We start from the raw sequence: 122,462 nt of genomic DNA, 5'->3' as shown, positions 1-122,462 counted from the left end.
GATGCCAGCTATGGATCTGGCTCCCTCAGAGCATATCGGCATAGCTGTAACAAGGGACCTGTCAGCTGGGCAGGTTTTGGCCTGTGCAGACTTGAGGAAGGACTAATAAGTAGTCCTCTCATTGTCTGGGTGCACCTTTATCTTGTTGAGTTGCCATCATCTGCCTCTGTGCTTACCACCACCACCTGGTTTTACAGCCTTCACATCAATATTTCCATCTGAAGTCCTGGACTAACCGTTACAGACTCCCATCTTTGTTTTCTTTTTTTTTTGGCTTTAGCTTAGGAAAGGGTTCACGGACCCCCAGCAGCACTTCGGCAGGAGCAGTGCTGAGCCAGGCCCACAACAGGGCCTCACAGAGCTGGCCACAGTATTATATCATCGCCCTTGGCATCAAAACTCTCATTCATTCAATGATTTACACCAGTACCTTCCAGTGTGAGTATGTCTCGTAAATGTGCACTCAGAGTCATTTTAAAAATTTCAACAGATGGATAGTTTTTATATTGAAATTGTTCCAGTGATTAAGGTAACAGAATTATGATTCTAAACAAAATAAATCATGCCTTAATTTCACTTCTAATTAATCCAGTTTCAGCTGCACACAAAAGCATATAATTTAAGAGTTAAACAAATAAAAAATCTCTTTTTGATAAACACATATACATGAAACAATGAAGGTGAAAAATTTGTTAGAAAAATAAGGTTTTTAGAACTTGGTATTATACATATGAATGTTTTGAAAAAAATTATATACATTTTTAAGGAAAATTATCTCTTTGCTGTTTAAATCATCAGGTAATTCAATAAATAGAGGAGCATGTCTCTGTACCTGTCATATTCTCAGCTTTAATCTCAGCTATAAAAAGCTAGTCCATTGTTAAGACTTAAAAACCTCTATTGTGAAAGGGAAATATAATAACCTTTGCTGTATATACACCAGGTGTTTTTTCCTAACAAGCATTGTTGATAGAGTAATGTTTAATCTTTGATGGCAATATCTAGGATGTATTGACTTGTAATAAAAACATTTTTCAGACACAGTATCTTTCAGGAATATAAAATCTATGGACAAACCATATAATTCTGTACAATTGCATTACATACTGATTAGCAGTGCCAGGGAAATTTGGGTAATGTGGTACGTTTCATCTCCTACATGGGAAAAATCCAGAGTGTTTAATAGCTTTATTAAGCAGCAAGATTTTGTTCCTGCATATCAGGTCGGCAATAAATTCTTATATTACAACTGTTATAAAACTCAGTTACAGAACCCTTCCCCTAGGAAAGGGTCAGTGATTCACTTCTCTTGGATTTACACAAAAAATAGGAAGAATTGTGGTCCAAACTCAGTACTATGCAATTGCAATTTAATGTACTATCATTTAAAAATGTCATTTGATTATCATGATCAAAGTGGATTCTCACTGAAAGAAGAATTTGACGGGGAAAAAAATGTTATTAAAATAGGCTGAGAATCCTGCATAAGCTGAAAATGAAAGTGAAGAGAGAGTCAAAGAAAAGGCTAGAGGCAGAAGTTAGAGTGATTTGTACCCATTCTCATATGACATTCTTGATCAGACGTGTAACTTGCACATAATTTTAAAAATCCTGTCACAACCTAGCATAATTTTCAATCCTTTTATCTGCAAGATACATCATGGTTTTAAATGTCTCTGGTTCAATCCTATGTGCTGAGAAAAGCAGGAAAATCACCACCCTACTCAACATCAAGCCCCTCAGTAAGAGAACCCAAACAAACCAACAAAAAAATCTCACATCTTTTAGGGCCTTTGCCTGGATTATCTCTGTCTTTCTGTACGACCTAGCTTATTGTGACCACTGAGAAATAAAATCCAGATTTCAAACCAGACATGGTCACAAAATGGAACCCAGGAGAAAGTTGAGATAAAGGGTTAATGTAGCTCCAGCAGCTTAGCACAAGGAAACAATCTGCCTCTGTGTTCCAGAGCTTGAAAGAGCCTCATCTCCACCTCTAGGCAATAGTAAAGAATGTTACAGAATTCATGGGCAGTCATTAAGCATGTTGTAGCCAGGGAGGTTTTAAAATGAACTGGGATTAATCTTGCCTACCAATTAAATGCTAATCATTAGCCTAAACCAGCACTTAGCTTCGTACCATAGCCAAGGGAGAAGGACAGACACCTCTGATGAGTGATTATTCCACCCTCTACTGAATACCCAGGGTGGGATGAATCACCTTTCATAAATGTTTCTAAGTCTCCACAGAACACAGTAGTGTAGATGATTAGCTAAACTCACGACTTTATTTTGAGTCGGCTTAAACTAGATGAGATTAATTTCACTGCAGGTCATTACAATAAGTAATTTTTCACTGCTTCCATCAATTGCCCAGACAATTGTCAAATGCATCTGCTTGTATCCAGTCTCGTAAATAGAGGAAAACATGGAAATCGAGTATGGTACTTTAGCTAGTTCATTCTTTTCTTCCAGGCAACATTATTTAAGTCTGATGTGGATAGTCTGAGTCAGCAGTTTTTCCTCTGGGTACTGATTCCTCCTAGAGAGAAATCTAATCTTGCAACGCTGCCAGCTATGCCAGAGCATCATCAGCCTTCTGTGAGCTTGACATCACATAACAGTCCATCACAATCCCCAATATTATCTTTATAGTTTGAAAAAATGAAATAAAAATGGGGCTAGAAGGACTATTACCTACCATGAGACACTGACTTTTGTTAAGAAGGAATAACTGACACCCCAGTAATGCCAGTTACTCCAGATGTGGTGACTTTGTAACTTGTGCTCTACAGTTCTGGAGCTGCAGAGAGCCAAACAACAAGAGCTGTAGGATGTGGTTGGTATTCATTATCCTAAGTAATATTATAGTACCATGAAGACTAGTTCAGCCCAATTATGAAGCATGATGGCGGATGTCATACGCTTTCTATTCTCTGCCTCTCAGCAACTATCCCAGGCTGGAGATAGGGAAATGGTTGTGGTGGCTTTTCTAACTTCCTCCTTCTTTTTGAAACTGTGGCTGTTTTCAGGGAGCTTGACAAGCTAGCTGTTTGAAGGAGGTGTTGATAATTTCCGTTAGCAGCAGACAGTACTTTTCCCACTGGCTTTCACCAGTCAGGGAGAGTACAAACCTGCTTTGTAAGAAGCAGCTCACATAATCCTAGGGGCTTCTAGAGTTTCATTGTGTTTGATGGACTTTCATTATGCTGGGGTAGTGAGGTGGCTAATACCTACCAGACCAATTGAAAGTTTTCTGCCCCTGTGAGTTTCTGTCACATTTAGTTTATTTCTTCTGCAAAGTAAGATGAGAGTTCTTTGCAACAGGCTGGTCTCAGGTTTAATTCAAAGATATTCAGTCTTAGAATGTCAGCTGTAACTGGCCTTTACCAATTACTGATCACATTATACTTAAGCAGAAATGAAGCTATAGAGATAGATAGACAGATGCATTCACACACACAAGGAGAACCTTTACATAGGTAAGTCATACGTAGAGCTTCCTACAGTCTACAGTTCTTCATCTTCTATGCAGTGTATCCCTGGTCACCACATTATTTGCCAAAAATCAGCTTTTCTGAACAGAAAAAGTATTTAGCTAGCCTCTTAACTAAGCAGACAGCACTGAATGTACATAACAAGGCACCAGTGTCCCCAGCAAAAGCTATAGTCACATCCAGGAAAGAAACCAATCCCAAGGAACTGAGATCTGCCCATTTGGTGGTGGATTATATAGCAAGGCAATACCAAAATTATTGACAAGACCTCTAGGGCCCGGTTTGATGTCTTGCAGCTAGTGTGTGAGGTTAAAGAGTTGGGGAGAGGATAAAGATTTGGGCTGAGTGTCTGCGTTGCCCAGGGCCCCACAAAGCCGACTTTGATGCAGGCACTGCTGGGAGGAAAGCCTTGCTAGCAGGCTAAACACTGTGCCTGTTCATGTGGGCAGCTTGGATTAACTCTGACACAGAGGAGGGCTGATCTTTGCTCAGCTTCCCAGAATGTCCCAGAGAAAGTGGCATAAAACATAACCAACCTCATCATAAATGATCAGAGTCTGGAAAATTGGTTTTTGTACTTGCACCTGAAAACAAACCAAAACCAAATCAGACCGGTACATTGTTAAGAAATCAGCACAGATGACAGAAGTGATAAAGGAAACACCAGGATTTTGCCATATACAAATGATTGTCTTTGTCTGATTTAAGAAGACAATTATCCTTCTAGATAATTTTAGCTATCATTTGTTACTGTATCAACTGTAATTACAGAGCAAATTGTTGAGGAATTAAAGCTACCTATTTAGCTCCGAAGATTTGTTAAGATCTCCCTGATCTTTTACACCTTTTTGCTAATTTGAAAGGACATTCTCAGCAAGTTCCAGACCTTGATTGAAAAGACTGTGAAAGGACCCTGCATTCTTCCAGTTAAACACGCCGCAGGGCACAAGGAAGTAAAAAAAAGTCCTCCTTGTGCTCGGGACCAAGAGACATTTCTCTCTATAGGGTATCAAATCTAAATCTATCTACTGTCAGCAATGGCTACTCTTCATTGTTACCCTGTGGCTCTTCACAGCTTTGGTTGGGATTTCTAATAACAACCTTGTAAATCTGTCACAATTTTCCCTTCTAATTCTGAGTTACTTTCCATCTGACAACATGCCTAAGAGTATATCATGGACCTTTTTTCAGTACCAGATGAGAGGCAGATGGCAATAACTCTTTTTGTTTGTTCCTACTCTACTGACATCTTTCTCCTCAAAATGTGTCCCCGCAGGCACGTTTGCTCTCCATAGACATTTTTTCTTCATCTTTCAGCTGTCTTTTTTTCCCATAATCTCATAGGATTGCCTTTTCCATGACATTTCGAAGTCTTCACTTTTTTTCTTCCTCAAATGGTCTTTTAGTACTCTTTTTTTTTTTTTTTTTTTTTAACACGATGCTCCTTAAGCCTTTTTTTTTTACCATGTTGTTCCGTAAGCTCCTTCCCACATACAACCACTGTCTTGGCAGCATACAGAGACTGTGGGCACAGGGAGGAGTGGACATCAGCTTCCAATTTGTTTCTGGATTGTTCCTCCTGCAACCAGAAGAGGCACCTCACAGAAGGCTTTCAAAATCACGGTCAAAAGGCTACTGATGCCAGGATCCAGATAAAATCGGTTAACAGGTTCCTAGCTTTAAAAGCAGGTTGGATACAATGGAAAGAAGGGGAGAAACAAGAAATAAAATAACACTTGCAACATAGCAGAAGAAAACAAAAGGAGATGAGTAGGGACAGTAACTGAAAACACTGTAAAGGAGCTGAAATTGCAAATAATATGTAAATGGAATACAGAGAGGAAAGAAAGCCCTGGTCTCTGCTTCCCTATCCTTGGTACTGCAGTAAGCGTTCAGGGCTCTGAGTACTTGTGTTTTTTGAAAGCTTTTATGTATGTAAGTGCTGGGAAACAGATGCTTTGATGGTCCCTGCATTTATTCTGGTAATTGACAAAGACTGTAACAACACACTTCCTGGTGAACTCAGTTGAAATATAAAAAGCCTCTTGCTGCAGACAAGCAATTCATTTCTGACCTCAAAATGGATACTTTCATAGCTGGTGGAAACATCCCTGTCAAGGGAGATTGGATTGCCTGGTATTCTTTAAAAATTGTGAGAGTTTTCTGGGATTTTTTTTTTACTCACTCCTGTATAGGGTATTAATTGGAAACTTTCACTGGCTGAACTTGCACCTTTTAAAATCAGTCTCAGTTTTATCCAAAAATGGTCTGCTGCATTAGCACATCAAAGAACTTATTTTGTCTGAAAACTATAGGTAATTTGTATCTGTTGCTGTCTGACCCTTCATTACATCTAACGTATGTTTGTATTTATCATTAGGTATAGGTACACCAAATAAAGCTTGACCTCCATTGTCTTAGACAGTGTACAAGTTCAGGATAAGAAATGTGTGTGTGTGTTTGCCTTAGTTGTGAGCATATCAGTCTTTCCCTTTAAGGTTTATGCATGGGTGCTTCCATATGTGCATAAAAAATAACGTGCATTAGCACACACAGGTATATTGTGTAAAATTAATGTGATGTGTCGTAGGGCTTTTTTACCAGCTTTTTTTGAATGACCACATTTCTAAAAAAATGTTGACTTAAGCATACCACAAAGTGCTGGAGTTTGAAAGGCCTCTGGAATTTGAAATTATCTCTGCAGGTCATTGCATCCAAGCATCTTGCTCGGAGCAGGATCATCTCAAGCGGGTTGCCCTGGATCATGTCTAGTCAGGTTTTGAATCTCTGCACAGACAGAGACTCCACAGCCTCTCTGGACAAACTGTGCTAGTGTCCAATCACCCTCAGATGAAGAAAGTTTTAAAGTTTTCTTTCTTATGTATGTTTAAACAGAATTTCTTATGTCTCAGTTTGTGCCCACTGACACTTGTCCTGTCACTGGGCATCATCAAGCAGAGTCTGTCTCCTTTGTCTTTACTTCCCTTACCAAGTATTTATATACGTGGACAAGATTCCTCACTCTTTCCAACCTCCAGGCTGAATAGTCTTGGTTCTGTCAGCCTCTCTTTGTATGGAAGATATTCCAGTCTTTTAATCAGATTTGTGACTCTTTACTGGACTCACTCCAGTATCACTGTGTCTCTCTTGTATTGAGGAACTCAGAACTGAGAATACAGCTCCACCACAGCTCAGTATAGCTGAAATATCCCTTCCCTTGACCTGACAGTGATGCTTTGTCTAAAGCAACCCAGGATGCTGTTGTCCTTCTCTGCCAAGCTGGTTCGTGGTCAGCTTGATGTCCACCAGACTACCCATGTCCTCTCTACCAATCTGCTTTGCAGCCACTTGGCCCTCAAATGCCAGGTGTTATTCCTCCCCAGGAGTAACCAGTGTGGCACTTCACATTTGTCTTTGCTGAACTTGATGTGGTACCTCTCTGCCCATTTCTCCAGCCTCTGAAGGTCACTCTGGATTGCAGCACACCCATTGAAGTTATCAGCCACCTATCACAGTTCACAGCAAACACCTGCAAACTTGTTAGGAGTGCGCTCTGACACAACATCCAGGCTGTTAATAAGGATACTAAGCTGTACTGGCAATTGTACTGATGTGACCTGTGACCAGCCTGTAGCTGGGCTTTGTGCTGCTGGACACAACCATCCAAGTCTGGCAGTTTTTAATCCACCTCATTGTTTATTTATCTAGTTCATATATTTTTTGCTTATCTGCATGCATATGCTTGAGCTGAACTTCCTTGGCCTCAAATTGCTGATTGAGAAGTCTCTTTTGCACCCTGCATCTTTTGCTTACCAACCCAGGTTTTTTCCCTCTCTTGACTGTGGGTCATCATTTCCCTTTCTCAGTGTTCCTACTTTAAAAGTCTTCTCCCTGTATCGGCTGGCCTGTTGGCAAAAATGCTTTTGCTCTCTTTGGTCATCTGAATCCTATCCCATGTATTCTAGACAGTCCCCATTAACACAAGACACACAACCAGGTGTTGAGCTGCAGGATGTGTCCACTTCTTCTAAAGCCTTTCCCTTTAACTGATAAAATTGAGGAGAAAATAATGTTCATGTGGACTCCCAAGCTTTTCATCCTTGCTCTGGAAGCCATTTATCAGATCTCCCCAGGCTTTATTGCTGGTGCCAAAGTGGAAGAATAGCATGAGACCAAGGGGCAGACACCTACAACTGTTCCCCCAAGCCCCTGGCAAGCAGTAGCCTCCCCCAAAAGCAGGTCAGGTTGGCATATGGGGACCTCCATCCCCACAGGAGTGAGTCACCCACTGCTGTCACTAGCCACTTCTTCCAGATACTGCCATAGGGTTCAGGTTCAGTGCCCACGGTGCTGGGCTGGGAATAGGTCCCATACCCATGACTGCTACCAGGGCATCGAATTCATTTGGTAGGTGCAGACCTGCAGGCAGAGGAGCATGATGCTCAAAGTCAAAAGCTTCCAGCCTTTGCCACTGTGTCTCCCTTTCCTTAACTGATAGGTGTGGACTCCGTCTGTCTCTCAGGCTCCCTTTGTAGCCACAGAGAAGCTCCAGTCACTCTCCTTTTCATCATCCTTGAGGCCATGCAGCTTGCTGATCTCCTCTCCCAGACCCTTTTGATGTCGACATAGTGCCTCCTCACACATACTCCTCATGCACATGGGTTGCAGGTGGCCTGGCCCACAGAGATAGACACCAGGCACCCCTCAGTGCCCTGAACCTGCATCCTCCCGGGGAGCTCATTCAGCATCAAGGCCATCATAGAATCATAGAGTCATAGAATGATAGGGGTTGGAAGGGACCTTTAGAGGTCATCTAGTCCACCTCCCCTGCAGAAGCAGATTCACCTAGAACAGGTCACAATGAGAGTTACTTCTGTGGGTGCTGGGAACTGTGCCTTGTGGCATGTTATCACCATTGCCAAGCACGTGTAGAGATTTCTGTCCCCCTCTTATACACTCTTCTGTACCAACTGCTGCACAAGTTCTGTGCCTGTTGACTGCTTTTGCTAGCTGCATGTGTTTTTCGTACTTTGCCCAGTCTCCATTCAGGTCATCTGACAAATCCCTCTCCATAAGTATTCCCAAGTTCTTACAGCATGCCATAACGTATTTCATGCATGCTTACAGAGAAATGGACTCAAGCTAACCTCTTGAAGCATTGCTCATAGTCTTGTCCTTGCTCTTCTGTCTATACATAATGTATAAAGAACAGGTAAATAATGTAGTTACACTGAAGATACTTTTGCATAGAAATAAATGATTAAATAAAGGAAAGCACACACGTGCGCCTGTGCACGTGAGAAAACATCCAGTAAGGCAGACATTCACCACAGGACCCATGGTGATAGGACAGGTGTTGCCACAATGTCTGAGAGCCCAGAAGCCAAATGTGCCAGGCTTATTAAGGGGTCTGAAAAGCACTAGGCTCTGTAGAGATCTAGAGCTCACATTAGGCTTTCCGACTAGGGTGTGCTGCTGTCAGCACTGTAATGCCTAAAGACAGGACAGAGTTTCATGTCTGGCCCTCATAGCATCAGTGTCTGTATTTGCTTAGGAAGCTACTCTAGTAAAATGGGATTTAGTGCCTGAAATAATTTCCTCCATTTGGACAACTCGAGTAGTGGTTATATGATTTCTATAGCAAACACGACGCTCTGGAATTACAGAGTAGAGCAACTGGCCAGCTTGGCATATCAGGAGAGCATTCTATCTGCTGGATTCTGGAAAGCAAGGCAGACCACACCAATTTTCCTATTGAAATTGAGCTTTACAGCCCCTTCCCCCTTACCAGAAATGGCTGCCATGTCAAAACATGACAGGCATACAACCAGAAAAGCCAAATTTTGGGACTTGCTTGTACATTTCAATTGAAAAAAGAAAATAAGCCAAGAAAATTTCCACACTCAAAAGAGTAGAAAATAATCCTTTTTCTTTCTCAATTAAATTATTTCATGATGATACAGAACTCCCAGTGCAACAAGTGCTACCGTTTACCCAGACAGAACAAAAGCTTAAAGAGAAAAAAAACAAAAGCAAGTAGAGATTATTTGCTGCACCAGTAAGGGCACTAGGCTTTTGCAAGTGGGAGTGGGCTAGAAGTTTGCCATGACCAATAGTTGCTTGTTTCTTGTTATGTGCTATAATGGTGTGCAAGTAGTGTGATAGTGAGACAGCAAGTGTTATCAACCCAATCACTTCTGAAATATTTCTGAAAACACTCTACTGTAAAACTCTGTGATTGATTGATTGATTGATTGATTGATATTTTGAGACTCTTTGTGGAAGAGCCCTTACTCTTTTACAAGTATAACAAAAGTATCTCATATGTGTTTTCTGAGTTGTCTTAGGGGAACCACCACCCCCTTAATTAGCAAGCAGACAAAGAAAACAGATGCAGTCACACCAATGTGCTACAAAACTCTTACCTGTGGAAAATATATACAGCAAGTCAAAAACAGAACTGTCAAATATCTGTCATGTTTTCCACAACAGGATGGGTGTAAATTACCGAATATTATATCCAAAGACTCATTGTGCTGATATTTTTTTTTCTGTTTTGGGATTCTGAGATTTCCAGAGATGTCTGTATCCTTTCACAGAGACTGAAATTATATTTCTGAAGCAAATTTCTTACAGCACTTCTGCATCCTTAAAAGTCATTGACAGGAAATAGTATCTCCAATCCAATTAGTCATTTCCTTGTCTGTGAATGACTGTTCCCTGTCCTTTTAAAATCGTACAGCTCAGACTAGCTTTCAAATAACCTCAGAACCTTTAAAAAACTCTTAGTGACAGAGCTGAACAGTGGTCACAGAATTATGTTTCAACAGAAGAAAAAATTTATTGACCTTTTGAATATTCAGGAAGGCAATGCAATAATGCATGACTTAAATTATGGAAATCTTTACATATAATGAAACATACTTTAAGTTCCTCTATTGGGAGTCTCCATCACAGTTCAAACCGGAACTAGTATTTTGATACATTTATTGTCTGTCAGTAACATAATGTATGCTTTGGTCAGGTAAGGGGACCAACAGCTAGAGAATTATTTGTTAGAAAGGGAAAAGATGATTTATACATGCTGTGATGGGCCCAATTTAAGAGTTTGAATTGTCAGGGAAGAAAACCATGTTTAAAATTCTCACTTTTATTATTTCGTTGAGTCATTCTGGATCCACACCAGGCTCCAGTTTTCTATGTCCTAAGCCTGATATGAAGCTCTCGTTACGACTGGATCCAAGCCTTTTAGCACCTCCTGTTGTTCATGAAAACCTGCACATATTTTTATGGCCTTTCCTTCCACAAGTTCTTTAGCACATGTTGTCACAAACTGACCATTTGCTTAGTATATGATCAGATGGATTTGTATTTTTAGGCTAGTAGTGTGGAATCGAGAATCTTGAGTGACATTCTGCGGATTTTCTTCAGACTTGCTCAACTGAGCAGCTGCCTTTGGCATCGCTTCAGCCATTGTCATCCAAGAAGCTCCATGTTTGGGATGAGAGTTGAGTCTTAACCTATAGCCACCCTTTGGATGCCATGTGCTGATCAAGCTAGCGTAGTCATAAACTCTGTGAGAGAGTGTCAGTGAACCTCGGGGCTCTGTCCTGAGCCTTTTAGATCTTTCATTAAATTTAGATCTCCTTGAAGCATTGATTGTGTCATATGGCTTTCATTATCATAAGCATGCTGATGATATTCAGATTCGTGGTTCATGTTAACCTTTCCTACTGAGGTCAGTAACAGTATCTTTGAGCGTCTAACAGCTGGCTCCCTGTGGATGTCTCATAATTTCTGACATTAAACACAAGCAGTAGAAGACTCTGTTAATCGATTTTGACAGTTTCTATTCTTTTGGTTTGCATTTCATGGAATCTGTTCAGTACCTTTAGGTGGGAACTTTGGTCTTATTCCTGGCAATAATTTGTCATTTACCACTCTTATTTTCTTCTTCAACCAAAAGCACATTGTTACTTAACAACTCATAAATTTGCCTGTACTTAATCATTCCATCAACAAAAACATCCTTCTGTGTGCTTGTGGTTTTGTGTTCAGAGTTAGCTTTTATTAAAAAACAGATTTCTCATGTGAACATAAGCATACTCTTCTGCTTGTACTATCACTCCTTATACTGGATCTGCCAAGGCCAGTAGGTAGCATGTGCTTGATGACAATGTGTATGAGCTTGGGCACAGGGCCCTCCTTAGTGCACAGGGCACTCATCGTCTGGGCTGGAGAATGTTTCATGTCTTCATGACTGCTGGAGCAGTCAAAGAAAAACGTTTTTGTAATTTAACTAAATTGTCTCTGTGGGCATGAAAGAAGAGCGTACAGTCTGCTCGCTGCTTCTCAGTAAGGGCTTTTCCTCTCAATCAGGGTATTAAATAAAACAGTACAATCATTCTCTGATGGCCCTTGAAGTTATTAGATAAATGCTGTGTGTCTGACTGGCAGCTCCTCTCCTGAGTGACAGTAGTGGGGTGAGTAAGAAGCTTTTTGTTCAAATGTATCAGAGGAGGGAATACACATGTGGTTTTCCTGTATCAAAGATTAAAAAAAAAAGGTGGGCTTTTTATTATTTGGTGGCTATTGAGAAGTGACAGAGATAGTTTTCATTTTCTGTTTGTGTTCAGTTTTAAATAGGCACTGGTTGGCTTGCCAGACTCATGTTGTTCTCACCCAGGCAAAGACCAGCTTGTACAGTTTTTTCATTTTAAAGCAAGGAGCAACAGAAATATAACCTTTATCCTGTAATGAAAAAAGTAAAGAAATAACAAAGGCTTCAAAGCCTTGAACATCTGGAGATGGAGTGTATCACTGTATATAATCAGGTGCCTAACAGTGAATATTGGGTAAATAGGATGTGAATTTGTTGGTATTGCAGGACTTGTGTATTCTTCAGAATGCTAAGGCCTGAGAGAGAGAGATGAAGGAAATTTGTCTCATTGTAACAGGCACCATCTTATAGTTAATATTGAGCTGATATGCGTCTACTCAGCTCTCTAAGAGAGACTTCAGCTCTCAACCCAGCCTTATCCCTCTGCAAGCAGCTTCCCAACAGGAATAAGGGAAAAACATAAAGTCTGGATATGTTCTAAGAGGAGCATTTTTACACACGCACAAATGCAGACAAAAATCAGTGCTTGAACCATTCTCCTTAAGATTAGTTTGCATTTGAGTGCATCAGGACTGCCACACCACATTGTCAAGTTCTCTGCTGCCTACTGGCATCAGTGACCTGCTGTCTCTGGTAGAGAGAGGAGTTGGTGAAGAGGGGATGATGCCCAGCAGTGCTGCCCTCCAGGAGACAGGCTACCAGTGAGAAATAAACTGGGATAAGATTCAAGTGTGCAGATTAGCTCCTTCCTACTGAGAGAATGGACACTTTTGTGTGCTCAGGTCTGCTGCCACAAAGCTTCACCTGAAGCTTAAGTCAGGTCATTGCTTTCTCAAAAATACTCAGGGGGAATTGCAGAGCTAAGGATTTCCATCTTCACATGCATCTACTGCCCTGACAATCTAGAAACAACGGTTCTCTGCTTGATTTGAAATTGTGATTTCAGCCTCAATTTGCCACTAGAGTTCCCCAGCTCATATGTTACTCAGAGGCAAATGTCTCCTATTACAGCTAGGTATTTGTTACAAGCAGTCATTATCCCATGAAGCAGTACGGTAAAAGTGTCTTGCCCATTAGGTAGTGATAAGTCTCTCTTTTTATGCTTCCCTCTGCTCAGCAAGCAGGAAATAATTCTGACATTTAGAATCAAGAACAAGGCATAAAAAACAAGTATTCTACTTTATTGCACTAAGAAATGTCTTGCCTTTTATACATTTATACTTATACAAACAGGAATCAAAAGAAGCTAAGACAGATTTCCCTGTTCAGCAAAATACTTTGTGGATGAAAATGGAAAAGAAAATTTGGGAAAAAAACCCCATGGTGCATATTTCTCTTCTATTATACTATGGTCTTATTTGTTTGGAAATAATTCTCGTTTCTCTACTGCAAGTGTGGCAAATGGCATCATGATTCTTCACCTGAAAAACACTGTTTCAACATGACCTGCAGATGTCATTACAAGCTGAAAGAGTGAAATCAGACATTATTTAAAACAGTATTAAGCTGCAGGGAAAAATAAGTTTTAACAAGCCAATTACTTTCTAGGGGAGCAGAAAAAAAATTTGGGAAAATTGTGGAGGAAGTTTGATTGACAGTTAGTTAAAAGAACAGGTAATAATAATGGGTTTATTTTCTAATTTGGTAGCGTTTTTTAAAATATTACTTGCTGTGATTTGGAGAAAAAGAAAAGAACAGACAAAAACTTAGAACACTGTCTGTGAAATTAGTAACTACCTAAAAAACTTTAGCTGAATTTAAATGCCTCTATCTCATGCAGCTAGATCATTTGCAGGCATTTTAAAAGGCTAGTGTAGTTACATTTTCCCCCCTACTTTTATGGCAAAATTCCTTTGCCTCTTGGAAATCTTGAAAGAGTTTATGTATGTATGGCAAGTAGAAAGATCAAACAGTCACAATGAGTGAATTAATGAATACAGGTTTTGAGGTTAAAAAGTACAAACAACTTTTTCTATTTATTTTCTGCATATTTCACTGATGAAGGTGTTACTAGCACCTCAGTCCATTGGCTTGAATCCTAGGAGAACATTCCTGCTTAGACTCTGTTTACAAATAATTTCTAGGGCAATTTCCTTTATCAGAGTATTGAAATCCTTTCACTGAAATCCTGTAAATAATTCTTACTTTTCTTTCTTTCCAAGCTTATTCTCTGTTGGGAATACCCAATAAAAGCACAACTAAACAGTTCCTGAGGACTATCTGGAAATAATTGCATCTCCAAACTCTCCCTGGAATACAGTGGTTTGAAGAAGTTTGTTGAGAAAGTTCTTAAAATACAGTTGTAAAATTTCCTAATCCCAGTCCCATTGCTCATTATGGCCAATAAAGCTTTTTAAAAGATAAGCAAAATACCAATGTATAAGTAAAAGCATTTAAAATACAGACCCAACCATGCTATATAATTTTCCTGTGAAAGAGCTGTATCTGTTAAAAATGAGCTTATGTATCCTTTACTTTCTGTATTACCTGTGTACAGCAACCCTATCTTCTCCAAGCAACTAATGGTTTTGAATAACAATCTGACACAGTAAAAGCACATATTCCTCTTGACACAACTGTATGGTGTGTTTCAATGCTCAGCCCTAATAAACATGGTTCTTACAGGGTTGTAAAGGATATAGCAGCACAAGATCCTTGTCACAAACTGCTGAAGACATTATAGTGTTATTCACTGCATTTATGCTATTTTCATTATACAGCAATGTATCATTGGCAGATGCGTAACCTCGAGCATCACAAGAAACTTAGAAAGCAAACTGAAATGAATTCTAGCCATGTGAATATTGATGTAATCTAAAACGTCATTGCCATAGTGTGTTTCCTGCATTACATATGGACAAGATACACTCAGAATGTCATGGATTTAGTTTGCTGTATACAGATGTTTATGATGCCCAGGTATCATAGAATAGAATATATATAGAACAGTTCAACCTTTTTTGAACTGTGCACGGACTTGTCTGCTTCATGTGTTTTAATATGTTTAGCATGTTTGTTTAACCCTTGAAGATACCAGCCTTTTGCCACATTCACATATACCTTGGAGATGTAGTGTCATCTTGACATTGTTCAGCCTCCCCTTAAGGACACTATAGCCCATCCAAAATATAACAACTATCAAACACTCTTGTAGGATTTCTTTTTTTACTTATACTAATTTCTGTTCTCAATATCTACTGTATCTCCGTTTTCCAGCTTCTTTGAAGCAATAGCTTGTGATTAGCAAACTCTAGAGTTTAAGGAGACCTCTTTGTTTATTTTTTTGTGATAATTTCCAGATGTTTCCCATGGTGATTTGCTCTGTGATGCAGGAATTCCATCTGTTCCTTCCTATACATTGGCTCTGCTTTATTTCACATCTGTATCACATTGTGATTTAAAGGGTTTGAATTAGTGCTTCTCATTTGCTGTACCACCTATTTATCATAATTTCTACATTTACAGATTGTCTCTTCCACTTGTCTGAGTTAATTATTGCAATAAATAGCAAATAATTCATCAAAACATGTTAGTCATTTTTCTGTATACTTCAGTGTACCTCTAAATTCATACTCAAAATTCTGCAAAAAGCTATTCCTGACCTTAACCGAATTTCAAAGACAATGGGTACTTGAAAGGTGACAACTCATGCACACTTAGGGTAACATTAATACGTGGATATGGCAAACATAAAGAGTCTTGGAAAGAATATAAACCTCCATTTTTTAGTTGCAAAATAATAGAGACAAGTTGGTACTCAACTTACTCTAGAAAGCCAGTAGTTCTTTGAAAATTTGGAAGTATTATGTCACTAACAGGACATTTTATTTAACTTTTTTTAAAAAAAATGAACTGTATTTAACGTAGTATCAGTGTTTATAGGCAAGACCTCTGCTTGGCTTTGACTCAGTATAGTTTAAACAAAATCTCAATGCAGAGAGAAGTTAGATTCTGATGGTCAGCCAGCATTGCAAAGTATAGAAAAACTAACGCCTTAATAAAGTTTATCAATCACAAGAGGCATGAACAAGGAAGTGTTCCTTAGTTGTGGATTGCTCTGTATGGAACCTCTGAATGGGACTGTTTGGCCTGCAGAAAAGACTGATAATAGAGTCATAGAACAGTAAGGGTTGGAAGGAACCTCTAGCGGTCACCTGATCCCACCCCCTGCTCAAGCAGGTCTACCTAGATCAGGTCACTCAGGGACATGTCCAGGCAGGTTTTGAAAACCTCCAGAGAAGGAGGCTCCACACCCTCCCTGGGCAGCCTGTGCCAGGGCTCCCTCACCCTCACAGTAAAGAAGTTTTTCCTTAAGTTTAATTGGAACTTTTTGTCTTCCAGCTTTTGTCCATTTCCCCTATTCCTGTCACTGGACACTATAGAAAAAAGCGTTGCCCACCAAAAGTGGGAATCTTATCAGTATTTATAAATACCTAAAGGGCAGGTGATGAAAGGATGGGGCAAGTCATTTTTCTGTAGTGTCCAGTGACCAGACAAGGAGTAAAGGACATAAGTTGGAACAGAGGAAGTTCCAATGGAACATGAGGAGAAACTTCTTTCCTGTGAATGTGAGGGAGCCCTGGCACAGGCTGTCCAGGGAGGGTGTGGAGTTTCCTTCTCTGGAGGTTTTCAAAACCCACCTGGATGTGTTCCTCTGTGACCTGATTGAGTGAATCTGCTTTAGCAGGGGGATTGAACTAGATGATCTCTGGAGGCCTCTTCCAATACTCATCATTCTGTCATTCTCTGATTCTGTGAACCGAATATATGAAAGAACATTTGTCTCTCTGCATTATCCTATTTACAAGAAAAGCATCCCCGCTGACAGCCAACAGCTTTTTAGTTGAAATAACAGTAGGAAGCCCTTACAGAGCTTACCAAAATCCAGAGTCAGGAGGCACGGTTTTTACCTGCCTCTGTACATCTGTCTGTAAACACAGTAATTACTTTTGATCCTTGAATTATTATTAAAATATTTATATTACAATTTTCTCATGCTAAATATAAGTTTAGGATGTTTGACTAAACCTAAGGAGCATTTATAAACAGGTTATTGGTCCATTCATGTTATGTCCAGAACTCCTCAAAAGAGGTCAGCAACAAGCTCTGAGATGCAGGTGATTAGTTTGTTTATGGAGGATAACAGCCTAGAGAAAGGCTTTCCAATGAATGAGATATGTTGGGTGTGCAAGGAGTATTTCTGTATCATGGAAATTTTCTTGAATTTGTAAAATTAACTTTTTAAGTTCTCACACGAATCCTTGAAGTTATAAAAAATGCAAAACTTACTTTTAAAAATTAACTCGGCTAACTAAACTCAGAACTATGATCAAAACAGGACAACAGGTATTGACTGAAATTTTAAGGATGAAAATTAAGGATGTGAGGAGGTTGGCTGAGCATAAGAGGAAAAGATGACATTCAAACCTTCAGAATGCTTCTGAGTAATTGTCTTTTACCAATTTGAATGCATTTATTTAATGCAATGCCTTTGTTCTCATCAGCAAAACACAAACTTTGCTATAGTAAGCTTTTACACATAGATTAAGAGATTTCATAATATAAAGTGTGAGCTGGTAGTAGTGATTGGAGGAAATCCTGCTTTGTGCTCCAGCACAAGTCTTTGTGCAGTTATTCCAAACTAAAAAAAAAAAAAATCCCAAACAAACCAGACCCTAAAAACCTGCCAAAAATTACATTAAACTGATTGTGTCCCCAGTAAAGCTCATAGTCTATCCATTCCAGAAACCATGCAAGTGAACCCAGAAGTAGATAGTAATGGAATAATCTTAGATCTTAGATTTTGTGTGCTACCAGTTATCCAGCTCATCAAATCAGATTCACTTCTTTGTTGATCTAGTATTTAGATGAATGCCAGTGCTCCAATATTAATATGATGTAAGGAATTTTATATTACTATTTTTTAAAACTTCAAGGTTTTACCATCTAGCCATTGAATATTAATCTCATGCCCAAAAGGTCATCTAGAAGAGTATCTCTCTTCTTTGCAGTCTGTTAAAATAACTTGCTATTGTTAGCACTCTACTGGTATGGTTCTCTAGAATCCAGTCTGCTTTCAATAATTTTTAATTTGCATTGAAAACGGCCTAATGAGCTTCTATCATCTTTGACTATAGTCTATAATCTCTGTTTTGGACATTGAAAGCTATGTACAGAAAAGAATACCATCAAAATTATCAAAAAAAGAGAGACTAGTGGATATGTTGTTTATCCAGAAACATAAAGCATAAATCTCCAAATACTCGCATAAGTTTTGAGAAGCTTGCTTACATATTCAGCTTCATCTTTATATGTTGCTTTCTCTCACTCTAATAAGGTATAAAGCCTCCTTTATTCCTTCTAACTCTTTGCTGTGGGGAGATTTCATCAGTGGAAATCCAATACAGCCATTCCTGTCAATTTACAACAGAAATTCTTTTCTTCCTTCCTTCTCTCTGTTTGTTGTTTTTTCATGTAAACTATTTAGAAAAGCTACTGAGATTAGACCGCTCCTTGTATCAGTAGGCACTGCCTTCCCAGAGTGGCGACTAATTTCCTCCTTTTCTCCTGGCAGCCTTGCACCCTGCTAGCACTGTTGTGGGAACTGGAGAGTTCACCATCAGCATCCTGAAAAGGTTTACCTAGGTCTTGATTTGTATGCATTGGCAAATGAAAAACAGAGGGGTACATACATGGGGTACAGAGGTGGTACTTTACTGTTTCAAGTGCTGGAAAACAAATCTTCAGGGATAAAAATGTAGCATTTGGGGCCTTAACTTAGTTATGGATATTTTGCAACATGTAAAGAATGACAATGTTTTGAAAAGTAGGAGTTTAAAATCAATTTAGAGAATTAGAGGAATGAAATCACCCTTTCTGGCAGAAAAGTTGAGGTAGGACACAGCACTCTGACAAACTGACACACTGGCTCTTCCTCCTAGCACTGCACAATTTAGTTTGGTTTCTGTTTCCACATCAGAATGTCAACCTGAGAGTTTTCAGAACTAAACCAATGCAGCAACATCTTAATAGCAGGGAGGGAATATGACTGAGTACAAGTGTTCACATTGGGCTGTTAGATGCCCATTAGATGTTACCAGGTCCTTGCACTAAGCCTCAGAAGCTAGATAATTCATCTCAGGCTTAGCTGTGAAAAAGTACTGTTTCTCTCCGCTGGACAGAGCAAAGTGGTTCTCCTCAGGATAAGATGCTCTGCTCCCATGAATCCTTCCCCAGAGTATAGTCACAGAGGGGGCTTGCCCTGTCATTCTGGCACACAGTACAGCCTATAAGGGCATTTTCTCTCACTACAGGGTGATCACTGTGGGAAAGTAAATAATAATGTTTTGATTTCGTCTGCTCTCTCACCCCAGTGAAGTCCTTTGTCATATCTGAATGGGTCAAAAGGATATTTGCAGTCTGAAGTTTTAGCTGAATCATGAATCTGTTCTGAATCAAAATTAGATATTCTCTTTTTCCAGAAAGCTAAAGCTAAGATGCCTTTTTTCACCCCTATCCTACCACTAACTCTTTATATTTTACTTCCTCAAGTTCAAATTTTATAAAATCACAGTCTTATTCTCATATTGATTATGCCCTTGGCATGAAACTCCATTTCAATTTCACAGTAAATTGTAATGCTGATCTTGTTAAACACCATTGAATGCCCTTACCCTATGCACTGAAGTCATACACATTTCTGATAAACAGCATTAAAAATATATGTATCTGATATCAAATATGTATGTTTCTTACCTGATATGACTATAGCATGCTTAGAAATCACTTGAAGAACTGCAATTTTGGAATACCTTTAGTCAAAGTGTGTGAAATACTCCTGACAGCAAAATACTTCACAACTGAGTCAGGATGAGTCTGGCCTAGTACTAAAATACAGATGACATTCAGGATTTTTAGAGTAAAATCTGTAGAAATCTAATCTGGAGTACAGAGGAAAATTAATTAGCACAGCAATTTAAATTTAGTTCAGTAGTACATGTCGATTTCTTTTGTTTGCTTTCTGGCACTAGAAACTGTGTATTTTAGGTAACTAAAGAGATAATAGTCAGTCTAAACTGTACAGCTGCTCAAATACCAGAGAGTTGGAATAATTTTTTTTTATCTATGTCTTAGAGAAAGAGGTGGAGACAGTATTTTCCGCAACAAACGGCTTTTTCCTTTTTTTTTTTTTTTTCTGTAAAAAAAGCCATGAAACAAAGATGACCCTTTCAGGTTTTTGATATGGTTCATACTTCTAAGGGAGTCATGTAATCAAAGTATAGTTCATAAGCAGTCACAAAATTAGCTTCACTGTCTGTATTTAAAGCCAAAAAACCAAATGGCAACACCCTCATCATGAATTTTCAGAAGGTGGAAAACCATTTCCTGTCTTGAAATTCCTTCAAAGGGTAGAACCATTCTTGCTTTAAAAATAGATTATTATAGCTTGGCAACAGCAATAACCAGAGTTAGGATTCTGCCTCTGGACTTCTGCATAGCTTCTGGAGTGAGATGTCATCATGCAGGAGAATTTATATCTCCCTGTAGAGATTTTCATTAAATGACAGTAAGAGATTGTAGAAGAACATGACTGGCTGATTTAATTTCTAGGTGGTGTGTGTAAGAATATAAAGGCAAAAGGATTTGATGCAGAACTGTGGTTCTCTTACACTTGCCCAGAAATAGAACACATTGCAAATACAAGCCCACCAAATATTTAACTTATAAAAAGTGGGCTATAAAAGCATAGAACAACCTGGTATATTATTACATAGAACTCCTCTTAAGTTCAGTGAGTTGAAGCCTCTTTGGACTCATTGTTCTCATTAAAACTTAGAGATTTTCCTTTGAACTCAGTAGATCTTATCCAAACCAAAGGGAAGAGTTTGATGTACTGAAATAATAATGCTACTCAGTGTAGATGGTATTTTTCTTATCTCTACTTTGTGGCTTTCCTGTAAGACTTTCATTTTTTGACTCCCTCTAAACAATGTCGAGTGGGTCAGAGTTTTCTGCAGAAAGGTTCAGTTCCTCATTGAAATAAATGTCTAAGGTAAGTGAGCATGGAAGCATCTCCCTCTGCTAACTATGGAGGGAGCTGAGATAACCAGCTTAAACTCAAGATTCAGCCAAGAAATTCAGTTCTGCCTTCAGACTCTTGTGTACTTGTTACAGTTAATGAAAATCGACAGCCCCATTTAGTTGCCCAAACTTAGCACCTCAGGCCATTTAAGACACCCTATTTTGTCTACCCGCTGGCTGCCTGCCCATCGTAGCACAGGTCGCCTGTAAGGCCTAACCCATATTTGCCATGCTTGAGCAGATTTTCCAGACATCTTAAGTCCTCTGGAATGGCCTGGTTTTAGGCTATCCTTATTTAAGAAACTGAATTGAGACTCTAGTAACCACAGTAAATAAAAGGCAAGATTCAGTTACCTAAACTTTGAAACTAGTGCCAAATGAAATGCCCCAGGGCACCTGAGGCCTTCACTGCTCAAGGCTGGCAGATCCGACCTATTTCTTTTTGCGGCAGCAGCTGCAGCCATACAAAATAATTGAAAATATCTAAACAGAGGAAACATTTACTGTGCCGAAAGGCCTGTTCAGGCAACTGAATTTTCCCTCTCCTTGGGTCTAAAGAGCTATTCAGCTGATGAAAAGTAATTCTAGATCTTGAGTTCAATTTAATAACTTCCTTTCATCCAGAGTTTGAATACATGCAAATACTTGCAAACAGGAGTTTGAATATTAGGCTTGATCTTTAAATTCATTAATTTTAAATAGGATGAAGCCCACTGCAGTTACTTTATGCAGATGAAGTTATATATAAACCTTTGCTTATCTGGCATTGATTGCCATGATTAGAATTTGCAAAGTATACATGTTTCTACTGTCAATTATAAAAAGAATATCTCACAAAATATGCACATTATTTAACACCATTTTACTCTCTAGCACTGTGATAGTTACGGTTTGTCAGCATTTTCCTTTATCTTTTATGAATCTGACTTTTCTCAGTGAGTTTTACAGCATTAGAGTAATTTCTTTTCAAATTAAATTACACCTTGCTTTGCTTGTCATCGGCCTAAATACATTGTAAATCAGGGAAAACATTTTAACTCTAGGCAGGTTAGTTCTCCTAGATATATTTTTGACATGCTATGCAGAACAGCTTGGTCCGGAAACAGACATTTGACATTGCAATTTTAGTTATTCCTAAAGACTGGATTAGGCAGAATCATCCTTTTAGAAGCTGTGATCAGCTGAGACAAAACTTTCTTTTTCCACTTAGGTTTAAACTATTTGGAGTGAGAGATTCTGTTTGTCAAAAGTCAAAGATATTAGTTTGCAAGTCTAAAAATTCAAACTATTAACACTTATTAGAATAGTTCTGGCAACTTAAGACCCTTTATTTCTTTTTATTGACTAATTTTTGCTACCACTTTTACTTGCTTGCTTGATGATATCTTAGATGTATATACAACTGCCTGTGTGGTACATATTAATTGTTGCAAGCTAGCAGTCCTATTAAAAAAATGCTATTATAGCTGTTGGAATGGGAAAACCTGAAAATTTAATTATGTGAACTGCTTATAGGTACCGAGAGAAAGTCTAGAATGTATCATGCACATATCTCAACCATAATAATGACTTTGCTTCTAGGGTTATAGAAGCATGTTAGATCTGCTCTTCTAATTGGTTTAGAATCCTAACTATTTTTCCTCATTAAAATGCATAGCAGATGTGATGTGTTAACTTAATTGTTTTACTGGAAGCACAGAAAGATGCCACAGGGTAATCTGTTGTCTTTTCTCATTCTCTTGTGTTAGAACAAAAGATAATGCTCTATCTGGACCAAAATAATTACCTCTGGAAATTGTACATTGAATGCCACCTTTCTGTCTTTCTTTTTGTAATTCTTATTATGTGGCTTAGGGCAAGAAACCAGCATGATACAACTTTACCCGTGATCAATAAAATAAAACCGATTCAAGAAAGAACTCAATATCCACAGCTATATAATACTGTATCTTTGCTTAGATAGCCAAAAAGCATTCTCAAGGGGTCCTGAGATATTTTCTGTTTCTGCACTTGATGGGAAGAAAAGTCTTGGTGCTTACAGATGTCCCAAAGGAGGTCCATAATGAGAATTGCTGATCTCCTTGGAAAGGTTGTGACTGAAAGTGCTGGGAAGTGTCTCCCTGTGTGTGGTTTCCAGTGGCTGGGGTCACAGTTCCCCACTGCCTCTTCAGAGCCTGTCTCCTCCCATCATTCCCCTCACTTGTCTTCCACATCCAGCTCACTGCCAGAAACTGTCAGCAGCTTGCATTTTTGAGGCACCAGGTGACTAGAGAACAGATAACTCTTTGTGAACTAAACTTTTTTTGTCCTGAAAGAATAATACTTGCAGCAGTAAAATTACACTTACAATCTACACTGATCATATTCCCTAAATGGGATAAATAGTAGTGGAACCATTTGCTTAATCATTGCTTTGATTCACCACTGTTTGGAAGGAAAAGAAACTTTGCAGAAGAACTATGCTGTTTGCTGAGTAGTGTAGTACTTTTCCATCTGAATCTAACCTTCTCTCCAGTATATGTATTTATTGTCTGTTATATGCAAGTGTATCACCTCTCTCTGAAGATCTTAAACAGTTTGTAAATAAGAATCTAGTATATCAATTTAATGTATGTGAGACTGAGACACATAATTTTTCAATTGCTATATGCCACATTCTTATATGTGACATTTTTGCCTTCCAGAAAGCTGTTTTCATAATGTGGGGAAAAACTTATCCATCCAAAATCACTGCAGTAGTGTACAAATTGCATTCTGCAGCTAGTGAACCTAATAAAAATAACACATTTTCTATGGAATTGGACATTCCCCTAAAAAGTCCATAGCAAGTACTAACTCTTATATTGTAGACTACTTTAAAATAGCTATAATTTTCCTTCTGACTCTTTGGCAATTGTCATAAGCACTAGAATCTCTTGGTTGAATCCTATTTTCCATATTTTGAGATTTATTCTGGGCCTTACTGAAATTACCAGGAATGTTTACATGAGTAAGACAGGAAACATTTTACGCTATCCCCACAAACTATGCGATAGGGAAATTTGTCAGCCAGGCTTTCCAGGAATGATTGCATTGATTTATCTTCAGTGTGGTATGTCTCAACAAGATTTCTTCAAACACTTCATTCTTAAAGCTATTTCCCTTTAAGATATTCCTGACATCTGCAGCTTTTATAGCTTGAAGCGCTAGAATGTTGCTCCTCAGATGGTCATTACTTTGCAAACAGTTGTGTTTTTGACAGTCATGGGCTATGCACTGCAAAATCCCAAATCTCTGCATCGGAGACAGATCCCACATGGCATTGACAGTCACTGCTTGTCCAGGAGAGCTGCAGCAGGACAGATAAGAATGGCATATGGGCTCAAGGGAGAATCTCCATGAGAGGTATGCATCCACACAAAAGTGGAGTTCTAAGCACTAGTAGGGAGGCACATGGAATATGTCCCATATAGACTGGCCATAAAACAAGGAGATATCCTAATTCCACAGCTCATAGAATCATAGAATGGTAGGTGTTGGAAGGATCCCTTAGAGATCATGTAGTTCAACCCCGCTGCAGAAGCAGGGTCACCTAGATCAGGTCGCATAGGAACATGACCAGGCAGTTCTTGAAGACCTCCAAGGAAGGAGACTCCACAACCCCTCTGGGCAGCCTGTGCCACTGCTCCATCACCCTCACAGTGAAATAGTTTTTTCTTATGTTTAAGTGGAACTTTTTGTGTTCCAGCTTCACCCAATTACCCCTTGTCCTGTTACTATCTACTGTAGAAAAAAAGGGATGTCCCAACCTCCTGACACCCACCTTTTAGATATTTATAAATGTTAATAAGATCTCCTCTCAATCTCCTCTTCTCCAGACTAAACAGCCCCAGTTCCCACAGCCTTTCCTCATATGAAAGATGTTCCAGTCCCCTGATCATCTTGGTGGCCCTGCACTGGGCTCTCTCCAGAAGTTCTCTTTCCCTCTTGAGCTGAGGAGCCCAGAACTGGACACAGGACTCCAGGTGAAGCCTCACCAGGGCAGAGTAGAGAGGGAGAAGAACCTCCCTTGACCTGCTGGCCACACTCTTCTTGATGCATCCCAGGATTTTCATGTAAGTAATTTTGTGCTATAAAGGAATGGCTGGCAAGCCATCCTTCATACTTAATATGAAGACACTTTGTAACCCAGAAATTTTGAAATGGGACAGAAGAGGAATTTTTTTCTATTATACATTAATATCTTTTCAATTTGGATGGACATAATTACTGTGGAAAGTGCTCTGGGCATGGTATCTTTCAAGCCTGCTTTAAACAGGGTCAGATAACTAGGTAGAAAAAAATATCTACATTCTGTAAAGCCTTGTCTGTAGGCACTTGTCATATTCTACCCCATGAAATAATGCGGCAGATTACCAGAATGGTAGACCAGATGGATAAAATAAAAGAGCAATTTCTTTTTAGTTGTTTGTGCCTTCTTTTACTGCATGCTGCTCATTGTGACCAACTCAAATTTCCTCCTCCCAGCTTGCAGAATCCATTCATTTTAACAGGACATAAGCCACCCTAGAGCCATGAAGTTGAAGAAGTTACAGAATTTAATCATGTTGTTTACATTTTTTATCCTTTTAATGTTTAGCAGCTTATATTTTCTCTGTCATTCTCCTAGGGTATTAAGGCAAAGCATTTCCAGAGAAATCTGCCCATGCTTTCAAAAGTTCTCCCTTCACAGCTTTTCATTTTTATGTGCGTGAACTTAGAAGAGGTACATGACATCTAGTGTCTCTGTCCTTTGCCAAAAGTTTTGTAGGAGTAGGGAGCATTATCTTCTCTGGAGTGTCCCAAAATGCTTACACAATGGTAATCCTGTAAAGTATGTGCATAGCTTGTCTGCAACTGGACACACAGATGCAGCTGGAGATCTGTCTTTGGCATTAACCATTAACATGCTGGATAAACCCTGAGGAGGACAATGTAACAAAAACACATGGTCACAGGTTTCCTTTGGGATCCTTAAGGTTCAGAGGTGCTCTCCACTGCAGGAGGACACGGGCCTGTAAGTGTGCAGATGGGCAGCTGGCCCTGCTCTCTCAGTGAAGAGGTACAGGTGATGAGATGTCATACTCTGAGCATATCAAAATGGAGTACATGTATCTATGGAAGTCGAACAAGACAGAGGAAACTTCCCTTTTCCTCAGGACAATGTAGGAAAAACATCACTGAAAGAAGTCTGTGCAAGTCTTGACCTAGTATAACGTCATTAGCAGAGGAAGTGCTCAGGCAGAGCCCTGGCATTTACCTAGTGAACACACTGCTAGAGACACACCCCAATGCTGGAGAAGTGCACACTTTGCTATGAAAAAGGATGATGAAGCTACCTCTCCAGAGATCTTGAGTCAGAGAGGAACATGATGTAATACACTCTAAATGTCCTATAAATTTATCAATCCTGATTCTTATCTCTCTTATCGTGAATAAAACTGATGTCTCACATGAGGAACTCTGGCCAGCCAGGAGAAAGGGGAGACATTAACAACACTCAAGTAAGTATCAAAGCAGTAGAGAGACTTCAATGCATTCAGTCCCCTGTCATTTCTGGCAGTCAAATCATATAACCTCATAGGTGTATAATTGATAAAGCTCTATGTTACAACTAATTAGATTTTTTTTTTTCTTTATGCCTTCAAGTAGAAAGCTATTCCAGATCTTCACTCTAATAATGTCTAGGAAGTCTTCTAATTATCAGCATAAGCTTCTTTATGGCCAGGTTATATTAGTTGCTTAACCTAAATAACACTTTCTCCACCACGGGATTTCCTTTGTTAATATATTTATAAAGACCAACCATAGCCCCTTTCAGACATTAATGGCAACCTAAATTAATCAAGTCAGTTGCTTTCTTATTATATACACGTGCTATCCTTAACAAGTAAGAGTGAAAGAGGGAGAAATGAGAATCTGGGGCTACAATCTGCATTAAACTTGATATGAGTCAGAGGGTTAAACTTCTGTTCATCACTTAGAAGAGAAGCGTCTCCGGGACCCTGCCTTTCTAAACCTGTGGAAGAGCTAAATAGTTCAGACAAAACTCTGATCTCTAATTGACTGAATTGCACTAGATGTCTAAATATTGCCTTTGGTAGAAATTAAAAGTAAGCCATCCAACATTACCATCATAAATTCATGGGAATGACCATTTTTACACGTACTGTAGTTATTCTCATTGATTTCTCATTCTGGCTTGTCTGATCTTCTTTTACTTGTATTAAAGGGAAGAGAAATCTGAACTCTTTTACCCATGCAGTGTTTGTAAAAATTCGAGCATGTAAGAGAGAATATCATATCATTTCTGTGTGCTTTTATAAATTCCTAAATAACCTAAGGGACAGTATTTAGACATTATTTACACAGAGACAACATTTGATGTAACAGAATACAGTGAATGGAAGCCAAAATGAAATAAAATTAAATTAGAAGTACAATACAAAGTTGCCATAGCCACAATAGGTGAACTATGGAACAAGTTATCTAGAACAGAGTTTCTACACCAGCAGCAATTTTAAAAACAAGAGGTTGGAGCAGCAGCAAAAAAAGCTTATACACAAATATAAAGTAGTTATTCTTCCTTTTAACGATTGTTTCTTGTTAAGAATGGCAATTTCTCTGAAATAAAGAATACAATAAGTAAGGTAACCACTGTTATGGATGACCAGAGAACCAATAAGACTTGCAAGACCAGCTCCCATTTCTGCTTAAAGGAGCAATTCCTGAAATTGAAAATCTTTGCGAAACACCTCCATAGGTGTCAAAGGTGCTGAGATAAACTACTGGATGCTTTCTACTACACAAATTTTGAACAAAATGCCAATAATATGACAGGTTGATATTGAGTACAAACATGCTCCAGTACACCAGGCCCACCCTTACATGTTCAGCATGAACACAGTATTGCCATATTATAAGCAAGATTCCTTTGAAGAAAATGCATGGTGATACTAAGCAGATGCTGCCCTTCAGTCACAAAAACATACAGTTGTAGAAACGCTGTATGGAGGAATCATCTGGAGTCACCTAGCTCAAAAAGCTGAGCTACTAATTGTCAGCCCTAGCATTGTCTTGCCACATCTTGAAATCCTCTGGAGAGGTAGATATCATGATGTCTCTGCTCATCTGTTCAACCACTGCACTGCTCATCTCCATTTTTCATGCGTCCTGCATTGCAGAGTTTCCTAACATCCAAATTGATCTCCTACTCTCTGGGCATTGTCCTCTGCTTTACCTTAAATTGGAAGGGCTTATCATCTTTCTAGCAATCTTTCCTTAGGAGAATTGCCTCTTTGCCAAATTTTGACTTGGTTTGTTCTTCATTTAGAGTCCTACAACTTTCTCTGCCTGTTTCATTGCTTCCCAGTCATTAATTACATATCTTGACACTCCTATATTTCATATGAGGAACATAACACAAAATTTTTACTAACTGCTACCCCATGTACAAGGTACATTCTTTTGAAGTATCAATGCACTTATAGAGCATCTGCTCTTCAAAGGAAAAAAATTACAACTGGTTTGAATAGGAAACCTTAAGCCCTAAGCATAATAGATAAAGAATGGGAATGTCTTTTGATGTAACCAGAAGTCTTTGATGTATTTATAAAATCTTACAACTCATCTTGTATTTTCATCCAGTTAATATATGAGTTAAAATAGTTATAACTAATACATTTTACAATGTTGTAAAGTTTTTCTCCTGGATCTCCTCTTGTCTTCCTTCACTGCTGACATGCTTGCTATATTTTGAAGCCATATCACTGGTTTCTGTAGTCAAAGGCAGACGTGTTAATACAGAATCACTTAATGACCCAAATAAAGCTTCCTTAATACAAATGAAAATTAGAAGCAGAGCACGTGTTGGATGAGGGAAACCAGACTGTAGCTATGTGGCCGGTTTCATTTATAAAATTGACAATTCCCTTGCTTAGCAGAGCAAAAGCCAAACTGTACTTTCATTTCATGACATGATAATATAATCCACACCAGGTCCACTGAGGTCAGTGAATTTGTTCTCCATCTATCTCATGGGGAGCAGTATTTGGCCTCCACTAGAACTGGATTTCATTTACCACCTTACAAGATAAATATGTTGGAGACATTTAAGAAATAAATTAAGTATTTTTCTGTAGATATACCAATGTTATTAAAATCATTTATTCCTTTTCAGTGTCTGCCTTCTATGAAAAATAACCCCAAATCTTCATCTGGGTTTTGGGAATTTTGTCTGACCAGCACTCTCCACTGCTCCTGTCCTGCAATCTGAGAATAATGCCTTTAATAGCTACAGATTTGTCTGATGCTTCCATTTCATAGAGAAGTTATTGTCCTCAGAAAATATCAAGAACTCTTTAGGCTTTTTGGCCACTCATGACTTTATTTTATGGTATAAAATCAGTTGTTTTCAAATCAACAGAATGTAATTGTATGTGCTAAGGGAGAGTTCATATCTCCTCTGCTATAATGAATGGGTCCCAGGGCTATGGTATCTATCTGCCCTTTCAAATCTTCTGCTTAATTTTCCCCACAGCAGCCCAGCACCTGCTGCTCGTTTCACCATGGAGACTCATCATGAATTTTTCTAATAATATTCACGCATCTGTCCTGCACACTTTCTTATGTAGAACATTGCTATTACTTTCCTTCAATCAACCTACCTTTGTTTCCATGACCTTTCTTTTATTAATAACTAGGGACTTTGTACTATGTGAAGTTTTCTCACACAAGTGCCACCTGGTCTTCAGAGCTGTCCTCATATCTGAATGGCAGATAAGATACATCAAACACACAACATAAAGCCTCCTGGTCTTTAGTTTTTTATACTTTCAGAGAAAGTGTTCTTTGTAAAATAATGTGGTTTAGGGGAAAATGTCAACAAAATACTCTTTCTGCTTCTTACCTCTTCTGTCTCACTGGCCTTTCATCACTTCTCTTGCAGGCTAGTGAAACTGCTCCAGCTGAAGTATTGTCAATCATTACTAAGTAATGCTTTTACACTTTGCTTGATTTATTGCTTTGTTAGAACTCCACAGGTGATGTCACCACGGCTCTTTGGATTCCAGCAATGTACTGGACAATTTGAGGGCAAGATTCAGCCTGGAATTAAGATATGTGAATTGAGGTGTGTATGTTTGAGCTACAGGAGAAAATTAGTTGCTAAACTTAGCACAAAGGTAGGTGTCCTATGTCAAATGAGACATACAAGGACATCTGGAATATCCCTAATGGACCAGTAGGCATGACACAGAAGTCATGGAAGATCTTCTGGAGAAGGAGGTCCAAGCAGAAAGCCATCTAGAGTTATGTTTAAGCAGCTACCACTAGGAAGCTTGCTAATGCTATCTTTTTTTTTTTAAAGTATCCTAATCTTGAACTGAAGTCAATCCAACATTCTTTTTTTAGGCAAGAACTACTCTGTTGGTGAATGGGCTTTTTCTTGAACAAAGCCAGTTGGTTTGGGTTTCTAAGTATGTGTATTGTTACTTTTAATGCACAAGCTACTTGAAATATTTGCTTTTGTTCAGAATATCCTTTTTAAAAAACACGTTTGTTATTTTTTTCCTAAAAAAAACCACCCCCAGAACAACAAGTGAAAGCTGCCAAATTTGAAGAGTTTATTTTCCATTCTCATAATGTAACTTTCCATTTTTATTTCCTAGGTCTAATACATAGGTTTCTCAGTATTTCCCTCTGAATTGCTCATAGAAATATAATGGGCCCTATTTGCACTGTTGTTTAATAGGTGTCGTAAGCAATGGATTTTGCTCAGCTCTTTGCTGCATCAGGCCTTATCTTCACACATTTTATGTGGAAATTCTGCAACATTATAGGCCAGACCTGTGCTGTGATAAGAGATTTAGTACAACTTATGCCTGATGTGAGAAGGGCAGTTTCCAAGTTTTGAGTAGTACATGATGATCCAGCTGATGCTTTTCAGACTTGATCTGGACTGTGTTTTTGTTGCACCTGACCTCTTGCTTTTAGTCCATACTAGAAAAGGGGTTGCTGTTCACTGATTCTGGAGAATGATCTAAAAATAGTCTTCTAACTTGGCATCTACCCCACTGTATTAAGAAGCTCTCTCCCAGTTTGCACCACTCCAGTAGGGAAGAACAATAAATGAGAAGCAGAATCTAGAACAGTCTCATTCAAACTGTTCAGATCCTCCATCCTCTATGTCTGCCCACTCAACAAGAACAGGAGTGTTGTGGAGTGATAGTTGTTCCTGCTCTGAAGCCTCTGCTTGACTTCATAGCACTCAGGGCTGAGCAGCTCTACCAATATATAAGGTCCTAATACTTCAGATTGTCTTTGTAAGACTTTTGTTTACTTTTGACCTTACAAAGATGAATTAATAATAGAATTTAACTTCTGATTTTTACCAGGAATCTTTCTCTCTCCTGGATTTATATTAAAAAAAAAAAAAAAAAAATCACAGAGGCTTGGTTTTAATAAAGTTGACTTAGATTCTCTTAGGTTTTCTTTATGAATGTGACTCTCCCGGTTTCATAGTCTTCTCCTCAAATCTCTTGCTAGTGCCCCATGTGCATATATCAGATCAATGAGTAGAAGACAGGAAGAAAAACTACAGTGCTTCACTGGAGCCACATTATATTTCATCTCCTCTAGATCCATAATGCCTTGAAAGAATGACTAATGCAGTGAATTAAAAGGAAAAGCTACCCAGTAGAAATGAGTGAATTAACAAGAAATAGACAAAATATCTACACAAAGGAAAGGACTCAAAAGAGAGTGAGGTGGGGAATCAAGAGTAGACAGTTCAGTGAAGCCTACTTTTAGGCTTTAATCATAATCTTTTCCCTCTTTAAATGAACAAGAAAAACAGAAAGGAAAATGTTGGAGGCCTCTTGTAAGAAGTTTAAAAAAAAAAAAAGTAATCAAACAGTAGTAAATATGAAAGTTCAGATGAGGAGTAAAGGCTGGAAAAAACTTGTCGGGTCACTGAGTCTGATCCTCTGCCATTTCAGACAATCTTTCTGGTAAACTGAGCAGTCACCCTCAGACTAGCTCAGCTTTTTGTCCCTTCTCTCCTAAAGAGAGGCCACTACAGCATTGCTGATTTCCTGCCTAAATTTGCCCAGATTCGTGCAAAGCAATGAATTATTTTATCAGTTATTAATCAGCTTTGATATCCTCTTGTATTCAACCCATGTGAGTTACTAATACAGATCAAGCTTTAAAAAAAATAAGTAATTTTGAAATTTCTTCTTTATGAATACATTATGATAACCATCAAATTTAAATAGTAGGCATTATCTTGCATGTAACGTGCACCAAAGATTAAGATTATTACAAAACTGTAATAAGATCTTAGAGAAATGTTTAATAAAACCCTTGATACAGAAATCATTCATTACCCACACGAGACACAGGTTAGCAATGAATATTTCTGGAAACTGAAGAGCATGGTTGATGCAGGCTGAGATACAGATGATAAAGTTTCCAGTGCCTGTATTAGCTTAAATTTCCCCTGTGGTCTTGGGCTCTTACTTTGCCAGCCTGTGCTCTCTGTCACTATATTCATTAAAATGGTGGTAGCAGCATGTCACAGAGTCATCATGAGGGTGAAGGGTTTCAGATCCTGTGGAAACGATCACCATATTTTAGATAGACTGGCAACAGGTGTTTATCGTGAAAGCGTCGCGCTCTTAATTCTTGTGTGAGACAGACATATGTTTCATATACAGTACATGAAGTGTGTGTCATATTTCATATAGCAACACTGAAGACTGTAGTGTATTAAAGCTTCTTTCATATAATGAGTTACTCTATGATCTCATATAAATTCAATCTGTGAAACATTTGCAATGGCTGGAGTGTTTGTAAGAGTCCTTGTACCACATGACCTGCAGCGTATTCTCCCCAGCAACGAGCATGTAGCATACTGTTCACATCATGGCACATCATAGATATATTACTAAAGAGAAAAATTCTAGTAATAGTAGTAGTAGTAGTAATAGTAGTAGGAACCTAGAATTCTTTTCATACTGGTTGTGAGAGCCTGAGCAGCTAAATAACCCTGAATATTTATAGAATTCACAAATTAATATGAGCTACTTGCTCACTCTTGAAAAACTGCATTTAGCCGAATAAAAATGTGAGTGGAAAAGGGGAAAACCTTTAATTTACCTTCATTATGGGAATGTAAAAGGAATTTAATTCCCATAATTAATCACAGAAAATTTTAAATAAAAATTAGGTCATGTAGAGCCAAATTTTTCTGAAAAAGTTTTCAAATTTTTCATTCAAAGTAATGGCTTGGCCAGAAGTTTACAGATTACATCAGTTTATGTGGACTTTGAGGTGTAGCCCATCTATCTCACTTAGCTTTCGGTGTTTACACCTTTCACAGTCAACAGAGCAAAATTGATCTTCTAGGCCTGACCTACATCATTTTAGATGTCAGACTTAGAGTAGAAAGTGTCCTGCCTAGTTCTGACCACTGACTCTAACATGAGGTTGGACACCCAACTCAGAGGTAATTATAAGCTGTGGTATGTTGCCAATATTTACATCAGGATTCAGCTGCCTAAATGTAGGCATGCAGCATTGTTTTAGGCATTGTTGGATGTCTCCTACTGCTCCAGTAAGATGTGGGTTTCCCAGCTGGCCCATGTCAGGTCTTCCTTTTCCATGCACATTTCTTGGATAAACTATGTCATCCAACACAGAACTGTGTGACTATATTTAGGCAACTAAATGGCCTTCAGAAGTCCATGGCATTATCATCCAAACAACATATATGATAATGATAATGATAATGATAATGATAATGATAATGATAATGATAATGATAATGATAACAACAACAATAACAACAAATCCAAACCCAAAGGAGAAAGTTTGAAGGGGAGGGGGAGGAAGAAACTGAACTTGAACAACTTCAAAAGTATCATTCAGTAAGCATTTGCAAAAGGATTTCCTGTATACTTAAAAGCCACAGTGATTTAACATGTCCTACATCTGGAAGTCCAAATCTATACGTTGATTAATTTGGACTACAGTTTAAGTTCTTTAAATAAAAAGAAAGGTGTTTATCAAAGAGAACACTCTTAAAACCTAGTTGTAAACTTCAATCACTCACAGAAAGAATAAAGAATTCTTAATGTTTTACAGAAAAAGAAAGGTAAAGCATGAATATTTTGAACTGAAACACGTGTCAATATCACTTTTTGCCTAAAGCAGTAATTCTTACAGAAAATAGAGTGTTAAGACTGCATTTTCCTACACTGGACGTGAAAGTTCATCTCTTAGCAAAGGAGTGTGATGCAATTACATTTGAAATTGTCTTTTTATGGGAAACAAATTTCTACATGCATGTAGATCTGTGTACTGTTAACTCAATTTTTGGAGAGCTTGATTTTTGCAGAGGGAGGGGTGCTGCTTATTGAGCTGCATAATGAAAACACCAGTACATGTACGTCATGAAACAAGATAAAGGTTATCTTCATATCTCTTTCTTATTAAAGAATAAGTACATGGTGGATGAAGCAAAGAATTTAAAGGACTTTTATATCAAAACCTTTTGATGGTTGCTTCTCCATTTAGGCACAAAAGCACAGAGCATTAGGAATACTGATCATCTGTAGTAATGAAACCTATCCCAGTGGCTTTACATAGTTTACCTTCAGGCACTTGAACAACCTTCAGAAGTCACCTAACTCTCTCTAGTGATTAAAGAGGAATGTGTGTTTCAACATAAAATACTCATAATCATGTGTAAGATAGGTCCTGAACCATTATATATATACTTTTCATTTTGACCTACCCTGGGTTCATGATCTTTTTCTTCATCAATTTATTCAGTCTCCTTTTGTTCATATTTCATTCTGGTATCTATAACACCCTGTGACAGTAAGGTTCACTTTTCTATACTAAGTACTGTGTGAAGTAAATAACTGTTTTGCTCTTAAGACTTTGACCTTGTCAAGATGAAGGCCTTTTAAAACTAGACTACAACCCTCTTTGTGTAACAACACAGTGCATTTTTTACCTTCATAGATAGATATCCCATTTGAGAAGGTATCTACATAACTTGTCTTCAAATCTTAAAAATTAAAGTACACTGTTCTTCTGTTGTTTCTTCAGAACTCTTAAAAGGAACAGTTAAATGGACAAGGGTTTTTTTTCCTAAAATCTCCAAGAATTGTACAATGTTGGAAACTCACAAGGCTGAAGTAACCTATTTTTCACTGTCTACAGCCAAACTGCATGAAATGTAAGCCCGCTGGGTTGCAGACAGTCTTCTTATTACAAGGGTATACAGTGCCTACCACAAGGGAGACATAACTCCTGGCTCTTCCTCTGTGGCTTTTTTATTCTCTCTGAGCAAATATGTTCTTGTCAGCACTGCATCTATGGTTTGGCTGACTGTAATAGGATGGCTTCTGTATTCTTTCATTGGTTGGCCATTTGCGTTGAAATTAGTGTTTGCCTAGTCATCTGAGACACAGAGTCAACATCTGGAAAACTTTAGTATGTTGGGGACAATGAGTTTGTATTTATTCCTATGCTCTTAACGTTGTCTGTATCCCTTAATGTGAACTACTTTTGCTGCATTTTTAACACAAGCTTATTGAGTGTGTTGGTAGATTGATAATGATTCTATTTTACCATTTTAGTCATCCATATATACAACATTATTTCAAAGAACATGCTTTCAAGAGTTTATTTCATCCACTGTTTCAATTATGTCTATGAAATAATTCTCAAAATAGATAGTTGTACTATCTATTGTGGATACAATTATACATTGTGGATGTTTGTCAGGAAGTTTTTTTGTGGCTGATTTTTAGAATCAGGAAATATGAAATACTTTGCTCAACAAATACGTTCAGAGGGAGTTTTCTAGATGGGAATCTGATGCATGTCATGAGCATTTTCCATGAAAGTCCTAGGAGAAAGTTCAAATCATTCAATATTTTATCCCATATGAATCTTTCCCTCTTTGATCCTTACTGTTCTGTTATCCATATCATTGTTATTTAGGTTTCTACAGGTTAATTTAATAACTTATGTGAAAACATTATTTAATTTTTTAATGGGCAGTAAGCCCAGCTTCTTAACTCTTTTTTAGGTGAATTTAAAGTATTTAGATACTTTTAGTGTAGTTGATCCTTCATGCTTAGAGCAATAGAATATCTACTGGCAAAATTTATTTTTGTATAGTACATCATACTGAATGACTATCATCTCTATTTTATGCTTGTATCACCTATCAAACACAACAAAATATGTTGTACAGCTCTCTACATATATAAAATAAGAGGTGTGATTTTCAGTTATTACTATTCGAGGACCATTGTTTCAAGGTAGATTGCTTTTCAGGTCACATTTTTAAAATGTGAGTTTATTGACACCTTGACACCCACCTTTTAGATATTTGTAAATGTTAATAAGATCTCCCCTCAGTCTCCTCTTCTCGAGACTAAACAGCCCCAGTTCCCGCAGCCTTTCCTCATATGAAAGATGTTCCAGTCCCCTGATCATCTTGGTGGCCCTGCGCTGGGCTCTCTCCAGAAGTTCTTTGTCCCTCTTGAGCCGAGGAACCCAGAACTGGACACAGGACTCCAGATGAGGCCTCACCAGGGCAGAGTAGAGAGGGAGAAGAACCTCCCTTGACCTGCTGGCCACACTCTTCTTGATGCATCCCAGGATGCCATTGGCCTTCTTAGCCATGAGGACACATTGCTGGTTCATGGTTTAGTTTAGTATTGATCAGGACTCCCAGGTCTCTCTCTGCAGAGCTGCTCTCCAGCAGTTCAATCCCCAGCCTGTACTGGTGCATGGAGTTGTTCCTTCCCAGATGCAGGACTCTGCACTTGTCCTTGTTGAACCTCATGAAGTTCCTCTCTGCCCAAGTCTCAAGCCGGTCGAGATCCCGCTGAATGGCAGCACAGCCTTCTGGGGAATCAGCCAGTCCTCCCAGTTTGGTGTCATCAGCCAACTTGCTGAGGGTACACTCTGTCCCCTCATCCAGGTCGTTGATGAAGATGTTGAACAAGACTGGCCCCAGAACCGATCCCTGTGGAACTCCACTGGCCACAGGCCTCCAACTCGATTCTGTGCCATTGATCACCACCCTCTGGGCAAAATATTTTTCTTTGTCTCTGATCTTAATTGTATACATCACTGAATTTTAATTAAAGAGAGCTAAGTTGTCTTAAACTCAGAGAAATTTTGGTTTTGAAGCTGAACAAGTTAATTTTACTAATGACCTGACACAGAAAAATAAAGGAGACTGCAAAAACATGGGTGCATTGCTCCTCTTTGAATCGCTTTAAAACCTAATGTTTTCTTCAGTCTTCAGAGAAATGCATCTGAATCTTTCACAAAAGACTCTGTATGCTCTAAAACATTTTTTCTCTCAGAAAAAAAAACAAATCTTTTTTTTAAATCAAGCAGTTGAATAATGAAAGAAAGAATGCAAGAGCCCATAAATTTTGTCCACTCTTTATTTCCAGTTCCTTCTAGCTCCAGGCCTCAAATAACAGTTTTAGTCATTTGCAACTGTCTATGACTCATAACACTTGTTTTTAATCAAAGAAATTGTGCTTTGATTACGAGTTTTGAATATAATGTGAGTGTAGGCCTGAAGTACTCCCACGGTTCCTCAGGAATCTGTCCAACCGCACTGACTGGCTGGAGAGATCACATACAGCAATGTCTGGCTATCACAGGGAATGAACTTGGCTCATGACCTGCTCTTAGACTCTACATTTCCCTCCATCCAAAGAAACCAAACTAGAACAAACTTTTGGATATTACAAAAAAATGTCTTCCACAAAGCTGTAAACAGATAATAACATCAGTGAGTCCTTATAATGCACTTCTTCCTATTCTAGTGCTATCACCTGACAGTAAAGAGCCACCCTCAAGATCACTGCCTTCTAAACCTGTGCATCTTTGGGTTTGTGTAACGTGTCAGTCTTGAATCCTATACAAGAGGTGTCAGGCCATTGCTTATGGTGGGTTTCAGGGTGTGTTGAGAAAGGAAGAGAACAGAATACCTCTCCCTACTGTGTCATGAAAAAAAACCCATTTCCTCTGCTGAAAGATATCAGATGACAAAATAAGAGGAAGATCAAATACCTTAAAGAATCTAAAGTGTAAATAAGCAAAAAGAAAGGACTGGTTCAATTATGTGAGAAAGAAGACTTTGTCATTTGATTTTATATCAGGACTTTAGTAAAAGAGGAGATCTCAGGCCAAAGGAACAGATAGCAATGTTAGGTGAAGAAGTAAAGCTGCAGCTCACAGTGAGCATCTAATTATCCTTTAAGTCACCATTTAGGAGGATGGAAAGAAATGTGATGGTTTTGGCTATATTAGAGTTGATTTTCCTCATAATAGCTAATATCAGGCTATGTTTTGGATTTGTGCTAGAAACAGTGTTAATCATTCAATGATGTTTTTGTTATTGCTAAGCTGTACTTGCACAGTCAAGGCCTTTTCTTCTCCTTATCTCATTGCAATGTCTGGGGGTGCACAAGGAGTTGGGAAGGAATATAGCCAGGACAGCTGTCTTCAACTCACCAAAAGAATATCCCATACCTTATGACATCATGCTCAGTCTATAAAGCTAGAGGAAAAAGAAGGAAGGGAAGGATGTTCAGAGTGATGATATTTGTCTTCCCAAGTCTTTCTTTGTGTATGCTGTAGCCCTTTTTTCCTAGAGATGGCTGAACACCTGCCTGCCAATGGGAAGCAGTGAATGCCTTGTTTTGCTTTGCTTGTGTGGGTAGCTTTTGCTTTGCTTATCAAACTGTCTTTATCTCAACTCATGAGTTTTCTCATTTTTCCAATTCTCTTCCCCATCTCACCAGCAGGGAAGCAGCAAGTGGATGTGGGGTGCTTAGTTTCCAGCTGGGGTTAAATAACAGAAGGTAATACTTTCTCGTCTGCTTGTCTCATGTTTTCTGAAGGCATCTGTGCAGGTAACAAATGAGCAAATGCAGACACAGAATAGTTGGAAATTCCTTGTGTGATATGTAAGAACACATCTGTCTGAGTAGGCATGGTCGGTTTGCATTTGGCAGGATGCCCATAGCTCATTGGGATAGGCTTTCTTTGTGTTATTCGTTAAACAGTGAAGAATATTTTAAGTAAAACTGCTTTGGAGAGTTCTTTTTCTAACCCTTTATGTCTTGTTGGAAGTTGCTTGAGATGTGAAGTCTGAAGGTAAATAGCATCCCTTTGTCAGAAAGTGGAGAAGAAAAATAAATTCACATATAGAGTCTACCCTCAGCAAGTTGGCTGATGGCACCAAACTGGGAGGACTGACTGATTCCCCAGAAGACTGTGCTGCCATTCAGTGGGATCTCGGGCGGCTGGAGAGTTGGGCAGAGAGGAACCTCATGAGGTTCAACAAGGACAAGTGCAAGGTCCTGCATCTGGGAAGGAACAACCCCACACACCAGTACAGGCTGGGGGTTGACAGGCTGGAGAGAAACTCTGCAGAAAGGTCTGGGAGTCCTGATTGATAATAAACTAAACATGAGCCAGCAATGTGCCCTCATGGCAAAGAAGGCCAATGGCATCCTGGGATGCATGAAGAAGAGCGTAGCCAGCAGGTCAAGGGAGGTTCTGCTCCCCCTCTACTCTGCCCTGGTGAGGCCTCATCTGGAGTCCTGTGTCCAGTTCTGGGTTCCTCAGCTCAAGAGGGACAGGGAACTTCTGGAGAGAGTCCAGCACAGAGCCACCAAGATGATCAGGGGACTGGAACATCTTTCATATGAGGAAAGGCTGCGGGAACTGGGGCTGTTTAGTCTAGAAAAGAGAAGACTGAGGTAGGATCTTATTAATATTTACAAATATCTAAAAGGTGGGTGTCAGGAGTTTGGGACATCCCATTCTTTCTATAGCAGCTAGCAACAGGACAAGGGATAATAGGATGAAGCTGGAACATAAAAAGTTCCATTTAAACATAAGAAAAAACTATTTCACTGTGAGGGTGATGGAGCTCTGGAACAGGCTGCTCAGGGAGGTTGTGGAGTCTCTTTCATTGGAGGTCTTCAAGATCCTATGAGATCTGATCTAGGTGGACCTGCTTCTGCAGGGGGGTTAGACTAGATGATCTCGAAAGGTCCCTTCCAACCCTGCTATTCTGTGGTTCTATGAATCCATGATAGACACATAAATGCATATGCTTGTAAGAAACTTATCAAGTAGTTATATTCACACAGTAATCATGTAAAGACATGTATAGGAAGAAATGAGGGAAGTGAAGAAGAACTCATCTGGAGAGAAACAAGAGTGAGAGAGAAAAAGGCAATGAGAATCATGTATACATTAACTAATACTGTTTAAAGTCAGGCTAATAGCTTTTTTGGTCAAATGTACAGATCACAGAATCCCAGATAAGTTACTTTGCTTTTGCTGTTACGTTTATCTCCAAAATGCTCATTTTTTACATGTTATCTGAAGTTGAACAGAGCTAAAGAGTGTAACAGGCTAAATAGAGAGATAGGCTTTTGGTACTTAAATAAAATCCCTGCCTTTCCTTGTAAACAGGTTAGTATTTTTCTGATTTTTTTTTCCTAAATAAAGAAAATGAAAATATTTCAGTTTTTGAGTTTAAGCATCTATGGCAGGATGCTTTACTTCATCAGGCATTCAACTTGTTAATAGTTAACCTTTTTAGGAAATCATTACTAAAAACTCCCTGTCTTAGCTGGCTGAGCAGCTCCCTTTGGTGTCTTAAAACCTGCTTAGAAAGCCTACAGGGTATTACGCATGCAAGAGGAATAGAAAGAGGTAGGGAGAAGTACTCAGAGAAATTATTCTGAATAAATATCCGACATCCATAGTGAGGCCAAAATGCTGACACAAAAATAAACATTGCAAATATTTCCTCATATAAAATGTTTTATTTGGGTTCTGATCTAAAATGTTAAATGTTAAATGATAAAATGTGAAATGTTAAAATTCTGTTTCTGGATGAGACTGTGATCCAGATAACTGCATTGCATAAAGCAGAAGAAAAATTCAGTGACATGGTACAATTTAACTTACTGCATTTAAAAATGAAAGAAAAAAATAGGAAAACAAAAAAAATCTCAAACCTTGCAGAAACTGAAGCAAACTACTTTCTATATTTGGCAGATTATTTCCTAACTCACAGAAAGGCAGTAAGACTGCATGGCATTACAAATCAACACAGAATGTTTTCTTGTGCTCCTCTCACTCCCAATGTTACTCTAAAAGATCAGAGTGAATTATCCCAGGCTTCAGAAACATTAAATCCCCAGGACATTGATGATTCCAAGAAGAGAGTAAGAGTTGATGATGAAAATCAATGTAAATAGTTTGTATTTCCTCTATTAACAACTACTGGAAGCAGTGTTGATTAGCATTCTCTCCTTCCCTCATTTCTGCATCCACCCACATATTAGTTCAGAATCAAGTAGCCAAAGTGATATTAAGATTTTAACCTGCTTAGTGTTTGCTTTCTCCTTTTCCTGTATCCTAAGGGATCCTAGTCTCACATTGGATCTTGATAGAGATGAAACTCATTTTATTTAAGACAAATTCCTATTAACTTTAATTATTATTACCACTGCAATCTCCCATAGTGTCAGTGCAACTGATGCTGACAGCATCTCCGCTGTCTTGCTCTGTCCCTAAAAGGCACTAATAGGATGACTGTGGGACTCGGCTGCTTTTTCTTTGTCAAAGCAAGCAGTTAGGAGCTGCAGTGCTGAAATTTTGGTTTTGTCAGAAAGGAGTTTGTAACAAGCACCTCACAGCTCCCACAGCAATTTGAGCATACCCTCTCAAATCCACATTATTTTCTCCCAATGTCAGGCATGTCGTGAGTCCTGTTGCTTAAAAGACATGTAGTTGCAGGGTTTTTCTGAAGAAACGTGGTAACTACATATGAGTTGTCTCAATGTTTTTTCTTTTCTGGCTCACAATTAGTTTTAAATAGACAAGTGTATTTTTGTAAGATGTTTGCTCTCACTCTCCTGTTTTTCTTTTTGACACTTTGTGGCAGTGCTTCTTATTTACATCCGAGTGATATCTTTTCTAAATGAAGGAGAAAAGGGGATATAGGAAGGATGTGCTGCTGCTATGTGACTTGGTAGCGACTCACAGTCTCTTGTCCCACCCACAGTGCAACAATACTCTCCACATCCATGCTCATCTTAAAAAGAGAAGTCATCAGTGCTGCCTGCAGACTGTCCTTCCCAAAGCAGCTTGGCTCAGTCTGCAACAGCAGAGAACTCATGTTTCTAGCCCATGTCAATACCTCAGTCTTAAGATGGATGGAAAAAGGTCCTGTGCAAAGCCAAGACTCATTATGGAGATGAGGACCTCACTCCTCTTTTCCATCCCCAGTGATCAGGGTATGTGTTCTTGGGTGGTTTGTTTGTTTGTTTGTTTCCTTGCGTAATTTTGGGAGGGTAAATCTGTGGGTGATGGGGAGATTGTCTCACATTGTCTGAAGGATGCAAAGTTCAGTACCTCAGATTTGGAAGAAAGAGAAGGAAGAAGATTTTATTAAAACATAAACTGCCTTTAGTCACCCATTGACTTCCAATCCTTCCATGCTTCATCCCCCTAGAACACAATTCTCTTTTCTCCAGGTGCAGGGAACAAACTATTATTAGATACTGCAGAGCACTGCCTGGGTCCTCTGTGTTTAGTTTTCCTGTTATCTTTTCTGATTGCAGAAACATGAATCTGTTTCTTTCCTGGCTGCTTGTAGAGTATTTCCCAGGCTTTTATGCTCAGGAGTAACTTCTACCATCCCATCTTTCTTTCTATAATCAAGGTTGAGTTTGGTTGCTCCAGTTCACTTCATGGATCATTAATAAATGAAGTTGCAGAATTTCTAATGTGTCACTTTCTTGAGCATAAGTATTCAGTCTGAAATACTGAAGGATATTATTTCTCTGATGGTGGAGTCGCCTATCTTATAGTTTATTAGTCACTGCATCCATCAGAGTTCTTGGGTATTTTTCTTTACATTTTGAAAAACAAAATAAAGACTGATTTAATAGCTAAGAAATTTTCTTTTTGAGACATTTGCAAAAAGTATTTTGGTCTAAATACATTCCACCTTACTTAAAATTTGAAAATAATCCCATACTGGCTGCTTTTTTACCTTCTCCCATCTCCCTTTTTTAGGCTTCCTGTGTATAAAACATAAAGGTAACACAATCCACTGAGTATTTAAACATTAATGTCAGACTCTGAAAATAAGATACTGAGTCTCAAAAACCTGAGGCAAATACTTTGGTTCACTGAACTAAATTTAAAAAAAACAACAAACCAAAACTCTGCAATTATAGGTCATGTGCAATTACCTGGAAGGTCAGACAAAAAGCTATTGAAAGAAACTTGTAGGCAGTGTGGGTTGTTGGTGAATGAATTGTACTTAATGGAGCCCCGCAGCACAAATGGGGCAGTTTGCGATAACATTGGAGTGTTTGATAAGAAACGCAAGATGCTTTTGCTCTGAGCTACTTCTCCAGCTCTCTACCAGTTTACCATGGAGTCAGGCCTCCTGCATGAAAGCTTTGATAATTTTGCTATGAATTGCACCCTTTCAGAGGTCCCCTGCAGCCTGTTTGTTTCCTGAGGATCTGAATGCTGCATAGCACAGAGGTCTCTGTCCCTTTTCCATGTATTCTTCCATAATACTCCCTGAAATAGCTTTCCCAATCAGCTAAAGAATTAAAGCTGAAGAAAACCAGAGACTACCAGCTTTGTTCCTGATGCTAACCAGAGGAATTCTCCCATCAGTGGCACTTATCATCAGCCAGGAAACATGAACTTCCAGTGTCCAATATGTGCTAGGGTCTTATATATTAAAGGCTCAGAATTAGACTTCAGCAACACATGAGGCATTTTCATCTGGTTTCGGTGGAGTTAATCCAACCTTGTTCTAACAGTTAATGGACTCAACGTCTTTAGCATACTCCTTTGAAAATTACCTGTTTTGTTTGGTATGGTACCTCATGAGATGGGATACTGAGCCATGGATACTGTAGGCCATTCTGTAATGTTTTCAAATGGTTGTCAAACAGAGCTGTGTGAGGACAGACCTTCTGTTTCGGTGGAATATTAAAAGGCCTTTCAATTAAATTTTATTTTTAAAAAAGCTTTAATTCAGAAGAGCACCGATGAGAATCAGAACAATTTTCACTCTAATTTTTCTTTGTTAACATACTTAATTTTCCTTCTTCCATTTTCATCGTTCTTCTCTGTAGAAAAGTAAAGTATGTTGTGATGTGCTTTGAAGAAAAACACTGTATACCAATCATGGAGTAGAAGAACATGAAGTGCTCAAATGCAGTTTTCTGGAGACACTGCTACTACCTCAGATTTTTTACAAACATTTCCTAGTACAAGATATACTAGTTTTAATACGAACTTCCAATAGATATAAACAATAAACATTTTGCTTTTTTAAATATACAGATTTAAAAAGTTCATCTTTATTTCTTGTGGAATAACCACTTTTTAAGGAAACCTCCACTTCCTAGTGTAACATTTTCTTTTTGTCTCACTCTCCTACAAATTGTTTCTTCAAATTTTCAGAACTACATGGCCAGAGCATAGCTGCATAATTCCTATATGATCCTTTGAGAGTAATAGGACTGGATTGCACTGAGCAGTCTTTCACCTTGAGGAAGTGAGTGATAGGTGGATGAAGCAGAAGTGTCTATTTCTGGTGGCTCACATGGGAAAATAAAGTGAGTGCAAAGTTGACAAGACACTTGAGTATGTCTGATTTGTCAAGAGTCTCTGCGGCCATCAGGTAGCTTCCACGTCAGTCAGTCTTGTCTGCTCTTACAGGGTTGCCATCTCATTAATTTTAATAGGGTTGCTTCCTTGGCTGTGGGGGTCAACATTGATTAAAATTGTTTCAGATTGTTGCTGATAGACTAGAGCCCAGATGCAATCCTAATGAGAGGTCAAGAAAGGTCATGAATCAGCTCCTACTAGTTTTGGGCAATTGGTCCAACAGCGTAAGGAGTGCAACTAATAAGCTCTTACAAGTGACCCAATAAACAAGTTACAAGAAGCCAGCAGAAATATTGAATCCAATATATAAGGATCATAGTCAGAAGGGTTAGTTATGATGCCTGAATATCAATACTGGCCTTTACATTACGAGGCATTATTCCAAGACACCTCTTTCCTCCTTTCTCCCTCTTTATACAAGCTGTAGCACCTCGGGTAAACATTTCAGGCTCACTTTGCAGTCAACAGAGAGAAAGATGTTCTTCTAAGTGCAATTCATCAATCTGTAACATCTCAAATAAGCCAAATGAATCACACCCTAGAGGTTTTCTTTTGCTGACTGCAAATGAAGCTTAAGGCCATTCAATAACCTCAGGTGCAGATATCTTTATTGCTACTACCCAGAGTCAGGAGAGACGCATCTCACTGAAAGGTATTGTATTTGTGAAGATGCTCTGCTTTTATTAATGGAAAGGCACAGTTCAAGAAATGTGTTCTTGTAATAAAGACATTAATTTTTAGTCAAATCTGATGGTCTATATAAACACTGAGTGAGGAAACATGTAAATGCAGGTCCTAATGTGGTTCCACAGTCACAGGCCTCTGATGGAAACAGACCAAGCTGTTGGAGAAAAAAACAGTATGTCTGAACACTGACTTTTTGGACAAGCTCCACAGAAAAGATCTGATTGAATCCAGAGAGACCTTCAGTGACAAGCCTGTGAGTTTTGTTTCAGCCAACGTGCTTTCCTGCCCAAAAGTAAAGAAGACATAGGAAAAATAAAGGACATAAATATCTTTCACTGATATTACTACCCAGCTGGCTCTTTTTACAGAAGTCTACATGTTCTGGCTGAATCTTAGCAAGCTGAGATTGACATGGGTTAACTAATAAAATAAGAATTCCTTTTAATGAGAAACTGTTAATTATGAGAAGGAGTACAAAAATAGTACAAAAAGTAAACTATGTATCACCTTTTTTTTGAGGCTAGGAGATGCAGAAGTGATAGATAAACTTGCAAAGCCATACAGTTTTCCTTGGATGTTTTTCATTATACTAATTTAATCTTCTTTGGCTGGAGAGTCTTGTTATGTATCTTCATGTGATAAACATTCCTGTAAATTTCCTAACATTAGTTACCTCTGAATTTCGTGTGAGAATTTTTTTTCTTGTGGAGTTTTGGTGTTACTACCTCTGATCTCAGTTCAGTCCTAACTGTTGAAATCCATAGAGCTGAGTGAGATAATTTTGAGCTTTAAAAAGTTAAATTTTGAGGGTTCTTTGTGAATGTGAATATTTCATTCCTGAAACAGAGTCTCAGTTTCTTCTGGTGGCCAAACAGGTTGCCGAACCTCTATCATCCCTGTTGAGATTTTTGCTTAGTGACTGTGCTCAGCATGCACTTGCTGAGGCTGGTGCAGGTAATGTGCAAATGAATGCAAAAATGACTAGTGACAGCTCAAAAGAGTTTAAATAGCATGTTCATGCTACTTAAACTGAAGTGAAGCAGTACACAAAGAGATATAAGACAAGGGTGACACCAAACATCTGACTACTGTCCTACCTTTGCAGAGAATGGAGATGTGATCAAATATTGAAATGAGACAAAAAACTATTAAGTAGAAGAGCTTCATCATAACTGGTGATATATCTTATACTGTTAGTGTTTGCCAGAAACCGAACCGCTATTTCATGGAAAATTTTGTTTTTTTCCTAAACATTCTACAAAATAAACAATCCCAGCCTAATTAGTCATAATAGTACAATATGTGTAGAGAGGGTACCTAGTCTGAACAATGCAAGTTAAAAGTCCAGATCAAACTACCTCAGAAACCATAGTTAATATTTGTTTTCAAATACTCATGAAATCCAATTAAAAACATTGACATCACTTTATTACATTTTCAAATGATTTTTTTTTGTTATTGGAATATTTTCAAATTGTTTAACATACAGGATTTTTCTCAGATCCGGAGAGCGGCTGGAAGCAACTGTTGCAAAATCTCCATGAGGGATGTAGCTGGGCATTTAAGGATGACAAAGTTCCCTCTAAGTCAATTGAGTAAAAAGATCAGTGTTTGACTTTCTTTACTATGCCTACTCTATATTCCATTGATGAGCTATCCAAAACTGTTTTCCTGTCCCCAAGTTACCTGTATTAAATATCTCTTCTTGTGGCAAATTGCCCCTTGAAGTCTCTCTCTCTTTCTCTTTCTCTCTCTCTCACAGGTCAGGTAAGATTAATTAAAATCTAAAAGGACAGAGAGTAGTAGTTTGCAAATTCAGAATGTTACAGTCAATCTCATTAAATCTAGAAGTGTGCAATAATTTTTTTAGCCTTGAATTCACACTCCTTATTACAGTCACATTATGCGCTGTCTTCCAGTAGACACCAAGTGCACAGACAACTTTGGGCCAAGAGGCAATTTTGGAACCATAAATTAATAAAATAGCCAAGCAAAGTTATTTTGACTCTGATATCAAGAACAAGAGCAAGGCATCAAAGACAGGAGAGTAGGATAATGAGAAAGTTACCTTGCAAAAAAATACAGTGAAAGAGAAGTGGCTATGCTTTCACTCCTTCAGGTTGTCAGCATCTGATGTTCAGCTGGGGAAACTGACATTTAATGTGATGACTGGCAAGGCAGCTGCAAAAAAAAGGGTTTCTGTAGCACTGCTCTAAGCTGTGGCCATGCTGGGGGTACCAGTGAGCAGGATGAGATACAGCTGAATGGGAATAAACTCTTACATATGCATGTTCTCTCACTTTGCTGTGATAGACCATGTAATTTCCATATATCTGGATTATTTGTCAACACTTTTGTCCACTGCCAAAGAATAAATACTTCAGAAAGAAATCCTCATTCTCTAACATTACATTTCAGTAGCCCAAAGTGACCTTGGCAGCTTAGTAGAAATCCCAGTACCAGACATTCTCAGTTCATCTTCCACGTCCTTTCTTTTGACGTAAGTCCTAGTGATCACATGCACACTTGGCCACAGTCAGCACAACTGATAAGGTCTTATCCACACTCTTCTAGACCCCTTTTCTTCATGCCCAGGTTCTTGCTTTGGACTTCTCCCTCCTCTCTGCCAAAGAGAACACCAGGTCACAGTAAACACACACAAGGTCTTGCTTCAAAGCTTGATCTGCTGTGAGTTCATGTGAGACTGCTTGTGGCTCTGATACTGTCTCCTGATGCAGTTTTTGGCTACTGTTCAGCAGATGATAGCATTTATTCCAACATTTTCTTTTTTTTTCTTTCATGTCAGAATTTGTCTTTGAAATAACTCTCTTTTAGTACATTATAGGATAGATGAAATCCTGATCAGAGATTTAACAGCTTCTAGTCTGGATTGGTTTGGTTTGGAGTCTTTTTTCCCTCTTTTAATATGACATTAAAAAAACCATCCTACGCTTGCCTGCGTGGTTTTGTGAAACGTTTACCGACACTGAAAACATTTTAGAGATTCCAACCTTTATTGCAATATCTTTGATCTGGAGCTGGGACTACTCCAATAAACACATTCTCTGCTCATGATGCACTGTATTTCTTTTTCACCTGGTCTGTTTCATTTAAATGTTTTCCACTCTGTAACTTGCTTTTAACTCCTTAATATTACTATTTGAAATGTTATGCTCCAGCCAGTCCATATTGATTTTTCTCTGCTCTGAATACAGTCATATAGAGCAAGAAAGAGCATACAAAATCTATTTGAGAAGATGGGAACAAAACTGATATGAGATGAGAAGGAAAGGTAACCTAAATTTCTTGGAATTTGCTTTAGAAACTCATTAACTTACATGTCCTTTTAGTAATGAGGGTTATATTCTAAAGTACTGAATGTTGTAGTAAGAAGTCTCAGTGTAGACAGAAGTAGCAAGCATGAAAAAATGGAATAGACATCAAGATTCGCTTCCAATAGTTTCAGTACAGGTAGAACAGCAAAACTGCCTTCTAAATGTCAGAATAAATATTATACTCTCGGAGATCATATTCAATGTACGCAACACTGACCTATCAGTTACACTAGACATTTGTCTACTGCATTCAGATTATGGGCTTTAAAATGAGATGGTGATCATAAAATAAGATTATCAAGCAGTGAGCCAGGACAAAACAAACCTGTAGGAGAACAGGTAGATCTTTGAAAAGAAAAATTGCATAAACAATTCAGAAGCATGGCAGCCACCGATTTACTTCTTCTTGCCATGCTCCATTTTCACTGCAAGAACAGAAGATTTCTTTCTAAGGGCTTCCAACAAAGGGCATCATGTTTACATATGCAATCAAATATCAAAGATAAAGACATTTGGAACAACGCTGAAGTGCCTTATACCAGGAAGAAAGATTTATTTCCAGAAACTTGATTTTGTACTCCTAAATGAGGTTGGCATATTTTTTTTTCAGATTTTTTTTTTTTAGATGCTACACTACCAATTCAGTCAACAGAACACTTACAGGTGATTTATCTGACCAGATGCAGAAGTTTACATCTGAATTGGTCATCTGGCTCTGTTACCTAGCAAGGACTTAACAGGTGAAATTCATCTGGAAACAGGTACCTCCCTTTAGTTTATAAGTTATGTTTCTCCACATGCTGTAGACCTAAAGTTTGGGGTTGTGTCTTTCTTGTCTCTGACTGTGGAGATAGGTATGAGTTTTGTGGAAGGCATCTCAAGTCAGGTAAGATGAATTCCAATTTGAGAATCAGTTCCAGAGAACACATTTGTGTTACCCGTATCATATCATAGAGCCACCACTAATCTTCATTTGTTGCTAAAAGACAGAAGTCTTTCACCTCTATCTTTTATCATCGTGAAGCAATAGTGGTGATGCCACGACAGAGAGCATATCCCAGCCAACAAATCTCATTCAAACGAAACACACAAGATTTTTTTTCAAGATGGAAGGGAAAAAGCAGTGTTATTTTGCAACAGAAAATAATTGATTCTCCCAAGAGTTTTCCTAACAACTGCATCACAGGGCCAAGGTAAGAAAAATAGTTACCTACTATCAAACTTCCTGTTTTTGAAGATACAGTCACCTATTTTCTTGCTTTCTGACAACAACTGCACTTTTGGCCAAAAAATTCAAGCATATCAGGCCACCATTTTATTCAGATTTTGTTTGTCTTTTATGCTAAAGTTAGGTTAGTATCAAATAAATCCTGATAGAAAATGGATTGTTTTGCTTTCCAGGACATTGCTACTCTTTCCAGTTCCCTGTTCAGCTGCACTTGTTGACATGTCTGTATCCTTTCTATTAGTATTCCCAAATGTGCTGTGTTTTTTAAGCTTTTACCACATTTGACAGCACTGGCTCCATTTCAGGCCCTGTGCATTAGTGAGGTTGTCTTGTGCAACAGGGTGAATTTCTGCCTAGTTTTCAGATATTTCCTGGGTAAAACATACGATGATTTGTCATTCAGGCTGTGCTGCAATTTGGAAGCCTTATTATACCTGACAGCTACTGAAGATGGGGGCTGCAGAAAGGGAAGAGCTGTTTGGTGTCCCAGGCTGCCTCGTGCTGGAGGGAGTGATCCAGGGATCAGCTGGTTGTGCCAATGCAGCCACATGCCACTCCAGGCTGCTCCAGCCTTTTGGCAGTCTCACCACACAGGGCTCTTGTGCCCTTTAACTTCATGCAGTGTAATGCATTAAACTAGGATTTCCTTTCAAACAAGGCAGGGAGAAATGGGAGATACTCTGGGATGTTTTCTTTTCAAAAAGGCAGCCTTCTTTCAAACTCAGTCCCAGATTTTTAAAAGTATGGTTGTCTTGCTAGGGCCTTGTTAGAGAGTAAGCATTTTGTTCTTTTTCCAAAGTAGGAATGAACAACCCAAGTACAAATTCTTAATTCCCCAACATATTACAACGGCTAGAGTTATAAACCATTTAAAACAACAACTCTAATTCTTTTCACCCAAAACTTTAATTTTTTCCCCCTCTGCACTAACTCATAAGAATGAAGCTCATATCTCTGAAAAATATGTTTACTGATCCATGTATTTGTGGGAAAATATAAGTCTTCAAAGTAGCATCTTTAGAACAGACGGTGAAGCAATTGGGAAACTGTTATTACTCTTGCATATCTCCTCCTCTTGTCTACTTCTTCATGCACAATTGGTTTTATATGCACTGCTTGTGATCTTGATTTGTTTTTAATTAATTTATTCCCTGTTCAGAAAATATGTAGACACTACCACCTGGCTGAGTCTTAATTTAAATATGTAGAATAGAATAAAGACAAGCAGAATAAAATAGAAGCAAAGAGTGACTGTCAATGTCCCTAATATAGTATATTCTATCATCTTTTACTTTTAAGAAGACATTTGAGTCATACATGTATTTTAGTTTTCTTCTGCAGTCTTAACAGCTAAAACACTTTTTTCTCTTTTTAAGAAAAAGTCTTTCATATTGGATGATTTCAAGACATTTATAAATAGTGCAAATTATCTTGAGATATGTCAGAATTTATGAAAGTTGGCAATGCTATTTAGAGCACCAAGATTTGACTAATTTTTTTGCAAATGATAAGAAATAAGGCTTCCTCAGCCTTCTTTCTTTATTTGGAACAACAAGAAGAAAAAAATCGCCAAGATTTTATATCTAATTATTTATACTGAACTTATCTAAAAATGTTTAAATAAAGATATTTGGGAACATCAGTCCTTATTCCCAAATCCTTTGTCTGGATGGTTGTGTATGGCAGTGTTGGGTAACAGAGTTCTTGCAAATACTAAAGAAATAAAGTTTTGGCCACCTTTTCAATGGTGTCTATAAACTGGAGTCTTTGGTTGGCTGATTTTGTCTGATCAGACTTTATCAGTCTAGTCTCACTCTGCATTCAGTGGAGAGAAATAATCACCTCCAGGCACATCCTATTATGTTAGCCGAAATACCCTCTCTGGGTGCCTATGTGTCTCTACAGAGGGTGCCTTGATGAATACTGAGAATAGATAGACACTTTTACAGAGGAAAAAAAATTAGATTAGATGGAGCTTTCTTGATGGATCATGAGGGGAAAGAGCCCTGCCCCCATCCTGAGCCAGTGAAACTTGCTACAATAACTCATCCAGGCTTTAAACAGTCAAAGCACTAGTGATCCTGCATTCCTCAGTACATGATGTGGAGATCTTCAAAGGGAGCTTATTCTTCACTCAGACTTCAGCAAAAATACCAGGTCAAAGGTTGAGGGTTTGTAAACTAATAATCCCCAGATGACAGCAGAGGAGTCCTTACTAAACGTCTTTTTTTTTTTTTTCCCCCACTCATTTCTTTACTTCATGAGGACTAGGTTAAAAAATGGTGAAAGAAAGAGAATTTTTAACGTAAGCAGGAGCACTGTGAATATCTTGGGTAAGGGGGGAAACAATACATGCACATTTCCACACATACATTTAAAAAAGGGAATATACATGAACTTAAAAGGGGCCAATGGTTCAACTCACCAAAGACTGTATTAGTATTTGCAGCAATGTTAATTTTTGCTGTTTTCTGTCCATCCCTTTTTAGTTGTCTTGAAGCCACCTGAATTGTGCAATAAAGAAGAAAAACAGGAATTCAGCTGTTATCCTCACCTTTTATGGTAAATGTAAAAAGAATACACAAGACAAAGCAGATCCTGGATGCAAATTACAGAACCCAATCTCTACATAGGTCTACTTTACTAACACAGGCTTAGAAGTTTCGTATTGGAGACTTTGTGTGCGTAGAGTGGAAGGTTTTCAATGACCTGAGGTGCTGAAATAGTCTTTAGGGGAGCAATTTCCAGGCAGAGGCATCTGTTGTCTCTCAGCCAACACTCCCAACCTGTGCAAGATCAGAAGATTATCTCCAGGAAGCTTTTTCCAGCTCAAGATCCAACAGCTCAAGTTTCCCCATCTCTGTAAAGATGTGAAACAAAGCAGCTCACTCTTCACACATGTTCCCTCATTACTTGATCTGAGAAGGAATTTCTTTACTAGGCTTTCTATATGTATACATAGATAATGAAGACATTTACAGCTACACTAACAGGAAGAAAGTGGCCAGGGAGCAAGCTGTGGGAACAGCAATGCTTTCCCAAGTGTACAGCCACACTTCTCAACACACGTAAGGTGCCATAGGGAAGAGAAGGAGAGGAGGACAACCACTCCAGCAGCTATTGATGTCAGGAAGGTATGGAATTTCTTAACTGCCTAGCAGTGGGACAGAGGCTACAAAGATTGAAGTATACTAAGGCCTCACAGCAAATATTGAAAAGGCACTGAATTTTCTACACAGTTGGACTCCTGTCACAGTTTTCTTGGACCATTACGGGCTTTGTCTGAGAGAGATACAGTCAGATCTGATATGACAGTCACTCTGCATATGGCACTCAGTCAGCTCATAGATTTTCTTCTAGCTAGAAATATGGATGAAAAATGGACATACCAGTATCAATTTTAAGGTTAGATGCCCAATCTGTGCTAATTAATCATGCTTTACTTATAAGTAGAGAGGCGAAGGAAGGGAAGAAAAAGAATTTTGTTAGCAGTTCCTCTAATGTCATCTGGGAATTATTAATTTGCAAGCTTCATACTTTGACTGAATTTGTGCTAAAGTCTAAGTGGAAAATAGCTGCTTTGAAGCTCTTCTCAACCTCATGTGCTATGACAACCAGACCTCTATAACTCAGCTTGTTTGAAGCCCAGATGAATTACTGTAGCAGGATATTTATGCCCATACTGCTTACTCTAAGTGGCAACCGTCTTCACTTGCCTAAAAGATGGTCTGGTTTAACCTTTCAGGCTCTGCTTTAAAAAATGCCAGAAGCTTTTGGAGGGCAATTCAGCCACCTCTCTTGAACACATGTTTTAGGACCTTCTGAACTGCCCTCTTGAGTTGCAGCTCTCTCTCTCCTGCATTGACCACAGGCAGCCTGGCAGAGTTGGGCCAGAAGAGGCACCCTCTGCCAGGCTCCAATGAACTGTTCAGAGTAAATGGCAAAAAGAGGTGTGGAACAGGAAGACAAGAACAGTGCCCATAAAGCTAAAAAGGGTTATGGCATATAGTGCTTCACAGGTGGAAAAATAAACTCTGCACCCATTCATTTAGTCACATACAACTGCATCCTACACAGCACTGCTCTTTTTGTCTTCTTGGGGCTTTGTTCTAGTTTCCATTCAGAGAAAAACACTTGAGATTTTTAGAGAAATAGCTTTGTTTGCAAAATTTTTTGTCTTTGTGAACAATTACCAGAAAAAGGTGAAGGTAAAGCCACAGAATGATGGCCCCTGTCCACATAATCTACCTCCAACATAGCCAGTGTGGTTTTTCCTTAAGAGTAGCAAATTTGTCATATAGCAAATACACAACATACTCCATGTGGCTTATCACAGCCAAAAATATATGACAGAGAAGAGAAAGAAAATGCTTAGCGTTACAAAATCAACAGACCTCATGCTCAGAAAAAAATGTAAGCAATTTGTTACTAGTCTAAGTGGTATCATTTTGCATGATTGTAAGAAAGCAGGAGAGTTTAATTGTTGGAGGGAAAAAATCAATCTTTTACTGGAATCTGAAGGATCGGGGCTAAACATGGCATTGAGCCCAGATTTAATAACCTTCAAGGACATATGAACCTTAATTTTCTTCAGTAGAAAGGTATTTTTTTCTTCAAGTACTTTTTTTTCTCTTTTAAACAGATATTTGACTACTGTAGAGCACATAATACACACAAGCTGTCTTGAATTCTTTTTTTCATAAACTACATAGTGTCCACTTATGGATTAAGAAGAAAATTAACAACTGGAAATCCCTGAATATACCCTTCTAAATACTTCTAAGGATTTTCTAACACTTTTATGGTAAAACAGATGAATTTAAAAGTAATTTAAGCTGCTATAACTGGCTTCTACAGAAATAATGAAAATCCCAGTTCTAAAGTTGTAAAACTGCCTTGCCCTTTAATCTAAGCATACCAAATATTTGATATATCAGTGATCTTTAATTATTTTTTCCAGTGTATCTGTCCCAAATTTCCCATGCATATTTTTTTCCCATTGGCTTATCTGCAAGGAAAAACTCAGCTGTTGTTACATCCAGGTACAACTGAAAAAAACAGACCTTTGAATGTTTCCCACAACACTTCTGCTTTTGCATTTCCTAGATGATGGATGAGGGTTGGGCTGAGTCCAGGAGTATTCCTGTGCACTATGCCATGAAAAGGTGGGAGTGAAACAAGACAGGAGAAATCTCAGCTAGGTTTTGTTGGCTTTTGCCTACCCTTATTGTACTCCCATTGTATATACAAAAGTTTCACCATTAAATTCCATTCTTGCATGCAGCCAGTGAACCATATGAAGTCAGCTGAAACTGAAATATTGCTATGAATATATGCAAAGATAAAATATGTCTTTTAAAAATCTGTAGACAGAACCAAGTCTGCTGGGAGAATCTAATATAGCCTTTATGATGCTGGAAAAGATTAAAAAGAGCCTAGGGAAGACATGTGGCCTTGCTATTAGTTCTCCTTTCCATCGTTCCTAGACTCATCCTTTATAGATGCACTCTCATGCAGTTAACTACTAACAAGATGTTTTGTTAGCAGACCTGAGTGGAGCTCTGGAGCCCTCAGCACGAGACAGACATAGACTTGTTAGAGGGGGTCCAGAGAAGGGCCATGAAAATAGTCTGAGTGCTGGAACAACTGCCAGAGTTTGGGTTATTCAGCCTGGAGAAGGCTCTGAGAATACCATTCAATATTTAGATGGGGATTATAGGAAAGTTGGAGAGACTTTTTAGTAGAACCTGTTGCAATACAACAAGGGATAACAATTTGAAACTAAAAGAGGGTAAATTCAAATTAGATATCAGGAAGATTCTTTTTTTTTTTTTTATGTATCAGGAGACACTGGCACAGGTTCCACAAAGAAGATGTGGATGCCCCATCATTGTAAGTGTTCAAGGTCAGGTTGGAAGGAGCTTTGAGCAACCTGTGAAAGATGCCCCTTTCTGTGGCAAGGGAGTTGAACTACGTGATCTTTAAAGGCCCCTTTAAAACCAAACCATTCTGTGTTTCTTTGAAAATATCCTTAGCCTTTTGACGTTTGTGCAAGTATCCTAGTTCTGTTTTATTTTCATTTTATTAATCTTCCTTTCTCTCCTTTTCTTCTTCCTGCCCAAAGAAAAGTACTTGGAGCTACTGGAAAATGGAAATTTTAGAAAATGTGATTCTCCAATTCCTTTTTGGATGGAAAATAAACCAAAACCTCACAAAGAGTCAGAAGATTGGGACTTTCCTTCTCAATTCTGTTGCTAAGTTACATTTGACATATCGGTGAGACATTGATCAAATTATATCCATACAAAATTTTTTACTGATTTTAGTGGAGCTGCTCTTACATTGTATCTTACATCCACCGAGCATCTGAAAATATGATTGCCTACTGACAAAAAATAAGAGAGACTATCCTTTAGTATTGACCTAGATATCACTATTTTAATTTTTATCTGGATGTCCTACAACAGGAAAAAAATCCCTGTTAGGTATGTAACAGTCAGTGTACTACAGGCAGGGATATTTCTTCTGAACTATAGAAGAAACCCAGTGTCCTTGATGTTGCGGAACTGCAGAACTATGTGGGTTTGTATGCAGCTGAATTCACGTTATTATACATTTACCACACCTTGTTAGGTCTCTAAAGCCAAAGAAAATACAAATATTAATGTCAATGCTTTAAGATATCATTGCTGGTACTCTACCTAACAGTGCCAAGCATACTATTAGCTATATAGGTGCCTCAAGTGACTGGCAGTTACATTAAGTGATCAGAGTAAAAACCTGATGAATTTCAACTGGTTGGAAATGGCTGATTGCTGCCCTGCTGTTTTGACTGGATTCTAGGAAAAGGTATGTGGGTGAGTAAAGATTCTCAGTGGTTAAAAATTGTAATATACCAAAAGGAGTGTGAATGACACACAGTTACCCACAGTTATTTTAGAAAGATCCTACTGCAACTAACTTAAAACCTTTATGATGGATTTATAACTGCATTTCTTCTCAGTACTACCTCCTGCTATAAAAAGGTGCAGAAATTATTTCATGTCTCTCTTGATGGATCAAAAGGCCACACAAACAGGAAAAAAAAAAGCAGCATGAGAAAGGGGTTTTTTTTTCCTAATATTTTTTTTATGAGTGCCTTAATACAACTGATTTCAATTGATAAAAATCTTGTAAAGTCCAAAGACATTACCTGATTGTATTGATCTCTATTCTAGTAGTAAGCCACTACCAGTTTCACATAATATGACCACAGTTTGACAGCCTCTGTGATGATATGTTTTGAAAACAAATCTTTGGAGGCAAAGTTTTACCACTGCTCATTACTGCCTTTAAATTCAAATGGACAAATGACATCATGCTCTCACACAGGCAATTATCAGTGTTTGCTCTGAGAACCTTTGACTTTGAAGAGAACTAAATGATACAGTTGTTTGTATGCATAATATCCTAATATTTGCACAGGCTATATATATTTGCACAGGGCTTTGTTTATGCAGGATCCTGTCTGAAGTGGATAGCTAAATATATATGACCATGTCAGCATGGAAGGATGCCGGGTGGACTATGTCAGGCAAAGCACTTCATAGGCTTTTTGGATCCAAACTGGTTTCAGGGGCTCAGCTGCCTCAAAACAGGGGCATCTTGGGTTTCACTGTACTTTGTGCAGATGTGTCCCAGGGTTGCACAGAGAGCTGCGTGGAGGCATCTCAGCTGTGTATTGGGCCCTTGGGTCTGCAGGCAGATGGCCAGGCCAGAGAAGGAAAGAGCACAGGACGGTGTGCATTCCTGTGCCCCATAGAATGATAGAATCATTTTGGTTGGAACAGATCTTTCAGGTCATTAAGTCCAACCACTAACCTAACCACAGCTAAACCATGTCCCTAAGCACTAGACAGCCTTCACATTTTCCTTGGAGGCTGAAATTACCTGTAATGGCTTCCATGTTTAGCCCGGATTCTGTAAATACTTAAACATTTGGGAATGCTGGGTGCTATGGCAGTGGTGTTGCTGCACAGGGCTGCACAGGCAGGAGGGACACCGGAGGCCTACATTTCATTCTCCCAGGCGGCTGCTGAGCTAGTGCTGAGTGAGGAAATGGGCACAGAGGAATGATCAGGAGGTGAGCCCAGGGAGGTGGGGAGGCCGTGTGAAGGTGGGAGCTCTCCTCCTCTCCCTCCAGCCATGTGCAGGCTGCCTGACTGGGCTCCTCAGGAACAGATACCCATCATCTTGAACTCATTAAAAAGTCCTCATCTCTTTCAGATTTTTTCTCATTTTTTTTTTCTTCGCACAAATAAACAGCATTTATCCTCTCTCATCCACAAAACAAAGGTGATATCCAGCAATCTGCTAACCCCTCAAGATATTTATTTTAAAATACTGGCCTTTCACTTCTGGAGATTAGAGAGTTCTCTGGGGGCCAAGAAAACCTTAACAGTGAAATTCAAAGGAACATGGAAATGTTTTGGTTTTGATTCATTAAATATCTTACATGTGTGAATGATCTCTTTACTAGTAAGGCCAATACAGCATGTTGCATTCTGGAACAGGGTTTGATCCAAGACATTTCTCCTGTTAAAAGCATCCAGCTGAGTCATAGAAAGATGGATGATCTCTCTGCTCCAAGACCCAATACCTGGCTCTGGACTTCGTGAGAGAGGAAAAATGCTGAGAGACAGTAGCGATCATCAATGTAAGTTTAATGTGCCTCATGGGCAATTTTGTGAACACCTTTCCCAGCTCCTCAAATGCAGGGAGAGACGCTAGGTCCAGTGCAACCATGAGTCCCACAGGAGGTATTTCTGCAGCCAGGGGTGACACAGTAGGGGCTCCCCAGAAATGCTGCATCTGTTCCAATGTTGGAAACCACAACCTTCAGAAAGTAAAGCTGTAACTATTCCTTCTCAGCTATAAAGGTTTCAGCTAATGGCTTTGGCAGGGGCAGGTGACCAATTAGTCAAATGAAACAGCAGCTTCTGGCCCCTACATACAGCAGAGAGACCCAAACCAGAGATGAAGAAACTTGAAGGACTCTCACAGGTTTAAGATGTGGCTCATGAAGAGATGTAAATACACTTCAGGTTCTCTTCTTCAGTAAAGAAATTAAGATGTCTCTTTTTCCCTGTTAAAGTTTTATACTGTGTCTTTCACTTAGAGGAGCTGTTGAAATGTCTCTTTCTAAGATGTGATATTAAGAAATCAAAGGCACGCTGGTGGCTTTTCTGTCTGGTTGCTAAATGGCTGTCTTAGAAAGCATGGAGCTGGATTTTTGGGGAGGAAATGGTGTTAGAGATTACAATTCAAAGGATAAGGTAAAAAGTAGCACATAACTCTTTACTGCAAAAGATAATTTTTCCCTTCAGTGCAGATTAGTGCATTCACAATAGGTTGATGAAAGAAGCCCTCACTGCTTCTCTTCCCCAGTATAGGCGACACAGGGTCTCAGGTGAAGTAATAAATTATGGTAGAGCAGTATGAGTGTATACAGGGGGGAGGGGGAGCTAAAGCCAGCAAAATTAGCTTCTGACAGTCGACTGTCCCAGCTGGAATTAGATTATATCACTTGTGAATATTTCATAGTTACCAGCTGAAAGACATCTAGTCAAGCAATTAAAGCCAATCAGTGGAAGATCTGATTGTTTTGCTTCTCAGCCAGCTAAAATAAGCCATGGGCTGTGTTAACATTTTAAGGGGAAAAACCAAGAAAAACAACATACTTTTTTTCAACTGCAAGAGGAAGGAAATGCAGGTATGATTTTTGTCAGTGAATGTGTATTACTGAGCGGTTGTTTCCCTCAGCCTGGATGGGGGAACTGCTCAGGGATTCCTGAGAGAGGCAACATGTTCAGGGAGGGTAGGCATGCATTTGTGGTGTGCTGCTCTGTGCAGGGGGCACCAGGAAGGCCCCCCTCTTCCTACCTGACTAAAACACACTGGAAGGTGTTTGGTTAGCTTAGAAGGTCTTCCCCGAAACCCCATCTCTAAGCTAAACTCACACTGATATTAAAGGCAATAGCCCAAAGGAAGCAGGGGAGGCAGAGTTTCATGATGCAGCCCATCCCTTTCTTATCTTACCTCTTTTATCTCTGATGTGATGTTAGAGCCACAGAGTAGATTGCTTGTGGTAGAGCAGAAACAAAGTTCTTGTTTCTTGAGCACCAACACATCAGGAGAAATTAAACATACTGCTCATTTTCTAGAATAGTATTAACTTATATGAAGAAATGAATTGTCCAGCTGGCCTCTTAATCTAGATGACAGTTTTATTACAATTAAAATATCACCTCTAGCAGGCCTTTTGTTTGCATTTGACAGATTTTATTGTGTTTATGTAGGCTAATGAAGCAGAATGAAATTATGCGGCTTATATTAAATTTAAATGACTGATTTATTGTATTTAAAACCCCAAATTCATCATGCATGTTCCTTAATGCCACACAAACGACATTAGTTCACTGATGGTTTATATTTTACTTTGGTGATTTGTCCAACTGAATAAGGTTTTGTGAGTGCACTAAAATAGGTAAATTAATGTCCAAATAGCTAAAACGGGAAAGACTGTCTTTAAGCATTTTAGAATGATTAAAATGTTGTGGTGCTAGGTCTAGCCTGTGCTTCAGGTCAGCAGCTCTAATTTCATGGGTTACTATTTGTGATCTCACTGAAGAGCTTTAATTTGGCCTTTGCCAACTGAGCTCAACTTTCCACCCACTCATTTTTGCTGTTGAGCTTTCTTGTTAGCTATTTTTATTGATCTAGCAAACTCTGTTATTTCTCATTGAACATACCTCTCAAATAGTCCCTACTGAACACAGTAGATAAAAAGGAGCAGTGAGTACTCAGGTTTCCATGTAAGTATTGAGCTGAACACCATAAATCTGAATGCAACCTGATTCATGTTAATATTTTCTGATTATGGAATCTCTCTCATTTTAAATTTGTCCTATAGATGTTTACAGTTCATCTCATTACTCCATGTTTTTTTTCCTGTGGAAATACAACACAGCCGAGAGAGAACAAACCAGGAGGTTCCTGGAATGTATGGAGGTTAACTAGTAAGTGAGACCAGGGAGGGTGTCCTGCTGGACCTCCTGTTTGTGAAGAGAGAAGGTCTTGTAGAGGATGTGGTAGTTGGGGGGCCATCTGGGGAACAGTAACCATGCAATTATTAAGTTCTCTATTCATAGAGATGTTAGGGGGCAGGGCAGTAAAACTGACACTTTGGGAAGGGAAGACTGCAACCTGTTTAGGAGATTACTTGGTAGAATCCTTTGGGAGTCAGTTTTCAAGGGCACAGGAGTCTAGGAAGGCTGGACGCTTTTTAAGAAGGAAATATTAAAGGCCCCGGAACAGGCCATCTCCACAAGCCAGAGTCAAGGAAGATCAGCCTGGCTGAATAGGAAAATTTGGCTTAAAATCAGGCAGAAAAAGTGAGTCTATGGCCTCTGGAAGAAGGGGCAGGCCACTCACAGTGAGTACAGGAATGTTGTTAAGTTATTTAGGGAGATAATTAGAAGTTCAAAAGCCCAGCTAGAAGTCAAACTGGCTTTAGTGGTAAAGGGTAATAAGAAAAGTTTCTTTAAATACATTAAAATAAAAGAAAGACCAGGGAGAGCCTCCATCCCCTATTAGATCCAGAAGGAAATTTGATATTAAAAGATGAGGATAAGGCTGAGGTGCTTAATGCCTTCTTTGCCTCAGTCTTTAGTAAGAGCAGCATTTCCACTGGGGAGTCAGCTTCCAAAGCCAAGAGACAGGGATGAGGAGCAAAATGTCCCCCATTCAGGAGGACATGGTTAATGACCTACTGCTCCGCATTGATGTACACAAATCTATGGGGACAGATGGAGTACATCCTAGAGTGCTGAGGGAACTGGCAGGGGTGCTCACCAAGTCATTGTCCATCGTTTATAAGCAGTCCTGGCTGACTGGGGAGGTCTCACTCAGTTGGAAGTCAGCAAACATAACACACATATGTAAGGAGGGGCAGAAGGATGATCTGGGAAATTACAGGCCTGTCAGTTTGACTTCAGTGCCAGGGAAGCTGAGGGAGCAGATCATCCTAAGTTCTATCATGAAGCACATACAGGACAAGGTGATCAGGCCCAGTCAGCATGGGTTTATGAAGGGCAGGTCCTGTTTAACAAATCTAATCTCTTTCTATGGCAGAGTGACCTGCTTGTTGGCTGTGGATGTTGTCTACCTCGACTTTAGTAAGGCATTTGACACCGTTTCCTACAGCATTCTCTTAGGGAAATTGGCTATACTTGGCTTGGATGGGCATACACTTTCCTGGGTGAAAAACTGGTTAGATGGCTGGGTCCAACAAGTTGAGGTCAATGGAGTTAAATCCAGTTGGCAGCCAATCACAAATGGTGTTCCCCAGGGCTCAGTACTGGGACCACTCTTGTTTAACATCTTTATTAATGATCTGGATGAGGGGATACAGAAGCAGGCTACCAAGCTAGTAAAGGATTTGGGGCACAGCTCATATGAGGAATGGCTGAGGGATCTGGGGCTGTTTATTCTGGAAAAAAGAAGGCTCAGGGGAGACCTCATCGCTCTGTACAACTACCTAAAAGGAAGTTGTAGCGAGACAGGCAGTCGGTCTGTTCTCCCTAGTAACATGCAATAGAACAAGAGGAAACAGCCTCAAGTTGCACCAGGGGGGGTTCAGGCTGGATATGAGGAGGAATTTCTTTACTGAAAGGGTTGTCAGGCATTGGAATGGGCTGCCCAGGGAGCTGGTGGAGTCACCGTCCCTGGAGGTGTTTAAGAGATAGTTGGATGTTGCACTTAGGGAAATGTTCTAGTGGTTGATAGGGCTGGGATGAAGGCTGGACTTGATGATCTTAAAGGTCTCTTCCATCTGAAATGATTCTATAACTAAGAGAATGGGATATGTAGTGCGATTCACTGGGTATGTATTTTAGATGCTGACTTTAGGATCAGATGGATCTTGTTGTAATGCCTCTGTTCCTTTCCGTATAGAGGAAGACAAAGCTGATTAGTTCATATGCAGAAGTTTCTACAGTGCAGAAATCTGTTTAATTAGATTAATCCTGTGGGTAATATCCAAAATATTGCTGATATGTTCTAATCATAGTGAATAGTGGTACTTTTTATCATCAATACAGGCATGAATGAAGGGCCTAGGTTAAAAATTTGTAAATAAATCTCTGAAACAAATAACTAGAATCTCTGCCTTTAGGGTGTACCAGACAGGGAAGCTTAAGTAGACCAAGTAGAGCCATTTAAGAATTGCAATTTTGCTGAAAACTTGACTTTTAAGGGAATAAAGTAGTCTCACATATCCAGTTGGAATCTGATAACCAATTTTGGCCAGAGGAACTACAGAAGAAGAATTTCAGATCATTTTTCTTTTGTAACAGGACTGCTCATGGAACTCATGACATCATTGATTTATTTTCCTTTGTAGTATATCTTCAGTTTGGCTTTCCACTTCGGCTATTAGCTCATTGACATATATTGTTTCATACGTAATACTATGGGGAAATAAATATATTGGGGGCTGATTTTCTGCTTAGTTACTAAAATGGTATAACCAAATGAACAATTGAAATTATTTCTGTGGTTAAATATATTGTGCAACAATACAGGTATTTGTGGGTAGGAGTAAGTTGGACCTAGGAGTTGGGTTTAGTTTCTAAGACTTTATGTAGGATGATGAGTCTCACTGCCCTCATCCTGTAGCTCCCAGCTGCTTGTACATAGGTTCTGTAGTATATGGATTTGTCTTGGCTGTGGGTGGCATCCACCAGTTTCATCAGCAGGAAGCTTCCTATAATCTCCAGAATTCAGCTGTACCAACATTAGTTTCTACTCAGTGTAAGTGAAAATTCGTTAACTTGCATTCCCCTGTGGTGAATTTTGAACTGTAGTAAGGTAGGTATAAGCAAGAAAAAAGGTGGAAATGGGCTCCTGGCAGGTCACTCCTACTTCTTGCTACCTTGTTCTGCCATGGAAAACAAGTCGGCTCACAGACTTACTAAGTACCAATAGCTTTCAGGGATTTGGCATCTGCCATGCACCAAAGGTAGGAAATCACAACAAACAGGATCCTCTTTAAATTATAAAGACTGACTCTGAAATACTGAGATTTTAGATCTGATATGAGGAGCAGCTGTGTCTGATCATGTAAGTTCAGCATGAATTTTCCTCTGCCATGACTCATTTAAGGAAATAACACTTCCTCCCCACTGGATTTCCAGTGAGAAAAGTTAACATACCATGTTAAAACACATAGAACCCAATACTGAAAAATACAGATGCTTTAATATACCACTGTTGTCTGCCTTAAAATCAAGGTGTCAAGTTATGGCCCATCCTGCAGCAAAGGGCCTAGACCAAACTGTCATATTTCATCCCTTTCAAAGTTTCTATCTTGAGGATGGATTTGTATCTCTAAGAGAGGTGAAGGGTGTCCTGCCCACAGTATGCATGAAGAGCTCAGAAGCCTTGACAGTCCTGGAAAGCTCATTAGTGAAAAGTATGAGTTGCCATGGAAGCATTTCTTATATTTGAACAAAAAAAAAAAGAGAGAAAGAAAACAATAAAGACTAATACAGTTTTGAGTAGGGGAACAATATACTTCCTCCCTGAAGCAGTATCACCCATTTCTTGCTGCCTGACTTGTCTGGCTTCTGTCCTTTTTGAACAGTGATGCATTGAGCCTTATAAGCAAAGTTGTTCCTGTGAGCTAATGATGCGTTTGCTCATTTAACATTGTTAAATAATGCCTCAGTAAACTTTTGTGTTTTGCAGCAGATAATTTGTTATAAAACAGATATTGGCTTGCAGTGTAGAAAAAGACAAAGAATTAGTGACGAAAAACCCCGAAAAGGTTGTTTCTGTGAGCTTATGTAGAGAATATCTACCAAGGAAGGGTCTTGTCTCATGTCTATAGACATCAATTATAAGTCGGACAAGATATCCTTGAAAATGATGAAGGTGTTCAGAGTTACAGATGCAATGAAGTCTGTAGAGACATTTGATGCTCTACACATTGAATTGCCACTTATCTAAGAGACGATTTTGGTGCCTTCTTCATGATAACTGAATAACTTCCTAGTTTCTTAGGACAGCAAAACAAGAAATGGAAATATGTGATTTTCTGCTGCTTTCCCCCTCACGTTTGCAATGTTATGAGTAACTCATTGCTTTCTCCTCTGGAAGTTTTGGGTGCAAGCTGGACAAGACAGCCTTACAGAGGGCCTTAGGACCACAGAGGACTGTCTTTACTCCAAATTAACTGGACAAAACTCTAAAGGTTTTAATGTTCTATTGACAGCTCATGCTGTTAGAGATTCCGTACTTTTAATACTGTTATTTTCATTTTTCATTAGGTTATTTGATTTAGGAAAGGAAGATATTCCATTCTGCCACTTCTGGGAAGAAATCTGTATGTTAGTGTATTTAATCAGGCCTGTTACACCCATTGAGTTTGTGCAGACAAAGCTGTATACAGTAAGGCTATATGCCAAAAAAGCAGTCAGTCCCTACAGTTGCCAGAAAAGGTGTTAATATTTTTCTCTGTTCTAGTAGCAGCTCACTGGGATATGTAAAACTCGTTCGTTAAGCACTGCTGCATAGTGACGGATGCTGACATATATAATTTGACAGCTGCAAATACCAGGTACTAGAAAGTGTCATTTCCCATAAGTATAAAATAATGGGTCATTATTCCCTGACAGATTAAAAACCAAGTGCTATGAATAAATGAATTGGTAATCTTGAGTACTTTAAAAGAAAAATAGAACACTCTTTTTCTTCCAGATATAAAGGTGATTTCCTTTGTTCTACTCACCTGCATGCATTCCCACCAATTGCCAACCACTGACGAGGTGGAGCAGAGGAGGGAGTCACTCATGTTATCTACTTAAGGCATTTAAGATCTTTATGTTTCCAGACAAGTGATGCTGGTTCCCTAGATAGTCAGAGCAGAAATGGCATGTGCATCCAGGTGACAGTTTAGAGGAAAGGCATATTGTCTTTTTGATTGCAAGAGGGTCTCAGGAGTACAGGTTAGGGACCTGCCATGAAGAGTCCAAGCACTTGCCTCTCAAGGGTTACCTATCCTGCTTTGTGGTGATGCTTGATAAGATAACACTGCTACATTGCCCCATAGGAGGGCCTCAGCTATGATTGATTCTTACCTTTAATTCTGAGCCCATGTTTCTACTGCTGGGACACAGGTTACAGTGACCTTCCTAAAGCTGACAGCGAACAGGGGGCAACCCCAGAGATTTTGGAATGCGCATTGTTTGTGCTATATTTCACTAGGTGTTGCTGAGACCGAAGGCTCTTCTCCAGTTGAGGTGGTGGGTATGGTCCAATCACAATAACTCCATCAACATGGAAAGGAGCTATAGCAGTGCCTTTGAGTCATTGGAGAAGTCACCTGAAGAAAGGATATCTCTTGACATTTAGTTAAGTAGGCTATGACAATCCTTCCCAGTAGCTCTACAAGAGCCAAAGTAGCTCTTTGCTGCTTGAGAAAAGTGCTCTTTAGTGTCTTTTGGGACATTTTCCTTTGTGCATTAGGTACTTTCAAAAAGAAGCATTATTTATTCATTTATTTCAGCTTCTTTACATCTACGTGCCTCAGATGTAACACAATATAGGGCCATTACAACTGACAAGTTTGAGCTCTTGTATAATGAAGGCCCCACAGAATCTCAGTCTAATTCCCACATTAGGGATTTGCTCTCTTTTTCTATACAAGCACAGTTGCTCACATAAAAGACAAACAAAATAGTGCTTTCACTCATTACTTACTGAGCCGGTGTTGGTAAGGTTTCTAACAAAACACTTCATGCTTTTTGATGAATTTTAAAATACAACTTTCACACTTCCAGAGCAGTATATTTAGATGTTTTAGTAAATTGTGCTTGGTACTGTCTTTTTGTGTGGTAGATTAGAAGCATGATAAAACCAACTGAAAGAAACAATATTTCATTTAATGGACAGATTTCCTATAATCTTTGTAGTTCAAGACATTTTTTCACAGATCTTCCACGTTTAGCACAGTAGCCTTCTGGTCTGTGACTAGGCTCCTAGGAACTATAATCACATAAATAATAATTAGATGGAAGTTAAAAACGGCATGACTGTACTGAACAAATATGCATGATTACAAATGTGTCTGTATCAGTGGGAGCCATAGAAAATGAATATACTTCAAATGTTCAGATTTTAATACCTCATTACTCAGAGATCATAAATATTCATATAAGGGATGGATTAAAGGGAACTCTTCCCCTTCCCCCAGTCCACTTGTTTCTCCTCCCACATTTAACAACTGGCGACAGTTTCAGACATTGCAGAATTTGTTGAAGTTTCCTTCCCATGTTTCATCTCTGGAGGATTTTCTCTTCAGGCTGAACTGATTAAAGGGGACCTTTCTGGATGCCTCACACTGGTATTTTTGAACTCAGCCTCATGTTATCCACAGCATAAGATGCTGTTCTTCCAATACTCGTTCAGTTTAAAGACTGACACTTGGACTGTTGGTTGGCAGTGGGGTATATTCTCAGCTTCAAGGACATACTTTTGAGTTTTTGAAGACAAGAAGCATTGGAACAAATTTGCAGATAGGAGATAACAGACAAAGCTGCGTAGCCAGAATTGCAGAGATGAAATGAGTGCTCTCCTCAGTTTCTTAAACTCCACATTAGTCAAGTCAAATATTAAAGAACTGTTAAACATTGTTATCAATGATTGCTTAGGCAAAGCCCAAATTTCCACACAATTAAAGCATATGTGAGATATGTATATATATATTTATTTACAGTAGCATTGGATAACTTTCAGAGAATATAGGTAACGTTTTTCTTAAGAAATGCAAATTAAGAGTTAATGCATTTTTACCCCTTCAAGGGCCAAGATTTAAAAGAGGAAGAAAGAAAAGTTAAACCAAAAAGTAAGGTTAAAGCTTTTATTGAGGGCTCTGGGATGCATGCCTACATATCATAATTTTATTATTTTAGTTCTAGGTGTTGGTAATTGAAACTTCCCTTTGGTACAGCAGATGGCTATAGCAACAATATGTCTGTCTCCTTAGTGTTTGTTGGCAGTCTAGTTTGCTTTTGTGTATGTAAAGTAGAAAGGAGCTTTAAAGGCAGTAGCTTGGGACGTGCAATGCATGGAGCACTAGTAAAGTGGTTCAGACACTGCTGGCAGCAGGAGTCTGCAAAGAAACAATCATATCAGAATGAAAACAGCTGTCTGCCAGCACCATAAACTTTAGGAAATGTTGTGGGTGATTAGTTGCTGCTCCTAATGTGTGAAAGTTGGCCTGTCTGCATACAGGCAAAATAAACTCCCTTTCACTTCTTGCCACTCACATGTAGAAATCACAGGACATTATGGTATTGATTATGAGCCATAAGAGCCAGGAAATTCAGTTTTAGAGTTAAAATCATGGCAGTGTCTGTCCCTTTCTATTTAGATGTCATTGCATGAAAAGCTAAGGTGAAATGAAAAGTCACAGGAAAAAAACCTCAAATGGGAATGGGACAAAAAAACCTAATGGGAAAAGTAATTTGGTCAGGAAGGAACACTCAAGCATATAATATAAGGCACCTGGCCTCTCTGAAACTTCTGTTTTTTTAAGTAAACTTTAGTGGTCCTGGAACAATAGCACGAGAACAGTGCAGCAAACACACATTCTGCTGAGTGCCATATAGTCTTTTTCCCCAAAGGAAGACATTTTTCCCATTTCCATTATCCCACTAGCCAGAATATTCTGAATAAACACCACTTCAATGAGAGCAAAAAAGAATCGAGATTGATTGCAAAGAAGAGACTATAAAGATTTTGTTGTTGTTGTTGTTATGAAACCCTTCAGTTACATTTGTTTGGGAAAAACTGTTTCAAAGGTCATTTGAAAATTGAATGAACTGTAAATCTGTGAATTTAATGTGGATTAAAATTATCCTAGTTTTGTGATGTAGAGCAATTTGAACATTTTCTTTCTGTGAGAGATTTCTCTCACTGAATTGATTATGAAATAGCTGTGAAAACCAAGGGCAGAAGGTGGAGCTACTTAATTTTTTTTTTTTATATATACCTCTGAGCCTTCTGCTTTAAGTAATCGTAATAAAGATAAATATTTATATAGCACCTGCCAGTCTATGGCTCAAAAGCACTTAACACACTTTAATGTATACTATTGCACAGAAACAGAAAAAAAAAAAATATATAGTTCTAGGGAGAAAGGTAATTTTCAGCTGATAGCAATGCTGGAAAACAGAAAGTAAACAGAATTTAGTGCAAAGTAAACCAAAACTATTCAAACTAGGAACTAACTAGAAGAGCAAAGCTAATACTTTCACTGTTACAAAATTTGTCAGTGGGAATTTCAAAGCTTGATGTTTCTTCTCTTTTGTAAACAGGCTGTAAATCTTAGGGCCCATAAACTAAATGGATGGTTTTGTGCTTACTTTAACAAAGGACAAGATTTTGTTGCCTTGATTTAGTAATATACAAGTAAGCCTTGGAAAAAATGGTAAGATCTGAGTCAAAGTGCCCACAAGGGGTTAAGAGGGGCTGTAGAAATGACTAATGCTTTTTCCTTAGCAATAAAACTAGATTCTTGAGCAAGGGGAGAGCACAATATTTTTTGAGTGCTTTTTCCTCACAAAAATGTCACAAAAAGATTTTCTTGCATTCAGCATGATCCACTTCATTGTATTTATGAGAAAAGTAAAGGAAATGAAGACTTTTACTCCCAGAAATGCCATTTTTGCTTTTTAATGCTAGTCAGCAGCCCAGTGATTTAGGAGTCATCCTCGGGAAAATACCAACACTAGAAGATGATATCAGAGAGAACTTTATGGGTTTTTTCTGCTCTTACTGGTAAGCATTGACTAAATAATTAATGATTTGGTAGAGAAAGCTAGGGAGCGGCAGAACCACAGGCCCGAGGTAGAAGTCCTAGCACTCTCACCCTGTGAAATGCATGTTTAGTATTTGTGAAAACTAGGACACCTCTGAGAGGAAAGTATAAAAGAGCTCTGCCTCCAAATGTCCTGTCCCACTGGGCAGGTTTATTCCACAAACATATGCAAACTGCTAACTTTTGCATGTATAACATTAATTATAGCAGAATTTCACTGTTTTGTTGTTTTTGTCTTACGCCATTTAGGAGATTTTTCTGCTTACTAGGGAGACTATTTTAAGAATCAATTTAAATATCCTAGATGATTGCATGTATATAGGAGATAAATATGCTAAATTTAACCTTTGAAGTAGTCCTTGGCGATTTCACTTCCAAAATGAAATCAAATGAATAAAAATTGCTCTGAATTAGAGGCATACTCTGTATTTCACTCTAGAGAGAGACCTCAGTCATGGGCTGTAAAGCTACCTGTCTTTTTAATATGCAACTTTGGTCCCTAAGAACTTCAAACAAGGTTTACAAAATCTCCACCATGTGCCTAGGATCCCTCAGAGTCAGTAGGAATCACTTTACTCACCCCCAACCATGTTGTTCTGAACAAGCTAGTACAAGATAATACTCACTATGCCAAGACACTAACCCTGGTCTCAGGGTGTTCTAACTGTGGAGTTAATCTTTTCTCCATCCTTCCTAGAAGGGAGGGTTGGTGCTAGCCCAAGCAACAAGTTGTGTTGCACCCTGTTCAGTATCTATATATTTCAGAGCCAGCCACAGATCTCTGTATAAGCACATTTCACTTTGCCATGGCTCCCAAAGCTTTGGTACACAGACAGCACATGGGAGAAGTTGGTCTGTCTTAGCCAAGCCAGCCTTCTAGCCTTCACCTCCTGCCTTTCAGAGCTCACAAATCTGGCCTCTCCACAGCCTGCGTGTGTGCTCTGACACTGCTGAATGTCACAACCTACTTAGTTTCTGGTCACCCAAGGTAGAAACAATGCACCAGAAGAACATCACCTGGCTGTAAGCCCCTCCTCAGCCTGAGGCTATCAGCAGCCCCAACCCCTTTCTCTCTCTCTCAAAAAAAAAAAAAAAAAAGGCAAAGCAATTTTTGCCTTTCCTAATGATGCTGGCCCACAGCATGCAAAGGGGAACTCTTTAGCCTAGTTGCAAAGGCATTAGCTTCTGAGGTAAGAGACTTCAATTCCACCCTTGTTCCCAAGCCTGGTAGTATATTGTACATTTAAGAAAAGTAAGTAAAGTACTTTAGCACAGTCAGAAGAAGGGGTGGGAATGCAGATGTTCCTTCTCCTACTAATGTCAGCAGTATTTCTTCTCTCCTTCCTGCCTTTCCCATGTTAAGTTTGCTACACTGGGAGTTTGGGAGGGTGTGTCAGCCTCCTGAAAAGAAGTGTTGTGGTGGAAAGTCCTGAGTCCTTATTCCCTGCTTCCTGCTCAGTGCTCTAAGCCCGTGTAAGATACTGGCCACAGCACCAGAAGCATTTCCAGAAGTTCTCAGACATTTTTCGTAGTAAAAAAAAGTGAGCAAGGGCTCTGAGACTTTGCTCAGGCACATGATCCAGAGAGACAGGAGACTCCTATGATCTCTAAAACAGGGAAAAGGTGAAACTTTCAGGTCTTCCTGATTTTTTTCAGTAGCTAATATTAGCTTGTGTCTGCTCTGTGTGATGTCTACAGTGAAACCCATTCCTTAGCACTTAATTCTCCTTATACTTTTAAAAGGCTTTTAAGCACTTAACTTGGGGTTCTAAGTTGCCCAGAACCCTAAAGGTTACATAAGGTAATGCTGCCCGCCAAGGAGCCTATGCCGTTGTCTAGATCTGACAAAATTCTTTACAGGGAAGGCCTTTTAATCAATTTTCTAATGGTGTTCATGTATGTTTAAAACTGCCACTCCAAAATAAGAGATTTCCATACTCTAAGGGCTGCTGTGCATTCCCTACACAGATTTTGCCATGCCAGGGCAAATGTTTATGCAAATAGGAATGATGGTAAAGAAACTGGAGGAAAAAAAAAATCAGGACAGAGGAACAAAGCTGCATTTCTTCTAGTTCCATCATCTTGGCTATATTTTCTTCCTGACAGCAACTTTGAAATGGCAAAGGAGTTCTTTCTTCCAACTCTTCCTGTGACCTAAATGCATAATTGATGAAAATGTATTGGTTACATGAAAGCCTCACAGAAACCACCAGGAAAGCGTTGCAGATTTTTTTTCCCTCCTTTTGCCACTATGTTTTTACAGATGTGACATGTGGTTTAAGCAGCCAAAGCAGACAGTTGTGCTTTAGCCTTGCCAAAGAGTCCAAAGAAAGAACAAGGTTTCCATCTTTCCCTTTCCTTTCAGTCTATCAGTATCTCAAGCTAAAAAAAATAACCAACAAAACCAACCAACTCCACCGACAAAATAAGCAAGAACACGCTTTTAATTGACATATTAAGCAGCTGTCATTCCTGCAAGAATCAGAAGGACAGCAGGGCCGCCCCAATGGCCTTTGTCAGCCTTGTGCTGCAGTCTCCGCCGTGCCGAGGATTTGAATGCCATCTAGTGGCCTCTGCCACCTCAGCCCGCCGGAGTCATCGAATTCGATGTTACCCTGGCACTGATGAAGAAATATTGTGGCTGAATCTAGAGCCTGGAGCACGGCACAAACTAGGCCGAGCAAACAGTGAGGGGAGCGTTTGCCCCAGCATGTTGCCAGCGTGCCTGAGCTTCGGAGGAAGCCCTTAGCTCACCTCATGCACACCGGGCTATTGGCTCTCTCAGGTGTCCTCTGGGATCTGAATACCCTTATAACTGGTAACATCTCTCTGAAACACATAGAAAAATATAAGTTTGAAGGCAACTGTGAGGTCCTTTTGGTGCTCGGGGAAGATATGGTGGCTGGCTACTGTGATAAACTGCCAGCCCAGAGAGCTCCATGCAGATGGACCCATGGTAGGTGCAATGATGGATTTAGTTTTCCACTGAAAAAAAGTAGATTGTGTGCATCCATAAGAAAATAAGCTAACTGCAGCTCCTGGTGTGGCTGTGTTACTCTCTGAATGCTTCTCCCCTGGCAAGCTGTGAGCTTAGCAGAAAGGAGCAGTGGGAGGGAAATAGCTAGCCAGACCTTCAGAGGACCAGCTAAAAGACCAGTTCAAACAGGGAGTATCCTCATCCAAGTATTGTAGTTCTCCACCTTTTTCATTTGTGCAATTTCTGCTCCCAGAGCACTACAGCACTGGGACAACGGACATGGGAGGAGGTTGTGGCAGCAGTGGTCTCTGGTTGTGCTGGAGAGAAGGTGTCCACGCTGCTGCTCTAACTGCTGTTTCCACGTTACTCTAGGTAAAGCCATGCACCTAGTGTTTCTGGAGGGCAGGGCTTGATAAGGTGGTTTGAGGGAAAGGAGTAGTGCAGCCCAGGCTTTGCTGGAGGGTCTTTGTGCCAGGTAGCACGTGAATAAATACATAAATGTTTTGCTGAGAGAACATACAGGATGAAGACACTACACTGGTAGGGGCAGGAGTGGAAAGGGTTAACCACTTTTTTCTTGTCTCTTACCTTGTGTCAATAGTGAGATGCAATTCTCCATTTAAGAGAGAGTAAACTTTCATAAGAGGATGGGAAGACTCACCTTTTTGTGGAGCCACATTGTGTGATCCCCAGAAGAGCAGGTCCCATACTTATCTGTGAGGGGCTGGCTGCCAGGCAGCTGTGTGTGCTCCAGCATGCCCCTTTTGCTGCAGGAAAAGATTTTGGTCCTGCCCCTCACTCCCTCTATGTCTATCAATTGATTACAGCTGTTGCGGGTTTTTATACTAGAAAGGGTGGTCAGTATCAACAGGTTGATGTGAAGAGCTCGTGCCTCCTATACAATGTCTGGTGTAACTCTGGGCACCTACAATAGAACATGCAGGAGCTGGTTGTCTGCTGAGGTGTTTCCTGTTAGAAACATGGAAGATGAATGTTCTCACAACATTGCAGTTTTCCACTTACAGCAGCCACTACTCACAGTTCCCTTGTTTCTCTGCACACACAGACTTATCTCTGTAACACAAACGTCTTGGTAGTTTCAGCAGGGAGGGGCACCCTTGGGTTCAGCTCTTGCCTCTCCATCCAGTGAGCAAATGTAACTGCTGCTAAGAAAGCTGTTTTCTTTCCTGGCCTAATGGGTTCATGGAGAATGAAACACTTCAGTAAAAAAGAGAAAATGCTTCATAGGTTCATGAATGGGGCATCCTGAGAAAAAAAGATCATGGCAAGAGAATAATTGCTCCTCTCCTCCCATAGTATTGAATCTTGAACACAAAGAAGTCAGAATCATAACCTGGATCCAAAAGAAGAGCAAGTGAAAAAGTATATGTTACTGTGGTCTATATGTACCAGGTGGGCAAGCTGACTTCTGGTCCTGGTCCCTCAGCAGATTCTCTTTTACATTTCACCAGCACTGAATGTTTATTCAGTGAAAATAATGCTGGTAACTAGATTATTGTTTAGTTAATGACTTTGTTCTTGGAAAATCTGAATTCTTCACAGTAGTTCCACTTCAATGGAAAGAGCCAATGTGTTGATTTGTTTGTGGGTTGGTATTTTTGACGTTATTACAGAAAAGCTGCAGCAGAGTGGCAGAGTGGGCTGGGATTGGAGACAGAACAAAGAGAAGAGTGGAAGTATTTGGAGCAGAGTAGGTAAACGAGGGAGGCGAGAGTGTTAGTTACCTTCTGGTTATCCTTGCACAGAGGGAAGCAGGTACAGTTGGAACTGTGCCTGCATATCTGGAAGGAGGCAGTCTGGCATGGCAAAATTTAATAAACAGGAGTTGTTGTAGCTGTCAAAAGTGTGGGAATTTCTATTGCCTAGACTCAGCTTGACAGAGAGAAAGGGAATTGTTTCATATATGGTTCCTTGGGCTTTGAAAGAAAAAGTGCAGCAGAGATTACGACTTATTCCGTGTGCTTTGTGGTAGTGTTCCTTAAAAGTTGACTTGTGGCCAAAACATAATTCAGATTCAGTGCTGATTATCTGTGATGTGGAAAACCTTCAGGCACAATGTGTTTATACCTTTCTTCTGCCTTCAGTTATAGGATCACTTGAATTAATTGAATACATAAACAAAAAATAAGATGAAACAGGTGCTTAGATGTAGGACAGAGGATAACAATCCCGAATGACTACAATAATCCAAATGATGATTGATCTCAAGCAGTGACTGCATAGAAAAAGATCAAACATTCTGGTCAATGATTAATGTATGTGAGGTGTTCAGTTCTTTGGCTTTGTTTGTTGAGTCTTTTTCAATCATTTGACCATTTGAATAGTTTGTACCAGTGAAATACCTTAAGGAATGAGAAACTGTGAAACAAACGTGTAGCAACCTGGAAACCAGAATTTTCAAAAATGAGGAATTTTATAGAAGCAAACTCTGGACTTTGTCCATTTTGTTAACTGTACTTACAGAAAGTCAAGTACTACATTCAGGCTACAACAAGGCCTAAAAATGCAATTGACTGCCCACTATGGCAATTATGAAAGTATAAATAGGAGCATGAGTTCCTTATAAAAATCAAGACACAAAGTCTGCATCTCAACGTCATTCAAAATAGCCAGCTGAGACGTCTCTAAGGAGAAGTCTAGAAATTATTGCAGGGCAATGCTCTTTCTGGCTTGCCAGAAAGCCAACTACAGCAGCAGTTAGGAAAGAAGGAGTTTCACTGGGTAAGTAAGAGAGCTGCATTTATATCAAGAGTTCAGGTGCCACTCAACACCTAGTATGAGGACTAGGACATTAACCTGATGTTAATGCACCCCAGCCCTACCAGATCCCAAGAGTCTCTAACCATGAGGCTACTGTGAAAAAGGAAAGGGCTGGTGAGATACCTCTTGTATTTTGTTTTTTTTTCTGGAAATCAGTGTTGACTGAGACATTTTTGTGTCCTCTTCCCCATCCCTGAATTGCAGCAGAGCTTAGGTGTCTCTTTTCCCAGCATTGGGGACTTCAAGAGTCTGGTTGCCTCCTCTATTTCATTAAGAAATTTTGGTGCCTAATTGTCATCTAATCTGAGAGTTAGGTAAAACTTGTCTCTAGGCAAAATGCAACTTTGGTAATGATCTAAATGTAACTATACTTTCTAAACCATAAGACTTCATAATAGGAAAACTTTCCTTTCCATATTACCTGGTAGAAAACTTTAGAAGTCAAGATGTATAGTTCATCTCACTTTTTAATGTCTGGAATCATCCTTTCTTATGGCACAATTATTGCAGCCACTCATTTCTGTTGCCTTTATCAAAGTAGAAATACTCAGCTAGCATTTAATGCATCAGCCCTGCTGCACCTCGTATCAAATTGTGTGCAACACAGTCACAATCCACTTCTCACTGGCAACTGTTGAAAGAAAGAGCTTACTTCAAAGAGAGGGGGTGAATTGTCTTTTAGAATACATTAAGGAAGAAAAACAATAACATTCATTGTACCCTATAGACACAGATATCATTTTAGCTTTATTTTAGGTATTACTCCTTCCTAGTGATAAAACTAGGCAGTGAACACTTCACAGAGGATGGTTCTCCTGATTTAGATGCCTCTGTGGACATAACTCTGAGACCAAAAAAATTACTTTCCCTAACTAACTAACATTTGACTGTCTAGTTTCCTAAGCAATCTGCACATTTTATTCAGTGTGCTTTGTGGAATCTTTGTGGATTAAGAAAGGCTGATTAATCTGTAGGATATGTGCTCTGTAATAAGGACTGGCCCACACAGACATTGCTCCGAATGCTGTGCAAGCCAGGAACGGACCACAGGGGCTTTTCAAATCCCCACAAAGAGCTGTGCACTGATTGTTCAGGCTGCAGAATCATTTCTCAAATGGAACACAGATGAAGTGTCAAATACCAACTCTTCTCAGTCTGGCTGGTAGTGTCTTCCTAGCCTGTTGTCTGCTGTGGTTAGGGAAAGCACTGCATCTGTAGAAACATTCAGTGTTTCAACCCTGACTATATGAGATAATTCTGAGTATAGTAAGGGTTGAAATCATTAAGTGTGCTCCAACTGGGTTTATAATGTGCATGTTAATTATGTAGAGAATGCAAGGAAGGTGAAAGGAGGGATGCAGAACTGACCAAATGCTACAGCTACAGATCAGCAATTCCTGTCTCATTCTACCTCGTAATTGCTTCAAGGTAGAGCTCTCACAGTCATGGCCCAGCTCCTTCACTGTGAAGCCACTAGTTACTGGTTGAGATGCTAAACATGTATAGATTATCTGTGCAAATGCAACAGCTATTTTTTTGAAAGGTGCACCTTTTTGATATTGCATTAAGAGCAAGCTGAAAACCAGCCACAAACCTCAGTGCAGTGGGCCAGTGCCAGTTTGCTGTGACCTCCAGCAGGCACCAGTACAAAATCCCTTATGCCACGAGAGGTGTCCATCTACCACTGGTGCAGCTCTTGTGTGTAGGACACAGCATCTGTAAGACTATGCTTGGTGGGCATCTGTGCCACCACAGTGCAGAGGAGCTGGAAACAAGATTGAACTTGGAGTAGATGAGAAGGACAGCACAGGGGAATAACATTGCTTGTAGGAAACATATGGGGAGGAGCAAAAAGGCACATACATGGCAAAAGGTTGTTTGGTTTAGACAAAATAGGGATCTAGGCCAGGATAAGTGGTGTACAGCTGTAACAAGGCAGAGCTGAATTCCTCTCAACATTTTCCTTTCTATTTCCCAGCTATGCCATCACGAGTGATGACAAGTAGGTCTAAGGCTCAGTCCCTCGTGACCAAATACAAACTACAGGAACCATTACTGCTTATTTAAGTTGCTGTATGTGTGATGCCTCCTGGCCTTTTGGTGGGTGTGTTGGGCCATGGTAAAGCCACAGCAATCCATGAAAGAAGCTGCAGGGACTGAGACTGCAGCACCAGGTTCTGAAATGAGTAATTCAACTAGGATATTGCTGATATATTAATTTTATCAACCTCGTTTTCTGAAGCATATCTTGAAATCTGTTATGCTTCTTTTGGATAAACCATTGATTACTGTGTCATTTGCACAAAGCCATAGTGCCTTTCTACTTGCTTGGTTAGATCAGGATGAAGCTTGTATTCTTTGCCACTACCTAAAAGCCTATGACAAAGATTTAAGAGATATTTCATCCAATTAAGTAAGCATGGTTGAACCTGTTTTTTTGCTTTTTGAGCTTAGCTCTGAATTAAAACGCATCTCAAAAATACATATGAAAACTAAAATCATAACGAGTTTTCAATATCTAGCTTTAAAGAAATTTCATGGTTATTGTAAACAGAAGAACCTGATAGGAGAAACCTTTCTTCTTCTTAGATTTTGTTTTATTAAAGGATTTATGATCCTGAAGTAAAAAGTGTTTCCCTCTGAAAACAAAACAGTTGACTCTCAATGCAAATTCTTTGCAGTTCACTGAAGTTTGCTAACATCCTACTTACTTAGTATTAGCTAACAAACAACTGAATTAGTTATCCCGAATGATTTACCAGTTTTCAGTTATCCCTATAGGTGGGAAAAGGAAACATCAAAATCAGAGACATCAACTGAAATACTTCTCCAATTAATAAGATGTTCAAATGTTTCCAGTACTGTAAGTCAGTTTTATTTAAAAAATAGAGTCCAAACATTGGGTTTTTTTTATAAGGTGCAACATATATATTGTTTTCTACAATTAAAAACAAAGCAAAACTATTCATAAGTCTAGTGTCATTCCAACACTGAATCAATAGGTCTCCTGTAATTCTTAAACATTCTTTTTCTGCTTCATCAAAGCATAAGAATTAACAGTATCACTGTGACAGCCAAAAGCTGTGGCTAATGTAATTGATGTTCTGTACTTTAATAATAAACTTTCTCGTACAGATTGCTTCAAGTACACATCAGAAGCTGAATGTAACTGAACACAGTTCATGCAAAACAAAGGTACAATACCGAACTTGCATCATTCAAAGATTTTTATTCGTCTAGTTAGTTTGATGTCTTTGATGTCCAACTGCTTGAACACGAGGATTGAACTGAGGTTGCATAAAGTGAGCACTATATACTAAAGTACATATGTAACTCTCAGATTGATCAGGCTACGTGACTATCTTGAGCTCTACAAACTCATATGAATACTTAAGGCTTAGATTTGCGCCTCTTGGTGTCTATTTAGTAACTTCTGAGATGTATTTGGGAATACAGATGGAAAACAGTGACTGGTAATGGGCTTGTTCTGGGGAAATAAATCATTACATCACAACTGCATTTTTTGAGAAATGCATGTTATTGATTTATATTAGGAATGTTCCCCATTCAGGTACTCTTGCTAAGAACAATGAAGACTGTAGCACGGAGGAAGTTTTCTAATTTGCAAAGTTTGTCCAGTTTGAAAGCCCTCCTTGTCATTCTTGCATTACCTCAGCCTTGATAATGCCAAGCAGCTGAAGTTAGCCTGGTGACTATGCCATTTTTAGGAGAGCTAGGTATCTGTCCCTGTTCTAAGGGAGTTTGACATAGTTTGAACTGACACTCTGGAACAAGAAGCAGCAATACACAGCTACATATCCAGCCAAAGCTTTTTTCCTTGACCATTTGGATATTTAAACAATTCCCTCTAAAGAGGAGCATGTTTGATAGAAAAGAGCTGTACACCCATTTATCTGTCTTCTGCTTGGGTGGCAGTCCCAGGGTCAAACTGCACCAACAGTAAGTGCATAAATCTCGATTCCTTCTGTTGCTGTTTCTTACAGACCATATGCTAGTTTTAAGCATCCTGTTCTTCAGTCCTTTAGGCTTCTAATATGCAGTCTAATAGAACAAGGTGATGAGCTAGCACAGACCTGACTGTTGGTTTTAGTGGATCAGGCCTCCGAGTATCAATGAGAATTAGCCACACAAGTTTATGCCTATACATAGCCACAGACTAAGTTTAAGCTAATAAGCCATCAACCAAGTGAGTTCGTACTCATGGCTAGTTTAACCTGTTACGTGACTCAGTGTCTCTTTGTCAGGAAATCACAATGCTTTTCAGTGTTGATACACCATCCTGGTTCCTGTCAGCAAACATTGCCCACATTACTATGAATGCTCTTCAGATCTGCGCCATGGACTACGTTATGGACTGAAGCTTCCTTCATTAACAGGGAAGGCTTTAGACCTCTCCTTTTCCCTGACATGCCTGAATCCTTGAATTTAATTTAAAATAGCAAATTAATTCACTTCCTGACTTACTTCTCTTGGCTTATGAGCAAAAAGGGTACTTAGAAGTGTTCAAGTTAGGAGAGTATGTGCTCTTGTTTCCTATGGAAATATAAATGAAGATGGAGAAAGCATTCATCAAACATGTATGTATTAACACAAAGGGCTATAAAAGCAAAAAGTAGAACACGGTCCTTCAGTTTTAATTTCAAAACAAGACTGCTTTCAGAAGTCAGCCTATTTATCTTAGTTAAAATCTCTTAGATTCTAGTAGTTTTGGGTAGAAACTGACATTTATACTAAGCCCTGCTTTGGCTTAGTTGTAGAAATAATGGATGGATTTTATGTTATGATGGCATCTCTGTACAAATTAGAGAATCCAGTGTTTACAAGCTTGGTTGTTGACTTGTTTGGGTTTTTATGAGTTTTTCTGATGACAGCTTCACAGAAAAACATAAGAAACAGCAATATTATATTGTATTTCCTATTTCCAGAAGGAAAGGGTTGCTCAGTTCTATAGTTTGCATAGTTTTAACAATATCCCTTTAATAAAACATTGTACTGCAGGTGTTCAGTTAACAAAAAGTGTACAATGAAATATTTCTGGGCTTTGGCCAGAGCTACATATATTTATGTAAGTCTGTTGCAAACACAATTGTTAAATGGAGTACTTAGGGGATTAAAATCATCCCTTTACTTCCGTTTCTTTTACTTAAACAATTTGAGACATACTATGTGTGAATGCAGTGGGACACATGCCAGAAGGAAGCAGGGTCAATGGACATAAGAGGTGGAATTTGTGACATGTACCTTCGGGCATCTAACTTGGGGTGCACCTGGCTAGTTGTCTCAGTTCAGGGACAGAATAGTCATGTCCATTGACTACAAATTGGAGCAATAATCTGGCTTTTGTCTGGACTAAGCAAGAGGCTCTTCTAGCATGAAAGGACTCCACTCATCTCTGTCCATGAAGACCATGTGGATGCAGTGGACCTGAGCTACCATTATCTGTATGAATTTGAACAGAAATACTAGAGCTCTTAGATGCCTAAATGAAGAGACCAGACTCTTACAGGGTTCTGAATGGGATTCAGGGAATTCAACCTAGGATGCAGTCTCTCCAATCTTTAAGATTCTAGTTATAAAGCAAATGCTGGGCAGTGTGGATTATGTGTTAACTGAAAGCAGAATTTCATCTTCTGTTACTGATAGCAGTATTGACTAAAGTGCTGGACTATTAACAAACACAGACAGTGTTGACTCTGTGTTGACTCACACAGGACCAGATTTAGGAAAGGTTTACAAAAATTTAGCATTTTTACCTGAGTGACTTGGAGGTCCCTACTAAGGGGGACCTTGTTAAATCTTACGGTCTTACTGCAAACAGATCAATAATTAAAGCTTTGTTGTTGGCATTTTCATTCTCAGCCCCTTTGATCCTGCCTAGCCAGGGCTGCAGGAAAATGCCAAGACAGCAATAACAAAAAGACACTAAATGCAGAATTGGGAACCAATGCAGAACTTCATTAGTTTGTGAAAAATGATGATGTACAGAAGGGGAGACAGTGAAGGATTCAGTCTCCTGTCACCAGCACCAATGAGAGATGGATACCAGTCTCTCATTAGTGCCTCTAAAAATTCTTCCATCAGTTTCATGTGTTTTTTTCCTGTTGCCATAGCAAACCTCATAATACTAAATATTACAGTACTTGTATGCAAAATTGCATAGAGAAGTAATAAAACCTTACAAATAAGTCACACATCAACATTAGTAAAGGGAAGGTTGCTGAGAGAAATGCCGAACTGTATAAAATTCAAATGACTAAAACAGGGAGCAGGGGGCACTATGTTTTAAAGTGAGTTGAAGTGTGTTCTTGCTCCTGTAGCTCCAGTCTTGATTCACTTAGCTTTTACAAAAATAAATGAACATGACTACATTTTTCATTTTAAAATATGACATTTTTTTCCCCTCATGAAAATGGTATAATTTAGTAGCAAATTAGTAGCCACGATTTCAGTGACAAAAACAACTGACATTACTCATACACACTCTCTAATTTGGAACACAAATCTTTATGTCTCCTAACAGCTTATATGTAAACAGTGTCTGCTAGTCTTCACACCCGCCTCATGAGTTACTGTGAACACTGATGCATCCCACTGGTCTTCCTGGTTCTTCATCCCTAAGCACCACATCACTTACATCCACCAATGCTCCAATTGAGCTGTTGGGAATCTCATTAAGGAAATGGAGCTTGATGTCTGCAGCTGCTGAGAGCTTCTAAACTGCCTTCCTCATTAGATAGGCGCCAACCTGCATCCACTCCCTCTGTCAGGCGCATATTGGGCCATTCTTCATACACATTACATTTTCTCTTTAAACAAAATGAAACACCAAACATAGCCTTTGTGTTAATCTAGAAGGGATTCCTTTGGGGTTACCTTCTTCCTTTACCAGTCTAGTTAAACATGATAGATTCAGGGTCCTGGTTTGCCATTTGAGCCATATGTCTTAATACATCCTTTTTTGTTATGATACCCAGCAACCTCCTAGAGGAGAAAAGGAAAGGAAAGGTCAACAAGCATCTCATATATCATACTTCTTTTTTTTCCCCAGTTCAGCTGCAGGGACATTTTCTGAGTACTTCCATCTAACACTGTATACCCTGTCCATTCCTGAATCATTATCTTTCATAGAAAGCAGTCTCACCTTGAGAATGCTACTCCTGATGTGATCACTGAGTTAAATACTTTGTGTTGTTATCTCTTTTTGCTGGGAGCACGAGTGATTAAGGAGCTCTGACACTTTGTATGACGAAGTAATGATTCTCCTTAGGCTCAGGCTGCAGAGGGCCAACAGCACAAAATCAAGGCACCAGTGCCCTGAGCTAGGGCATAGGGTTTAGTAACACACAAACTAAGCTAGAGCACAGACTTTCCAAACGTCTCACTGTCTGACAGTGTAATTCCTTCAACCTTTAATGATAATTTCTCATTTATCTGAACCTTAATGAATTAGATTTGTCAAGAAAGATAAGGTTTACGAGATGTCTGGCCCCAAGAGTAAAAAATTTTGTAACCTTCAGTATCCAAGGACTTTTATTTCCAGTCCTTGAAGGGCACGAGACACTGAATTTTGAACCTATGTAATTATTACAGTTTTTACACTTTTCATATAAGTGCTAGAAGATCAAAATTTCGAAATCGAGGCACCTAAACTCAGGACCTAAATAGTTCTCATTTACTTGATGCTGAGGACACTGCATTGATAGCAACAGCTGGTTCACAATATTTTTGGATAACAAAAAGACTTTTTGCAGAAGACTAAATTTTAGTTGTCTACATATGAAAATGATTGCTCTGGTTTTGCTGTCCTACTGTAAAATTTCTTCTTACCTGGCATGAGCAATGATCCCAAAATAGCTCAAATCTCATTGGAATTATGGGATGTTATTTCTAGTGCATCTGGTGTAGCTTTTTACTCTCCTAATTTTGTTTTTGCCTACACTTCTTCAGCTGTTTCTTGTGGACTTTCAGTTCATATGCCTTTCCATTTTTCAATAAAGAAAACCAAACAGATTATTTTTACTCCACTGACATCTTTATCACAGTCTTCGTGAGCATCTAATCTAGCTGCATGTCTAGAAACAGGCACATTCTTTGCAAACAATACTACTTGCCAAGTCTGCCTCTGGTGAAAACTGTCGATAGTGGGAGACAGAACAGTTTATTTTGTATTTGTCTTTACCTTATCTAAGTGACAACACACTAAGGACTTAAGCACAACACCCAGAGAGCACCATTTTGGTTCTGAGTCTGACCTCTTTCACTGCCCTGGTGAGACACTGGGCAAGCTTCCCTTACTCTTCCATTCACAAAACAGACAAAATCAAAACATTCACTTGAGTGTCTCAGAGGTGCTGATTAATCCTCTGCTCTCCATATTTGGCTTCAAACAGGAAAAGCAGTGTTTTTGTTAATGTGGAAGAAGGTCTCCTCAGACCCTCTAAGCATGCTTTACCCAGCATCTACTCACCCACTGCGAGTGACAAGACACTGTCGAAGGCCAAGCTTCCGGAAAATATCTACCACGGTCTCCATTGGCGTGTGGTCAGTGACAGTGAAAGGGCTCAGGTTGAGAATACGCCGCAGCTTCAGTGGATGGGGACTGTTGGGTGGCAGTTCTGGGGGGTCTTCAGTGAAATATATGATGGAGTTGCTCACCACCCCATCCTGACGCTGTCTTGCATTCTCTGCACAACAGAAAGTTCGAGGTAGACAGTGAGTTAAGGCTCAATAACAACAACAAAAAATAATCCTCCTTTGGAAAGCAGAGGTGGTAGTAGCTTTTTGTCCTTAATGTGCTGAGATCACGGAAGTTGGGGTTGCAGAGCAAACTTGAATTTCCTTGAGCCATTGTTCCCTTGAAGCAAATGTAAGGGTTATTTTTACAAACACATACTTTTGCTTGGTGGGGATAGTGCTTTTCTGAATAAAGGTACAGCTCATTGCATTCACAAACATCACTAATCCAATTTCTGTTAAATTCAAATAATTGTATGTCATTTCCTCCATTGTGAGAATCACAACAGAAACTTCTATTATACGCCTAAAGGAGTGGAGTCAACAGCTTGTGTAAGGTCCCAGATGGCTGAGAGAAGCATGTTTGTTCCTAGACTTTTCAGTGAAGTGAGGGAAATCCGGGCAGAGTGAATGGGTTTATGAGCACAAAGGCAGTGAAAGACAAATTCACAAAGATCTGGGGGACTGTGTGGGTGCTGCTCTAGACAGGGACACCGGGTGAAGTTTATGGGTTTGCATTTAATTCTTTAAATAGAGTTGGCATATCTAGATTTTAAAAGAGTAGGAAAAAAAAATAGCATCTTACTGATAGAAAAATAGTAAAGGGAGAAACAATATATAGCAGTAAATGAGTTTGATACATTTTTCTCAACGTTACATATTTGACCACTTTCAAAAGTTTAAAAGCTATCATTCATACTTTGATCACTTATGAAATGGACTTTACATCTGGAGTTTACATTATCACTATAAGCCCTGTACTTTAAAGCACGATTCAAAAAGAATTCTTAGCATTGAAGTAGTTTATTTTCTTTCTAGTGTTTACTTCACTTCTACTCAACACTGCAGGGTGTGAAAAATATGTAAGATGCATTTCCAAATGATAGACAGTTTCTGTCTCCCCAGAGATAAACATATCGTGTGTTTGGCTCTGAGGGTTTAACTCTTTCTTCTTTTTTTTTTTTCCTTCCCTTTTTTATATAAATTCTCAGAAATGGTTAAATTATTATCGTGGACTAATAGAAGTTGTTTCTGCTCTTGAGAGGTACAGCAAATCAGACATACTCAAAGAGTATGTATATATTCTTGGAGCTCATTGCCATCAATCAAAGTGCAGAAACCTGCTCCTGTGACTTGTAATGTGTAGACAGTAATGGTTTCCAACATGTTCCAGCTGCATTTTTTTCCCTTTAATGATCATTGTCTTGTAATATTTCTGGAACTGGAGCAGCGCTGGCTCGAACCTAGCATCAATACAGTATAAGATTTTCAACCTTCTCACCCCACATATTCCAAGCCTTTTTGCAATTTATAAGAATAATGCTAACTTTGTCTCATCTTGTTTTGATTCATACGTCTAATTTCAAGTGTGAACGTGTCTGCATAGCTCCTTGATATACGATCTGTGGCAAAAGGTAACATTAATCAAACTGAAGGCAACCCCCACCCTTTGATAAAAACCCTTGATGGCTAGGTATTTCCTTCCCGAGGCTGCACCCAGAGCGACAGGCCCAAGAACTTCAGTTACCACATTGCTCTTCCCAAGTCAGCGATGACCCTGGACAACAGTGATTAGCCAAAGACATGACTTCTCTCTTCAAAGTCAAACCATCTCTCTGGAGAAACGTGAATGATGTAGTACTATTGAGCAAATTCAGTGGCATCAGAAAAATGGTGGAGTTTGCCTGCAGTCCCACTGGGCGGGGGAGTAACGGTAAAGGTAAAACAGAAGAACAGATCATTTTTCTGAGTCAATGGGTAAGAAAAACAGATATAGCTTAACAGAAAGAGCAAAGCAAATGGATGACGATGTCTGGTTTTACAGAGTAATCTGTGCAGAAAGCTTTTGTCAGAGATAGAGAGTGAATTTATTCTCCCAAATGTGAAACAGCCTCATATTCAGGAGTACATAGTTCACAGCCTGAATTAACTATGTTACTCTCTCAACTCCACACTACATTATACAGGCCACTTGGCTTGTGTCCAAGAGTCTGCCTTTCGTATGATGCTTCTGAAGCTGGCTAAATATAAGAGTTTTACAGAGTAAAATGCTGTAAGACTGTAAAATCGGTGCCATCTACAATGTAGACACCTCTTCCCAGAGGCTGACTCTGCCCACTTGACCTGCCTATCTGCTCAACTGCGACCGGTGGAAGGATGCAATCCTGAAGGTGCTTCTGGGCACCTTCTGGCATTGCCATTCACTTTACAGGGACTGCATGCATTTGTTGGGCATGCTTAGTGCTCCACTTAGTACAAAATTATGTAGGGGTAACTCATGAGGCAGAGTGCAGTGTGTGAACAAGTATTTCACACATCTTCTAGCAAGCCCATTCAACCGCGTTGCCATTTATGACCTGAATGAAGACTCAGTTCCTCAGACTTCTCTGACTTGCTTCAGAGAGCATCTGATCTTTCTGCTATTAAAGTGAGGCCTCTGCATCTTCACTCGATGCAATTTTCCCACTGATATACCTCACTGCAAGGGAGAGGCAAAAGGCTGTGAAGTCAGATTGGCAGCAAATGTTGCAGCTATGACACGGCACAGACAGTGTCAAAGCCAGAGACAGAGTAGGCTAAATATATCTAATTAAGGTTTTAATAGAGGAATAAAACACAAACTATTTTATAAATGGTATCAGCTCTTGGAAGTTACACATTTGGCAAAACTTCAGTCACATTCCTAGCTTGGCCATACAAGGCATCTTTTGTTGCTACCAAAGGAAGATTATCCCTCTGAGAAGATCAGTTGTCTGCAACAACTGGCAGCCTTTGACTTTATCTTGGTCTCTTTAAAATCCTCTTATACTGAAATTGATACACAGAGAATTATAACTTCATGGAGACTTTTTTTTGCTTGTTTTTGAAGGAGGAAAGAAGGAGCAGCTGATGATAGTGGGCTTTTAATGAAAAAGTTAGTTAGATTCCCATACTCCTTGGAAGTTAAGTTACAATTGTACAATTAAAGGACCTGTAGAACTTGCAGTAAGGCCAGGGGTTTTTTTTCATATGTTTTTTGAAATTAGTGATATAATTAATTGCAAAATTAATTTCATAATTACAAAATTTAATTTCATAAACCTTTTTATCTAACTGAAAGAACAACTTATGCCATGGAAAGGGAAAAAAACGAGGAAATAACTTCTTACTGAATTCTGCACTACATTTTAAGGGGAGAAAACTGAGCTCTGTAATTTCTTCTCTCCTTCCTTCTGCATGTAGTACCGATGCAGCATTGGTGGCTTTCTACTATGGGATGAGAAGAGGGGAATCAAGTAACAGCTGAGTGTCCTTAAATAAATGAGTATAAATTTTAGGTCTAATCACTTATGCTGTCTTTTTACATTCAGGAAACAAAAAATAAATGTGCATTGAAAAACTCACATGTTTTGAAGAGCATTTTAGTTTTGTGGGAAGTGAGCAGGAAAGTGTCCCCCTAAAATAGCCCCAATTTTCCATTTATGGCTTTTCTGAAGAATATGGGAATCTACATTTGAGAAAACAGTCCCTCAGGCGGAGGGATGAAACAGACGCATGCAGAGAGGAATAATTCCATGTCAAAGAGATTTGGATATGCCAGACATTCCACTCCCTTGCAAAGAATAAGGCAGTCATGTCCAGCCAGCAGCTTGCCTGCTTGCCTGCCCAGCTGGCCCTCAACACCAAAGGACTGACAGAATTGGGAGCAGACCATGGAGTTGATTTGGCACACTCACAGCTCTGCAGCTCTGGACACCCTGAGAACACTTGCTTTCATCCAACATACCTGTCTTTTCAATCTCCACTTAACCATCAGGTCAACCAGGAAAGAACTGGATGGGTCAAAAACCATAATGACCTGGATCGGGCTCTCAGGTCACCAGCCATCTATCCACTGGATACTTGACTAAACTCAGCCATCCTTACCAAACATCCTCCGCCAAAGAGCTCTGCAACTCTACTGCAAAATGCCAGCATGTAAGAAAAATTGAGACTGTGCTACAGAAGGAAGCACTGGGACTTGTACTTTTTCACAGGGTCACAAATGTTCACCACTGCCCCAGATGCTGCCAGCAGCCCATGGAGACTGCAGGAAGCTCAGAACTGCTGTGGCTTTTGATCTGGTTCTGATAAAAATTCTGGCTGTGTGAGTTAGGTTTATCTATGTTGTCACCAGCAGAATCGTATTGTACTGTTTTCAGTGATGGCAAAATTAAGTCCATGAGCGTCAAGCCTACAGAAGTATACCAGGGGGTACGTTGCAATAGAACAGCTTCTAGCTATGAATCCTAGCAACTAGTAAAAGCTAGATCCAGGGAAAAAGTTCAGTTCTTATTTATCCATTCTTCAGGGTGATTAACACTGGTAACATCCTACCTAAGTCAAAATAACCTTGTGTGTGCACTGATACTCACTTATTGCAAGAATTAGCTCTCGTCTCTGAGCAAATCCAATAAGTCTCTCTGAATCTTTCGAAACTACTACTGGAAAGCCATTGTAATCAGTCTCCTTGATCAGTGTCTCCACATCCTCCACTGTCATGCTGTCCTGCGTCAGAACAGAGAGAGGAGCTTCACCACGCCTTGGTCGCATGACGTCTGTTGCCAGGGTTCGATGGGTGAATTCATCCTTCACATCCAGAAAGGGGTAACCATTCAGATGAATGTGAGCTTCATAGATCCCTTCTTTCCCAAAGGCATCTGCCACCCACTTGCTTGTGACAGCAGCAGCCATAAGAGGTACTATGTACTCCAGGCCTCCAGTGAGCTCAAACATAATCACCACCAGAGAGACCGTCATTCGGGTAACACCACCTGCCAACAAGGAACGTAGTCAGGTTTCAAGCAACTCATAATTTTGAGTCCTCCACTCAAAAAGACATGGGATTATTCATGTTGAGTACTTTACCTTTCTACTTCATGAAGTATTTTTGGGCCTACTTCACTGAAGAAAGATTTTTTTCATCTGCTGCAATTTTTCATTGAAAAGATTGAGTGAACTTGCTCAAGCCAAAGATGCTAACATTGAAAAGCAAATAATGAATGCTAAAAGACTGAGCTATCATACCAGAGAGCATGCCAAAAAATCAGCTGTACTGGATATCCGAGAAACTAAAACTGAATCCTGACATTCAGCTTCTAAATGACTCCAAGAATCAGCCAAGTACTGTAGCTGCAGCAGGTAGGAGCATTGAGTGCCGGCCTTCCTATTCATACTGAAGAGAATGCTAAGCGTTATCTTTGGGCACAAGGTGGTTACCAAATCCTATGCAAGGATAGTTTAGGGGCACTGCAAGAGCTGTGTTACAGCTTTAACCTTAGCTTTTGGTATCAGTATAACATACAGTCTGAACTGTATACGACTTGGTTTGAGGCCATCTAGGCATGCAGCCATAGACAGGGTTGGAGCCATATTTTTTAATCTAGTCTTTCTGCATTAATTTCATAAGCAAGCGCCTTACTCCTTCAGTTTACGTTAAAGGATAAAAATAATCACATAACAGCAGACAAGTGTGTATGTATCACTGAATTATTAGGTAACATTTCTTTGTCTCTGTTCAAAAGGTAAATGTAATAAATCTGCTATTTTTAGACCTCAAAACATAGCAACATTTTAGATGGGAGAAATCAAAAACAGGTCATTAAAAAATGGTTTTAATCTAACGGCATACAGGAAAATTTAATTGTTGGTTATTTAACATGATATTCCGGATATGACTTTCATCTGAGGAATGCCTTAAACATCTGACTCTGAAAATCTGAGGCCAGATACCAGAGCAGGATCATTTAATACTTATTCTGTATCTCTTACTTTAAGCGAGGTCTTGGGCTTAAGAACATGCAGTGACCATTTTGTTGTATGTCTCACCACACTGTTAAAATGACTGCACCTTGATTTGGACCTTTTAAAAGTGAAAGCGGTTGCTGACTAGCAGATCTACTGGAAGTTTTCCAGCTCTTCCTTGAGTATGTCTTTCATTTCAAACCTACCCAATTACATTAATCATATGTTATGCCTCCTCACTATTACTTCATCATCTAATGACAGTATCAGAAACAACCACAAAAGGAGGCAGAACACACTAGTACACAAGGGGAAGATATGATAAGGCCAAAAATGTGTTCAGATGGTATGCTTCTAACATTCCTGTTGCATCTATGACTAGAAATTTGATATATGAGGTATTCAATGATCGCACTTTAATAGTAACAGTTCATTCCTGTTATATCCAATGAATCCTACTGATTGAATGTAATCAGATATTAGCCTACGGTCAAAATGAAAACCAAACAATAGCCCAGTTGATCATAGGACATAGTCAAAATAAGACCCAGAATTTTTACCTGTGGGTAGCTTAAGATTTGGCCAGAACTGGGAAGTTTGTTCCCTACACTGAGAGTGAGAACAGTAGCTTTAGTCTTGCTACAGTGAATTTCCTTTCATCAAAAGAGGGAAAAAAAAAAAAGCAGCAAAACCACTGCTTCTTGGAAACCTGTAGTCTAACTTTATGTTTTTTTCTTTCCTTCTATGTGCTTTTTGTTAGATTATAAGGTGAAGGCTTTGGTGACTGCAAGCCTCTCAGTTGTTGACTACCTGGCAGATCACTGGGGAGACCATTAGAGGAAGCTGCCCATGCTTTAGACCACCACATCTTGATTTCAACCTCTATTATGTTCAGAAATGGCAGCATAGCACCTAACACAAACACCAAGCCCTCCTAAACAATTTGTATCAGTGCTACTTATACAGGAACAAATGATCAGCAGGTACTGTACCCAAGCAAGCTGCTGCTCCCACCATAGCATAAAGTCCCGGTGTGACGCAGTCTGCCCCAGGTCTGCACCAGTTCCTGAAGACGATCCAGTCGTGATGGTGATATGCCAGCTGCTCTACTCCAATCCCAACCATCCTGCCAGCCATGGCTCCAACAGCCATGCTGGGAATGAAAAGGCCTGAAGGGATCTTAAATAAAAATATAGACACATGAGCACCTTGTCAAAAATTACTTATTGATCAAACAGCTTACTATTAGTGGTACGAGAACCCAGTATCCTTATTAAACGCTAGCTCAGAAGGCCATAGCCTTATGGCAGTCTACAGTAATGTTCCCCGTGGTCTGAGATAATGGGTTTTTGCAGTGACTGAGTTTGTGTGGCTACAAGTACATTAATAGCTTTATAAGATGTTAATGCATTTTTAAAGTAATTTTGAATTTGATAGATAAATGGTGTTTCTGAAAAATAATAATAATGTGCTTTTAAAGTCAAGATGCTCCTGGTTTTGCCTTTATTGCTTTCTCAGCAGTAAGCCAGGAGCTGCTGATGGTTCTGTCATGGGCTTGAGAATAAGCTTAACTGAAAATAACATATTGATTTCACCCTCTATGCCATGGAGTACTTTATATTTTTATAACTACCCTTTCAGGCTAATTCAGACCAGATTTTAAATTAAATGCCAAATGCAGAATAAAAATTCAGAGAAAGGAAGCTGGCTACTCAGAGGCAACTTATTTCTTCATCTCAGTTGGCTATATATTTTCCAGGAAGCTCTATGAATCATTACCTTGATCATAAATCATTAAAATAAGTATTGAAATGAGAAGAAAAAAAAATAAAATGAAAATTCACTTTGCCTTGGCTAAGTGCATTTCCTCTTAAACGTCAAATGCACTTGCAAGTGGAAAGAACTTTCCTGGTGGAGAAGACAACTCAGATCTGTGGTGAGGATTTGCATGGAGTTTTTGTTGCTTTTAGATAGTAGAGGCTATTACATCTTCTTAATTCTGAAAACACACCATAAACTTCCTAGAGAATTAAACTAACAACCTCAGTATGGCCCAGAGGCATTACATCTAATAACAGTAAGGGTTCTCTCCCCCACCATACAGTGCTCATATAGCTAGCTGGATTAAGTCTTCTTGATTTGATGAGTAAAGCTATTTTGTCTGTTTTTTTCACGGAATAGTTTAAACTTCCAACAACTTTTAAATATATAAAGACGCACATAACAAATAAATAACCAAACTCAGAAATTTTTAAAACAAATCAACAAATATAACAACCAGCTGCCAGCCATACATCAGTTTCTGCAGTAAAGGGCATCTCATTCCAATTCCTCCTCCAGAAATATTACACCTGCAAAATCTAAGTGTTCTTAAACTCCCACTTGTTCTGCCTGATCGGGAAATCAGCAGGACTCAGTCACTGGTCCTGCATGAGCTTCTACCATTCAGTAGTTCTTGTCATCAGCTGGAGAAAATACAGAAGAAATGCAAAGCTCCAACAACCTCCTACTATATTTGGGGTAAAAGGCCTTCTAAAAGATGGATCCTCAGTTCAAGTACAGTGTTTAAGAGAAATATGAGATGCTTTAACTTTGAGTGTGGCATAAAATATAGCGTATAACTCAGAAAAACTTCCCATCCTCTGCTGCAATCGGATCCAGAACTAAACGCTCAGATAATGGGAGCTGTAGACAGACAGATATGTGTTTTATGTGGGCCCTAGCGATCAGATGTATAAAACTCACCACAAACAGCTTTGTGTATATTGAAAGCTTGGGTGAATTGTTCTTGGACCTTTCATCACCTATTTATGAGGAGGAGGAGTGGAAGGAAAAAGTTGCAAATCCAGAATAATCAAATCATACATCCATCATTCCTCCCACTCATTCCTTCTTTTTTCCAAACTATAGTACTTAAAAATATTTTAAAATAGAACTTTTCAGCTACTTTTATATTTTTGTGAGATATTAAATGTGTAAATCAGTAAATTTAAAGCTATAACTTCCCTGAGCATGGCTACCTTGAGCCGCATTAAGACATTCATCCAACAAGATAAATAACAATGCAAATAGTCCATGTCAATGAGAGAGCTGAAAGCCAGCTGCAGTGGGAATTGTCTCAAATGTGCTTATTGGCAACAGTGGATTTAAATTCCCACCCAGATTTCTTTCTCACTTAACAAAACTGCAGATGGTTTCCACCACAGAAGGCAGAAAAGCAGAGTTCATCTCTCTGCTGCAGCAGGGGCCCACAGAGCAAGGTGCTGGCAGGCGAGGTGAACCAGCAGGCATCAAAACGACACCTGCGTGGCTGGGTGCTTGTCAGAGGCAGACAAGCCCTGCCAGACAGAGCACTAATGGCAACCCATCTGCGCCTCGTGCTTGCTACAGCTTCTGCGCCTGCCCCCCATTTACCTTCATGCCGAAAGTGAATATCGTGATGACAATTTTAAACACCAAAGCCAAGGCGAGCTGCCACATGGCAGTGTAGACTCCGGGGCCAGCAGGTCTGTCCGGAATGTCATCCACTGGCCGGGTCATGTTTGGGTCATTGATATAATCACAGAGCTGCGAGGACTCCAGGGCACCACAGTCATTGAAGAGCTCCGAGATCAGCTCACTAGTGCTCCTCCGGGTGTAGGGGTTGGGGTAGGCGATGATGGCGGTGATAGCCGTTATCACTATGACCTCCAGGACTGGGTACTTCCCAAGCCTGGTGGTTTTCCGCCTCCTGCACCAGGCGATGTTGCATCGTATGAAGAGAGTTCCCCAGAGGCCACCAAAGACACCAAGCAGGATGAAGGGGAAGAGCTCGGCCATGTACCACGGTGTGTGGTACTCTACGTAAAACAGGACCAGCCGGCTGTTTCCAAAAGGATTGATGGACCTCAATGTGAAGGCAGCCACAAGAGCAGCAAAAAATGACCTCCAGAGGGTTTTCAGAGGAAAGTAGTAGCTGACCTAAAACCAAGCAGAAACGGTAAATGCTTCACTGTGATAGAGCATATTTGCTTTAATTACCGTCACCACATATTTCCATCTGTGACTCTACATATGGTCATAGACTCATTCTGGTTGGAAAAGACCTTTAAGATCTAGTCCAACCGCTAACTTAACACTGCCTGCCCTACTGCTAAAGCATGCCCCTCAGCATGTCATCTACACCTAACTATACTGGGAGAATTAGTCCTTACCACAGCCAAAGGATATTCACAAAGATATTAGAAAAAAGGCACCAGAAAAGGCATTTTCAGATTTCAGGGAGAAGTAACCAGCTAAAAATCACTACATCTAAATCCAAAATTGCTGGCTGGAGATGATAAGATGGATGCTCAACAGCTCAGCCCATGTGTCAGCAAGCTGAAAGCTGAAGAAACCTCAGCACAGGGATACATTTCTAGCTTGGATCATTACATTTGTTTCCAGAAAGCCAGTGCCCTTTTCCTACCCAAATCAGGCTACCAGACTTGGTTATTTCATATTACTAGAAATGAAAGACTATTTTTGTTTTAGAAGAAAAATAAGCATACATATACTTGAAAAACAAAGAGGAGTCTTAGAAAAAGGTATCAAATGAAAACCTGTTTATTGAAGCAAGTGAACTGCCAGGCCTCACCTCTTCCAGACTAAAAAGCACACCTCCAATTGGAGCCCCAAAGGCAACAGAAACTCCTGCGGCGGCTGCAGCCGACAACACCTGCAAAGCAAATATTTACGTACAAGGCATGAGTCCTTTGAAACACCGAGTATCCAGACAGGGAAATTAGAGATTATGTGAGCCAACCTCACCTCTCTTCTCTTTCCTTCATTCTTGCTGTACTTTGAGAAAAGGCTGCTGAAGAAGTTTCCACAGCAACAGGCCACATGGACTAACGGCCCCTCTTTCCCAAGGCTGAGGCCTGAAGATACCACCAGAACCAAGGTGACTGTTTTGATTAAAAGTGTCCACTTTCCCAGGTAGCCCCTAATAATGAACCCACTCAAGATGGTTTTTATCTGGAAAGCAGGAAGAAAACGAGTTGAAGAAACCTTTTCTACTCTGATCTTGCAAATGGAGTTAAAACTCCAATGGAGTTTAAAAAATTGCAGACTGCTTGAAAAGAGATGGCGAAGGAGGGAAGGAAAATGTAGGTAGGGCAACTTTCCCACAGCGATATCTGAGCAGGGGTTAAGCAGACCACATTTTTACTGCTCTTATGGGTGGTCCCCTGCATTGGTAAGGAGTCTCACAGAGATCAATAGAAACACAAAGCTCTTACATATCTCCTTGGCTTACAGGATCAGAGTTAAACTATGCCAAAATTTAACAAAGCAGAAAAAAAACCAAATAAACAATCACAGACTTTCCTAGCTAAAACAAGAAGGAATAGAAAAAAAGAAAAAGCTCTAAATATTTGGATGGGCCATACTATAAAAGCATGCAAGTGTTATAAAATGAGGAAGTCCAAAAGATCTTATTTTTATACATTTCTTCCTAATTTTGCATGTGACTGGCAAGAACAGAGTACAATGCACATGGATGACACACAGGTTGCAGGGTAGGATTTGGGTTTGGACTCCAGCCCTGAAACGCTGGAGCTGAGAATCGCCTCACATGATTTACCACTCAGAAACTAGATTTACAGTTAACTATGAAAACTTTTTTAAAACCCTTCCAGAAATATCAAATACGTAACAAACACACACATGTGACTACTCTGAAAAGTGGAAATTGTCTAAATATTCCAAATTATTTGTGGTGGAGTTTTTTTCCTGATTGGCTATGAACTATTTGGATGCTTCTCCCAGAGATTAAGCAAAAACGTATTCCAAGATTTCTAAAACTTGGGTTGTTAATTCCATCTGCCAGATTCCTAAGTAATGATACCAGTGGTTCTACAGCACTTTAAAAAAAAAAAGACTGCCATGATTTGAAAAAAAAATAAAAATCAGTAGTTGTGCTGTTTGAATTACAGAGTTCCTCATCTTAACAACTTAAATATGAACTCGGACTCAGTATGTAACGTATCAAAACAAAAGTAGAGGTTTTGCCTGCCATAAGGCTGTCATATCAGCATGACATAGTATACAATAACACAATTTGCAGAAGATGGACCAGTTAGACATCCCAAATGACGGACATGTCGCATCTTCAGTAGCTTTGCAGTCCTCTCACTTTATTTTATTTTGCTTTTATTTAAAGCATAGTCTAGAAAATGACTGGTTTTGTAACTGGCTCAAGCAATTTCATCCAAGGAAAATTATATATCATCTAGTCAGTGTGTGCCTGAGCCACAAAAAGTTGGAGTCCATAAAGGGATGACTGGGAGACATTGATTTTTAATTCTAGCTCTGGCAATGAAGTATGTACATTAATCTGTCCCAGTGGCATTTGAATATTTTCTACTATTAGCAATTTTGATGGGTACCATAAAGACATGTTAGACAAAGGAATGAAGGCAGATGAGATGGAAGATGATATTCTTCCTATACTTTCCACAGTACAGTTCTGGAATGGGAAAAGGTAGCAAATTATCTTTCCTTTGTTTGGTTTGGTTTTTGGATATTCATCCACAAAGAGAAACTCACCTCTGGGATTCCAGAGCCACAGGCATAGGGAGCAAACACTCTGACCAGGGAGACTGCCAGGAAAGCAAAGCACAGAGCCCACAGAATGTATAGAAAATAGTTTAGAATGTAAGCACTTGCACCCTAGAAAAATAACAATAACAAACATCGTTAGACAAATGCAGGTTAGTAAATGTCACACTTCCACTAGGGATTGTGATAGAATTGAGGGATTGTGATAGATCGAGCCTGGACTTTTCATTTACGTGCTAGCTGCTGCTTCTCTTCAGGAAGGACAAATGGCTTTATATATCCCAACAATTTTATTACTCATGGAAGGAAGCAGCATACCAATATATATCTATCCCAGTCCACACAGTGTGTTTGCAAGGGATCCAAACACCTTAAACAGAGCATCTTTCAAGAGGTAAAAGATCAGGTCTACCACAAAAAGTTCCAAAACATCAAACAAATCTTCCATCAGGGCAAAGGTAATTGGTGATAAAAAAAGCACTTAAGGACAGAACCTGCTCTTTCATCCCATGGTGGGTGACAGGGGATGAGACCCCTGATACATCTTTTTTCCCGAGGGCTAATATTTGAAGGTCAGCTCTCCCCACAGAAGCTGATGTTCTCAAACAACATCCCTCTCCATATCAGTAGCCAGTTCACCTCACCAACAGGAATGGTAAAACCATAAAGAAGTCCTCTCCTTCTATATGACGCTATCTATAGTAGGGCTGAAAATCATTTGAAAATCCAATGGCTTGTCTGATCCCCCTCAGACACATTTCAATTCTTTTTGCCCTGATATTTTAAAAGTGTTCTGGTCAATAGTAAAACCTATCTTCAAGCTTAACAGCTTTACTGAGAGAATGGAAATGTTGATGATCATTAGCAACAGTTTCCTGTGCAGTGCCATAGTGAAAGCATTGTCATAGAATCATTGTCAGTAGAGATCTTAGGATTTCATAGAATTATTTCATTCAGAAAAGACCTTCAAGATCATCAAGTCCAACCACAAATCTAACACTGCCTTCAAGCTCTCTACCTGTCTCCAATGGTCAGGTCAAAACTGTTGTTGAAATCTGCCTTGGAATACCCCTCCACCTTCACAGGCACAATTTTTTACATTACATTTACATTTCAAAAACTCCACCTACACAGACAAAAGGGAATCTAGTTAGAGGTATCAGATTGATACAAGGAGTTTGAGCCTTCAAACAATCTCCTCTAGCAACACTATGCTACAGAATAGCAACCAAGATGAACCTGAGTGCATGAACTGGTATGAATCCTTCACCTCTAAGTGAACTCTTCCTACCATATGCAAACCCAGCTGCTCAAGAAGAATACTGGGGCCTCCCCTTTTTCTCTGCAGGACAGCAGCTTGGATATCAACATTAAGATAAATCAAGTAGGGAAACAGGCATTAATTAGCTGCATTGTGTCTTCAGTTAACAGAGTTGTCCAAGCTCGGTTCCCAGACATTAAAAAAAACTAGATCTGAGAAGTGCCCTGTTTGGAAGACAACTTTTAGCAGCATGGATGCTTGCTAGCTTCATTTTTCCATGAAGACAGTACGGAAACCACTGCCCTCATCCTTATAAACATATTTTGAAGAAAGGCAATTTGTTAAGGTCCTCTTGTGCCTGGTGAAGTTGGCAGCTGGCTCTGCTGATAATAGTAGAAAAGCAAAATGATGCCACCCCCCAATGCCCTGAGACTAAGCAGTCATGGATCCCACAGTGATGATGATTGACATCTGTCTGTAGTAATCATGGATTTTTGTTGCTACAGCTGAAGACAGTCTCGTGAATGTCTTCTCCTAGTGCTTTCAATTACAAACAGCTATGACAATATTTACTCTCCCTCTAGAGAAAACTCTGGATATGTTGCCTTAGGGCAAAATTCTCTCCTGTTGGTGTGAACCTGGAATAACTCCAAAGACCACCAATACCCTTACAATTTGGCCCTACAGTGTTGAGCAGAAGATGTAGTTTTGCTTCTAAATTCACTGGAGTCAAATTAACTTTGTTTCTCTTTACATCTTCCTTTTTCACATCTCAGAAGTCATATGAAAACTATGTCAGCTCGTTACTGCAATCACACATACACCTACAGCAGTGTGGCAGGATCCCACAAGAGTCTATATGGCCAGGTCACTCATCTCTTGGGACAGCTGTCGTCCTTACATTTTCCAGATATTTGGCATTCTGCAGTTCCAATTGCAGCAGTTTCTAATGATTGATGATAAGAAAACCTTTAGGAGGTGAAGTAGTAGTAACTCAGTATAGCAAATGGCTCATTTCTCATACGTTATGTGCCATTACTAAGGTACTGAATCAGTAAAAGCATGTACACTGGAATCAGAGACTGAAAATGCTCATCAGCAGAGATGGTCCTGCTAAGACCTTTTCAAACTAGTGGCTCAAAGGCCTCACCCTGGAATTAACAGTAATGAAGCAAGTAGCAGAACTAAGCACAATGTTGTATTTTACTTTGCAAGACCAAGCAGTATTTCTGATCTGGTGTCAGTTCAGTTTAGTTACAAATGGAACACAACTGAAAACAACCCTCACATATGCAGAATACTGAAGTAAACCACATCCCTCAAGACACCATCCATTGTTGGCCAATGCTTGTTTTCTCCAGAGACCCAAAGCTCTATGATCTCACAGCTTGCAGACTTCCTCCTGTGGGAGTTGTATCTTGTCAAGACCCTCAAGACTGACAGATTCAAGGCTGCCAAAATTGGGAAGTGAGTTCCAGGTATAGAGAGAGTCTCATTGTCTTGCAGGTCTCAGCTTCATAACAGGAGATCCAGAAACCCTGGGATGGAAATCCAGCCCATTGCTGGATCCAGTGTCATGAGCCAGGGAAGATAAGGGGTCCTTTCCTCTACACCTCAGATAGGTTTAAGGCACCAGATATGTGGTCCTCAGGTCCAGTAAGGCTGAAATTGGGACCAAGCTGGATCTGCAGGAGGAGGAAGTTCGGAGTCACCAGATACTGGCTAAAGATCTAGCTGAAGTGATCGGCATCTGATGTGCCATGTATGGTCTTTCACACATTCAGTCCTCCAGTGAATTTCAGGTTTTGAAACTCTTTTGCATAAAAAAACCCCCATCTTTACCTGTTCTTTGGAACCAATTCAGGACCTGAGGGATGAAGGATACAACTGGCCTAAGAAACAGCGATTAAGGAAGAAAATATAGCCTGATATGTGTCTGACATGCTATTATGTTTTCCATAATAATTTATATCAAGACTCTGCTTTGGGCTCATTTTATAGGAGGACAAGAATGAAAACGTTTTTCAAGAGATGCCATAGGAAATGTCACAATTCTCAGCAAGAACATATGTACAGGGTTTATCACAGCCATAAATCAGCAAAACCATAAGGAACAACTGATCTAAATCTCAGTCCTCAAAATGTCAAGTTTAGTTGGTTATGATGAGAAAGACTCACAGTCATGCATAAAAAAGAAGACATGTCTAACCAGAGTACCTTCAGGGAAACTGTTTCAAATACTTTTTGTCTAAAATGTGCTGTAAATTAGTCCTTCTGCGCACTGCTGTCAAATGCAGTGTATTTTGATTCCTCCTAGAGTCCTCTTCAGCTACAGGAAATCATGCAAAACTTGCCCATATCATAAACTGTTTGGTACAAACCAGAATTTTTACTTTCCATATTCACATTTTTGTTGGCCTTCGCCTGGAATTTCAATGTAACAGTAATAGACAGACATATTATTAACATTTATAGCATCCATCAGGCCGTAGCATCCAGAAAGCCACAGATATGAGACCCATTTGTTTCAAGAAAGAGACTAAAACTAAGCCAACGTTAACCTTTTCTTCCCCACTGCAAGAGGATACTGGAGGGTGAGTACACTGTTATAAACAAAATGAGTAAAGTTTCACAGTGCCCACCTTACTGATACCTTTCTTATCGGGCCAGTATACAGCAGTCACAATTGCTGAGTTCAAGTAGCAGGTGAAAGCAATAAATTTTCTCAAGAATATTGCCCTGTTCATATATCCCAGCCTTTCAGAGTAACAGCGTGTGAAACACATGCACAAGACTTTCAAATCCCATAACAATTGTAACATTCTCCTCTTCTTTCCCTTCCCACATTTTTTTGCTCTCTTAAATTACAACATCATCCCCAGTCCTGCAACTTCATACCAGGGTAGTATTTCTTCACTGTTACATAGGCACAACCACTCAAACCACTTGTTGATGAAGACCAGTGTGAAAGACCTCTGGCAAAGGGATGCTTGACACTGTGGACTGGCAACTGTGCAGAGAGATTTTTGCCTGTGGTTAAATGGTGGGAATATTCAGGAAGAGTGAGCATCCCGCTATTTTCACAACGGTTCGTTAGAACTATGGAAAATTGAGCTATACATTTCCACAGACACTCTCATCTGGTACTGCTTGTACCATAAACCTAAAGCAGCACTGGAAGGAGCATGAGTGGCAAACTTGTACAGCGATGAAAATGCCCTAAATCATCTTCTGTAGGACCAGACTACCTTCACGCTACGGGAAGATCTGAGACGATGTCTCCAAGTCAGTCATTTTTTTATTGCCTGGCTGGAGTTGATTTATCGTACAGAAGTACATATTTTCTTCTCCTGTTATTCACCAAACTGCATTAACAGATTTTTTTTTTTTAAGTCTCATCACATATTTAAGCCAGTTAACTTCAAACCCACATTCATCCCATATTCAATTTTTTGTCATATTCAAGTCACCTGTAGAAAGGGAGAGGGATTCAAGACAATAATTCTGACTAAAAATTAGAGTTGTGAAGGGATCAGTATTATTCAATACATTGAATAGCTTAGGTTGAAAATAACATGTCTTTTTTTGTATTGATTATTAAAATATCATCTACTGAAAAGAGTATAGAAAGGCTTCTTTTGATGTCTGCACAATGAAAGGTTTGCTTGCTTTGCTTTGAAATGATGTTCTTTATATTTAAGCTTACTACAATTTATTAAAAAAGGATAGAAAACAGTTCTTAAAATATAAGTTTCATGTCTGTCCAGATCATTTTTTCCCCTTCCTGTTCACTTCCCCTGCAAATTTTTCACTTTGGCCATCTCCCAGGGAGTTCATTATTTCCCCAGTTTTCAGCACTAGCTAAATATTTTGCTATCTGATAGAGAAACTGATTGCAAGGGTATAACAAGCCATTCTTATGCAGCTCCCACCACTACTCACAGCACCTGAATACATAAAACCCATCTGCAATCCTGAAAATCTCCTCTTAAACATATTTGCTGGGGATCATCTTTTTATGTCCCATAAAATTCTGTTTAAAAGCAAAAAATTGGACAGCAGCTCAGGTCTCCTGGTAATTATGGTATGTGTTTTGAAACACTTTTGGTGGAATACTGACAAAAAGAGAGAACGAACTCACAGTTTTCCAATTTCCATCACACATGACACTGAAACAATGGCACTTCTTCCGAGTTAAGTAGATAGTGCTTGTGGAAATGTCTTTTTCTGCAGCACGTTCAGTTCATTACTTTCAGAGAAACTCTGGAGGGAACAACAGCAAGTATGCAAAAAGGACATTCCTTGGCCTGCTGTGACCCCAACCTAATCAGGTCTCCCATACCTCAGACTGGCTTACAAGAAGTTCAGACCATTTCTGCCACTGGGGACATTTGTCCCTGTCATCGAATGTAGTTTCATTAGACGCCCAGCAGCACTGCTCGTGGCTGTACCAGAAGGCAGAGAGGCAGACACCCTCTTTCAGGTCTGTCATCCAATCCACAGCTAAATCTATCACGCCGGCTAACGTGCCTGGGAAAAGAATTGCAGAAATAGAAAACATGGCATTAAAAATATCAAGTTGCAAGGAAAATACATCTACTTATAACAACAGACCAAAAAAACCCCATGATTTGGGAAAGCAGCTGCGATGTAAGCACAAATATAGCAGAGAAATGGGGGGCAAAAATGAGTCCACAAGAAAACAGTCACACTAGCTTGTTGTCTGATCTTCAGTGCTCTTTTGTAAGCTTTTATTTGAAATATTACCACAATGACCGATTGCCAAATAGGGAAGGCATGACTGATATCAGACATACATAAGCAGGACTTCCTCTATGGTCTCTATACACATAGTAAGCTTCAGGTCAAATCGTGCTGCTTATTTCAGGAGTTGGGGAGAAGGAGATGGGTACATGTTTTCTTATAACCTTACTAATGCCAACACAGTGACCTTTTAAAAGGATGATTTCAGTGCAAAAACAATATGGGTGTCAAATTCTGACTTATGAACAGAACAGACTCAGGTACCCAATGTGTTCATTGACTAGCAATCCAAACATGAGTAATAAAACCATTCTTCAAGTCCTCTCTGTACCAAACTAACTCTTATTTCACTTTTTCCCCAGGAGGGAGCTGGGGCTCTTTAGCTTGGAGAAGAAAAGACTAAGGGGTGACCCCATTAAGGTTTACATATACATAAAGGGTGGGTGTCAGGAGGATGGAGTCAGGCTCTTCTCAGTGATGGCCAATGATAGGACAAGAGGCAATGGGTACAAGCTGGAACATAATTGGTTTCAAAGAAACACAAGAAAGAATTTCTTCACTGTGAGGGTGACAGAGCACTGGCACAGGCTGCCCAGATGGGTTGTTAAGTCTCCTTTTCTGGAGACATTCAAATGGACGAGTTCTTGTGTGACCTACTCTAAGTGGTCCTGCTCTCGCAGACGAGTGGACTAGATGATCTTTCGAGGTCCCTTCCAGCCCGTTAGAGTCTGTGAGTTACACGGACCTACAGCGGCACCTGGTGGTCGTCGGACAGAGACACAGGTGGAAAAAAGAGAAATTGCTTTTCTAGAGCATTTGCTCACCAGCAGTAACGCCCTGCCTCAGCACCAGCACCCTCAGAGCAGATATGTCTTCAGGAACACAACCCCAGCAGCCAGAACATAGACAGGCAGCCCTGTCTCCAGTCCTTGTGCCCATATATTCTGGAAAGCATCAACTGATAGAGGTTGGTCAGTGTTTTCCAAACACCTCTCATATACAATGGGAAGGAAAGGTTAATTTTATAAATAAACGTCAGTACAATTTCAGGAAACCAGTAATGGATGTGAACAGAATTTATTGGTGCATCTCAGTAGAACTAAAACACAGACAAAAAAAAAAAAAAAATCAAAACCAAAACACAAAGCTTTGGAAAATGCAAAATGCTTTGGTTTTATGTTTCCAAATCTTTTAGCTTTGTGGCTCCTGCTAAGAATCAAGGTGGGGGGTTGTTCCCCTTTCTCATCACAGCTGAGGCACATGGGTGGGATCAAGAGTCAGTTTATTTGACCTCGAACTAAATTTTCTACTTTGCTTCTCTGTGAAAAAGGAAAAAAACAAAACCACTTAAAATAACTCGGGCATGTGTAACCTGGTTTTTTATTCCATAGAACAGAAAAAAAAAAAAAAACATTGGTAGTGTTCATGAAGCCTTAAACAAAAGTATATCTTCTCATTCCCTTGAGAAGGTCATGTCCCCACAAGTGATGTGAAGAAGACAGCAGAATCTGTCGTGTGGGATAAATCTGAAGAACTATACAGATACACCAGACAAGATCACAGGAAAGAAAATTTATAAAAGGCTGCAGAAAGGAGTCATGATGCCTGTAACAACTGTTTCTTTTTATGAAGACTTTGCCTTTCTCTTGCTTATTCTTTGGAAGTTTCTATGGAAACCATGAGCCACACTCCTAGATGATGACAGATCACTGTGTTGCTAGTAACATCAGCATGTGTAGCTTACTGAGTTTTGCAGGGTATTCTAGGTTCTCCTCCAGTTTTCTGAAAGTTTCAGGAAACTGGACAAAGAATCCTCATCCTTTGGACATGAGCACCAAAAGCTGTGCCTCTTGTGTCTCTTAATGGATAACTCTGTGGTTACTAGAGTCTTCAAAGTTCACATCCCACTTTACCAGGCAAATGAGTACCAATGCTGCCTAGCAGAAGGTTCAAAGGAAGGTGGGCTTTTGAATGCTTGCCCCAATAAAGCTAATAAACAGTGAGGAATAAACATTCAGTTCTCTAATATAACACGTTTGCATGTACCCCAGTACCTCTAAGAAAATGTGCTCTACTCTGCAGCTAATCTAATCTCTTTTGCCAAATGCTTTGGGATCCACATGAGGAGGAAAATGCTACCTGTGTGACTGGAGGGCCAGCATTTGCAAGATATCAGCACAATAGTGAATGTTTCATGTGACACGTGACTAGGGTGAGAAGTTGTATATTCTGGATCTTTGCAACTTTAAGTGAAATTAATTAATAAATTTATTATTGAAATTAATTTCAGACTGTTCAGTATCACAGAAAGTCAAGCCTTTCATTTCTTGTGCTTACCATGGCTGCCTAGACTACAATAGAGTATAATTTTATCTCTCTGCTTCTCCATCAAAGGAACTTGTTTCCCCTTCTACATAACTTTTTGCCAGGAAGGAAAAATAATGAAGTATGCCAAAGACAGAAAATGCTGAATTGCACTTTAAATGTTATCCTTTTATTTCTCTCCTTTTCCTTTGATTGGTGATGGCTAATACTCATCCTTTACAACGCCTCAAAGAGAATGCTAAAACTGTGCTTTGGGAACAGAGTTGTTCTGATGCAGCTGTCCCAGAAAACAGAATCACCCAAGTGTCACAGCACTGAATTACGAAGGGGATTTTGGCCCATCCAGCTCCAGCACCAGAGCATTTTAGCTTTAGTATGACACTACCTTTTGTCACACAGCTTTAGAAAACGCAGACTCTTGCTGATCTGTAAATAGCATATACCTTCAGTTGTCTGGTAGTGATAAGAGATGGCCACTGGTCTGCAGGTAGGATGGGCATAGTAAAAACTCAGAATTCCTTAAAAATGAGTACCAAAAAATTTCGAACCTGTAACCTGAAATTTTTTGGCTCATTTTCCCCATATATTGCTTTGTATTCCTCCAGAAAGTGTACAAACTCTCCGACTGAGATGGGTCCAGATAGTGCTCAGTATCTTTTTCTAGAGCATGGTGTGAGCACTTTGCATAGAATTATACAATGGTAGAGGTTGGAAGGGACTTTCAGAGATCATCTAGTCCAAAGGTTCACCTAGATCAGGTCACATAGGAACATGTCCAGGCAGGTCTTGAAGACCTCCAAGGAAGGAGACTCCACAACCCCTCTGGGCAGCCTGTGCCACTGCTCCGTCACCCTCACAGTGAAATAGTTTTAAGTTTTAATAGTTTTAATATGTTTAAGTGGAACTTTTTGTGTTCCAGCTTCATCCCATTACCCCTTGTCCTGTTACTATCTACTATAGAAAAAAGGGATGTCCCAACCTCCTGACACTCACCCTTTAGATATTTATAAATGTCAATAAGATCATCCCTCAATCTCCCCTTCTCCAGACTAAACAGCCCCAGTTCCTGCAGCCTTTCCTCATATGAAAGATGTTCCAGTCCCCTGATCATCTTGGTGTCCCTGCGCTGGACTCTCTCCAGCACTTCCCTGTCCCTCTTATGCTGAGGAGCCCAGAACTGGACACAGGACTCCAGATGAGGCCTCACCAGGGCAGAGTAGAGAGGGAGGAGAAGAACCTCCCTTGACCTGCTGGCCACACTCTTCTTGATGCATCCGATCACCTGATCAGATTTCATCTGATCTCTACACCAAACAATGTTAATGGATGTTACTGCTCCTTTCCCCTTTCCAAAATGAGCAGACTCTGTCTCTCAAGATCTCATTTCCAGAAGATCCTTAGTGCCTTTCCAACATGAGAGTGTTCAAAAAGGGTAAGAAGGAGGAGCTGGGTAAGTACAGACCAGTCAGCCTCACCTCCATATCTAGAAAACATATTGGAACAACTTATCCTGGGTGCTGTCTCCAGGCAGTTAAAAGGACAAGAGGGACATTAGAGCAGCAAGCATGGCTTTACCAAAGGGATGTCATGTTTGACCACCCTGGTAGCCTTTTATGAAAATGTAACCATGGTGGTAGTGCGGTGGATGTGGTTTCTCTTGATTTCAGCAAAGCATTTGAAACCATCTCCCACAGCATCCTGGCAGCAAAACTGAGACTATGTGGGCTGGATGATCAGGTAGTGAGGTGGATTATTAACTGGTTGAAAGGAAGAAGGCAGAGAGTTATGATCAATGGGGCAAGGTCTAGTTGGAGGCCTCTATCTAGTGGAGTCCCTCGGGGTTGGTGCTGAGACTGGTGCTGTTGAATATATTCATTAATGATCTTGATGAGGGAACAGAGGGCACTGTCAGCAAGTTTGCTGACCATATTAATCTGGGGGGAGTGGCTGCCACATCAGAAGGTCGTGCTGCCATCAAACAAGACCTGGACAGGCTGGAGAGTTGGGCGACGAGAAAACTACTGAAATTCAACAAGGCCAAGTGTAGAGTCTTGCATCTGGGAAAGAATAACTCCACATACCACTACAGGTTGGTGAATGAACTGTTAAAGGGTAGGGTAGGGGAAAGGGACCTGAGGATCCTAGTGGACAGCAGGATGAGCATGATCCAGCAATGTGCCCTCGTGGCCAAGAAAGCCAATGACATCCTGGCATGTATTAGAAGGGATGTGGGCAGTAGGCCGAGGGAGGTTCTCCTCCCCCTCTGCCCTCATGAGACTACATCTGTGAGGGTGACAAAGTACTGGAACGGGCTGCCCAGATGTGTTGTTAAGTCTCCTTCTCTGGAGGCATTCAAAACCCACCTGGACAAGTTCCTATGTGACCTACTCTAGGTAGTCCTGCTCTGGCAGGGGAGTTGGAGTACATGATATTTCGAGGTGTCTTCCAGCCCTCAAAATTCTGTGATAAATCATCCTCTCCCTTGGGTTCAAGGCTCTGTGGGTATGCAGCTCTGAAAGCACCTGAGAGACAGATGTGTCAGACTGGTAGCAGTAATGGATTCTGCTCAGGCTAATGGACAGAGCATGCAGATAATTTTTGTTCTCTAGGTGATTCACAAGTCCTTGTCCCAGTTTAAGGACAGGCTAACTTGCTCAGCACCTTTCACAGAATCATAGAATAGTAGGGTTGAAAGGGACCTTTAGAGATCATCTAGTCCAACCCCTCTGCAGAAGCAGCTTGTCATTGAAACGCCTGCATAGGCTAACACATTTCATCTGCAGCTTATCCTGGACCTCCATTTCCAAGCTGGACATACCAGCATTACAGCTTATCATAGGTCAGCAACTCTGGCTTTCAACAGCCTTGAGGATTTCAGCATGAAGTTTCATTGCAAGTTGAATTGAAACAAACCTTCTGGCATATTTCTACTGAAATGGGAGTAAGAGAGTGTAAATCACATTCTCTGTATAAGCAAAAAGATTACTGACCAGCTTGTGGGAGGTCACTAGAGCTCTCAATGATGTGCTCTAAGTTTATATGCAAGTAGAATTCTCCATCCGAGGTGAGGCCATCCCTGGTCTTCAGGTAAGGTTTGGCAGCCTTGGTAGGACACAGTCTATCAGACTCTCATCTCATCCCACCCTCCTACAAAAGCTTTTGTGGAAACAAGCATATCTCCACAAGACAACAGTTTCCCAAAAAATGTCACTTCAGCAACTGTTTTTTTCAAGAACTTCCTTATTACTTCTGAGGCTCCTGAACTACTGTAATAACTACTGTAATAAACATATTAACTTGAGACCTGTTAAACAGGAAATTCACACCACTTGGAAACTGTGAAACTTCACATAACGCTTTTACCAGGCAGCATGATACAAGAGCACCCTGACATCACTGAAAAGGCATAAAAAATGTCAGCTGTTTCAACTTGGTAAGAGACGTGCAGCTTTCCAAACTGGAAGATGTACTAAACTGAGCAGAAGACAGGAGCAATTTGGCAAATTAATGAATTTGCCATCTGAGTTTGAGCAGGCTGTTAAATATGTAATGTCTGTCTGGCCTGGAAGCAGATCTGAAACTGAGTCTGAAACTGTATTTTCCCTTCATGCATATATAAAGAAGATAACCCAATGGACATAGTGAGTTATGAAGCTCCCCTCTGAGTGTCTACAACCAACATTTTCCTTACATCATAATATCTACTTGCAGAATTACAGTAAGTGAAGATAAGAGGGGAAAAAAATTCCTACTGATAAAATTGACTTCAGTGAATTGAGGATTAAGAAAGTCAAAGTAGCCCACCGAGTGTAAAGCGCTCAGATGTGTATTTCCAAATGCAATAGAAAAATCCCTCTGCTGGTGAATAACATTTTTTCTAGGTCAACGCTCAGGAGGAGACTTTGCAAGTGTGTATTTTTACTAAGGATTATAGCTGTATGGATGCATAGCTGTCTTTGTAGCTTGGAAGACAACAAAGTAAAAGGAGAAGCAGATGGCACTGCAGCAAACTTGAGTGCAGCAAACTGTAGTTTTAGGCATACAGTAATGCTCTCTCACACACACATACACATACCTGCCAACAGTCCTATGAGAAGCATTACAACCCATCCTGACCAGGCATCCAGCAAACTCTTGATGAACTCCCATATGGATTCCTTACTTTTGCTTGTAATCTGAAATTGAACATATAGAGAGATGTGTTGCCCGTTCAGGATGATACAGTTTTAGTGTATATATTCAACCTGCTAGACGGTGTATACAATTTCCTTACTCTCTACTCCCCATCCTTTCTTAGAGATGCTCTGATGATTAAGTTGCTGGAAGTCCTTTCATATTTACACACTCAAGACAGGTCATCTCCATATTTTTGAAAGTCCTCCTCAAGTTACACAAAGTAGGAAGCGATAGCTTCAGAAAGCTGCTTGTTTTTCCCACCACTGGATTATCTGTAACCCAGAGGCCATGGTGCATCAAAGCCAGACACCTTTACCTTTCGATGGCGGTCAGTATCACGCGATTTCTCCCTCAGCCAGTCGATGGTGTGGAAATCTTCATAAGTCCCAACGTCGGGGAAAGGCTCATCCAGAAAATCCATCAGGTTGCCAGAACCATTCATGTCTCCTGCATTGACCATATTAGGGTCTGTTTGTAGAGGAAAAACACGTATATCAATAAATAGATGCAGCTTTGCTAGAGTCTTCAGAATCAAATATACTTCCACAAAGCACAAAGTCAAGAGAGCATGGGTAAGTAGTTCTGCTGGGCACTTACTGAAATCTATGCATTGCCACTAGAAAAAAAGTATTTTGCTGGAGACTACTTCCATAGCTTAGCAAGCCCTAAAAACCACATATAAAAAGCACAGTGTCCAAGTGCAGAAATATCAGCTTTCCTGAAAACAGGACCCCAAAAGCCAGGATGGTTCTGGGCTGCTTTGCAATGATACATCCTGATCACATGCTGGTAGAAGTGCCCTGCCTGCACGGCTACCGTTGAGTAGGCGAGGTCACCAGCTCACTACAAAATCACACACTATAATTTACCATTCATTATGAACTGCAAGTTTTACATGGCAGTATTTGTTGTAACGCTGCAGTGTTGTCTAGTTTTGCATGTTCAATGCTCCCTGTATTGATCTGTTTTCCTACCACTGCTCAGAAGGCAAAGCTTGACATCACAATATGTCTCCTCTGCACCATGGAAATGCAGTATCATCTTCATGTTTGCTTCTTAAGGGCTAGGAGCAGGACTATTCATGGAAGATCCTGTGCAGTTACCTTCTGTCCCATACACAGACTTCCCAGATTTACTTTCAAGTAGGGGGAGAAATACTGCATGTCCTGCTAGAGCAGAAGAGGAAAGATAAACATATCTATCCTCAAACTACAACAAGCAGTTACCAGAAGCATTTGATAGCAGAAAAGGAGATCAAAGTAGGCTGTGAAATAATATACACTCTAGAGCGTGGCACACAGGCTGAGTGAACATATTCAGCCCAGACGTTTTTGGGGATATGCTATCTGGGTCTACAGATTAACGATCTGAAAGATGAGGAGCACCCATGCCCATTGCGCTGAAGCCCTGGAAACTCTGCCTTGTTCATGTAATCTGCGTAAGTAAAGCATGAAGAAGTTCACTAGTAGCCACTGTACCTCTGTTTCACATAGAGAGCTCAGTAGCACTTGGCTAGGTAGAAGGATGAATGTTACCACCTTGAAAGATCAGATCCCAAAGTAGTCATTAATATGACAGGCTGCAGAAATGACTGACATAATTCCCCATGAGAGGAGCCTTTAGCAGTGCAAGAATCTGTTAAATGAAGCAGTTTAGGCACACAGTCTTAGATTCATCCAATGTGAATTCAGTCATGGAAAAGTTTGGTGTCCAGACTGTAAGACCCACCTAGGCTGCCTCTAGAGTCAGAGAAAGACGTGTGTACGGATGTGTGGCAGAAGAGTGACTGCTTCTTTGAAGGTATCTGGTCAAGGGCCTTTTTCAATGCATCAAGGGATAATAAGGAAAGGAGAAAGCCATGAATAGGAACATATGAGAACACAAACCTAATGTAAATTATAAGGGAGGGCATGATGAGAACCAAATCTGGTCACACTCACTGATGAGGACACGTAGGAGTGTGAGAATATCTATTCCAGTGAGGCTGCCTATTCGAGGACCTTGTCATTTGTGAAAACACTGAGAAAAGGAGACAGCCAGAAGCAAACTACATGGACATACAGAACTCACAATGCAAACATGGAGACAAAGTCAAGAAACAAATCTCACCACTCACACTAATCAAAGGGCTATTAACTGCATGAGTGTCTCTGGGATACAGGCTCGGCTTTGCTGTTGCTTGAACCAGCACGTGCAAATATGCCAGCTGTGCCCCCCAGCATGGGCAGAGAGCCCATGTCCATGGGCTGGGCTCCAGTGGGCAGGCAAGGCAACCCTGGACCAGGGTGGCTGGAGGAGGTGGCCATGCCCTTCTACCTCACTCATCAAAGTGTTGCTTTAATGAGTGATTCATCCCATTCATCCTAAAATAGGTGCCTGGGAAACAGCACCTTGCAGAGAGTGCCTATGTTTTGTCATCTGAAATGGCAAGCCTAGAAAGAAAACAGCTAACAGAAGATTACAAGAAAAGAAAAACAGCAAAACACACAACACAATAACATGTAAGAAAAAAATGGATTCAGATACAGAATTTAAGGGTTTTGTAGAACTAACCATACGGAGCTTGTAGCTCCTTGACAGACCGGAGATAACATTTGCAAGTCATTGATGGAGCTAAGCACAGTACTGATAACTGCTAACCTGTCCTCCATCAGGTACACAACAGGGATTCCACAAGTAAAGAATTTGGATATTTGAATCTGTGAGGAAATGTCTCAGTTCTGTAACTGAAACAGACAAAAATATGTCAGAAAAGTTTTGAATCAACTGTCCATACACCCTGCTGCTCTGCTCAGCCTCTTTTATTTACTGCCTTTTTTTCCCCTCTCTCCATTTTCAACTGTTTTATTTCAATCCTTTCCATTTTTCTCCCAAGGGCTGACTTTAGGGATGTAACAAGTGTCAATACTCATCTTTGTCAGTGTCTCCTCTCTGCACTCCACCAGGTAGGACTTTTTGGATGACACAGATAATGTGCTCAACACAAGCAGCTCAGAAAACCTGTATCTACCAGCCACCAGCAGGTCACCATTATAACACTATAAAAGCTTTTTTAAGTGTGAAAATCAAGTAATCTCCAAACATTGTAGTGTGTTTGTCTGAAAGATAATCAAGCGAGCTGCAGCCTGGGGAGGGAAACAGAGCAGGTGGCCCACACGGGGCTTCTGAGCACAAATGAGCTGCCACAGGGCTGAGGCAATTGAAAAAGCAGCAGTTAAGAGGAGTGACAACTGAGAATAGCAATACTTGGACAAACAGATGAGAGCGCACTCCTACATTTGCTAAGGGATGTGAGAGTCTAAAGGTGGGATGCTGTGGCTGACATTAGGGAGTCAAAGCTGTACACGGTCCTTGAGTTCAGCATCTTGTAAAGTGTGACCGAGGACTAGAATGGGAAGCTGAAATGAGGCGAAAGGATTAGACCATGCAGTTCAGACTGCTCGTCTATGCAAGGCAGCCCCTTCTGCTACACAAACAAACTGCTGGCAACTCTTGTGCTGAAAGCATTGGCAGGTTTTCCTTAATACTACAAGAAAACTACCCAACATGCTAATTATATCACGTTAAAAAATAGCTTTTAAAGTATGCTGTCAATGCCTGGCACATGGCAGTATTGTGATGGATAATACCAGGCCAAGACCACAAGTATGTTGGATAATTACAATGTCAGCCTGAACCAACCCCAAAAATACGTGCTACACAACACGTCCAGGGAGAGAAAAATGTGCTGGAGACCACAGAGCTGTTGAAGACTAAGAAAAGAAACAAACTTTGAACTCTAGGTAGCGTACCAGTACCAGGAAAGAGCAGATAGCTGGACGGTAATCAGCCTTAAAGTTCATTCAAGGTACTGTGCTTCTGAAAGTTGAGATGTGATATCAGATTATGCAAAACACCATTTTAGTAGACAAAACCTAGATATGACTCTTTCAAATTGAGTACTAGAGAGTTCTCATCTTATGTCCTAGTACTAAGTTTCACATGTATGACTTTTTTCTCTTTATTTTGCATTTCTTTATCTCACCTTACTTCGGCACCTCTAATAACCTCTAGAGTTTATTTCAGGATAAACTAACTTGTCTCTTAGAGATTCTGGCAGAGATGTTTCCAGTTCTGTCAGTAGAACTGGACCCTTACACACAAAAAATCTGTTATAGATATTTTAATTTAATACACGTAGGTTAAGGGCAAATTAATCTCATCCAAACAGGAATTGTAGCCAGGTATAATGCAGCAATCCACTCTGATGATGGCAAAAGTGTGAGCATTCCTGGTGTGAGTTGTCTCATCTAGCCCGAGAAATGTGCACTAGACTCTGAACAGTAAAATCTAGACTCCTTTCACAGACCATGAAAGGAAGTAAATTCTACTCAGATGCCATTGTTCTGATGTACGTTAGGTATTTACATTAGAACAAGACAGATTGTTTCCCTGAAGTGCTAATTTCTGTTTAGTGATTACAAAGCTGTATATCAGAAGTATCACATCCGCATCTCATCAACTGAGTTTGGCACCAACAATTAAAAAAAAACATTTGTAATACTGTTACATGCAGAATTAGTAACAATACTTGATAATGCATCAGAGAGGTTTGGGTACTCTGACAGAGCTTAAATACACTGAAAGCTGTTGAATTTTGCTGAGTAACTTTTTGATGAGTATTTTGTCCCTTTATAGTTCTGTATCTTAGACATCTTTGCTCTCCTTTACACTGCTTTTCCAGATGCTGATGCAACATAATTTATGCAAGAGTAAATGTTTCCTGCTTAGTCCCCTATTCTTTTCCTAAGAATTCCTGGCATTCCACCAGCTTTTTCCTGGGGCAAACATCCACTGGGCAGTCTGCTGTGACTCCAGGCTATGCTCCATGAGAGGCAGTGGCCAGTTGGGAGCTTATCATTCCTTGGTCTTGGAGGGACATTTTCCCTCTTGCCTTGCCTTTGTCAACTTTGATTTACATCTGCCATTTTATTCCCTACAATACGGTATAGAGCCTTCTTCAGCTTTTAGTAGTGAGCTCTCCTTTTTACTGACTAGCTTAGTATCTCTACCACTGAACATTTCTGTCAACATTTTTGTCTCTGCTTGAATAGTTGCTAAGAGGTTCTTGCTAAAAACTGAAGGAAGAGACAAAGAAATCTGACTGAACTATGTATCTTCTGAACTCAGAGGCTTCTGGTCAGCAGATTTCCCTGGATTTAGACCCACACCAGACTGCTGTGGTGCTGTAGATGGAGCAAGGTCTTGTCAGGGATTGATTCCCAAATCGAGAGAGGTCACAGTGCCTGACTGATGACCTGAGGCTCTACTGGCTGACACATAACCCTAGATGTCTTCCAGAAATCTTGGGCCAGGTCAACCTGATGTTCAGTCCCTGATCTCTCAGCTAGCCATTCTTGGTGCACAATACTCTGAAGCCAGAAAGAAGGAGACATTGCCCTACAGTCATTGGAGGTGCTGCACGAGAGCACTTAGAGGGAAGGGTCAAAAAACAGCAAGCCTGTGAGCCTTAATGACTATAGGAAGGCAGATAACTTTTAAGCAAGTAATCACTGAAGCCTCTTATGTAAATAATACAAGAAAGAGATTAGTCTACACAACCTGCAGAAGCCTGGATGGGAGCACAGTGAGATGCCTGATGGGCTGGGATACATCAACAAGCACAGCAGCTACTGCATGGACTCCAAGTCCATGCCATGACATTTACCTACTTTCTGGTATTTCTTTGAAGAACCAAAAGGTAGTAGTATTATCATATTGAAGGTCGTGCATTTTCTGCAGGTCTCGCAGTGAGTAAATTCATCATGTGATTGGGACAAGCTGCACGTGATACTTTGCAGCTTGGAGCTCAGTTTTACAGGACAGCAATAAATTACATTTACAATGGAAATGCTGACAACCACTTTCAGATAGCACTTTTAGAGCATGTGCAAATTTAAAAGCCACAGCTAGAAGAGCTCTACCAGTGGACTGACATTCTAGGTATTATGTTGACTGACTGGATCTGAAATGTGTTTGACATGGCAAGCACAGACCAAAACACTCCATGGTTCAAAGAAGCTGAAAAATATACTGATGGGAAACAACTAGCTGAACCGTCATCAAAGGAAAAGTCTTGGCCCTGGCCTATTGCTACTAGACATGTTAGCTCCACGCTACGTTCTCCTCATGCTGTTTTCTGTTTTAATTGGACACATTGCTCTGAGGCAGGCAGTATGTTTTTTAATGCAATTCCAACAAGTTTCAAGTTACTTTCAACGGATCACAGTTACTGAATTACTTCAATGCTTCAAATGTTTCTAGCAGATGAACGCTCACCTACACACTTTCATCTGTGACTCTTCTGTAGTAGCATAAGGAAGAACTGGACCTGGCAAGAGGCTGGGGGGAAGAAAGCCTAAGGGCCATTTGCAAGTTCTTTAATTCATGATTGTTTGGAGTGACTTTTCCAGGGTGCCTAAAGCATCATCTATTCCGTCTCTTCCAAATGTGGCGTGAGTCAGCAGATACAACAGCAGAATACAGTGCATCTCAGGGCCTTTCTCTGCTCTGGTACCAATATACATGCAAAGATAGAAAAGGGGAGACCCTACTGCTCAGCTGAACTGTACCTCACTTTCTTCCCACTGAATGCAGTAGATTGTCTTGGTTGTCATGTTCTAGAAACTGCTGCTGTAACTGTGAGTCTTCTGCTGGAGGCTGAGGTTTTATAATGTATTTTATATCACTTTTTGAGAAGTATTGGTAAAGAATTTGATATATATGTAAACTTATAAGTGTTTCATGGTCATTTCAATAATTTCATCAGAGTTGAGCGTGCCACTGATCTGGCTGGTTGGTCAGATCAGCTGTGCTCAGGGCACAAAATGACAGCAGATACCAAGGAGCATAAAGGCTGTGAAAATCTCTGGGACTTATTTTCACAGTACTCACTAATGAACAACACATTCTTACTGATTTACTAACTGGTGATCATCACAAGACCCCTTCACATTGCTGGATGATTTACCGCTCTCTATGCCTTTAACACTTGTGTTGACATAATACCATATTCTCAGAACAGCCAGGCATAATCATAGAATGGTAGGGGTTGGAAGGGACCTTTAGAGATCATCTAGTCTCTCAGCTTTGTGGCCATTAACTAGTGAGGAAAAGTACCTCATCTTCGGAGCTGGCTGCTCTGCGAGCAACCCATTCCAAGGGATTTAGACCTAGTTGCAGAGATGGACTCAGAACACTTTCCAACCCAGGCCTCCAATCCAGTCAGTCAGGTGGCCAGTGCTGCCCATAGAGTGAGCTAAAGTCAAGGGTGCAGAAAGAAGTGTAAGAGCTGGGGGAGAAAGTTCCTAGAGCTCAGCACAGTTACATCACAGGTCTTCAGTACTGTCAGGCCAGAGAAAATGGGCCTCAGATCTCAGGAAGTTGGCAAGCAAGATTATCAGCAGGGTCATCTTGAAAGACATAAAGGAAAAGTACAGGGAAATGATTAGGGGCATATACCTCTTGGGGAGTGATCTGAGAACAAGGTCTTTTTAGCCTGGAGGCAAGAAAGCCAAGGAGGGTGGATATAACTCCCCTTCCACCAACCCTTCATGCAGGAGAAGACAATCTGGAAATGGTGATGTGACACACAATACTCTATAATGGGTGGGTAAATGGTTATGAAACATTCCTTTAAACAAGAAGTAGGATGCTGTTGGGTGGTGATTTTAACAAGGAAGATGTCTTCAGCAAAAGCATGTAGACTGAACCACCAGCGAGTTAAATGGGCCGTTTTCTGCAGGTTGAACAAGATCCATGGGCAATTTAAGACTATTCACCTCAGAAGCCTCAGACTAAAGCAGCTGATTGATTTATTGAGCTTCTGTCTTAATGATGACTTAAAAAAAAAATTTAAAATGGCCTTGGATCAGAGCAAGGTTCAGACTCCTGGAAAAACTAAGAAAATGCTGAACCCAGCCGTAGGCCTTTTTTTGGAAGCATATAACGACACACGAGGAAAGCAGAGAATAGTTAAACTGGGAAAATCCAGAGGGAAGATAGGATATTAAAATTGGCAAATGCCCTTCCTACAACTCAAAGACTCATTGTGTAGCCCCCCTACATGAGTAAATAGCACTGCAAACCCTCAGTCTCCTGCCACACAAGCACAAGCAGGCTGCAGTATCAGAAGCATTCCTGTAAAATATCGCAGCATTTTACTGTATGGCCCCAACACCACATATTAAGGAGTTTCCTGCTATGACAGTGTGGGCAAGCTAAATACAGTCACATCTTTGATGTGCAGCTTTACCCTGAGTAACCTCTATGGAAAAAATGATGAAGCCACAGCAGAGCTCCAAAAACGCAGGGCACCACATCACAGGGGATAGGGCCTGGGACTGAAGGGGAAGGCGGGAGGGGACATTTAGGATAAATAGTGGAAAATTGAGGCACAAAAGACTCCTCCAGACCAAACCACAACCTCCAACTGTCCCTCCGCAACCACCACACGTGCTCATGGGGTGAGCGCAGAGGAGAAAACAGAGCTGGCTGGGAGCACAGGCAAACGGAGGCATGGAAGGACATGGGGCACACCAGCACAGCCCAGGAGCTGATGATCTACTGTCAGAGCTTTCCAACCCTTCAGCAGCAGCCTGACTATTTTCTCCTCTTGGCAGGCCCCTGTGTCACCACACTTCTCTTGCTCCATGGGGCCAATCTCATCCCAGCATCCTGCTCCCTCAGCTCTTTCCCAAGATGGCTCTCTCTTTAGAAACCAATTCCTTTAGGTATGAAATATCATGTGTCTGCTCTGTGTTTGGATTTTCTTGGAAAGTCTGAGCAAAATTAGTTCAGCTGCTCGGTTAGGTCAGAAAGGGAAAAGGGGGGGAGAAAATCCTAGCTTTTTCTCTGTGAGCTCCAAATGGAATTTTTGCACTCACATAACTCAAAATCAGCTCTGTACAAAAAAAAAAAGAAACCCAAAAGCTAAATTCACATCTCTGTTTCCAATGAGTCTTAAAGGTCCCTCCAATAAATTTAGTTCCCGCTGTAGATGTCAGGGCTGTGGAAAAGGCAGGATGGAAGCATTGCTGGCTCTGAAACATCCATCTGCATTTTTCAAATTGAGCTGAAACACCTCTGTGAAAGGTTGCCCCTACATTACCCTTCTGCTAACAGCTTGGGAAGATGAGCCCCGTGGGCCTGTACCAGCCCCATTTTGCCCTTGCTTCTTGAAGGAAACGATTTGATTAGATGAAATTCAGGAAGCCTTTGGCATCTAGGGTAAGAAACCCAACTTCAGGGTGAGCTGGAGATCAGTGTACCAGTGGTAGTGGCATGTATAGTTTTTGATCTTGGTTTCCTTCTAGGCCCTTTCTCACAAAAAAAGAAAAGGAACTCCTTTAGAGCTCCTAAAAAAGCTCTCCCCTTAAATGGGGTGTTCAATGGCATTAAATGCACCTCTCACTGAAAACCTTTTTAAAGCCTTCAGCCTGAAATTAAGCTGATAAAGCTGCAGTAGGAAAGCCATTAATCTGTTCTACCATGACACTTTGCATGATTTCAGTGGAGACAGTGAGTCATTTTCACACAGATGGAAGGTAACACTTTCCTGGCTGCTTTTCACCGCTGCATTTGGTGCTGATGGGCTGCGCAGTTACAGGTGAGTTACTTTGTACCGCCGAGAGGAAGCTCTCTCACCTGCAAGGCAGGGAAACCTTTTCCTGGGGGTGATGTTTGAGAGAAATGTGTTAAAATCAGTTTAGGAATTGCAGCCTACCATCACCCTGCCAGAGTGTTTCCTGTGTATGATTTTTTTTTTTGGTTCTGCCGGACTAGAGATGAAGAAATCCAAGAAATCCCAATGCCTGAAGTATGCACACACACACACACAAATACGTCAAGACTCTTACTCTACAACCTGAGCCCATTTCACTAAATGGAAAAATCATCACACAAATACACCCCTGGGCATTCTGCAAGCTGACAGCAAAAGTAAACTGGAAAAAAACTGGTGCCTGCAGGCACTACACCACTGTTTGTGGATTGTGCACTATGCCAGGCTAAGAGCAGGTCAGGCTTGAGAAAGGTTCACATGACACAACACTGACCACCAACCAAATGTCCCTGAACCAATGAGGCAGGGAGGTGGGAGCCTCCCTCTTCCCCCTGCACAAGTGCTGGGCTATGGTCATCATCCTGCTCACTTTTCCCCTCCAGTCCAAAAAGTAACAGCTTCACAGTGAAGAAGCTCCCAGTCCAGGGAGGTTATGGCACTCCAGAGAGTCTGTCCACTCTAGGCAGATGGGAAGGACCCAACTCCATGACAAATACTCCCCTGAGATGCCATCCCCTTGTCCAGTCCTTCTCCAATCCTTGTCTAAAAGCCACCAGCCACCACCTTTGAAAAGGTAGCAGCTTTGTAGGGCAGACTGTCATGCATAGGGGCTGAGCACCTATGCCACCATGCATCGGAGCCAGGGCATGGCATCCCCAGTGCTGCTGAGCAGAGTCCTCTGGCTGGGGATCTTCACAGGGTCACCATTTATACTAAACAACTGTTAAAATGACTAAAGCCCTTAATTTATGAGTTGCCCCAGCATACATTTAATTCTGGCGCCTTGTCTTTTGTTGCACAAAAGGTGCCTGACTCGAATCAGATCAGGAGAATCACTGCCCCATGTGCATTTCCACAGGGCACTCAAATAGGATCTGGAGAGAGGGGGGGAAACTGCACTATGGTTGTAAAAACCCATACAGGCAAAGAGCCGAGCCTCAGTGTGCCTGCTGAGCAACAGTATGGCTCAGATCACACCCAGTGCTGGCAAGGATTGCCCCAGCCTTGGCTTCAGAGGGAGCCAGGAGAACAAGTCCAGCACAGATGCCATCACGATGCCCCCCTCCCTGTCACCTCACACAGCAACAGGTTTGCATTTCGATTCCTTTTGTGGCTCAGTCTTGGAAAAAAACCCAGAGGTTCTAATGGAGAAAAACACATTTGAAATTTGTTTTCCCTTTCAGTTTTGAAGAACTGTCGTTCTTTTTCAGTAATTCTCTATACACCCTTTTGTCTTTTGCCTCCTTATTTTCTGATCCTGACACTACCGCATAGCTGATCACCGGAAACCAGAATTCAGCTTTCACTGGGATGTACAACCCGATTCAGCACAGCAGAGCCAAAACTTCCCCTGTGAGCACATGGGTGAGCATGCAGAGACCTTAGGCCTGCCAAATTTCCAGATTTCTCCAATAGTGGGAAAAAATGTATTTGGACAATGAACGGTGTTTTCAAGAATAAGAAAACTTCCGGCAGACTAGAAGTGAAAAGTCACCTGACTCTGTGCCTGGTGAAGCTGCGGCTGAGTCATCCTCCCTCGTCTGGCAAAGGCACAGAATTATTTATCAGAATTCTTAAAAAGGGGGGAAAAAAAAAAAGTAAAATTTTATTTTTTCTGAATAGTATAAGACCAAAAATAAATTTAGCTTCTTGCATTCCAAATATTGTTCTAATACATTTATATTAAAACAACATTTAAAAGCAATACAGTGTATTTTCTTTAAAGAAATCTAAAAACGTTTAAAAAGCAAAACAGAAAAACAAATCACAGAGAAGTCAGTATTTTTTCTTCACAAATATATGTCTTCATATATTTATATAGAGTGCATAATTAAACACCCACACCGGGAAAAGAAAACAGACTCTGCACTTTGCTATACAAACAACAACAGTAAAAAAACCAGTTCAGCATGGATTTTTTCAGCCTTTTGGTGAACGTAATTTTGTGCAAGAAGCAAAAATCCGCTTGTCATCTCCTATGTTCCTTCTGGAAAAGAATTTTTCATGAGTATATTGGAGGTCAAGAAAAACCTACCTCACGCTACAGCAAATTACGCAGGAAACCTGCCGGACCAGGTATTTTTAACCCATGTCAGCAAAAATGAACAATAAATGAAGAGAGAGTCTCTTTCCCCAGATACATCTACTAACACTCCAAGCAAGTTAATCCTCATTCTTTTGTAAGCTCAGACACATTCATCTGTACAGCAACTTCCTTTAGGCACCCAGGGAGGGGGGAAAGGCAGGGAATGCAAGCCAAAGCAAGACTGCTGCTTTCTCTCTCTGCACGGCTGGATGATGATGGCTGCTCACGTAAATACAGAACTCAGCAGCAACCCGAAGGAGCCAACAGCAGAAGGACAAAGGGCCTTCTTCAGCTCTAAAGCCCCATCTGGCAGCATTTTGACTGGAGATGTCAGGCAGAAGATGAGTAGGGAGCCAGCAGGCAGCCTCTGCACCTGCAAACCCTCTGCCTGCAGGGAAAGCCTGCTGCTCCCTTGTCTCTCTAGCAGCGGCTCTGCCCGACAGAGCCGGAGCTCTGGGCTGGCAGCACCACAGCAACTGGCAAATCGATTGTTGCAAGAATTATGCTGCTTACCTGCAATGAAACATCATTTAGCCCAGTCCCCAAGATTTTAATAGCATCTTCTCTTGGGTGGTATGGCTGCAAAAGCAGTGATGTCACAGGGAGGAAGCAGTAACAATCATGTGACTGTATCCCCCGTCTATAGGATATCTGATAGGAGACAGGGCCGGTTTGTAATCCCGCAGGATTAATCTCCAGGAAGCCTCTTTACTCTGCCCTACCTATTCAGTCACCATGAGAATATGTGCTGCTTTTTTCCTCCCTAACCTGAGCTAATCGTTTCTTTAAAGGCTTGCAGATTTTTTTTTTTTGCAGCAGCAACAACAACCATGAGGAAAAGCAGCACAATAAGTATGCAGTGTGCAAACTAAGCAGTGTTCCTGTTGACTCTGCAGCAACACCCAGGTGTCATTTTTCTTTCATCTCTATGAAATAGGTAATCACAGGAGGGATTTGAGAGACATTTAGTTTTGTGGGTTTGTTTGGATTGCTTTTGGGTTTTTT

The 122,462-nt window shown here is 40.0% G+C and overlaps 1 protein-coding gene across 1 annotated transcript; it reads right to left on the bottom strand.

Annotated features, from left to right (window-relative positions):
• Positions 1-52,681: 52,681 nt before the first annotated feature.
• Positions 52,682-110,026, bottom strand: CLCN4 (chloride voltage-gated channel 4). Its single transcript, XM_061988546.1, has 12 exons — positions 109,868-110,026; positions 109,451-109,550; positions 102,629-102,816; positions 97,014-97,136; positions 95,235-95,441; positions 95,062-95,142; positions 93,861-94,406; positions 91,439-91,625; positions 89,078-89,476; positions 84,418-84,634; positions 82,824-82,931; positions 52,682-52,754 (listed from the first exon to the last, which is right to left on the bottom strand). Exons 1-11 carry the CDS (start codon positions 110,009-110,011, stop codon positions 82,841-82,843), a joined length of 2,283 nt encoding a protein of 760 aa, XP_061844530.1. The 5' UTR covers positions 110,012-110,026; the 3' UTR covers positions 52,682-52,754; positions 82,824-82,840.
• Positions 110,027-122,462: the final 12,436 nt, after the last annotated feature.

Source organism: Colius striatus, chromosome 1 (genome assembly GCF_028858725.1).
Source record: "Colius striatus isolate bColStr4 chromosome 1, bColStr4.1.hap1, whole genome shotgun sequence".
Lineage (NCBI taxonomy): Eukaryota > Metazoa > Chordata > Aves > Coliiformes > Coliidae > Colius > Colius striatus.
This window is presented reverse-complemented; position numbering and strand designations above follow the sequence as displayed.

Coding starts and splice junctions, on each gene's coding strand:
- CLCN4 (XM_061988546.1), bottom strand. CDS start 110,011: ATGGTCAATGCAGGAGACATGAATGGTTCTGGCAACCTGATGGATTTT. Junction 95,442..97,013: donor GTGGCTCTGGAATCCCAGAG/GTGAGTTTCTCT, acceptor CCTGCTTTCCAG/ATAAAAACCATCTTGAGTGG. Junction 89,477..91,438: donor GGGAGCAGCAGCTTGCTTGG/GTACAGTACCTG, acceptor CCTTGTTGGCAG/GTGGTGTTACCCGAATGACG.